The sequence below is a fragment of the Solanum stenotomum genome, chromosome 7 (assembly GCF_019186545.1).
Source record: "Solanum stenotomum isolate F172 chromosome 7, ASM1918654v1, whole genome shotgun sequence".
Classification (NCBI taxonomy): domain Eukaryota; kingdom Viridiplantae; phylum Streptophyta; class Magnoliopsida; order Solanales; family Solanaceae; genus Solanum; species Solanum stenotomum.
The window spans coordinates 60,069,319-60,186,048 of NC_064288.1; the positions used below are offsets into that span (position 1 = coordinate 60,069,319).

The 116,730-nt window shown below is 32.8% G+C and overlaps 9 protein-coding genes and 1 pseudogene across 9 annotated transcripts; 4 read left to right on the plus strand and 6 right to left on the minus strand.

Moving 5' to 3' along the window:
- Positions 1 to 5,763: 5,763 nt before the first annotated feature.
- On the minus strand, positions 5,764 to 13,719 carry LOC125870900 (uncharacterized). Its single transcript, XM_049551449.1, has 9 exons — positions 13,644 to 13,719; positions 12,190 to 13,139; positions 10,789 to 11,422; positions 10,596 to 10,679; positions 8,565 to 8,762; positions 7,189 to 7,274; positions 6,718 to 6,817; positions 6,366 to 6,464; positions 5,764 to 6,281 (listed from the first exon to the last, which is right to left on the minus strand). The coding sequence occupies exons 2-9, from the start codon at positions 13,134 to 13,136 to the stop codon at positions 6,219 to 6,221; spliced, it is 2,211 nt and encodes a 736-aa protein (XP_049407406.1). The 5' UTR covers positions 13,137 to 13,139; positions 13,644 to 13,719; the 3' UTR covers positions 5,764 to 6,218.
- A 7,902-nt stretch (positions 13,720 to 21,621) lies between these two features.
- On the minus strand, positions 21,622 to 24,289 carry LOC125870110 (lysine-specific demethylase JMJ25-like). The gene is made up of 6 exons (XM_049550468.1): positions 24,042 to 24,289; positions 23,094 to 23,193; positions 22,861 to 23,002; positions 22,656 to 22,710; positions 21,895 to 22,576; positions 21,622 to 21,753 (listed from the first exon to the last, which is right to left on the minus strand). The coding sequence occupies exons 1-6, from the start codon at positions 24,287 to 24,289 to the stop codon at positions 21,622 to 21,624; spliced, it is 1,359 nt and encodes a 452-aa protein (XP_049406425.1).
- Positions 24,290 to 45,524: 21,235 nt separating this feature from the next.
- LOC125870111 (lysine-specific demethylase JMJ25-like) lies at positions 45,525 to 47,835 on the minus strand. Its single transcript, XM_049550469.1, has 5 exons — positions 47,588 to 47,835; positions 46,765 to 46,864; positions 46,539 to 46,680; positions 46,334 to 46,397; positions 45,525 to 46,254 (listed from the first exon to the last, which is right to left on the minus strand). The coding sequence occupies exons 1-5, from the start codon at positions 47,833 to 47,835 to the stop codon at positions 45,525 to 45,527; spliced, it is 1,284 nt and encodes a 427-aa protein (XP_049406426.1).
- A 10,269-nt stretch (positions 47,836 to 58,104) lies between these two features.
- LOC125870908 (uncharacterized) lies at positions 58,105 to 59,121 on the minus strand. Its single transcript, XM_049551455.1, has 2 exons — positions 58,973 to 59,121; positions 58,105 to 58,885 (listed from the first exon to the last, which is right to left on the minus strand). The coding sequence occupies exons 1-2, from the start codon at positions 59,117 to 59,119 to the stop codon at positions 58,175 to 58,177; spliced, it is 858 nt and encodes a 285-aa protein (XP_049407412.1). The 5' UTR covers positions 59,120 to 59,121; the 3' UTR covers positions 58,105 to 58,174.
- A 99-nt stretch (positions 59,122 to 59,220) lies between these two features.
- On the minus strand, positions 59,221 to 65,661 carry LOC125870112 (lysine-specific demethylase JMJ25-like). The gene is made up of 15 exons (XM_049550470.1): positions 65,490 to 65,661; positions 64,535 to 64,634; positions 64,305 to 64,446; positions 63,965 to 64,028; positions 62,896 to 63,631; positions 62,464 to 62,793; positions 61,886 to 62,359; positions 61,341 to 61,413; positions 61,150 to 61,235; positions 60,738 to 60,857; positions 60,564 to 60,625; positions 60,073 to 60,136; positions 59,812 to 59,991; positions 59,528 to 59,704; positions 59,221 to 59,418 (listed from the first exon to the last, which is right to left on the minus strand). The coding sequence occupies exons 1-15, from the start codon at positions 65,621 to 65,623 to the stop codon at positions 59,221 to 59,223; spliced, it is 2,940 nt and encodes a 979-aa protein (XP_049406427.1). The 5' UTR covers positions 65,624 to 65,661.
- A 1,314-nt stretch (positions 65,662 to 66,975) lies between these two features.
- LOC125870914 (sm-like protein LSM5) lies at positions 66,976 to 69,713 on the minus strand. The gene is made up of 4 exons (XM_049551460.1): positions 69,574 to 69,713; positions 69,318 to 69,441; positions 67,370 to 67,442; positions 66,976 to 67,259 (listed from the first exon to the last, which is right to left on the minus strand). The coding sequence occupies exons 1-4, from the start codon at positions 69,608 to 69,610 to the stop codon at positions 67,227 to 67,229; spliced, it is 267 nt and encodes an 88-aa protein (XP_049407417.1). The 5' UTR covers positions 69,611 to 69,713; the 3' UTR covers positions 66,976 to 67,226.
- Positions 69,714 to 77,034: 7,321 nt separating this feature from the next.
- On the plus strand, positions 77,035 to 79,081 carry LOC125870906 (chalcone synthase 1B). The gene is made up of 2 exons (XM_049551454.1): positions 77,035 to 77,318; positions 77,928 to 79,081. The coding sequence occupies exons 1-2, from the start codon at positions 77,141 to 77,143 to the stop codon at positions 78,917 to 78,919; spliced, it is 1,170 nt and encodes a 389-aa protein (XP_049407411.1). The 5' UTR covers positions 77,035 to 77,140; the 3' UTR covers positions 78,920 to 79,081.
- Positions 79,082 to 81,973: 2,892 nt separating this feature from the next.
- Positions 81,974 to 84,471, plus strand: LOC125870907 (chalcone synthase 1B-like; annotated as a pseudogene).
- A 1,879-nt stretch (positions 84,472 to 86,350) lies between these two features.
- Positions 86,351 to 89,235, plus strand: LOC125871273 (60S acidic ribosomal protein P0-like). The gene is made up of 5 exons (XM_049551867.1): positions 86,351 to 86,647; positions 86,877 to 86,945; positions 87,079 to 87,177; positions 87,453 to 87,845; positions 88,981 to 89,235. The coding sequence occupies exons 1-5, from the start codon at positions 86,390 to 86,392 to the stop codon at positions 89,125 to 89,127; spliced, it is 966 nt and encodes a 321-aa protein (XP_049407824.1). The 5' UTR covers positions 86,351 to 86,389; the 3' UTR covers positions 89,128 to 89,235.
- Positions 89,236 to 101,154: 11,919 nt separating this feature from the next.
- On the plus strand, positions 101,155 to 103,751 carry LOC125870950 (S-adenosyl-L-methionine:benzoic acid/salicylic acid carboxyl methyltransferase 3-like). The gene is made up of 4 exons (XM_049551499.1): positions 101,155 to 101,289; positions 101,728 to 102,132; positions 102,472 to 102,726; positions 103,365 to 103,751. The coding sequence occupies exons 1-4, from the start codon at positions 101,215 to 101,217 to the stop codon at positions 103,719 to 103,721; spliced, it is 1,092 nt and encodes a 363-aa protein (XP_049407456.1). The 5' UTR covers positions 101,155 to 101,214; the 3' UTR covers positions 103,722 to 103,751.
- Positions 103,752 to 116,730: the final 12,979 nt, after the last annotated feature.

Sequence of the window (116,730 nt, forward strand, 5' to 3'; positions counted from 1 at the left end):
GAAAATGAAAAGTTAATTTATAATTTTGAAAATACAATTGGTTTTATTAAAAATAAATTATTTATTAATGTGTAAAATTGCAGTCTTTAAAATTTTCATTTTTGTTGTTTTTGAGGAGATTTCAAGTTGTTTATTAATAAGTGAAGTTGCAGTCTTTATATTTTTAATTTTTGTTGTTTTCCAGGAGTTTTCAAGTTATTTCAAAATTGCGTTAATTTATAATTTTGAAAATACAGTTAGTTTCTTTGCTTTCTATTTACTTATAATAGAATATTTGTCTCAATAACTCTATTTTTATTGTCTTCATTTTCTATAATTAATTTCTTTATTAGTGTAAGAATGTACAAATATAACTCCTATTATGTTACAGAATTTATTATATTGAATGTAATATTTATTTAAAACGTGAAATATACTTTTTAATATTTTTGTGTTTAAGCCAAGCAAAATTAAAAGAAATAGGAATTTGTATGTGTAATTTTTTTGAATCTTTTTTGCATTGTTAATTCTCTTTTTTGTTCTGTTTTATGTTTATTTTTGAATTTATTTTCTTATATTCTTTTGTTTTCCCATTATAAGTTGTCCCAAAAAGTAACTGGATATCTGAACTTAAATATAATAATATATTAAGATATGGAAACTAACTAATTAAGATTATTATTTTTCATCATTTAAATATGTAAACTTATTTTTATTTAAAATGCTTTGTGTACAACTTGGTAGTGCCGTGTTCGTCCTCTAAAGTGTCACTCTTAATAAGGAGTAGTATAGTAGTATTTTTTAATGTTTTATCGTAACGATAAATAGGGTTAATGAGAAATAGTTTTTTTATCTCTAAAGTAGAAGAGATGAGATCTCTTTGCACTTTACCATCTACAGATTCTACTTTATAAGACTACACTAAATATATTTATTATTGTTGTTGTTCACTATCACAAACAGAGATCTTTGCTACCGTGAACCAATTAAAAAATTGTGTTAAGTCCCCACGCGTCTATAAACTTGGTCCAATCTGATTGGCTATTCAATATCTTTCACTTTTGTATAAATACCTATACTATAGTTCTTTCTCATCAAACCACATCTACTATTTAGGCAAATTTTATTTTCTTGATTTGCCTACCACTGATTTCTTCCATTGCTTTCTAAATTTTTATTTAAATCTCTGTATGGTTATACATTTTTTCTTTTTAATGGTTTTCAAATTTTGTCATCTGATAGTGAAGAATTTATCGTTCAAATTTCTTTATTGTTGAAATTTTGTTGTCTGTAATCACCATTTGTTTTTTAGGGTTGTTTTGAATTTAAAACAAAAGGGTAAAATCTAAATGGGTCTACAATACAATTCCTAGAAATTCAACTTGAAAAATTATGTTAAAAATGGAAAATAAAAACTGAAATAAATTTAATTGAGAGTTATCCTCCGTCTGTTCCATTTTATGTGACACTTTTTATTTTTCGAGAATCAAATAGTTTAAGTTTGACCGAAAATTTGCGCATGGTATCTTCAATTTTTTAAAAATGAAATTTATATATTTGTAAACTACGTAAATATCAAAGTATTATAAGTCACAATAATTAATAATTCAAAATATTTTAAAGATTTATAAAAAATTTAATATCAAAGATTAACTAAAGAAAGAGTAAAAGGGGAGAATGGAAAGTAGAAAAAAAGGGGAAAAAACGAATATATAGAGAGAATCTGAGGAAAAAAGTCAGAAAAGTAATTCTTCATGTGGGTTGTTGTATATGTAAAAAGACATGTGTACAATTAATGAGACACAATTAATTTTATAGTATAATTTCAAATGCTTTGTGTACAACTTGGTAGTGCCGTGTTCATCCTTTAAAGTGTCAACTCTATTAAGGAGTAAAATGAGTAATAATAATAATTCTAATAAGGAGTAATGAGTAATAATAATAATTGCAATATTAGTCCTTGTAAGTAATGAGTAATAATAATAATTGCAATGTTAGTTCTTGTAAGTAATGAGTAATAATAATAATTGCAATGTTAGTCCTTGTAATTGTCATTTATAAAAGTTAATGTATAATTCTTTTTGCACGTTGTACAACTAATTTAATGCAGTCAAAAGTTAATGTACAAAATTCTATGCATGTTGTACAACTAATTTAATGCAGTGTTAGTCCTCCTAAGACTAATTTCTAAATAAGAGTAATATATATTGAAATGTGAGGCTTGTTTCAATGCCTTAAAGGCATAAAAGTGCTGATGTTAGCACTTACTCAGACCCACACGTCCCATCAATAATATTTAGTACTATTCTTTTTTTTGGTAGACATATTTAGTATTCATTTGTAGTTATTTTAGGCTTTCTTTGTTATTGTGTTTGAGATCATGTAGAATAAAATTAACTAATAAAATTTAATATTTCATATTTCATTACTAAGGCTAAATTTAAATGATAATATGATTGTTCATTACTAATATTTAAAAATAGTATTAAAAAATTATCGACACTCAAAATTCTATTAATGTCACATAAATTAGATAGAAGAAATAACATATATTATTTAAAGTTTACATAAAAAAGTACTATAAATTATTGAATTCAAATATTGAAAAATCATATTAAAAAATGATTAACTCTTTAAATTCTATTGTGCCACATAAATTAAGATAAAAGAAGAAACATATGTTATTTATAAAAATGATGTTAAAAGCACAATAATACTGTAAGTCACAATAATTAGCAACTTAATTTAAAAAAATATATATATACAACACTTAGCTGCCTCTTCAAATTTCATTTCTATCACATTAATTGACCATTAATTCTGCACTTTTTTCCTTTTAATTTTGTCTTACATTTTAGCCTGTTATATATTTGAAAATTACAGTAATAATACTTTAAATCACAATAAGTAATAAGTTAAAATATTTAAAATTAATATAAAAAAATCATTTGACTTTCAAAATTCTATGTGTGACACATAAAATGGGTTAGAGGAAATGAAATATATTATTTGACAATGACGTAAAAAGTATATAAATCACAATAATTAACAACTTTGAAATTTAAAAGACGTAAACAAAATTGACTAACTCTCGAAATTATATCAATACCACATAAATTGGGACATGAGAAGTAACAAAAATTATTTAAAAATTACGTAAAAGGTACTACAAATTATAATAATTAACAATTTAAAATATTTAAAAGACATAAAAATGATTAATTTTTGAAATTATATCTATGCCGCATAAATTACTTCAAAATCGCTTAAAAAAATTATAAATCACAGTAATTAATAACTTAAAATATTTTTAAAAATCATATAAAATTTTGAATAACTTTTCAAGTTTCAACATGCCTGCTTGTAGCCAGGGGTAGTTTGGCAATTTAAAGTTTTTTTTTTTTTTTAAATTTGTCTTTTATCACTTTATATGTATTTAAAAATTATGTAAAAAATATTATAAATCATAATAATTAATAGCTTCAAAATATTTGAAAATATATAAAAGGATTTTGTTAACTCTCAAAATTTCATTTATACCACATAAATTGAGATAAAGAGACAGAGATATTACATAAAATATATTGTAAATCACAATAATTAATAACTTAGATATCAAAAAGAATTTATAAAAAAAAATGATTGACTTTTGAAACTTCATTTGTATCACATGATCAACACAAAAAGAGTAATATATATTATATGAAAATTACGTAAAAAATATTATAAATCACAATAATTAGCAACTTAAAAATTATGTCTCTCTCTGTCTATATATATATAAATTGGTTGACTCTAATTTATAAAAACATGTTAAGAAATTAGTTAACTTCAAATTCCACATATATCACATAAATAAATTAAAACACAAAGAATAATATATATTGGGCCCCGTACTGACACGGGATATGTATCTAGTACTTAGTAGAAGAGTCTACAAGCAGGCATGTCTTCGTCAACAGGCCTGCTTGTATGACAAGGGCATTTTCGTAACTTCCTACTTTTTCTTTCCTAAAGCCTTTGTATCCTCTTGCTTTAAGATTGTACCTTTTCTTTGTTGGACCCAAAAACCAAACAATTTCACCTAATGGCTTATATGTCCTATCAAAATATTCTTCTCTTGAATTGTGTGGGCCCAACCATTGGCTCACTTTACAATGTCGGCTCTTTATTCATTTTTCATTTAAACATTTGTATATATAGTATTTTCATTACTGTTTAGTATTTTCTTTGTATTAAATTTATTTCTCTTATTCTTTTTGTTGGTTATAGATTTAATAATAATATAAATAATATTATAAATCACAATAATTAACAACATAAATATTTAAAAATTATATAAAAAATAATCGATTGACTTTTGACATCTATTAGTACCACATAAAATTGGTAGATGATAAACATATATTATTTGAAATTGACGTAAAAAGTATTATGGATCACAATAATTAATAATTTTAAAAAAATTAAAATATATATAAAAAAATCACTTGACTCCAAAAAATCTATCAATGTCACATAACTTTAGACATGAAAAGTAACATATATTATTTGAAAATTACATTAAAAAGGTATTATAAATTACAATAATTAATAATTTAATATATTTAAAAGACAAAATAAACTTAATTTTTGAAATTCTATATATGCCACATAAATTAAAACAAAGAGAATAATATATACTATTATTTTAAAATTATATTAAAAAAATACTATAAATTACAATAATTAACAACTTAAAAATATTTTTAAAACAAAAAAATTAGTAGTAATATATATTGGGCGGACGTGTAACTAGTCTAGTATAAATAAAAGTTCTTCAAATTTGTCACTAAAAACGGAGGATAGAGAGAATTAAGTGGTGTTTGCCCAAAATCTCTTGCTTGATTCTTCATTTGCCTAAAATTCATCGTCTCAATATATTCTTTGAAGGTTTTTCCTCTCTGCATTGAGCCCAAATCCTAATTTTTTTATTTCACAGGAAATCACTCAGTTTCTATTGAAGGTAATCACTCTCCCATTTGACATGTTGACGATTTTGTTTGTTTGAGACATATTAAAGTGAAATCTAAAGTCTCCTAGTCTAGTATATATATATATATATGCCTTTATGGTCTAGGTTTATTTTTATTTATCAAAAAGAGAGATTTTGATCAAATCCAAGTCTTCCTACTGTAAATACAGAGTTTGTGTTCTTCATGGAAACCTTCATAGTGACAACATATTCAATAAAGTCTAATTAGTGGGTCTCAATAGAGTGAAATGTACATTGATCTTATTACTATCTTTATGTGTTAGGAGGGGCTTTGAGTCTAATTAGTGGGTCCAAATAGAAAGGTGTACGTTGATCTTATTACTATCTTCATGGGTTTGGAGGAGGCTCAGAGTGTGTAAGGTGAACGTAGATTTTATTACTACCTTAGTTGATTAGGAGGTTGTTTCCGATTTACTCCAAAGGTATTTAGTTTCATAATGAATTGACCCCTACTACACAAAAGTAAAGTTTGATTTTTGCATAATACATTTAACTAAAACGTTGAGATAACAATTGAGAGAAATAAACCATGAAGATGACTTCAACATTATTCCTAAATCATAATGCCTAAGTTTGAAATTTACTAAACTAAGGCAAAAAACTTAAAAACACATTGAGTAGATTTGAAAAGTAAATAATACTATTACTCACCCCAACCTATCGTTTGGAGGTCGTTAGATCATAGCTTGCTACTGAAAAAACATCGCTAGGCTAGCACAACTCACTTCACTCTTCAAGTTCCGCCCCTTGTCAGGCTCCGAATTTGTCCATCACAGGGTGGTACTGGGCTAAAAATACTCGACTTTTTCTTTGGTGATTTATGCAAAAGAGTTGATCCCTTTATAAGAGAAGCTTGGAATCAACATACTCATCAGTACATAGAGAACTAACAGTTTCATTGTCTAATGGATCCCTCCGTCCTCATTCTCTCGCGTCAAGAGTTGACAGTATTTGTCAAATCTGTTGCTATCTAATGGAATGCTATTACCATTTATCGCTAAGCATCCATGGTTGAATGGTTAATGTGCCATTCATAATTGGTGAATTCATCCAACTATTGGAACACTTAACATCAAGTATAGAGAAGTAACTGAAGAAAACCATATAGCAAAAGAGAGCACTTTGTTCTGAACAACCTTGAACATAAAGTACAAGATTTGTATCAAAATCAGGCATGTATTCCACATATCATCTCTACAGCAGATTAAGATATCGAACACTTGCAAACTGGGCATGATGTTTTTCTACTCAGCCATGGATCAATGCACTGCAGTAAGTTCAATGAATGTTAGAAATTTGGTTGCTTAACCAAACAATAAAACACTCTGAAGAAGAAAATTCAGAAGTTTACGTCTTTGTGAAACTTGTGTAAGCATGGGAGATGGCGGATAACGTCCCCTATGGTTGGAGTTTCGAGACAAACAGCACACGGTTCTTGAAGACTCTCATTCTGCAAGGAGCTAGAGAGGGTGAGCAACATGTACTTCAAGCAGCTCACAGCTTTAAGCAGCACGCAAACCAAAATCTGTACTTGCAATACTACAATTGCAATGATGTTCCTAGAGTGGATAACAGATGGATGCCCGTATGGAACACAACTGTTATGTGTACACTTGTTTGAATATTATTGGAAAACATCAAGGCGATACAAAAGCTTAATCTTAGGAGGTAAAGATTCGATACAATAAGGAGATCATGGTTACCTGAACTGTTGACTGTGGCAAGTTGTTGATTTGTCGTGAAGATGAACCACCATGTTGGTGGTTGTTCTCATCAAGGGACAATAACATTTCGTAGTCATTCCTAAACCAAATAAAGGAAAGGCATGTTAGACAGCACAGAAAAGATTGTCCAAACCAAAATAATAATGTCAAAGAGAGGTAATAGTAATACCGCCAGTATTAGGGTGGATCACATAAAACAACAAAGAAGCTTACAACTTGCAGATACTACATTCAAGAAAAAACATATCTCCCTGTAGCTACCCATACCCTTGGATCAAATTATGTTACTTGGATATAGGAGGGGAAGTCTACTAATAACACAGAAAAAATATACATTTGAGAGTTCTAAGCATTCAGTCACCAATGGCTCTATTTACATTTTAATGCAACAAAAATTAATTTCATTATCAGAAAGAACACATGAACACTGAAAAACATGATAAAACTTACTCATTGAAGTCGCGCTGCGTCTGAAGGAGGTTCCTGTCCACATCCATATTACTGAAAGCCTCTAAGGTTTCCAATATATGCATCCTCTGCAGTATTCAGAAAAGGTAAATCATACATTCTAGGTTAGTTAAAATGGACACACATTAAGCAAATATATCGTCAGCAATTAGACATTTCCCATTTCCATCATTTTGTTAAGTGATAAAATTATTAAGTTAGCTGGAAAGAGCATCTCCTTGATGCTGAAGTTCTGTTCTGAAGAAGCTGATGGTGTCTACGAAAAGAAGTATAGAACATAAAGTGCAGACCAGAAGAACCAATCAGGCCACAGGATACCCACAAGAGAGTATAAAGAGCTTCCAAAGCGAGCTTTAGGTCCAACTATAGATGTCCTCTTAACATAAAACGCATGCTGAGATTTTTTTTATAAGGACTATATAATCTAAGACTGATAGATTTAATTGCACACGTATCAGTGTTATCAAAGGCATGCTTTAAGCGCGCTTAATCCCTGAAGCGAGGCTCAAAACATGTTGAGCGCTTCGCCTCGCCTTATGTGCACTTCAGTGTCCTCATCAAGGTTCTAAGGCAAACTTTTCCTTGCCAATGAGCCTCTTATGAAGAAGTGACACTAAACAATTGATATTTCACTTTATCATAAAGTTTTTTCAATTTCTTTGGTCATAAATGTGTCATTCATGTTTATAATTATTAGTCTTGGACTAAACATATATATTGGTATTTTTTTCTCCCTTTGAGCCTTTTTTCATTAAAACCCACGCTTTATTTGCGCTTTGCGCTTAAAGCCCCCACGGACCTTAGAGCTTTTTTGCACTTTTCGCCTTTGATAATACTGGCACGTATTATCTCTAAAAGCTATATTTTGCACTGCAAGGGCAAAGTGTGAAGTTATTAGGCAATGCCAGTCACCCCTGAAAATAGTTTGTATTTGTCCATTCAAATGATCACATCTACATATCCATATGGGCCCTCTTGAAAAGACAATTCTATTCCTCTCTTACTATTTGACTGTTTATAATTCTATAGACTAGTGACTCTCAAACTGAGATTCGGATTCAATTGCTCCATTGCCAATCCTTTCCTAGCTAGTGTTGAAGACAGCTGCTCTTCCCTATTACGAAATGAGCAACCTCAATAGAATAGAAACTAAACGTCATGATGTGTAGTCTTTTTGATAAAAGTATTTTTTTTTTTTGATAAAAGATGATGTGTAGTCTTCATCAATAATTTTAAAAAAAACCCGTCACTTGTAGCCAAATGAACACAAGCAACATGTAAAATGACAAGAAACACAACTTCAGCTGACTAAATATTATATTACTGACCAAAATCATGAGAAGTGCAAGTAATAATACCATGTCCACATCCATGTTAGGAGGAAACAGTGAATTTCTTCCTCTAGATGATGAGATAGTACGAGGTTGTCCAGGGAAACTGTTCCTCAACCTTGTCATCCTATTCGAGGTAGACGCCCGAGCTTGAGAAGCTCTACGAGATATGTTGGATGCATTTCTTGGTTGCCTTCTGCGTAAGTTTGTGACCGATGATCCATTCTAAACAAAAATCCCACATCCCAAAAATTAGACGAGGAAAAAGAGAGAATTTCAGTCAGAGATCAAGGCCCAATCATTACAGAAAGAAAGCAGAATAGGAATTAAAGGCCTTTTCTCTATGCACATTTTGAAAGACATTGATATAAGATCACTCTAAAACCAGGAGTTAATGCGAAAAACTTCTTCATTAATCAGTGCTATTTAACATTTGAAAGATACATAAGATGGACAATACTAAAACACCAACAAATTAAAAGAGCAAAATGAAAACCTTAGATTTTCATATCCCTGGTCAATGCTATAGTGTCATGTTCTTCCCTACTTCTGAAAGAGCAGAAAGGAAGCTAAATCAGTTTAGAACTGATTTTATATTGGGAGGTGATTCTGAAAAGGAATTCTACTTGCCAAAGTGGTAAGCAGTGACAGCATCTAAGAAGGAAGATGGTCAAGGTGTTAACAATCTGAGTTTGCAATTGTGTAGTAATAGGTGAATATTTTATGGCTATGGAAGTTCTATAGAGAATGATAAGGTCTTTAGGTATGTTACGGGAGTATGGAAGGTCCCAGTGCACAATACCTGTAACAGATCTTGTTCGCTTGGTCAAAACCCGTAACATCCTCTCATGTTGTAGCATTATCAGAACACATTGGCACAAAACCTGTAACATATCTTTTCCCACCAAAGGAAATCCTTCCTGATCTTTAGTTTTTGCCACATACTTTTGGCTACAGCAGATGAGTGTCAAATTCATAAATGGGACATTAGATTCAGACTTCTTCTTTTTTTGGGATAAGTAGAAGAAATTATAGGATTAGAATTTGACTGGTAAACTCGGCTACTAACAGAAATGGAGAGAATGAAGGAACTTTCTTCTTAACCAGGTTCATCAATCTGGAAAAGAGAACGATGGTTACTTTTCTGTGAAGTCTTGTCACAAACTACTCATCAAGTCTGGAACCATGACCCTAGAAATACTGTAGAAAGAGAGCACCACTAAAGTAGTCAATCTGGTTTGATTGCTATGTGTGAAGCATGCCTGACGCATGCATACCAGGATGGGGAAAAGTTCCTTAATCTCTTTGGAGTGCTAGATATACTTTTGCTAGCCGGAGGGCTGAGAATCAAGAAGCAGCTCATAACACTGCGAAACACTATCCCCATAACCTCATTCTGGACAGTTCAGAGAGCAGCTAGGAACAATAGATGTTTTAACTAAGGCAGAAACACTAAGTTTCATAAAATTTAGATTTTTTTTTTTTTTTTTTTCTCAAAAAAAAAAAGTCTTTTAACTTTTTGGTGTAATCTGAAAAAATATACATATTAAGTAACAATATGGTTTAAGGTTTTTTATATAAGCAATGATGAAGTTTAAGTTCCAATTCAATTATAGTGAGTACTTTCTATTACTAAATTTCTAATTTTCATATATCACTATCTTCAGGTATATGTATTTGTTGCTTAAGCGTCGCAATGTACCCAGCCTACACTACTACTAGCTTCAAGGTTTCCCAGCAAGCAAGCCTCTAACAATGCTACACCTCGCATCTGAGAAGATAAATTAGGTTCCATATGCACCATCATAAGTACTGATATTAAAAAAAAAAGATGGTTCAATACCAATTAATGTCAAAGAAAAACCTAGTGTCCCAAGATCTATTTTAACAGGAAATTTAAAATCAGTTTCTAACTTGGAACACTGCATAGAAAAGCTTTCAAACATGAACATCATGTATAGATATCTGAATGTCAGATGACACCTAAGTGGCACATATATTACTACCAAGTGATGGAAAGTACAAGAGGAGAATAAAATGTAAGGAAAGCCAACATACAAGACCAGATAATTGGTTCTCTAATCCAGAGGAAGCACGTCGGAAATCCTCCTGCACTAAAGCCAAGGCTACATCTTCATCAATCTGTGGGGAAGAAGAGAAAAATTATCAAACATCTAAGCATGGTGTGAAGACAAGAACAGCTAAATATTGATGGACAATAACTAAAACTATTCTGCATAAAGTGTACTACCTCACCAACACCAAAGGAAGGGACCTCATTGTACAACTGTTCCTGGAGTTCCCGTGCAAGCCTTTCATCAGCATCTACTTGACTGGCTCTAGCATCTTCATTCCTACTACTGCTACACGCAACACGAGAGCCTTCATGTCTTGTGGTAGAGGAAGGACTGTCCACTACAATCACTGGCTCTACGCCTGTACCTACATGACTTTGGTTTCTTGTGGACCTTGTATTAACCCTACTTTCAGGTGAGGTAAGGCAAATGATGTCTACATCCTTAGAGACTGATGTAGAACATTCACCATGGCTGCTTGAGGCAGGTCCTTGCATTAGTCTTTTCTTAACTGTGCTTGGTGCAGTACGATGTCCATTAATTTGGCAACATTGAGGTCCAGAAGGGGGTCCCTCCGGCCCTACAGATACACCAGAAAGATGTCTAATAGAAGCTGAATCTTGACAACTAGTTGCATCCTCTCTTCTCATCACCCTACTCCCACTGGGATGAGAGACAAAGTGTGCACTATCTCTTTCTGAAGTCCTGTGCAGATTGGGCAATGACAAGTTCATGTTTGAACTGCGGTTACGCGTACTTCTCCATCCTCCTGATTCGTCAAAGCTTCTGAACACATCTCTGCTGGAATCACTGGTTTCCAATGAAAAAACTTTTGGATGAGACCTTTACCAGAGCAATAATTAATTGTTGGAGATTAATCAACAGTCAAAAGTAAAGGAACCCAGAAAGCATGCTTCTGAATTGAAAGAGAAATTTCTAGCAGGTTACTAAAAACATCACAACTCTTAACAACGTAGAATAAGAATATGCATCTCTAAATCATGAAGAATGGTGAAGAAACTAAAATTAACTAACCAAATAGCAAGTTTTTATGACATTGATAAAAAGAGGACAAAGGTAAAATAACAGCTTCACACAAACTTAGGTATGATTATGAGTACCCAGTGTAATCCCAAAAGTGGTGTCTAGGGAGGGTAGGATGCACGCAAAACTCACCCTACCTATGTGGGGTAGAGAAAGGTTGTTTCCGATAGACCCTCGGATAGAGAGGTATGCTTATGAGTAATAATGTAAAATGACTAGAATGACGTCACAATCTGAATTCAGATGCATCACTGGAGCAGATGTTTGAATCCATGCATCAATCCATAAACGGAAACAAGCTTAACTGGGTTCCATGTTGATTATCAAAGTGTAGATCCTTGGTACGGAAGTCATTAGCTTACACTATAGGACATCCTGACATGCACGCTATGCTAATATGTCATACATGATGTAAAACAGAAGTCCTTTTTCCCTATTTGAACAGCCTAGTAAATTTGATATAAACTGTTGACAGAAAAGAATGAAAGTTATCTTTCATGTGAATATATAGACAATGGTCACCAAATAAATACCTGCTAGACGTATGCATTGTGTCATGTTCTTTTGAAGGGGAAGAATGGATTACCACCCCCTTACCCTTTACTGCAGAAATACCATCTTTAGATATTATTTCTTTAGCACTATCTGAGCTTGTACCAGTGGATGATGCTGTAAGACTGGTATCAGTTAGCCCATGGATTAAAATACTGTTATCCTCCATCTCAGCTGGCTTTTTAGCCTTAGCTATGTTCATAGGGGATATACATCCATTTCGGACCAATCTTTTCTGCCCAGTTACTCTTGGTGAGTTAGCAAGAGATGTAGAACCATCCTTCCGAGCTCCAAGCTGTGCATCAATAGCAGAATCCTTTTCTCCACGAGATTTATTTAAACCAAGTTTAACTAGATCAGCAATTTCCTTTCCTTTGCTGGTACTGCTGGATGGTGTGGAAGTCATCCTGTGAAAATTAGAGTGTTCATTCATCGATCTATATTTTTCATCTCGACCAATATTCTGTACTCCAACTGCAGGAGACTTGACAAATACACGAGTCGACGACCCACTTTGCTTTGTCAGGTCTATGACAGGACGGTCTTGCTGACTTTTTGATTCAGTGATTCCATTTTTAGCAAGATGCAAGTTATGTTTCTCCTTGGAATTAGGAATTGAGGAAACCTTGAATGGAACACCATTTCTTGAAGGCAAAGAATCTCCCATACCAAAAGCTGATGATTTCGCATCGCATTCAGATTTCATGGAAATTCTTCTTGGAGGACGCATAAACAACCTTTTTCTTCCAAAACCATTATCATTAAGTTGATTCCCATTCTCAGCAGCACCATTCCCATTTACTGAATTCCCTGATGCAGACAAATCACTCTCTACATTGGCATACCTCCTCCCATTCATATCCTTAGCAGCTAATCTATTAGGGGTATCAGGAATATCCCATTGATTATCACTACTCAAATGATCCATAATCTGCACAACACAGCCGTGAACTATATCACATTAGTGGACAATCATACCGAATCAATAACTACCCCCACAGATCATATAAGGTGCAGAATCAAATCAACATATCATAATTAACAACACAAAAATAACAAACACAAGAACAATATTAATAGTGAAGTCCGGGGAGGGTAGAGTATACACAAACCGTCCACATATAACCACAAAGAGTAAATCTTTCATACACAAGATACTACTACAGATAACAAAATCACTATCTCCCAAGTCCATTAATGATCCATGTTACAATTCAGCAAAGGGTACAATTTTTTAAAAAATGAAAAATGAAAATCTGGAAATTAGAAATATTCTGCTTACCCTTAGATAAGAAAAAAGGAAAAAGATTCTTCATTTCTTCATACCCATTTCAAATAATTGTGTTTCAAGCAGAAAACAAAAACCCAAAAAGCAAATCAATGAAAAATCAATGATAACATAATCAAGAATCAAGAATTCAAGAAAAGATCAAACCTTTAATGGATAATTCACAAACCCCACAATTTTTTTAATAGAAAAACTCAATCTTGATATGAAAAAAAGCAAAGCTAGGGTTTGATTTGGGAGAAGATGGAGGTGGTGGTGTCACAGTGCCATGTCCAAACTACCCTAAGATGTTTTTGAATGACGAGAGGTAACACCAGTCGCATCTTTTGGAAAGTGTACAACACGTGCTGACGTGGATTGTTGAGAGTTCAAAGACAGTTTAAATCAGATTGTTCGTGTATTTCACGCTCTTAATGAAGCGGTGAGTGTGATGTTTGATGATTTGATTGGCTAATGTTCATTAATTACCGTGCACCGTAACACACAGAGTACAAAGTACTTAAAGGAGCGTTTGGTTGTTGGTTAGAGAGGAGTTATTTATGTATTAAAATGAGAAAAAGGTTTGAAATATATTCGAATTTTGACCGAAATTGCTGTAACGATACCAAATTTTAGAAATGACCTTTTACCCCATGCACTATTTAATAATGTATTTTAAAGGTATATATGTGCCTACGTGGACATCATAAATATTGCATAATTATAAATAGTAACGTGTCCACGTGAACACGTATATACTTTTAAAATACACTATTAAATAGTACATGGGGTAAAAGGTCCTCCATAATGTTTGGTATCATAACAACAATTTCAACCAAAATTGAACTATTTTTCAGACCCTTTTCCCTATTAAAATTAGCATAATTTTATGTATATTATTTGGTTATAAAAATAAGTAAAAATGATCGTCACGTAGAATCTAGCATAATATAAATATTATAATGTCTGGTTAGTTTTTTTTATTTTTCATTTAAAATATAGTATTTTACTACAGAAAGGGTTAAAATTACCCTTAAATCATTTGAAATAGCTTAAATATACCCTTACACTATATTTCAGATCAAATTGCCCTTCCCGTCTAACTATTGGACCAAGAGTGCCCTTCTGTTTAACAGTTAGACGGAAAGGGCACTCTTGGTCCAATAGTTAGACGGGAAGGGCATTTTTTTTTATCTAAAATATAATTTAAGGGTATATTTAAGTTATTTTGAATAGTTTAAGGATAGTTTTGACCATTTTCCAATATTACTATAATTTATTTATTTTTGTAAAATTAATATATATAAAAGTTATGCGAGAATTTATGTTTATGAACGTAGAAGACGATATAACTAATACATGAATAAATTTTACATGATAGATTTTTGTATTATTAATACATGCATAACTCTAATCAACAATCAGATGTTGTTTCATTGCTAGTTAAAAAGGAAATTATTCATATATTAAAATAAGACAACAATAACAATAACATATCTAATGTAATCTCATATCTAATGTAATTTTCGATAGAATCTCGATAAGTAAAGCATTTCAACAAAAAACACAAGTAAGTAAAGTAAATATAATAACAAAAAGCGGTCATGATAAAAAACAGTGAAGAAGATGACAATAATGATGACAAAATAATACGATAACTGAAGAAAAGGAAACAATAAGTAATACTTAAATCTAAGAATAAGATACTTGGAGAGTAATAATAATAACAATACTAAATGAAAAATTAGACAACGTTCAGCTTACTAGCATTCTACCTTTTGTGAAAGGTTGTGACCTTTCCGAAGGGTTGTAATTTTTCAAAGGGTTGTGACCTTTCTGATAAGGCATAATAAATATATGGTCACACTACCCTTTGTTGTCTATAAATAGAGGATTTCCTCTTATTTTTCAACAAGGAAAAAACCAATTATCTGGACCTTTTTTTCTACTACAAAATCTAGTGTTCCAAGTGTACTTTACTGCCGTTGAGTGGTTAACTGACACCCTGATCGGTGAATAAGATCATTCTATCCTGGGAGAATATATTTCATTAACCTCGGGTACTTGAGGGGAATAATTTCCTTAAGGGGACACCGTGCATTCAGTGGGCTCGATTTTCTTCTTTGAGAAAAATATTTTGTATATTGTTTCTAATTTGTTTCTGATCTATTTTCTCTACTGATTTTAATTTTCTAGTTTTGAAAATACTCTTTAAACTTTGTTATTTCTTACCAAGTTCTTCAAAGTTTTTGTTCCGAGTATCTTAAGAATATAAGATGAACAACAGATTTTCCAAAACGGAAGAAAATTTTGTCATTTATGCAAATGATTATCCCACATTTCATCAAAAAACTCTCAAAATGATATTCAACTATTCCATTCCCTCCAAAAAGTAGGATTAATATGCCTACATCATCAAAAGTGTATCTTTGGCCAAAAAATCTCAATCAAGTCCCCCTCGTGATGAGGAAGATTAACATCTCAAGTTTAAATCCTGAATCAACGTCTAAATTCTTACCATCATTTGATGCAAGTAAGGCAAAATGTTTTATCTTTACAGTTGGGACAACACACAAGTCTGTCTTTGTCACTCTTTTTATATTGATGACACATTTTAGACTCCCCTCTCTTCCTGCTGTTTTCTCAATCACTACACAAACTCATTTTCTTCCTCACTAGTGCTGATATCCATATCTGATGTTTTTTTTTCTTGTTTTCCATTTTCTCTTTCAACAAAAATTGTCAGTTGCACTTCTACTCTTTTCTGTCTTACTAGCCGCAATCTTAGGTTTTGTCTGAAAAATATTATAAATAAATACATTCATATGCTGACGCGACACAAAGAGCGTGCTAAGGTGGTGCAAAGAGCGTGCTCACTCTCTTGAACACATGTGAGGAAGGAGGAAAAATAAACTTAGAATGATTAATATTGACACATGTCATTTTTGTTTGCTTAGTTGGCCTTTTGGCTTCATTTTAATTACTAGTTTCTGGGCACATGCTTTGCACGTGTGTTTCATATATATAATTTCAAAATTATTTAGAACAATTATAATTCAATAAAAATATGTATGTAGTGAGTAACAAATTTCAATTACAAATAAAAATATTTTTGTTATAAATAAATATACTCGCAGATGCTGATGTGACATAAAGAGCGTGCTGAGGTGGTGCAGATAGCGTGCTAAGGTGGTGCAAAGAGTGTGCTCACTCTCTTGAACACATGTGAGGAAGGAGGAAAAATAAACTTAGAATGATTAATATTGACAAATGTCATTTTTGTTCGCTTAGTTGGCCTTTTGGCTTCATTTTAATTACTAGTTTTTGGGCACATGCTTTGCACGTGTATTTCATATATATAATTTTAAAATTATTTAAAACAATTATAATTCAATAAAAATATGTATGTAATGAGTAACAAAATTCAATTACAAATAAAAATATTTTTGTTATAAATAAATATACTCGCAGATGCTGACGTGACATAAAGAGCGTGATGAGGTGGTGCAGATAGCGTGCTAAGGTGGTGCAAAGAGCATGCTCACTCTCTTGAACACATGTGAGGGGCAAAAAATAACTTAAAATTTGATTAATACTGACACGTTTCATTTTAAAAACATTTTATAATCATATTTTATATTAAAAGTGGGAAGATTTTGAGTTCAAAGTTGGATTACTAAAATGCCCTTCACTAATTTTTTAAATTAGAAAATGCTAAACAATTTTCTATTTTTTGTTGAGCTTTAATTATTGATCCTTTTAGTTTCTCCAGTTAAACTCATTCCAACAACACTTAATGCTTCACACTAAATTCAATACTTAAAGATTGAAGATGGACAGTCATAATCTCCTTGATTACAATCCAAAAAAAATGTTTCTAATCATATTTTTGTTAGTTATTGTTGATCAATGTTTATATAATTTCTTCATTAATAATTTTCTCCCACAACCTTTTCATATTCTTTACATTACAAAACTCTATAAAGGTATACAATAAGTTTTGTTTCACCCATCTTTCAGTCATTTTCATTCTGCTAGAGATTCTTTTTTTCCACGTATATCTTTTGTTTTTATATATGTACGTGTTGTTTAAGCCTCAATCTTAGTATGTTTAGCGGTATAGTGCTTGATATGAAAAAAGAATGATTATATATCTTTAAATTAGAACTATTTATCCCAATTTCTTAAGTTAATCTTTTGGTTCATATAATTAATTTGCATCTTATGGAAACAAAGATCAAATAAGTGGTCAAAAGATATTCGAAAATATTAACCACCGAGAATAATGTTCGTTAATTTTTTTTCTTTTTTCATTTAAAGAATAGTACTGTATATAAAAAAGAAGAATGCAATTCATATAAGCATAAAAAAAAAAAAATGAAAAATATTCTTTATATTTGTGATTTCAGCAATAACTAGAATTAAATTTATTTCTTCTTCATGTCTTTGCTACTTTCGTCAAAGACTTTTACATGTATTTATTATTTTTTCGAGTAGAAATTCTGTAAACTACTTCAATAACTGAGTTGTTTGATCTGGAAAAAAAATAGCTATTCATCGGCATATCCATATCATTAGAGACTAAATCAGAATTAAAATTGTTAATTTCTGCATTTCTTATTTTATAATTGAACTTTATAAATATAATTTTTTTTTAATAAAAATAATTAGGGATAAACGTGCAACACACATTCCAGATACTAGTTACATTATATACATAATGAATTAACATTAAAAGTTAAGGTTATATCTTTTAAATTATTTGAATTTATTTCTTTATGTGGCGCTTCTATAAAAAGAAATAAAATCAATTCAAAGATAGCAGAACAAAGAGAGGCAAACAATGCACATCCTTGCTTCATTCAACACCCCTGCCTTCTATTTATGTTTTTTTGTAATATGAAATGTAAATTGTGACAACAGTAGAAAAGACTTAGTAACAACTAGGGGAATAAAGACTTAAGGTTGGACCATTTTTTCAACAAGCCATCCATCTGCACTTCTGTTGTTACCAATTCATTGCTGATGCTTTCTATCTTGCCAGCTTTTTCTTGAGATAGCAACAAGATGTTTTGAGATTCTCGAGACCGTTCTTGTCGTTCATCCATGATTTCTTTCTGCATGGTCCTTATATCTTGAAGTCGTTCTTCCAACTCTCGAGCTTCTTCCTCCTTTTTCTCATACTTCGCCTTCAACTTTGTATCTGATCTAATCCAATCATCCAGTTTTTTCCTGTCCTCTTCAAAGTCGGTGAAGAACTCCTGGCAACTTGACTTGGATTGTGCCAAGTCCCTACATTTCTTAACCATGAAAGGGAATTCATACTTGAGTCTTCGCAATTGCTTGGCTTGTTCATCGCTCAACAATGATGAGGGATTATCACTTAATGCAACAATTGCATCATGCACTTCCTTTTCTTTCGTCAGGTCATCAGCAAATACCGCCAAAGGCAGTCTGATGGAGCATTCATATATCAACTTTGCATGAATTTGTGGTGAAGAAGTGGTACTGTTGATCTGGAGGCCTGATTGTTGCCTGGGATGCTTCTCTTGTAAAGACTTCAAGAATGACTGAACGGTGTGGAAAGTTGATTCAACGTCCTGATCTATATTGATGAGCTGCTTTATCGCTTGACTAGGAACCAACGTGCTTTCTTGAGCCTGACAATATAAAGCATACTTTTACATACATAAATTTCTATGAGAATAACAAGGTAAAGTTAAAGGAGAAATATAATGATATCAGTCGTTGATGGAGTATAAACCTTGTTTGGTGAAAGAACTGGAGGTGGAGAATACAGGATAAGTTGAGCAGTTCTTGATGGATCTTCTCTGTTGGCAGCCATGCTACTGGATGGATCTTCCGAAACGGCAGAAGATTTTGGCATACTTGGTCCTGGCATAGCCTAGAAAAGTAGAAATGAAAAATAAATAAATAAAACAAGCCAAAGAATGAAGTTTGATATAGAAATGAAACCTGTTGGGACTGTGGCTCACATTTATAGTTTTGCTGATCGAACTTGATAAGCATAGTTCTGTACCGATGCCTGCTTCAGAGTTCCTATTTGCATCCACGGAAGGACAACAAAAGTTAGAAGAAATGTGAAACAAGGGTACTTAGCATTCTGCAGTGCACTAGAAGCAATGGCATCACCTCTTTATATGGTATTGGTTGACTTGACGCGAAGTTAAGAAAGAAAGAACACTTTTGAAACTCGTGTTGTATAATAAGTCACAGATATTTATATGGTACTTAATAAAATGGAATTTTGATAGTTAAAAATAGTTTCTAAATATTGAAAGATGTCATTCTTCTGGGGACCGACTAAAAAGGAGAGTGCGACACAAGTTGGATCAGAGGAAGAGTTCCCAACTGATTTTTTCACTCAACTACCATATTTTACCTTTTGTCTTTAAATGGTTATGTCATATGTGTTCCGACAGAAGATAGAAGCATGTCTAGAACAGAAACACCAGATGATAACAAATTAAAATAAGGAGCAGAAATCTTACAATACTGTCTTCTTCAAAAGATTCACTGCTTTGCTCATTGTTTGAACAATAATTTTCTTTACCTGAAGTGGCACAAGAAGAATTTAGTAATCTTTACGCATGCAAACACTGTTTTTTGCATATTGTAAAACTTTAACATGTAATGAGAACATAGTATTGTCATGCTACATGCTATACAGTGGTGCTCTTTTCCATTAAAATCCACATTTATTGATATTCTCTAGACCATAATTTTGAGGAAAAGAACACATATGCTTAAGAGGAGCAGAAGCAGAAAAGAAGTCATATACCCCAAACTTGTCTTTCCTAGAATCATGATTTCTGGGAAGTTTGCAAAGCTCCTCAGTCAAACGGATGCACTCATTCACATTTTCAGCAGAAATAAAATCAAGAGCGACGTTGATAAAGGGCTGTAAAAGATGAACACACAGGAAGTCACTGAGCTGAGCTTATAAAAGTACTAGATTTATGGTGCACTAAGTTAACATCTTACTATAGTAAATCATATCAGTGCAGGAAAATAAATCCAAAAGAAGAACAGGCCTACGAAATGATGTGTACTTGGAGAAAATGAAGATATAGTTATCCATGTAAGAAAAGAGACATTCTTTTTTAACGGACTAAAAAACAAAGTAAGACAAACAAATTGAAACGGAGAGAGTATTAAAGGCTGGGATATAAAAGAAAACATTGCTGGAAAAGAAAAGAAAATGATGGCTCTATATATGTGCTACTTGACTTCCCTAGTACTACAAAAAATTGCTATAAAAAAGAATGATAGGATGGCGTGGGATAAAGACATGAACTAAATGCATACCTTTAAATTTCTAACTTGATGAGGACATCCGGCAGGAACAAAAACAGCTTCACCTAATTTTTGAACAAAAGTCCATGGTTCAATGCCTGTAAAAGGAAATGAAAGCATAGTGAAAAAGAGACATGCAAGGAAATAGCAACAAATAAGAGAAAAAGATAACCATATTCTTCCTTTAGCCTCCTTTTATGCTCAACGCTCAAGTAGAAACTTTTATCCCAAATGGGATGAACAACCTGTGATGGAAAACATATATTGGAGTTTATCAACTTTTCATTGTAACTTTGGGTAGCTAGGAGATGTAATTTGTGAACCATAACATAGCTAAAATTGTTACCGGTGGAAACAGTGAGCCTATGTGCCTAAATTCCCTGAAGTGCTTCCTGAGATATTCCTCCAATTTAGGAACGTCTTGCCTCCTAAAAACATCCCATAGAGCATCATCATCTGCTTCTTCAAATCCTTCAGACCTATCTGTTTCACAATCAGCTGTTACACTCAGGACAGATTTTCCATTTACATTAGGTATGTTAGTCTTAATGCTCTCATGCATCCTGTTAGCATCAGCTACAAATTCCCTCTGATCCCGTGCTTTGTGAATCTGTCTCAACTTCTCTATGGCCACGAGCTGTTCAACCTTTGGAACCACTGCTTCAGTGTGCATCAATACGTTGACCTAAAACATGCATAATTTGAAAGAAAATAAGACCTTAAGCATGAACTTAGATATGCCTTTTTTGTAAGTTTTTTAATGTAACTTTGTCCTAAATGGCATGTTAATATTTCCGAGTATCTACATTTCTACAGTAACAGCAGCTTGTTACACTACAGCTGAAGGAGCCAAACATACCGTATCAGTCAGAGCATAGTGTAGTTTGGTGACCGAGTCTCCACGTCCAAGCTCCTTAGGAAAACCATAAGCAATGTGTACCTTGTAAAGGTTGAGTACGTGCTGGAAACAAAACACGTAATTAATGAAGGCAGAAAGCGTATTAAAGAGAGTTGGAGAGAAAACAACAAGACTTCTATATGAACAGAACTCAAGTTATCTAAATAAACAATAAGTGCTCAAATAATAGATGACTAGACGAACCATGCACCAATTGGAGCAATTTAAGATATCAACAGCCTTCATGGTTTGTCGACAGGCACTCCATATTACCGTAGGCTCCCAGCTCAATCGCAATGCTCTATCATGAACGTCAGTTACAATAACTGGTTCACCCTTGGAAAAAGAGAACCGGAAATGCATTGAATTTGTGCTCTGAATATCCACAGCTGCTGGGGAGAATAAGTAATTATCACTAGAATTTTCCCGAGCAGCTGCCTTACGTACCTTGGGACCAGAAGTACTAGGTTCCCCCTTTGATTTTGAACTGTAGTGGTCCAGTGCTGAATCTACATGCAAGTTACATTTTTGAGCTATTTCCTTAGCTCTCAGTAACAACTCGAATATCAGTAACTCAGAAAATAGACACCTCAAATATAATGTTCCTTCACTACAGCCTCCCATATCTTTTGGTGGGCAAGAAATGGCACCATTTTCCATGGGTTTCCATTTAGATTCCATAGCGACCTCGGTTTGATCCCTTGTTATAACTTCAGCCATTCCAGGCAAATAACTTGGTCCATTGTCAATATTTTGCATCCTCACCTCGGATGCATCTGCTTGCAAGTTGCCATTCCGTAATTCTTTGCAACAAGTAAGGCAAAGTTTATAGGAACAACTAGAACAACTCCGATGAAAGTCAACAATAAAAGCACTGCAATAGTTGCTGCAAAATAACAGATGACATTCATTATTCAGTGAACTTATCAAATAATTGCAGTCTTAAGAGAAATGTGAATGCTCACCAATAAATGGACTTGTTCTTCTCATTTTCTGCTTTGTGTGTATTAGCCTCAAAATCTGGAAATACTGCCCAAAGAAAGAAAAATGATACTAAATGAACACATTGAGCTACTTCACTTTTGATTATGTAGAGTCACTCACATTAATAATGACGACCTATTAAAGGAATCTATAACCTTCTTACTATCGAATAGAGAAATTTAATACCTCCAATCTGATACTCCATCGGCTTTTCAATCATTTGCTCAGTATTGAGTTGTTCCAAAGCAGGCAAAAGTGCGCGTACTATGTATTTAGAGTAGACGATTTTTTCTTCATCAGTGCACTTCACATCTATATTCAACAAATCCTGTATTGCAAACAAGAGAACCACTCAATTTGCGATAAATAAATGTTTTAGAGCAATCATCAGACAATGAGAAGAATTGAAAGAATCCTACTTTCGGTAGCTCCTGTAACAGCAAACATTCTTTACAGTTGCAAAGGTTACGACATACAGGGCAAGCACTTAAGAAGGCCTCTTCTGGTATCCAAGGGTACCTACAAATTGGACAAATAGAAAACTAATTACTCTTAACATATTTTGCAGTAATAAAGGATGGCTAAGCATCAGAAACAATCATTAGCAAATATTACCATCGACTAAAAGCACACAAGTATTTAGCAAAAATAGGGATGTAACTGGGCAGGACGCGGAAGGGTGAGCCTTAACTTGCTAACGTTTTTGCACGTCCTGTCCTTCTCTGCCCCGTTTAGCCTTAACTTGCAAAAATTTTCCACAATTTTGCCTAGCATGCCCCGCCTCATTGCCATTTATGCAAATGATTATCCCACATTTCATCAAAAACTCTCAAAATGATATTCAAATATTCTATTCCCTCCAAAAAGTAGGAGTAATATGCCTACATCTTCAAAACTGTATCTTTGGCCAAAAAAATCTCAATCAAGTCCCCTCGTGATGAGGAAGATTAACATCTCAAGTTTAAATCCTAGGTCGGCATCTAAATTCTTACCATCGATTGATTCAAGGATGGCAAAATGTTTTATCTTTACAAAAACAAATCTCAATCAAGTCCCCTCTTGATGAGGAAGATTAACATCTCAAGTTTAAATCCTAGATCGGCATCTAAATTCTAACCATCGATTGATTCAAGGTAGGCAAAATGTTTTATCTTTACAAAAAAAATCTCAATCAAGTCCCGCTCGTGATGAGGAAGATTAACATCTCAAGTTTAAATCCTAGATCGACATCTAAATTCTAACCATCGATTGATTCAAGGTAGGCAAAATGGTTTATCTTTACAAAAAAAATCTCAATCAAGTCCCCCTCGTGATGAGGAAGATTAACATCTCAAGTTTAAATCCTTGTTCGGTTTCTAAATTCTTACCATCGTTCGATGCAAGGAAGGCAAAATGTTTTATCTTTACAGTTGGAACAACACACAAGTCTGTCTTTGTCACTCTTCTTACACTGATGACACATTTTAGACTTCCCTCTCTTTCTGTGGTTTTCCGCATCACTAGAAAAACTCATTTTCTTCCTCTTCTTATTCGTCATCTCCATTGAATTATCAACTTTTTCTTCATCTCCAGTGCTGATATCCATATCAGATGATTCTTTTTCCTTGTTTTCCATTTTCTCTTTCAACAAAAAATTTCAGCTGCACTTCTACTCTTTTCTGTCTGACTAGCCGCAATCTTAGGTTTTGTCTGAAAAACGTTATAAATAAATACACTCACAGATGCTGACGTGATACAAAGAGCGTGCTGAGGTGGCACAAAGAGCGTGCTCACTCTCTTGAACACATGTGAGGGGCAAAAAAATAACTTAAAATCTGATTAATATTGACACATGTCATTTTTATTTGCACATTTTATAATTACATTATACACATAATTAATTACCATTAAAAGTTAAGGTTATATATTTTAAATTTATTTCTTTATGTGGCGCTATTATAAAAAGAAATAAAATTAATTCAAAGATATCAGAATAAGGAGAGTCATAAAATGCACGTCCTTAGCTTCATTCATTACCCCTGCCTTCTATCTTATATTTATGTTTTTGTAATATAATGTGAAGAGTATGAACACCTGAGTAAGCATTTATTAATGAACGTAAACGGGTATTAAATAGAATTACAGACTCCTAATCAAATACTAATAAGGTGACTGCTGAACTAACTAATGAAGTATCTTAAATAAACTGAAGCTAACAAGGGCTGAGTGGTTCTGTCCCAATACGCCCCCTCAAGTTAGACGATGGGTCACTAAGCTTAACTTGAATAGATTTTGTTGGAAATCAGGTTTAGGCGGTGCCTTGGTGAGAGTGAGCTTTTTGATCGGCACCATGGACATGAACAACCTGAAACTTTTTGATGTCTACATGGTGGTGAACAAAGTGAAAATCCACTGCAGCATGCTTCACTATGGAGGACAGGATTTTTGCTCAGGAATGTAGCTCCAAGATTGTCACAATAAATGGTAGGCAACTGATGCACTGGAAGACGCAGTTCAGTGAGATGATTGGTAGCCCACAGGGTTTCAGAAAGGGCATTGGCTACCGCCCTATAGTCAGACTCAGTGAAGGAGCAGTATTTTGCTTCTTCGAGGACCAGCTAGTCGGATTGTGACAATCCTGTTACATAGTTGACATCGAGTAACAGATTTTGGATTTGAGTTGGACTGCAACGGTTGTCGAGTCTTTGGACGTGAATTCTGGAGCCATTGTTGAGAATTGTTGTTCTGCCTGCGAGTGTTGCGATTATTGGTGTTGGATTTGGCGACAGTGGCAGTTATGGGGGGCTGGACAGTTACTTGGCATCCTCGTGAGTTCATGGTCAAGTAGCTTTTCAAACAATTCCTCATAGTATCACGTGCATGAATGGCAGTAACCTAGACCACTAAGTATTTTGACAATGAGTTCAGGATTGGACACAGGAGCACCAGCAGTGGCTAACTCATCTCCCTATCTGAAAGAGACTGAATAGTGTGAAACTCATCTGAAAGAGACGGAATAGTGTGAAGATATTCGAGAGTCCTTAGTGACACGAGCAAGTTGATCACGCAGGCTGAAGACTCGTGTTTGAGATCTGTTTGCATATGTAATATCATCCACGCTGATTTAGACGAGTTGTCAGGACCAACTGTAGAGGCAATGGTGGGTTTTACAGAAGCAAGAGGGCATTCTGAACTGGATGAGTTGGTCCTGATGGAACCAAGTTAAGAAAGTAGAATTGGGAGATATGTTTGTGCCAACGGTGATCTGAATTCTTACCATCGATTAATGCGAGGAAGGTAAAATATTTTATCTTCACGGTTGGAACAACATGCAAGTCTGTCTTTGTCACTATGATGATACATTTTAGATTCCCCTCTCTTCCTGCTGTTTTCCCCATCACTAGACGAACTCATTTTCTTCCTCTTTTTATTCGTCTTCTCCATTTTCTCTTTCAACAAAAGTTTTCAGCTGCACTTCTACTCTTTTATGTCTTACTAGCCGCATTCTTAGGTTTTGTCTGAAAAATGTTATAAATAAATACACTCGAAGATACTGACGTGACACAAAAAGCATGTTGATGTGGTGCAAAGAGTGTGCTCACTCTCTTGAACACATACACATGTGAGGGGCAAAAAAGAATTTAAAATCTGAATAGTACTGACACATGTCATTTTTTATTAAACATTTTATAATTACATTCAACACCCCTACCTTCTATCTTATATTTATATTTTTTGTAATATTGGTTCTTGAACACGTGCGTTGCACGTGTATCTCATGCTAAGTAGTATTAATGTTCTAAAATGATATAAATACTATTGAATTATGTATGTGATGAAAATCATAGTAGGAAAATATGAGTGTGAAATGATGAATGATTTGCTATAATTTATTCACCAAACTCTTCATTGTGTGGTACCTCAAATTTCGTTGAACGTCAAACTTATTTAACTGTGGCAAGTCACACTAGAGAACTTTTATGAAGAAGAAAAAGAGTAGAGAGCTTTTAGAGTTGTACTGTCACAGTGGTACGTGAAGTGTTTAATTTGGACATGAATTTTGGCGCCATTGTTGAGAATTGTTGTTCTGCCTGCGAGTGTTGCGATTATTGGTGTTGGATTTGGCGACATTGGCCGTTATGGGGGGCTGGACAGTTACTTGGCATCCTCGCGACAAAGAGTTCATGGTCAAGTAGCTTTTCAAACAATTTCTCATAGTATCACGTGCACGAATGGCGGTAACCTAGACCACTAAGTATTTTGACAATGAGTTCGGGATTGGACACAAGAGCACCAGCAGTGGCTAACTCATCTCTCATCTGAAAGAGACTGAATAGTGTAAAACTCATCTGAAAGAGACGGAATAGTGTGAAGATATTCAAAAGTCCTTAGTGACACGAGCAAGTTGATCACGGAGGCTGAAGACTCGTGTTTGAGATCTGTTTGCATAAGTGGTATGCAGAGCATCCACACTGATTTAGACAAGTTGGCAGCAGCAACGATAGAGGCAATGGTGGGTTCGACAGAAGCAAGAGGGCATTCTGAACTGGATGAGTTGGTCCTGACGGAACCAAGTTAAGAAAGCAAGATTGGGAGATATGTTTGTGCCGACGACGATCGTGCAACTGGGGGCCAGAGTGGTCCCATCAAGATGGCTAAAGTGGTTGTAGCCATACATAAGCATGGAGAATTGGACTTTCCATGTAGCAAAGTTGTGGATAATGATGTTGCTACCCGTTGTATTGTCGGCATTAATAACTCTGGGATTGGTGATGGTGTTGGGATATACTATTAACCATGTAATTGTGTTATAGTAATTTTTATTTAATTCCTTGTAAAGATTTTTTATGTTATTTATTTAATATAATAAAATCTTTGTTTAAATAGATCATTGTGTATATATGTGTGTCCTTGCTTATATAGTAGACAATTTTGTGTATGGAGTATTTTAACTCATATGCAGAAGATTAAAATTGTCGGTGCATATAAGTTATAAATTTATGTTCACGATCAAAGATGAAGTAGGACAAACATCTTGATGATCGTAGCACAAGATTAAATATAATTTGATCTTAATTATGAGAATGGTTAAATTTCAACTTCTTGTGCTAGTACATTTTGTATGTATTGAACGGACCAATTAGAGACATTTATTTATGTTTTGAATATTTATAAATAAATTCTCTAGTCCACTACATGTACTTATACTCTTAATCTTGATATAATTATTATGATCTATGTAATTTATTTTATTGTTTTAATCTATTAAAAGGTGAGACATTTTGATGAGTCAATAAATTCCTAATAGATTAGATAATGACAAATTATGTTAGTGAAATAATAATTAGTTGATAGAACCATGTCTTGGTCTCGAGTTGAAGACACCCCTTTATAGTTACTTATAAGTTTTCACGTGAAAACCCTGCAGGTGGATTTTATACCCGTCATGTGAAATAAGATAAGTAAATATAATAAAGGATTAATTTAGTCAATGAATTAAATTTTCAGAAAATTTGATTTAATTGTTTGGTGTCGTTAATTCTAACACAGGGGGTTAAATAAGATGTAGTGGTAGATTTCGTAATTAAATCGAGGAGTGCAATTACAGATTTTTAGTGAAATAATTTGTAATTTATTGCGATATGGTTAATTCGTTCATTTGAGAATTATTGTCGTAATTGGAAGATCCTGAATATAGCTTCCGTTGTGCCTATTCTAACAAATGGTTTTAGTAGATTTCAGTCTAATCCTGGGCAAGAACATTGGACAATAGTTAAGCATATAATCAAGTACCTGAAAAGGACTAGAAATTACGTGCTTGTTTTCCATCCTGGAAATCTTGTACCTATTGGGTATACAAATTCAGATTTCCAATTATATAGAAATTTCAAGAAAGTCAACCTCAGGATATGTATTTACTCTGGGAGGTGGAGCTGTAATATGGAGGAGTATCAAGCAATCTTGTGTTGTTGATTCCACCATGGAAGCTGAATATGTAGCTGCCTCTGAGGCGGCTAAGGAGGCTGTTTGGCTCGGAAACTTCCTAAAAGAGCTTGGAGTGGTTCCTTCGGTTGAAGCACCAATCACACTTTATTGTAATAGCAGTGGTGCAGTTGATAACTCGAAAGAACCGCGAAGCCATAAAAGGAGTAAGCACATTGAGAGGAAATATCATTTAATTTGTGATATAACTCAAAGGGGTGATGTGAGAGTATTGAAGATTGAATCGAAGAACAATTTGGCGGACCCATTTACAAAAAGGCTTACCTCAGAAGGCTTTTGATAAGCATGTGGAAGAAATGGGTGTTAAAATTGTGAATGCATGGTTATAAGTCTAAGTGGGAGATTGTTGGGATATACTATTAACCATGTAATTGTGTTATAGTAATTTTTATTTAATCCCTTGTAAAGATTTTTTATGTTATTTATTTAATATAATAAAATCTTTGTTTAAATAGATCATTGTGTATATATGTGTGTCCATTGCTTATATAGTAGACAATTTTGTGTATGGAGTATTTTAACTCATACGCGGAAGATTAAAATTGTCTGTGCATATAAGTTATAAATTTATGTTCACGATCAAAGATGAAGTAGGACGAACATCTTGATGATCGTAGCACAAGATTAAATATAATTTGATCTTAATTATGAGAATGGTTAAATTCCAACTTCTTGTGCAAGTACATTTTGTATGTATTGAACGGACCAATCAGAGACATTTATTTATGTTTTGAATATTTATAAATAAATTCTCTAGTCCACTACATGTACTTGTACTCTTAATCTTGATATAATTATTATGATCTATGTAATTTATTTTATTGTTTTAATCTATTAAAAGGTGAGACATTTTGATGAGTCAATAAATTCCTAATAGATTAGATAATGACAAATTACATTAGTGAAATAATAATTAGTTGATAGAACCGTGTCTCGGTCCCGAGTTGAAGACAACCCCTTTATGGTTACTTATAAGTTTTCACGTGAAAACCTTGCAGGTGGATTTTATATCCGTCATGTGAAATAAGTGAAGTAAATATAATAAAGGATTAATTTAGTGTCACACCCCGAGCCTACACCCAAGGCGGGACCGGCACTCGAAGACCATTGTTGTCCCCAAGCGAACCCTTGGCATGGCTTTCTTAACTCAGCGGAAACCTAACTCAACAGAATAACTTAATGCGATGAAAGGTTATAAAACAACCTAACTGATGCATAACATGCCAAAAGGCAACTCATGCCTCAAAATAGAATATTTACATATATACATAGATGAGAGACTCAATACTAACTGATTGACTGACTGTCTATGAAGCCTCTATAACACTGAGATGGATGTTGGGACAGACCCCACAACATCCTGAGAAAACAAAACTAGGAACACAAAATAACAGAGTCCTCCAGAAGGCAAGGAGGCTCACCACTGACTCTGGAGTGCTCAGTTGGATCAACGGTGTGCTGGATGCTGATCCTAGGTACCTGCTGTCACGCCCCGAGCCTACACCCTGGGCGGGACCGACACTCGGAGACCATTGATGGCCCCAAGTGAACCCTTGGCCTGACTTTCTTAACTCAGCGGAAACTTAACTCAACAGCATAACTCAATACAAAGAAAGGTCATAAAATAACTCAACTGATAAAATCTGGCCAAAACGGCAACTCGAGTCTCAAAATAGAATATTTACATATATACATAGATGAGAGACTCAAAACTAACTGACTGACTGTCTATGAAGCCTCTAAAATATTGAGATGGATGTTGGGACAAACCCTGCAACATCCTAACAAAACAAAACTTAAGAACACAAATAATCGAGTCCTCCGAAAAGCAAGGAGGCTCACCACTGACTCTGGAGTGCTCAACTGGATCAACGGCATGCTGGATGCTGATCCTGGGTACCTGCGTCTGCATTATAAGACGATGCAGGCCAACTGGCATCAGTACATGGAATATATGAGTATGCGAGCTGGACCGCTAAACAACAACTTAAGCTTGAAAGGAATACAATAGAGAACTTACCTTGGCTCTGTTCAACTCATGAATAACTGAACTCAATATAAAGCAATGAGACACATGCAATATATATAAAGCTTGTAAAACTATTTAAAAATGACGTAAAAATCATATTTATAATATCATGAAAATACCATGCTTCCTCTCAAAGTCTACTTGTACAATGCATAAATGAAGTCCTATACCCCCATCCACACTAAGTAGAACTTCTCGAGGAACCAAGCTCTTTCTACTGTGGGAGTTCTCTAACCGATAACAACCACTACATGCTTAAGTAGTGATACAACGTTTTACCTCACGTTGCCCAAGGACCATCTTATACCTTGCCGTGATATAGGAAACTAACTTTACCAAGTGGATCTACTAGCTTAACTTTACGTGATCATCTAAAAAGTATGACCCGTTAAGTCCCATGTTGGCTACATGGCTCTTATGGAGATTTGAGTTAATATGAACTCGTGTCCTCAATTCGGTACTCAAGACTACTCCCAAAATTACTTTAGCTTATAAGTGTTTTAAACACATCTTTCTTTAGTTGAGATAATTACTCAAAACTTAGCCCAAAGGCTCTTGAAAACTCTTTCTAAAAAAAACAAATCAAAACCATGTTTTTAATATGATCATTGATGACTCGGGATATTCATACTGCTTAAACATTGATGGTATATCTAGAGACCATACTGTTTAAACATTGATGACATACTCAATTTGTCATACTAATCATGTTTTAGAAACTCTTTCGCAAAACTCATCTTTTATCAAAAAGAGATAGTACTCAACTGCTCAAAACTCTTTTGGAAATCTCAGTTTCCTTTCATCTTAAATGTGAAAACATTTATAAACTTCTTTGGGAAATACTTAGTTCCCTAATAACTTTTGAGAAATGAACTCAACTCTTGACTCTTGACTTATCTCGAAACTCTTGACTTAACTTGAAACTCGATAATCTTTACTTGACTTGAAACTTGAGACTCTTTGCTTGACTTGAAACTCTATACTTGACTTGGAACTCTATACTTAACTTGGAACTCGAGCCTTAAAAAGAAGTTAAAACGTTCAATGAAGACTCTTGGAAAACCTTAAATGCTTGCTTTGACTAGCTTACTTCTAAGCTTGACTTCACTTGACTTTACTTGACTTGGAACCTAACTTCACTTGACTTGGAACCTAACTTCACTCTAAATTGGAATTATGAATTCAAGGTGTTTGATCACATGTTATGGAGGGATTCTTGATGTTTCGACGTACTTTGGAGTGTCGGAAACAACTATGAAACATAGGTATAATACCTACGAACATACATGAGAAAGTGGGGAAGGAATGGGAAAACTTGGCGCTCTGANATGCATGAGAAAGTGGGGAAGGAATGGGAAAACTTGGCGCTCTTGGCGCTCTGAGAGGCGCGGAGCACTAGACCAAAAACTTCAGAGGAGGCCTGCTGGCGCTCTGATGGGCGCGCCGCCCCAAGGGGAAAAGTTCAAAGCTCCTCTTGGGGCGCGCTGACAGGCTTGACGCCCCACCTTTTTTCCAGAAAACTCGACTTTCCTCTCTTGTTTCTCCAACTCTAAACCACCCTAACTTCAAGGGTTTCAACTCCAACACTAAGGATCATAAAATCCCTTAACAAACAAGAGATTCAACTCAAAAACACAATCAAATCATGTACTAAACCGACAAGAACTTCCAACAACACAACCAACAACTTCAACGACACAAACCAACAACACCAACAACACAACCCAACAACTTCAACAACATGACCAATCTTTTCTCAAAAGTAAAATGAGTTTGGTGTGTGGGGGAAAGGATCAACCCATCACTAAGAACTCACATACCTTAATAGGGATCACCCCCGACGAAAATCCACGATGATCTTGACGAATCTTTGCTTCTTCTTCTCCTTTCTCCTCTTCTTCTCCTCCTCTTCTCTTCTCTCAAGAAACCTAACTCTCACTCTTTTAAAATGGGACAAAAATGATCCAAAAATCAGCCTAACACTAATATATAACCAAAAGAGATAGCTAGGGAAAAGACCAAAATGCCCTTAAAATTTCCGGACGGACTTCACTGCCAACTGCCCAACTTTCAAAGAGCATAACTCGCTCATACGAACTCGGAATCAAGTAAACTTGGTGGCGCTGGAAAGATCATTCCACAAGCTTCGCAAACATAACTAGAAATACTCCTAACTCATCTTGAGCTAGGATTTATGACTTCTCAAAGTTGGCCAAAAACTCACTGATTTCCATACTTGGCCAAATTTCCAAAACTTTAAAATTCTTTTCAAAAATGACTATTTCCGATTTTTAAGCCTCTTCATAGTTATTTCAAAATGCCGGATGTTACAATATCTCCCCCTTGGAAACATTCGTCCTCGAATGACGTTACTCTTACTAGGCTAAGGGTGTACATCAACTCAAACACCCAACAAGCAACCATGCAAACACCAACAACAACTACATGCTCACTATAACTCAAAGAGCACTAAGAAGGATATTAGTACCTTAATCTACATTTCTTCCGGACTCAAAGAGATGTGGATATCTCTTCTTCAACAAATTCGTTCTCAACTTGCGAACTTGGCGGTCTAAAATCTGAACAGGAATCTCATCATGACTCCTTTCATGGTTGAAACTTTCAAATATACCCAATCCTCTACTTCGATCTCTAACGCCTTTCTCCTAACAGCAATGTAGGATTCTTGACGACTCTGTGTCATTTTCAACCTCTCTTAAATCACTTTCGCCTTCTTTATAGCTTGATGAACTAACTCTGGTCCTATCAACCCTGCTTCACTAGCTTCAAACCATCCCAACAAGAGATCTACATCCCCTCCCATAAAGAGCCTCATAACGAGTTATCTCGGTGCTAGAATGGTAACTATCGTTGTAAGAAACTCCATGCAAGATAGGTAATCATCTCAATTATCTTTGAAATCAATTCCACAATCCACCTTGATACCTCAAAACACCATCTCCCCTTTGTTCAAAAGCCATCACTGCTTATGAACATTTTGCCCGTAATTCCAACAAGATAGGGTCTGGGTCTTTCTCACCTTCTACTTCTGACACTACTGATAACTCGGCCCCGCTCTCCACTTCTATTCCTACTTCTGCGGAATCTATAAGTCTGACTCCCAAGCGTGCAAGTCTGTGAACATCTTTTGCTAACTCTCTCTTTCCTTCTTCAATATGGGCGGTGCTACCCATAGACAACTTACTTAAGGAATCAGCAACAACATATGCCTTACCAGGGTGATAAAGAAAACTCACGTCATAACCCTTGAATAACTTTAACCACTCTCTTTTTGTCTGAGATTAATCTCATTCTAAGTGAACACATATTGTAGTCTCTTGAGATTGGTGAACACACCCACATGAACATCATACAACAATGACGCCATATCTTCAAAGCAAAACTATAACATCCAACTCTAGCTCATCACATTACACCCCAATTCACCTAAACTCGACTATTGATATCAAATCCATTTTAGATTAAGATACTCAATATGTACTCAAGAACCAAATATCATAACTGGGCGGTAGTAAACTCCTCTTTCCATTCCTGAAAGTCTTCCTCACAAGCTTCAGACCGTTGAAATTTCGTTGTTCTTCCGAGTCAACTTGGTCAATTAAAACCCTTATCTAATAGATCCCTTTAACTGCTCTTTCAACTCTTTCAACTCTGCTAGTGCCATTCTATAAGGCGAAAAAGAGATAGGACAAGTATCTGGAATAAGATCTATGCCGAACTCTATTTCTTTTTCAGGAGGAATTTTGGGTAGATCATCAGGAAAAACTTCTGGAAACTCTCTTACTATAGGAACTGACTGAAAAGGAGGTATCTCAACACTAGAGTCATTAACTCGGACTAAGTGATAGATACTGATACAACCCTTCGAAACTAACTTTCTCGCCTCAAGGTACGAAAAGAAACGACCCTTAGGTACTGTTGAACTACTACTCCACTCTATGACTGGCTCACTAGGTTGCTCAGGTATAACATCAAAGTTCATAGCAACATAAGATATTTCAAAAGATAAACTAGCTCTGGGGGAGCAACTGATGAAGATTGGGCCCTCTTGCCTAGATTTCCACTACCTTGCTTGCTCTTAGGGCACTTCTTCATGAAGTGACCCTCTTGTCCAAACTTAAAACAACATGTCTGGCCATCACGACACTTACCTAGGTGGGTTCTACCACACCTAGCACATGCAGGAGCCTTACTACCCCTTGGTACTATACTGTCTTGAGGATAGGCAAGTCTAGCCCTGAAACTATAGGAATTTCTATTGTACCCATCTTAGTTCTCCGGTGCAAGTGCATTAGCAGATGGTGAAGCAGGTCCCTTCTGTTTCTGTGGGAAGGATGACTGGTTAACATCATTCTTTTGCTGCCTGAACTCGTCCCCTACTATCTTAGCCCTCTTATCCTTAAGCTCTTCTCTATCATTCAACTTATCCTTCTCAACTTGTTGTAAATAGATCATAAATCTTGCTAGGTCAATATCCCATATCAGCATAGCTGCCTTGTCTTCCTTGCTTGACTGACGACACAACCCAACCACATATAAACTCATCCGGCTCTTCATGTCAGCAACCATCTCCGGAGCATAGCGGGAAAGTTGTGTGAACTTCATACTATACTCATGAACACTCATAGACTCTGGATTAAGGGTGAGAAACTCTTTGATCTTTGCCTCTCGCGACTCACGAGGAAAGAAACGCCCCATGAAAGCACTCTCAAACACAACCCTTCTCACTACTGGCGTATCCTCAGCCCTATTCTTTTTCCATTGATCAAATCAGATTCTAGCAACACCCTTCAATTGGTATGCAGCTAGCTCCACCCTCTCCGACTCAGCAACATACATCACATCAAATACCCTTTTAAGCTCCTCAATGAAGTTCTCCGAATTCTCAGTGACACCTGAACCTGTGAAGCTTGGTGGGTTCATCCTTAAGAGTTCACGGATCCTTAAAGTATCAACCACTTCGTGTCGATTATCTCTCTGCCCAACATGATAGGTCGCAACTGGACGAATCTTTGCTTCTTTTTCTCCTTTCTCCTCTTCTTCTCCTCCTCTTCTCTTCTCTCAAGAACCCTAACTCTCACTCTTTTAAAATGGGACAAAAAAGATCCAAAAATCAGCCTAACACTAATATATAACCAAAAGAGATAGCTAGGGAAAAGACCAAAATGCCCTTAAAATTTTCTGATGGACTTCACTGCCAACTGCCCAACTTTCAAAGAGCATAACTCGCTTATACGAACTCAGAATCGAGCAAACTCGGTGGCGCTGGAAAGATCATTCCACAAGATTCACAAACATAACTGGAACTACTCCTAACTCATCCTGAGCTAGGAGTTATGACTTCTCAAAGTTGGCCAAAAACTCACTGATTTCCATACTTAGCCAAATTTCTAAAACTTTAAAATTCTTTCCAAAAATGACTATTTCCAATTTTTAAGCCTCTTCATAGTTATTTCAAAATGCCGGATGTTACACCTGCGTCTGCATCATCATAAGATGCAGGCCAACTGGCATCAGTACATCGAATGTACGAGTATGCGAGCTGGAAAGCTAAACAACAACTTAAGCTTGAAAGGAGTACAAAGGAACTCTTACCTTGGCTCTGTTCAACTCATGAATAACCGAACTCAATATAAAGCAATAAGACACATGCAATATATATAAAACTTGTAAAAGAGTGTAAACAACTTAGTTCGTTAAGGATAAAGCAATAACAAACTCAACTTTACTTATATAAAAGTAATATAACTTTAGTGGGAGATTCTTTAACCGACAACCACCACTATGAGCCCTAGTGATGATACAATGTTTTACCTCACATTGCCCAAGGACCATCCTATACCTTGCCGTGATATAGGACCTTACTTAACTTAGTGGATCCACTAGCTTAATCTTACGTGATCATCTAAAAAGAATGACCCGTTAAGTCCCATGTTTGGCTACATGGTTCTTATGGAGAGTTGAGTTAAGATGAACTCGCGTCCCCAATTAAGTGCTCAATACTACTCCCAAAATACTTTAGCTCATAAGTGTTTTAAACATATATTTCTTTAGTTTGAGATGATTGCTCAAAGCTTAGCCCAAAGGCTCTCTTGGAAAACATAGTTCCTTTCTTACTCAAATGTAAAAATATTTATAAACTTCTTTGGGGAATACATAGTTCCCTAGTAACTCTTGAGAAAAAGAACTCAACTCTATACTCTTTACTTTGCTTGAAACTTGAGCCTTAAAACGAAGTTTAGACGTTTAGTAAAGACTCTTGAAGAAAAAGCTTTAAAAACTTGCTTTGACTTGCTTCTTAACTTTGCCTAACTTTTCCTTGAATTGGATTATGGATTCAAGGTTCATGATTTGTGATAGGAAAGGTCTCTTGATGTTTATGAATAGTTTCAATTAGCTAAACTTGAGAAAATTTACGAAAACACCGTCTTGGAACAAGTCCGCAACGCGGAGATGCTCCCAAATAAAAGCTCGCGAAATTGATTTTGAAACAGTGGAGTCCGCGTCTTGTCCGCAACACGGAGCAGATTTTTGTTCACAGAGGGAACAAGTCCGCAACGCGGACTTGTTTCATGCAAGCTGCCCTACTTTTCTCCTTCACTTTTCCAAACACTTGGGATCATTAAAATCCTTAATATACAATAGATTCAACTCGGAATTCCATCCGGAAACATGTACGAAATCAACAAGAAACTTCAACACAACCACAAGAATTCAACAAACACAACCAATCTTTTTCTCGAAAAGTAAAACGAGTTTGGTGTGTGGGGGAATGAACCAACCCAACACTATGATCTCACATATCTTAATAGGGATCACCCCCGACGAAATCCACGACTATCTTGACAAACTTAGCTTCCTTCTCTTTCTCCTCTTCTTTCTCTCTTCACTCACAACCCTAACACTCACTTTTTAAAAAGGAAATACTGATTTAAAATCAGCTGGGACCCTTAATATAACCAAAATAAATGGTTAGGGAAAAGACTAAAATACCCTTACAAATTCGGGTGAACTTTCCTATGCCAACAACCCAACTTCCAAAGGGCATAACTCACTCATACAAGCTCGGAATAGAGCAAACTCAGCGACGTTGGAAAGATCATTCCAAGGGATTTGCAAACATAACTGTAAATACACTTAAATCATCTTGATCTAGGAGTTATGACTGTTTGAAGTTGACCAAAAACTCACTTTTTTTCCCACACTTGACTAAATTTCCAGATTTTGAATTCTTCCCAAAAATGACTATTTCCAATTTCAAGCTTCTTCATAATTATTTCAAATTGCAAGATGTCACATTTAGTCAATGAAGTAAATTTTCAGAAAATTTGATTTAATTGATTGGTGTCGATAATTCAAACATGGGGGTTAAATAAGATGTAGTGGTAGATTTCAAAATTAAATCGAGGAGTGCAATTACAGATTTTTAGTGGAATAATTTGTAATTTATTGCGATATGGTTAATTTGTTCATTTGAGAATTATTGTCGTAGTTGGAAGATCCTGAATATAGCTTCCGTTGTGCCTATTCTAACAAATGGTTTTAGTATATTTCAGTCTAATCCTGGGCAAGAACATTGGACAACAGTTAAGCATATAATCAAGTACCTGAAAAGGACTAGAAATTACATGCTTGTTTTCCATCCTGGAAATTTTGTACCTATTGGGTATACAGATTCAGATTTCCAATTAGATAGAGATTCAAGAAAGTCAACCTCAGGATATGTATTTACTTTGGGAGGTGGAGCTGTAATATGGAGGAGTATCAAGCAATCTTGTGTTGTTGATTCCACCATGGAAGCTGAATATGTAGCTGCCTCTGAGGCGGCTAAGGAGGCTGTTTGGCTTGGAAACTTCCTGAAAGAGCTTGGAGTGGTTCCTTCGGTTGAAGCACCAATCACACTTTATTGTGATAGCAGTGGTGCAGTTGATAACTCGAAAGAACCGCGAAGCCATAAAAGGAGTAAGCACATTGAGAGGAAATATCATTTGATTTGTGATATAACTCAAAGGGGTGATGTGAGAGTATTGAAGATTGAATCGAAGAACAATTTGGCAGACCCATTTACAAAAGGCTTACCTCAGAAGGCTTTTGATAAGCATGTGGAAGAAATGGGTGTTAAAATTGTGAATGCATGGTTATAAGTCTAAGTGGGAGATTGTTGGGATATACTATTAACCATGTAATTGTGTTATAGTAATTTTTATTTAATCCCTTGTAAAGATTTTTTATGTTATTTATTTAATATAATAAAATCTTTGTTTAAATAGATCATTGTGTATATATGTGTGTCCATTGCTTATATAGTAGACAATTTTGTGTATGGAGTATTTTAACTCATACGCGGAAGATTAAAATTGTCGGTGCATATAAGTTATAAATTTATGTTCACGATTAAAGATGAAGTAGGACGAACATCTTGATGATCGCAGCACAAGATTAAATATAATTTGATCTTAATTATGAGAATGGTTAAATTCCAACTTCTTGTGCAAGTACATTTTGTATGTATTGAACGGACCAATTAGAGACATTTATTTATGTTTTGAATATTTATAAATAAATTCTCTAGTCCACTACATGTACTTATACTCTTAATCTTGATATAATTATTATGATCTATGTAATTTATTTTATTATTTTAATCTATTAAATGAGACATTTTGATGAGTCAATAAATTCCTAATAGATTAGATAATGACAAATTACATTAGTGAAATAATAATTAGTTGATAGAACCGTGTCTCGGTCCCGAGTTGAAGACAACCCCTTTATGGTTACTTATAAGTTTTCACGTGAAAATCCTGTAGGTGGATTTTATATCCTTCATGTGAAATAAGTTAAGTAAATATAATAAAGGATTAATTTAGTCAATGAATTAAATTTTCAGAAAATTTGACTTAATTGATTGGTGTCGATAATTCAAACATGGGGGGTTAAATAAGATGTAGTGGTAGATTTCGAAATTAAATCGAGGAGTGCAATTACTGATTTTAGTAGAATAATTTGTAATTTATTACGATATGGTTAATTCGTTCATTTGAGAATTATTGTCGTAATTGGAAGCCTCTATTAAATAAATCTGCGGTCCCTACTATGCCTGATTAATTGACCAAGTTTGAAAAGAATGCCAAATTAATTTTATTGTTGATCTTCTTTAAATGATGAATTATTTGAGAGTCAAATATCGAGTTAATGGCAAAAATGTTTGGCCTTAAATGGATGAAAACATTTTTTGTATTAATCTCAATTTATTCTCATTTTGAATGATCCTCTTGATTGCTCATTAAAGCTGAAATTTATTTGGTTTTTCCTATTCATTCTGGAGTTGGAAAACTAGTATAAATAGGTTGGATGTGGCATGAAAGAGATCATCCTTTAAAACAAGTAATACTTGCCCACACAAGTAACTTGGTAGTAACAATCAATCAGGAAATAGGAGAAGATCGTAGCTCTGGATCCTTGGCATCTAGACGACTTTTGTAGAAGTTTCAACAAGTTAGTCTTCTTCTAAATTCGTTCATGTTATATTGTTTAGTCTACTTGTAAGATTTGTGATCCTGAATATAGCTTCCATTGTGCCTATTCTAACAGATGGGTCATTGTTGATGATCTGCATGAGAGATGCACAGAAGAAGGAGAAAAAAAATGATTAACATCTCAAGTTTAAATCTTGGATTGGCGTCTAAATTCTTACCATCGATTGATGCAAGGAAGGCAAAATGTTTTATCTTTGCAGTTGGAACAACACACAACTCTCTCTTTGTCACTCTTCTTACACTGATGACATATTTTAGATTTCCTGCTGTTTTCTCCATCACTGGAAAAACTCATTTTCTTCCTCTTCGTATTCGTCTTCTCCATTGAATTATCAACTTTTTGTTCATCACTAGTGCTGATATCCATATCTGATTATTCTTTTTTCTTGTTTTCCATTTTGTCTTTCAACAAAAGTTTTCAGCTGCACTTCTACTCTTGTATGTCTTACTAGCCTCTATCTTAGGTTTTATCTGAAAAATGTTATAAATAAATACACTCCAGATGCTGACGTGACACAAAGAGCGTGCTAAGGTGGTGCAAATAGTGTTCTAAGGTGGTGCAAAGAGCTTGCTCACTCTCTTGAACACATGTGAGGGGAAAAAAATAACTTAAAATTTGATTAATATTGACACATTTCATTTTTAATTGAACATTTTATAATTACATTATATACATAATGAATTAACATTAAAAGTTAAGGTTATATCTTTTAGGGATAAGGCACAAGTATCCCCTAGACTATGACCGAAATCCCAGAGACACACCTTAACTAAACTAAGGTCCTATTACCCCTGAGCTTATTTTTTTGTAATTTTGTACACCTTTTGTCTTACGTGGCACACTCCGTGACTCCACGCAATTGAGGCGCGTGAGAGATACTTGGATGCCACGTAAGTAAAAAAGGTGCACAAAATTACAAAAAAAAAAATGGGTTCAGGGGGTAATAGGACCTTAGTTTAGTTAAAGTGTGTCTCTGAGATTTCGGTCATAGTCTAGGAGGGTAGTTGTACATTTTTCCTATCTTTTAAATTATTTTAATTTATTTCTTTATGTGGCACTACTATAAATAGAAATAAAATCAATTCAAAGATAGCAGATTAAAGAGAGGCATAAAATGCACATCCTTAGCTTCATTCAACACCCACTACAAAAAAACTGTGAATTACATAGGCATTTTTCTGGGGTTTAGTATGAAAATTCGCAGGAAACTTATTTTTCTGCAAATTTTCATACTAATTTTCAGGAAAATCCCCATGTAATTCACAGTTTTCTTGTAGTGTACCCCAGTGGCGGACGTATGTTATGAGTTATGGGTGCTTAAGCACCCATTGCCTTTTATAATAAACTCTATTATTTACCTATCATATTTAATCATTTATTCAAATATATTAACTAAGCACCCATAACATATAGCAATTTTCAAACTAAAATAATTGAGCACCCATGATATAAAATTTCTGGATCCGCCACTGTGTACCTCTGCCTTCTAATTATGTTTTTTTGTAATATGAAATGTTATAATGTGAACAGTCAGAATTAATTTCTTTTTCTTTCCTTAATTTATCTGTGTTATGAACTAATCATCCTAAACTAGTTGTATTTTGGACGTGAATTTAACTTGAAAATGAAATTTGCAAATTTTGTGAGTGAAACCATTATTTCAACTTCAAATTAACTAAGAATTCCTCTAGGAAGCAAAGGCAAGAGTAAAGTCTATTGATTCACTAGTTTGCTAACCTATTTGTCGACACTATAACCAGAATAGGGCTGTGGACTTAAAACCACCCCACTTCTAAAGTCGAGAAGAAAGTTAAACAACTGTAAATTGTGACAACAGAAGAAAAGACTTAGTAACAACTAGGGGAATAAAGACTTGAGGTTGGACCATTTTTTCAACAAGTCATCCATCTGCACTTCTGTTGTTACCAATTCATTGCTGATGCTTTCTATCTTGCCAGCTTTTTCTTGAGATAGCAACAAGATGTTTTGAGATTCTCGAGACCGTTCTTGTCGTTCATCCATGATTTCTTTCTGCATGGTCCTTATATCTTGAAGTCGTTCTTCCAACTCTCGAGCTTCTTCCTCCTTTTTCTCATACTTCGCCTTCAACTTTGTATCTGATCTAATCCAATCATCCAGTTTTTTCATGTCCTCTTCAAAGTCGGTGAAGAACTCCTGGCAACTTGACTTGGATCGTGCCAAGTCCCTACATTTCTTAACCATGAAAGGGAATTCATACTTGAGGCTTCGCAATTGCTTGGCTTGTTCATCGCTCAACAATGATGAGGGATTATCACTTAATGCAACAATTGCATCATGCACTTCCTTTTCTTTTGTCAGGTCATCAGCAAATACCGACAAAGGCAGTCTGATGGAGCATTCATATATCAACTTTGCATGAATTTGTGCTGAAGAAGTGGTACTGTTGATCTGGAGGCCTGATTGTTGCCTGGGATGCTGCTCTTGTAAAGACTTCAAGAATGACTGAACGGTGTGGAAAGTTGATTCAACGTCCTGATCTATATTGATGATCGCTTGACTAGGAACCAACGTGCTTTCTTGAGCCTGACAATATAAAGCATACTTTTACATACATAAATTTCTATGAGAATAACAAGGTAAAGTTAAAGGAGAAATATAATGATATCAGTTGTTGATGGAGTATAAACCTTGTTTGGTGAAAGAACTGGAGGTGGAGAATACAGGATAAGTTGAGCAGTTCTTGATGGATCTTCTCTGTTGGCAGCCATGCTACTGGATGGATCTTCCGAAACGGAAGAAGATTTTGGCATACTTGGTACTGGCATAGCCTAGAAAAGTAGAAATGAAAAATAAATAAATAAAACAAGCCAAAGAATGAAGTTTGACATAGAAATGAAACCTGTTGGGACTGTGGCTCACATTTATAGTTTTGCTGATCGAACTTGATAAGCATAGTTCTGTACCGATGCCTGCTTCAGAGTTCCTATTTGCATCCACGGAAGGAAAACAAAAGTTAGAAGAAATGTGAAACAAGGGTACTTAGCATTCTGCAGTGCACTAGAAGCAATGCCATCACCTCTTTATATGATATTGGTTGACTTGACGCGTAGTTAAGAAAGAAAGAACACTTTCGAAACTCGTGTTGTATAATAAGTCACAGATATTTGTATGGTAATTAATAAAATGGAATTTTGATAGTTAAAAATAGTTTCTAAATATTGAAAGATGTCATTCTTCTGGGGACCGACTAAAAAGGAGAGTGTGCGACACAAGTTGGATCAGAGGAAGAGTTCCCAACTGATTTTTTCGCTCAACTACCATATTTTACCTTTTGTCTTTAAATGGTTATGTCATATGTGTTCCGACAGAAGATAGAAGCATGTCTAGAACAGAAACACCAGATGATAACAAATTAAAATAAGGAGCAGAAATCTTACAATACTGTCTTCTCCAAAAGATTCACTGCTTTGCTCATTGTTTGAACAATAATTTTCTTTACCTGAAGTGGCACAAGAAGAATTTAGTAATCTTTACGCATGCAAACACTGTTTTTTGCATATTGTAAAACTTTAACATGTAATGAGAACATAGTATTGTCATGCTACATGCTATACAGTGGTGCTCTTTTCCATTAAAATCCACATTTATTGATATTCTCTAGACCATAATTTTGAGGAAAAGAACACATATGCTTAAGAGGAGCAGAAGCAAAAAAGAAGTCATATACCCCAAACTTGTCTTTCCTAGAATCATGATTTCTGGGAAGTTTGCGAAGCTCCTCAGTCAAACGGATGCACTCATTCACATTTTCAGCAGAAATAAAATCAAGAGCGACGTTGATAAAGGGCTGTAAAAGATGAACACACAGGAAGTCACTGAGCTGAGCTTATAAAAGTACTAGATTTATGGTGCACTAAGTTAACATCTTACTATAGTAAATCATATCAGTGCAGGAAAATAAATCCAAAAGAAGAACAGGCCTACGAAATGATGTGTACTTGGAGAAAATGAAGATATAGTTATCCATGTAAGAAAAGAGACATTCTTTTTTAACGGACTAAAAAACAAAGTAAGACAAACAAATTGAAACGGAGAGAGTATTAAAGGCTGGGATATAAAAGAAAACATTGCTGGAAAAGAAAAGAAAATGATGGCTCTATATATGTGCTACTTGACTTCCCTAGTACTACAAAAAATTGCTATAAAAAAGAATGATAGGATGGCGTGGGATAAAGACATGAACTAAATGCATACCTTTAAATTTCTAACTTGATGAGGACATCCGGCAGGAACAAAAACAGCTTCACCTAATTTTTGAACAAAAGTCCATGGTTCAATGCCTGTAAAAGGAAATGAAAGCATAGTGAAAAAGAGACATGCAAGGAAATAGCAACAAATAAGAGAAAAAGATAACCATATTCTTCCTTTAGCCTCCTTTTATGCTCAACGCTCAAGTAGAAACTTTTATCCCAAATGGGATGAACAACCTGTGATGGAAAACATATATTGGAGTTTATCAACTTTTCATTGTAACTTTGGGTAGCTAGGAGATGTAATTTGTGAACCATAACATAGCTAAAATTGTTACCGGTGGAAACAGTGAGCCTATGTGCCTAAATTCCCTGAAGTGCTTCCTGAGATATTCCTCCAATTTAGGAACGTCTTGCCTCCTAAAAACATCCCATAGAGCATCATCATCTGCTTCTTCAAATCCTTCAGACCTATCTGTTTCACAATCAGCTGTTACACTCAGGACAGATTTTCCATTTACATTAGGTATGTTAGTCTTAATGCTCTCATGCATCCTGTTAGCATCAGCTACAAATTCCCTCTGATCCCGTGCTTTGTGAATCTGTCTCAACTTCTCTATGGCCACGAGCTGTTCAACCTTTGGAACCACTGCTTCAGTGTGCATCAATACGTTGACCTAAAACATGCATAATTTGAAAGAAAATAAGACCTTAAGCATGAACTTAGATATGCCTTTTTTGTAAGTTTTTTAATGTAACTTTGTCCTAAATGGCATGTTAATATTTCCGAGTATCTAGATTTCTACAGTAACAGCAGCTTTTTACACTACAGCTGAAGGAGCCAAACATACCGTATCAGTCAGAGCATAGTGTAGTTTGGTGACCGAGTCTCCACGTCCAAGCTCCTTAGGAAAACCATAAGCAATGTGTACCTTGTAAAGGTTGAGTACGTGCTGGAAACAAAACACGTAATTAATGAAGGCAGAAAGCGTATTAAAGAGAGTTGGAGAGAAAACAACAAGACTTCTATATGAACAGAACTCAAGTTATCTAAATAAACAATAAGTGCTCAAATAATAGATGACTAGACGAACCATGCACCAATTGGAGCAATTTAAGATATCAACAGCCTTCATGGTTTGTCGACAGGCACTCCATATTACCGTAGGCTCCCAGCTCAATCGCAATGCTCTATCATGAACGTCAGTTACAATAACTGGTTCACCCTTGGAAAAAGAGAACCGGAAATGCATTGAATTTGTGCTCTGAATATCCACAGCTGCTGGGGAGAATAAGTAATTATCACTAGAATTTTCCCGAGCAGCTGCCTTACGTACCTTGGGACCAGAAGTACTAGGTTCCCCCTTTGATTTTGAACTGTAGTGGTCCAGTGCTGAATCTACATGCAAGTTACATTTTTGAGCTATTTCCTTAGCTCTCAGTAACAACTCGAATATCAGTAACTCAGAAAATAGACACCTCAAATATAATGTTCCTTCACTACAGCCTCCCATATCTTTTGGTGGGCAAGAAATGGCACCATTTTCCATGGGTTTCCATTTAGATTCCATAGCGACCTCGGTTTGATCCCTTGTTATAACTTCAGCCATTCCAGGCAAATAACTTGGTCCATTGTCAATATTTTGCATCCTCACCTCGGATGCATCTGCTTGCAAGTTGCCATTCCGTAATTCTTTGCAACAAGTAAGGCAAAGTTTATAGGAACAACTAGAACAACTCCGATGAAAGTCAACAATAAAAGCACTGCAATAGTTGCTGCAAAATAACAGATGACATTCATTATTCAGTGAACTTATCAAATAATTGCAGTCTTAAGAGAAATGTGAATGCTCACCAATAAATGGACTTGTTCTTCTCATTTTCTGCTTTGTGTGTATTAACCTCAAAATCTGGAAATACTGCCCAAAGAAAGAAAAATGATACTAAATGAACACATTGAGCTACTTCACTTTTGATTATGTAGAGTCACTCACATTAATAATGACGACCTATTAAAGGAATCTATAACCTTCTTACTATCGAATAGAGAAATTTAATACCTCCAATCTGATACTCCATCGGCTTTTCAATCATTTGCTCTGTATTGAGTTGTTCCAAAGCAGGCAAAAGTGCGCGTACTATGTATTTAGAGTAGACGATTTTTTCTTCATCAGTGCACTTCACATCTACATTCAACAAATCCTGTATTGCAAACAAGAGAACCACTCAATTTGTGAAAGTTTTAGAGCAATCATCAGACAATGAGAAGAATTGAAAGAATCCTACTTTCGGTAGCTCCTGTAACAGCAAACATTCTTTACAGTTGCAAAGGTTACGACATACAGGGCAAGCACTTAAGAAGGCCTCTTCTGGTATCCAAGGGTACCTACAAAGTGGACAAATAGAAAGCTAATAACTGATAACATATTTTGCAGTAATAAAGGATGGCTAAGCATCAGAAACAATCATTAGCAAATACTACCAGCGACTAAAAGCACACAAGTATTTAGCAAAACTAGGGATGTAACTGGGCAGGACGCGAAAGGGTGAGCCTTAACTTGCTAAAGTTTTTGACCATCCTGTCCTTCTCTGCCCCATTTAGCCTTAACTTGCAAAAATTTTCCACAATTTTGCCTAGTGTGCCCCGCCTCATTGCCAATTTTGCAAATGATTATCCCACATATCATCAAAAACTCTCAAAATGATATTCAAATATTCTATTCCCTCCAAAAAGTAGGAGTAATATGCCTACATCTTCAAAACTGTATCTTTGGCCAAAAGAATCTCAATCAAGTCCCCTCGTGATGAGGAAGATTAACATCTCAAGTTTAAATCCTAGATCGGCATCTAAATTCTAACCATCGATTGATTCAAGGTAGGCAAAATGTTTTATCTTTACAAAAAAAATCTCAATCAAGTCCCGCTCGTGATGAGGAAGATTAACATCTCAAGTTTAAATCCTAGATCGACATCTAAATTCTAACCATCGATTGATTCAAGGTAGGCAAAATGGTTTATCTTTACAAAAAAAATCTCAATCAAGTCCCCCTCGTGATGAGGAAGATTAACATCTCAAGTTTAAATCCTTGTTCGGTTTCTAAATTCTTACCATCGTTCGATGCAAGGAAGGCAAAATGTTTTATCTTTACAGTTGGAACAACACACAAGTCTGTCTTTGTCACTCTTCTTACACTGATGACACATTTTAGACTTCCCTCTCTTTCTGTGGTTTTCCGCATCACTAGAAAAACTCATTTTCTTCCTCTTCTTATTCGTCATCTCCATTGAATTATCAACTTTTTCTTCATCTCCAGTGCTGATATCCATATCAGATGATTCTTTTTCCTTGTTTTCCATTTTCTCTTTCAACAAAAAATTTCAGCTGCACTTCTACTCTTTTCTGTCTGACTAGCCGCAATCTTAGGTTTTGTCTGAAAAATGTTATAAATAAATACACTCACAGATGCTGACGTGACACAAAGAGCGTGCTGAGGTGGCACAAAGAGCGTGCTCACTCTCTTGAACACATGTGAGGGGCAAAAAAATAACTTAAAATCTGATTAATATTGACACATGTCATTTTTAATTGCACATTTTATAATTACATTATACACATGATTAATTAGCATTAAAAGTTAAGGTTATATCTTTTAAATTTATTTCTTTATGTGGCGCTATTATAAAAAGAAATAAAATTAATTCAAAAATATCAGAATAAGGAGAGTCATAAAATGCACGTCCTTAGCTTCATTCATTACCCCTGCCTTCTATCTTATATTTATGTTTTTGTAATATAATGTGAAGAGTATGAACACCTGAGAAAGCATTTATTAATGAACGTAAACGGGTATTAAATAGAATTACAGACTCCTAATCAAATACTAATAAGGTGACTGCTGAACTAATTAATGAAGTATCCTAAATAAACTGAAGCTAACAAGGGATGAGTGGTTCTGTCCCAATACGATGGGTCACTAAGCTTAACTTGAATAGATTTCGCTGGAAAGCAGGTTTAGGCAGTGCTTGGTGAGAGTGCCAGCTTTTTTATCGGCACTATGGACATGAACAACCTGAACCTTTTTGATGTCTACATGGTGGTGAACAAAGTGAAAATCCACTGCAGCATGCTTCACACAGCTATGGAGGACAGGATTTTTGCTTAGGAATGTGGCTCCAAGATTGTCACAATAAATGGTAGGCAACTGAGTTCATGGTCAAGTAGCTTTTCAAACAATTCCTCATAGTATCAAGTGCATGAATGGCAGTAACCTAGACCACTAAGTATTTTGACAATGAGTTCAGGATTGGACACAGGAGCACCAGCAGTGGCTAACTCATCTCTCATCTGAAAGAGACTGAATAGTGTGAAACTCATCTGAAAGAGACGGAATAGTGTGAAGATATTCAAGAGTCCTTAGTGACACGAGCAAGTTGATCACGCAGGCTGAAGATTCGTGTTTGAGATCTGTTTGCATATGTAATATGCAGAGCATCCACGCTGATTTAGACGAGTTAGCAGCAACAACTGTAGAGGCAATGGTGGGTTTGACAGAAGCAAGAGGTCATTCTGAACTGGATGAGTTGGTCCTGATGGAACCAAGTTAAGAAAGCAGGATTGGGAGATATGTTCGTGCCACTGGTGATCTGAATTCTTACCATCGATTAATGCGAGGAAGGTAAAATGTTTTATCTTCACGGTTGGAACAACACGCAAGTCTGTCTTTGTCACTATGAATCTATGATGATACATTTTAGACTCCCCTCTCTTCCTGCTGTTTTCCCCATCACTAGACAAACTCATTTTCTTCCTCTTTTTATTCGTCTTCTCCATTTTCTCTTTCAACAAAACTTTTCAGCTGCACTTCTACTCTTTTATCTCTTACTAGCCGCAATCTTAGGTTTTGTCTGAAAAATGTTATAAATAGATACACTCGAAGATGTTGACGTGACACAAAGAGCGTGATGTGGTACAGAGAGAGTGCTCGCTCTCTTGAACACATGTGAGGGGCAAAAAATAATTTAAAATCTGAATAGTACTGACACATGTCATTTTTAATTGAACATTTTATATATAATTACATTCAACACCCCTACCTTCTATCTTATATTTATGTTTTTTGTAATACTGGTTCTTGAACACGTGCGTTGCACGTGTATCTCATGCTAAGTAGTATTAATGTTCTAAAATAATATAAATAATATTCCCTCCGTCCCATTTTATGTGAGGTAGTTTGACTTGACACGAAGTTTAAGAAAGAAAGAAAAACTTTTAAAACTTGTGGTCCAAAATAAATGATAGAAATTTGTGTGGTTGTAGATCATTTCATTAAGAATAAAATAGACATTTTATAGTTAAATTGTTACTTAATATAGAAATGTGTCATTCTTTTTTGGGACTGACTAAAAAAGAAAGTAAATCACATAAATTAGGACAGAGGGAGTATTGAAGTATGTATGTGATGAAAATCATAGTGGAAAAATAGGAGTGCGAATTGATGAATGATTTGCTATAATTTATTCACCAAACTCTTCCTTGTGTGGTACCTCAAATTTCGTTGAACGTCGAACTTATTTAACTGTTGCAAGTCACACTTGAGGACTTTTATGAAGAAGAAAAAGAGAAGAAAACTTTAAAAAAATTCATAATTTAAAAATGATAGAAACCCTCTATTTATAGCTAACCAATGGTAGTATGAATAAGTGCTAATTGTGCCTTATCACAAAAGTCACAAGCCTTCAAAAAAGTCACAACTAATCGGAAAAGTCACAATTCTTTGAAAAAATCACAACTCATTGGAAAAGGCACAATCCTTAGGAAAAGGTACAACCATTGATTCACTAGTTTGCTAACCTATTTGTAGACACTATAACCAGAATAGGGATGTGGACTTCCACCCCAATTTTGGAAGTCTTTAGGGCGGCACTTAAACTAGTCATACTTGCTTAAATCGATAGGCTTATTAGACTTTTCAATCTGTTCGATTGATTTTGTTACAAAATCTTTCTTACTGGAGAGGACAACCTCTTGTTCCCGCTCCTCTTTCTTCCGCGCTTCTCAAGTTGAAGTGGAATTAGAAAAATCAAAGATCCAATTAATTTTACCATTCTCTAAAAGAACTCCATACTCAGTTTAAATCTAACAGCTTAGCAACACTAGTGTTCAAGTACCAGTGCTTGACTTTTCAATTTCTCGTGGAGATCTTCAAGAACTAGACACAGTAAACAACATAAGTTCCATAACAATTATCACTCATCAGGTGGTGAACCAGCAGAAACCATCTGCATTAAGGGGAGAGAGGGGGGGTTGTTACTGGATTGATTGTCCCCAGTACAAGAGATCAGGCCTCAAGTTGCCAAAAATACAAAATGTGATACAGAAATGGAATTGAAATAAATATTGGAAAATCGCTACGCAGTGAAGTGATAAATAGTCCTTTCAACTATAGCTCATAGCAGAGTTATGAAGGTGGAGGCAGGATAGCTAGCTTTTCAAATGGCACAAACTATGTACCATCAATATCTAAGAAATAGGAATTAACATTTATGCAGAGTTAAACTAGATTTCGAGACCAAATTTTCTACCAAAACGTCAATGTACCAGGCAATAGCAGCCCAAAACCTCAAACAATTTATACATACAAAAGAACTATAACTCCACTTTCCAAAATGTATCTAGTCCTAGGAACCATAAAGTCGAGAAGAAAGTTAAACAACTGTAAATTGTGACAACAGAAGAAAAGACTTAGTAACAACTAGGGGAATAAAGACATAAGGTTGGACCAATTTTTCAACAAGCCAGCCATCTGCACTTCTGTTGTTACCAATTCATTGCTGATGCTTTCTATCTTGCCAGCTTTTTCTTGAGATAGCAACAAGATGTTTTGAGATTCTCGAGACCGTTCTTGTCGTTCATCCATGATTTCTTTCTGAGCGGTCCTTATATCTTGAAGTCGTTCTTCCAACTCTCGAGCTTCTTCCTCCTTTTTCTCAAACTCAGCCTTCAACCTTTGTTCTGATCTAATCCAATCATCCAGTTTTTTCCTGTCCTCTTCAAAGTCGGTGAAGAACTCCTTGCAACTTGACTTGGATCGTGCCAAGTCCCTACATTTCTTAACCATGAAAGGGAATTCATACTTGAGGCTTCGCAATTGCTTGGCTTGTTCATCGCTCAACAATGATGAGGGATTATCACTTAATGCAACAATTGCATCATGCACTTCCTTTTCTTTTGTCAGGTCATCAGCAAATACCGACAAAGGCAGTCTGATGGAGCATTCATATATCAACTTTGCATGAATTTGTGCTGAAGAAGTGGTACTGTTGATCTGGAGGCCTGATTGTTGCCTGGGATGCTGCTCTTGTAAAGACTTCAAGAATGACTGAACGGTGTGGAAAGTTGATTCAACGTCCTGATCTATATTGATGATCGCTTGACTAGGAACCAACGTGCTTTCTTGAGCCTGACAATATAAAGCATACTTTTACATACATAAATTTCTATGAGAATAACAAGGTAAAGTTAAAGGAGAAATATAATGATATCAGTTGTTGATGGAGTATAAACCTTGTTTGGTGAAAGAACTGGAGGTGGAGAATACAGGATAAGTTGAGCAGTTCTTGATGGATCTTCTCTGTTGGCAGCCATGCTACTGGATGGATCTTCCGAAACGGAAGAAGATTTTGGCATACTTGGTACTGGCATAGCCTAGAAAAGTAGAAATGAAAAATAAATAAATAAAACAAGCCAAAGAATGAAGTTTGACATAGAAATGAAACCTGTTGGGACTGTGGCTCACATTTATAGTTTTGCTGATCGAACTTGATAAGCATAGTTCTGTACCGATGCCTGCTTCAGAGTTCCTATTTGCATCCACGGAAGGAAAACAAAAGTTAGAAGAAATGTGAAACAAGGGTACTTAGCATTCTGCAGTGCACTAGAAGCAATGCCATCACCTCTTTATATGATATTGGTTGACTTGACGCGTAGTTAAGAAAGAAAGAACACTTTCGAAACTCGTGTTGTATAATAAGTCACAGATATTTGTATGGTAATTAATAAAATGGAATTTTGATAGTTAAAAATAGTTTCTAAATATTGAAAGATGTCATTCTTCTGGGGACCGACTAAAAAGGAGAGTGTGCGACACAAGTTGGATCAGAGGAAGAGTTCCCAACTGATTTTTTCGCTCAACTACCATATTTTACCTTTTGTCTTTAAATGGTTATGTCATATGTGTTCCGACAGAAGATAGAAGCATGTCTAGAACAGAAACACCAGATGATAACAAATTAAAATAAGGAGCAGAAATCTTACAATACTGTCTTCTCCAAAAGATTCACTGCTTTGCTCATTGTTTGAACAATAATTTTCTTTACCTGAAGTGGCACAAGAAGAATTTAGTAATCTTTACGCATGCAAACACTGTTTTTTGCATATTGTAAAACTTTAACATGTAATGAGAACATAGTATTGTCATGCTACATGCTATACAGTGGTGCTCTTTTCCATTAAAATCCACATTTATTGATATTCTCTAGACCATAATTTTGAGGAAAAGAACACATATGCTTAAGAGGAGCAGAAGCAAAAAAGAAGTCATATACCCCAAACTTGTCTTTCCTAGAATCATGATTTCTGGGAAGTTTGCGAAGCTCCTCAGTCAAACGGATGCACTCATTCACATTTTCAGCAGAAATAAAATCAAGAGCGACGTTGATAAAGGGCTGTAAAAGATGAACACACAGGAAGTCACTGAGCTGAGCTTATAAAAGTACTAGATTTATGGTTCACTAAGCTAACATCTTACTATAGTAAATCATATCAGTGCAGGAAAATAAATCCAAAAGAAGAACAGGCTTACGAAATGATGTGTACTTGGAGAAAATGAAGATATAGTTATCCATGTAAGAAAAGAGACATTCTTTTTTAACGGACTAAAAAAGAACATAAGACAAACAAATTAAAACGGAGAGAGTATTAAAGGCTGGGATATAAAAGAAAACATTGCTGAAAAAGAAAAGAAAATGATGGCTCTAACTTGACTTCCCTAGTACTACAAAAAATTGCTATAAAAAGAACGATATGATGACGTGGGATAAAGAGATGAACTAAATGCACACCTTTAAATTTCTAACTTGATGAGGGCATCCGGCAGGAACAAAAACAGCTTCACCTAATTTTTGAACAAAAGTCCATGGTTCAATGCCTGTAAAAGGAAATGAAAGCCTAGTGAACACAAGATGCAATCTCAGAAACTGCTTTTACATGAGACGTGCAAGGAAATAGCAACAAATAAGAGAAAAAGATAACCATATTCTTCCTTTAGCCTCCTTTTATGCTCAACGCTCAAGTAGAAACTTTTATCCAGAATGGGATGAACAACCTGTCATGGAAAACACATTGGAGTTTATCAACTTTTCATTGTAACTTTGGGTAGCTAGGAGATGTAATTTGTGAACCATAACATAGCTAAATTGTTACCGGTGGAAAAGGTGAGCCTATGTGCCTAAATTCCCTGAAGTGCTTCCTGAGATATTCCTCCAATTTAGGAACGTCTTGCCTCCTAAAGACATCCCATAGAGCATCATCATCTGCTTCTTCAAATCCTTCAGACCTATCTGTTTCACAATCAGCTGTTACACTCAGGACAGATTTTCCATTTAAATTAGGGATCTTAGTCTTAATGCTCTCATGCATCCTGTTAGCATCAGCTACAAATTCCCTCTGATCCCGTGCTTTGTGAATTTGTCTCAACTTCTCTATGGCCACGAGCTGTTCAACCTTTGGAACCACTGCTTCAGTGTGCATCAATACGTTGACCTAAAACATACATAATTTAAAAGAAAAATAAGACCTTAAGCATGAACTTGGATATGCCTTTTTTGTAAGTTTTTTAATGTAACTTCATCTTAAATTCCCCCCCAAAAGATTAGAGTGCATGTTAACATTTCCGAGTATCTAGATCTCTACAGTAACAGCAGCTTGTTACAGTACAGTTGAAGGAGCCAAACATACCGTATCAGTCAGAGCATAGTGTAGTTTGGTGACCGAGTCTCCATGTCCAAGCTCCTTAGGAAAACCATAAGCAATGTGTACCTTGTAAAGGTTGCATACGTGCTGGAAAACAAAACACGTAATTAATGAAGGCAGAAAGCGTATTAAATAGAGTTAGAGAGAAAACAACAAGACTTCTATATGAACAGAACTCAAGTTATCTAAATAAACAATAAGTGCTCAAATAATAGATGACTAGACGAACCATGCACCAATTGGAGCAATTTAAGATATCAACAGCCTTCATGGTTTGTCGACAGGCACTCCATATTACCGTAGGCTCCCAGCTCAATCGCAATGCTCTATCATGAACGTCAGTTACAATAACTGGTTCACCCTTGGAAAAAGAGAACCGGAAATGCATTGAATTTGTGCTCTGAATATCCACAGCTGCTGGGGAGAATAAGTAATTATCACTAGAATTTTCCCGAGCAGCTGCCTTACGTACCTTGGGACCAGAAGTACTAGGTTCCCCCTTTGATTTTGAACTGTAGTGGTCCAGTGCTGAATCTACATGCAAGTTACATTTTTGAGCTATTTCCTTAGCTCTCAGTAACAACTCGAATATCAGTAACTCAGAAAATAGACACCTCAAATATAATGTTCCTTCACTACAGCCTCCCATATCTTTTGGTGGGCAAGAAATGGCACCATTTTCCATGGGTTTCCATTTAGATTCCATAGCGACCTCGGTTTGATCCCTTGTTATAACTTCAGCCATTCCAGGCAAATAACTTGGTCCATTGTCAATATTTTGCATCCTCACCTCGGATGCATCTGCTTGCAAGTTGCCATTCCGTAATTCTTTGCAACAAGTAAGGCAAAGTTTATAGGAACAACTAGAACAACTCCGATGAAAGTCAACAATAAAAGCACTGCAATAGTTGCTGCAAAATAACAGATGACATTCATTATTCAGTGAACTTATCAAATAATTGCAGTCTTAAGAGAAATGTGAATGCTCACCAATAAATGGACTTGTTCTTCTCATTTTCTGCTTTGTGTGTATTAGCCTCAAAATCTGGAAATACTGCCCAAAGAAAGAAAAATGATACTAAATGAACACATTGAGCTACTTCACTTTTGATTATGTAGAGTCACTCACATTAATAATGACGACCTATTAAAGGAATCTATAACCTTCTTACTATCGAATAGAGAAATTTAATACCTCCAATCTGATACTCCATCGGCTTTTCAATCATTTGCTCAGTATTGAGTTGTTCCAAAGCAGGCAAAAGTGCGCGTACTATGTATTTAGAGTAGACGATTTTTTCTTCATCAGTGCACTTCACATCTATATTCAACAAATCCTGTATTGCAAACAAGAGAACCACTCAATTTGCGATAAATAAATGTTTTAGAGCAATCATCAGACAATGAGAAGAATTGAAAGAATCCTACTTTCGGTAGCTCCTGTAACAGCAAACATTCTTTACAGTTGCAAAGGTTACGACATACAGGGCAAGCACTTAAGAAGGCCTCTTCTGGTATCCAAGGGTACCTACAAATTGGACAAATAGAAAACTAATTACTCTTAACATATTTTGCAGTAATAAAGGATGGCTAAGCATCAGAAACAATCATTAGCAAATATTACCATCGACTAAAAGCACACAAGTATTTAGCAAAAATAGGGATGTAACTGGGCAGGACGCGGAAGGGTGAGCCTTAACTTGCTAACGTTTTTGCACGTCCTGTCCTTCTCTGCCCCGTTTAGCCTTAACTTGCAAAAATTTTCCACAATTTTGCCTAGCATGCCCCGCCTCATTGCCATTTATGCAAATGATTATCCCACATTTCATCAAAAACTCTCAAAATGATATTCAAATATTCTATTCCCTCCAAAAAGTAGGATTAATAAGCCTACATCTTCAAAACTGTATCTTTGGCCAAAAAAATCTCAATCAAGTCCCCTCGTGATGAGGAAGATTAACATCTCAAGTTTAAATCCTAGGTCGGCATCTAAATTCTTACCATCGATTGATTCAAGGATGGCAAAATGTTTTATCTTTACAAAAACAAATCTCAATCAAGTCCCCTCTTGATGAGGAAGATTAACATCTCAAGTTTAAATCCTAGATCGGCATCTAAATTCTAACCATCGATTGATTCAAGGTAGGCAAAATGTTTTATCTTTACAAAAAAAATCTCAATCAAGTCCCCCTTGTGATGAGGAAGATTAACATCTCAAGTTTAAATCCTAGATCGACATCTAAATTCTTACCATCGTTCGATGCAAGGAAGGCAAAATGTTTTATCTTTACAAAAAAAATCTCAATCAAATCCCCCTCGTGATGAGGAAGATTAACATCTCAAGTTTAAATCCTGGATCGGCGTCTAAATTCTTACCGTTGTTTGATGCAAGGAAGGCAAAATGTTTTTTCTTTACAGTTGGAACAACACACAAGTCTGTCTTTGTCACTCTTCTTACACTGATGACACATTTTAGACTTCCCTCTCTTCCTGCTGTTTTCTCCATCACTAGAAAAACTCATTTTCTTCCTCTTCTTATTCGTCTTCTCCATTGAATTATCAACTTTTTCTTCATCACTAGTGCTGATATCCATATCTGATGATTCTTTTTCCTTGTTTTCCATTTTCTCTTTCAACAAAACTTTTCAGCTGCACTTCTACTCTTTTCTGTCTTACTAGCCGCACTTAGGTTTTGTCTGAAAAATGTTATAAATAAATGCACTCAGATGCTGACGTGACACAAAGATCGTGCTGAGGTGGTGCAAATAGTGTGCTAAGGTGGTGCAAAGAGCGTGCTCACTCTCTTGAACACATGTGAGGAATTGAACATTTTATAACTACATTAAATGCATAATTGACTAACATTAAAAGTTAAGGTGATATCTTTTAAATTATTTTACTTTATTTCTTTATGTGGCGCTACTATAAAAAGAAATAAAATTAATTCAAATATATCAGAATAAAGAGAGGCATAAAATGCATGTCCTTGGCTTCATTCAACACCCCTAAATTAGTTGTACTTACTTGCTACCGGACTTATCTGTCTATTCAATTGATTTTTTTGCAGAATCTTCCTTGCGGGAGACGACAAGATCTTGCTCCTGCTCCTTTTTCTTTGCTTCGATCTCAAGTTGAAGTGGAAGAAAAATCAAAGATCCAAATAATTTTACCATTCTGTAAAAACTCCATACTCAGTTTAAAGCTAACAACACTAGTGTCAAAGTACCATTGCATTATTGGCATAATGTTTTCAATATAATGCAACTACAATTAATAGTAGAGCCTAGCTGAAACACACACATAATTTACTAAAACCTAGCCAATGCTGATTCATTGTAAGCTCGTACAGCAGAATCACTGAAAAGTGAAAACACATATTGAAATCATTGCTTGACTTTTCAATTTCTCGCGGAGATCTTCAAGAACTAGTGTTAGTAAACATCAAAAGTTGCATAGCAGTTATCACTCATCAGGTGGTGAACCATAAATATCTACAAAAACATCAACATACCGGGAAAAAGCAGCCAAAAACCTCCAATAATCTATACATACAGATGAACTATAACTCCACCTTCCAAAATGTATCTAGTCCAAGGAACCATAACGTCAAGAAAGTTAAAACAATTGTGGTTTCTGACAACAGAAGGAGAGACCGGAATGTAACATCTACGGGAATGTAGACTGAAAGTTGGACCAATTTTTCCTTAAGCCATCCATCTGCATCTTTGTTGTTACCAATTCATTGCTAGTGCTTTCTATCCTGACAGATTTTTCTTGAGCTAACAACATGAGTTTTTGAGCTTCTTTAGACCCTTCTTGTCGTTCATCCATGATTTCTTTCTGTCTGGTCCTTATATCTTGAAGTAATGCTTCCAACTCCCTAGCTTGTTCCTCCTTTTTATCATACTCCGACTTCAACATTGCTTCTGATCTAATCCAATTATCCAGTTTTTTCCTGTCCTCTTCGAAGTTGGTCAAGAATTCCTGGTAACTTAATTCAGCTCGTGCCAAGTCCCTCCATTTCTTAACCATGACAGGGAATTCATACTTGAGTTTTACCAATTGCTTGGCTTGTTCATCGCTAAACAATGATGAGGGATTTTCATTTAAAGCAGCAATTGCACCATGCATTTCTTTTTCATTTATCGGGTCATGAGCCAATGCCTCCAAAGGTAGTCTGATTGAACATTCAAATATCAACTTTGCAAGTGTTTGGGCTGAAGAAGTACTATTGCTCTGGAGGCTGGATTGTTGGCTGGGATACTGCTCTGGTAAAGACTTCAAGAATGACTGAACCGTGTGGAAAGTTGATTCAACGTCCTCTATATAGATGAACTGCTTCAACTCTTGACTAGGAACCAATGTGCTTTCTTGAGCCTGACAATATAATGCATATACTTTTACATAAATCAATAACAAGGAAAAACTAAACCAGAAAAGATATCAGTTGTTAATTGAGTAAACCTTGTTTGCTGAAAGAACTGGAAGCGGAGAATGTAGATTAACTTCAGTAGTTCTTGGTTTCTCATCCTCACTTGGGGCAACATATTCTTCAATTTTGACAGTCTTGCTACTAGATAGATCTTCCGAAACGGAGGAAGATTTTGGCATACTTGGTCCCGGAATAGCCTAGAAAAGAGGAAATGAAAAAAAAAAAAAAAAAAGTGATGAAGTTTGACTTAAAAATGAAAGCTATTGGGACTATTGAGATATCAGTAATCAATTGAGTAAACCTTGTTTGCTGAAGACAGGTGATCAAGAACTGGATGCGGAGAACGTCGATTAACTTCAGCATTTCTTGGTATCTCATTCTCACTTGGAGCAACATATTCTTCTCTTCTGGTAGTCTTGCTACTAGATAGATCTTCCGAAACCGAGGAAGATTTTGGCATACTTGGTCCTGGAATAGCCTAGAAAAGAGGAAATGAAAAAAAAAAAGAAAAAAGCCAAATAATGAAGTTTGACTTAAAAATGAAAGCTATTGGGACTGTTGAGATATCAGTAATCAATTGAGTAAACCTTGTTTGCTGAAGACAGGTGATCAAGAACTGGATGCGGAGAACGTCGATTAACTTCAGCAGTTCTTGGTATCTCATTCTCACTTGGAGCAACATATTCTTCTCTTCTGGTAGTCTTGCTACTAGATAGATCTTCCGAAACGGAGGAAGATTTTGGCATACTTGGTCCTGGAATAGCCTAGAAAAGAGGAAATGAAAAAAAAAAAAAAAAGCCAAATAATGAAGTTTGACTTAAAAATGAAAGCTATTGGGACTGTTGAGATATCAGTAATCATATGAGTAAACCTTGTTGGCTGAAGACAGATGATCAAGAACTGGAAGCGGAGAACGTAGATTAACTTCAGCAGTTCTTGGTTTCTCATTCTCAGTTGGAACAACATATTCTTCTCTTTTGGCAGTCTTGCGACTAGATAGATCTTCCGAAACGGAGGAGGAAGATTTTGGTGTACTTGGTCCTGGCATAGACTAAAAAGGAGGAAATGAAGAAAAAAAAGCCAAATAATGAAGTTCGACTTGGAAATGAAAGTTGTTGGGAATGTGGCTCACATTTATACTTCTGCTGATCGAATGTGATAAGGATAATCCTGTATCGATGCCTGCTTCAGAGTTCCTACTTGCATCCACGAAAGAAGAAGAAGAAGAAGAGAAAGAAACTTTAAGTGTACATAAACAAAGGTATTTAGCCTTCTGAAGAGCACTAGAAGCAATGACATTGTTTGAACGGACTGGTAGTTCAAGAAAGAAGACTTTTGAAACTCATTAGTAAAATGAGCATTTTATAGTCAAATTATCTCTGAATATAGAATGGTGTCATTCTTTTCGGGACAAACTAAAAAGGAAATTATACTTTAAGCATATCCAGAATAAGACCAAAACGCAAAATTTATGCAAGGCACAGAGAGATGGCAGGAAAACTTTACGATACAGGAGGAAAGAGGTTATATAAGTTCATTTTCTAAACGAAATATACAAGTTTCATGTTAACCAAAAAGCAAATAAGAGCACAACTTTGTGAAAACAAGGAGCAACAATCTTACAATAGTGTCTTCTCCAATTGATTCACCGCTTGGCTCATTGCATGAACAATTATTTTCTTTACCTGAAGTGGCACACGCAGAATTTAGTAATCTTTACACATGCAAACACTCATTTCAGCGAGAAACTAATATTACAATCATAACATCAATGTAGTGAAAAAAGAAGTCAAATACCCCCAACTTGTCTTCCCTAGCTTCATGATTTCTGGGAAGCTTGCGAAGCTCCTCAGTCAAACAGATGCTCTCATTCACATTTTCAGGAGAAATAAAATCAACAGCGACATTGATACAGGACTGTATAAGATGAAAACGCCAGAAGTCACCGAAATTACTCAATTTCGTTTATTATCTTTTTTTCTCTTCATAAAGCAGTACGAAAGATGCCATTCAAGAAGCTGTATAGGATAGATGATACTTTCTAAAGCACTATTAAGGATTATGACAGGGATCTAAAATCAGAAACTGCTGGAAAAGAAAAGAAAATGACGGTTTTATGCGCTGCTGGACTTTCCTAATACTACAAAAACTTGCTATAAAAAAAGGGCAATAGAATGACGTGGGATAAAGAGATGAACTAACTCCATACCTTTAAATTTCTAACTTGATGAGGACATCCAGCAGGAACGAAAACAGCTTCACCTAATTTTTGAACAAATGTCCACGGTTCAATTCCTGCAAAAGGAAATGAAAGCATAGTGAATGCAAGATACAGACTCCAAAACTGCTTTTTGCACGAGACATGCAAGGAAATGGCAATGAATAAGAGAGTAAGATGACCATATTCTTCCTTTAGCCTCCTTTTATGCTCAGTGCTCAAGTAGAAAGTTTCATCAAAAATGGGATGAACAACCTGTAATGGAAACAATATTTTGGAGTTTAATCAATATATTTTTGGATTATTCAACGAGGATATCAGGTGAAATAGTATATTGGAGTTTAATGAAGTATCAAATTTCCATTGTAACGTTGGCAAGCTAAGAGATGTAATTTCTGAACCATAAAAGATAAGAAACCATAACTAACATCCATCAACAGAGCCGAAGTACAATAACGTACATTACATGTTTTCACACTAAGTATCAAAGTGATTATTATGAGAATTACAAATAACTTACATCACACCATTATAGCAATTACAATGGAAATCACCAAGACGATAAATATCAGGCCACATCCTATGGAGATGTGACAAGTCAAGAGACAGAAACATTGAATGACGACGTGCACTTATAGTCATGGGGGAGGCAAAACATGGATAAAGATAAAATTACTTTAGAAATTTCAAAATGAAGAAGTGAATGAAAGTTGCAGCTTATCTTTACCTGCGGCAACGGTGAGCCATATATGTGCCTAAATTCCCTGAAGTGTTTCCTGAGATATTCCTCCAATTTAGGAACATCTTGCCTCCTAAAGACATCCCATAGAGCACCACCATCTGCTTCTTCAAATCCTTCAGACCTATCCTTCCCAAAACGAGAACTACTATCCTCTCCGTCTTTCTTTGTTTCACAATCAGCTTTCACACTTCGGAGGCAATACTTCTTATTCTCAGATTTACTACTATTCTCAACTTTCAAACCATCACAGTTCTGTTTCTTCTGAGAAAAGTTCATCCCTTTCAGCACAGATTTTTCGTTTACATTAGGGACGTAATCCTTAATGCTCTCATGCATCCTGTTAGCATCAGCTACAAATTCCCTCTGATCCTGCTCTTTGTGAATCTGTTTCAACTTCTCTATGGCCGAGAGCTGTTCAACTGTTGGGACCACTGCTTGAGTGTGCATCAACATGTTGACCTAAAATATACATAATGTTAGAGTGCATGCTAATATTTCTGAGTACTTAGATCTCTACAGTACCAGCAAATTGTTACACTACATTTTGAAGGAGCCCAACGTACCGTATCAGTCATAACATAGTGTAGTTTGGTGACTGAGTCTCCACGTCCAAGCTCCTTAGGAAAACCATAAGCAATGTATGCCTTAGGTCCCAAATCTGGCTTCACGCAGTTATCAGGAAGTCTTAGAGCAAGATTGAGATAGCCATATTGAGGATGTGTATATTCCATAAAAGGTAAACAACTTGAAAATTCAGCACCATGACGCGGCAGCCGCTCATCAAATAGACCTGATGGCGGCCAGTCATTCAACTTTAAGAGTTGAGGCCACCCGTAACTGTCAAAGCGACCCTCCGTGTATCCTATAAAAAACTGGTGTATGTTCTTTTCCAACTGCATGGTATCCAGGATAAAGTAAACTAAGGTAAGAACATGGAAAATATAATATACTACACCTCAATTGTTTCTGATTTTGCAAAGCATGTTTACACAAACCTTACACCAATTTAAGCAATTCAAAACATCAGTAGCCTTCTTGGTTTGTCGACAAGCACGCCACATTACCATAGGTTCCCAGCTCAATCCCAACGCATTATCATGGACGTTAGTTACAACAACTGGTTCACCCTTAGCTAAATATAGACGAAAATGCCTCAAATTTGCACGCCGAGTATCCACAGCTGCTGGACAGAATACATAGTTATCATCAGAACTTTCCCGAGCAGCTGCCTTACGTAGCTTGCCACCATAAGTACCATTTTCACCCTTAGATTTTGAACAGGAGTGGTGCAGTTCTGAATCATTATACATTTCCTTCACTTTACATTTTTGAGATATTTCTTTAGCTTTGAGTAACAGCTGCGATATCCAATTCTCAGAAAATATACATCTCAAATTTAATGTTCCGTTACTACAGCCTCCCATATCTTTGGGTGGGCAAGGAATGGCACCATTTTCCACGGATTTCCATTTAGATGTCATCGCCACCTTAGTTTGATCCCTTATTTTAACTTTAGTCGTTCCACCACAAGTTCCATTCTTGACTGAAGTTACGCTACAACCTTTACCATGCAAATAATCCAGTCCATTGTAAATATATTGCATCCTCACTTCGGATGCATCTGCTTGCAAGTTGTCATTCCTTAATTCTTTGCAACAAGTAAGGCAAAGTTCATAGGAACAACTAGAACACCTCCGGTGAAAATCAACAATAAATGCACTGCAATAGTTGCTGCAAATAACAGATGACATTCAATATTCAGTGAATTTATCAACTACTCCCTCCTTCCCAAAATAAGTGTAGCTTTAGCAAAATATTGTCCCAAAATAAGTGTCGCTTAAGGAATTCAAGACAAAAATAGTAATTGTTTTCAAATATACCCTTATATTAAAGAACTACTTCCTAATAGTGTTCGATTCTCAAAAACATCTAATAAATAGGGGTAACTTAGTAAAGTATACCTTACATTTATTGTTTTTCTAATTGGGCGTGAAATGAGTTAAAGCGACACTTATTCATGGACAGAGGGAGTAATTACAATCTAAAGTAAATATGAATGCTCACCAATAAATACACTCGTCCTTCTCGTATTTTGCTTTGGGTATTTTAACCTCCGAATCTGGCAATGCTGCAAAAGAAAGAAAAAATGGTACTCGATGAAACAATCTTTTTCTTGAAGAATTACAGCCCCAAAACTCATAGCATTCTTAAATGTATATCAACTTTGAGATGTTTGGCTTCATCAAATGCTGCCAGTATTTGCGAAATCACATCGAGTCACTCACATTAATAATCCGTGTTACCAACAGTATATGACAACCTACTAAGTGACAACACCTAGTATATGACAACCTCTTTACAAATCTATAACCTTGTTAGCATCAGATTGAGAGATTTATAATACCTTGAATCTGATACTCAATCTCCTTTTCAATCATTTGCTCGGTATTAAGTTGTTCCAAAGCAGGCAAAAGTGCTTGTACAATGTGCTTAGAGTACTCAAATTTTTCTTCATCACTGAACTTCACTTCTACATTCATCAAATGCTGTATTGCAAACAAGAGAACCACTCAATTTGCAATAACTAAATGTTTTTAGAGCATTAGACAAAGAGAAGAACTGAAAGAATCCTACTTTTGCTGTCCCATCTAACCGCAAACATGCTATGCAGTTGCAAAAGTTACGACATACAGGGCAAGCTTTTAAAAAGTCCTCCTCTACCATCCCAGGATACCTACAAAAGAGGACAAATAGAAAACAGAAATGATGAACATCAGAAACTGATTACAGACAAACAGATGTAGCCGGAGTGATCGGGGCAATGGTTACATATATAATGTATTACATTTGAATGAAATTGATCATATAAATATGCTAATTCATCAATGCTATAAATATCATCAAAGAGTTCATATAAACACTATTATATCATATGATTGTCAAGGCTTCAAGCATCAACCTCAATGACCAAAACAAAAAAAGAATCATGACCTACCAAAACTGAAGAAAATACAACCATGGACAAAAAGCACAAGTATATAGCAAAAAATAAGGATGTATGTTCTAACTGGGGCAGGGTGAAGCGGGACGGGGAAGGGCACAACTTAACTTGCTACAGTCTTAGCCCGTCCCGCCCCACCCTGCCCCATTTTAGCTCCACCCCACAATTTTTCCCTTCCTCTCTACCCCATTTGCCATTTACAAATGATCATCCCAAAATTTCTTCAAAAACTCTCACAAAATGATAATCAAATATTCAGTTTATCCCAATTTATACTACTCACTTTCATTTTTACTCCGTCTAAAAAAGAACAACATATTTCTATATTCATGAACTTTAAAAGGAGTCACACTAACATAATTAAACCACATATTTCAAAAGCATTTCTTTCTTAAACTCCAGGTCAAGTCAAACTACATCACATAAATTGAACCGAAGCCAAAAACTAGGATTAACATGCCTACATCATCAAAAGAATCAATCTTTAGCTTTTAAAAAAACCTCAACCAAGTCTCCTCATGATAAGGAAGATAAACAAGTCAAAACCCGAAGTTTAAATCCTGAATCCACCTCTAATATAGTACTTACCATCTATTGATACAAGCAAGACAATATCTTTTCACTTTACATTTGGAACAACACACAACTCTTTCTTTATCAGACCTCTGACACTGATGACACATTTTGGACTCCCCTTTCTTCCTACTATTAGAAAAACTCATTTTCTTCCTCTTCGAATTCGTATTATCAGAACTATCATCATCATCATCACTAGAAGTGTTATAATTATCAATATAATCAACATCATCATCATCATCATCTTCTTCTTCTTCTTCTTCTTCTTCTTCTTCTTCACTACTACTACTGATATCTATGATCACAATTGGGATATCTAATTTCCTTCTCTTGTTTTGCATTTTTTTTTCTTTTACTTCCAAAGAAAATTCTCAGCTAAGCTTCTACTCCCAAATCCCAATACAAAGTGAAAGTCTTTTTGTTTCTGCGCGGGAATAACTTAGCATGCCGTACTTGGGTATCCGCTCCGTTCACTTTTACTTATTCATTTTACTTATTCATTTTGAATGGCGTGATAGTATGTCTAATGTTAACTTGATGCGAAGTTTAAGAAAATTAAAATAAAATTGAATCTTGTACATATAATTTGTACTAAAATGTATTTTAATTTTGTGGAATATTTGGTACCAATTTTTATACTCCCTCTGTCTGATATTAATTGATTATTATATTAAAAATAATTGTCTCATACTTACTAAATCAAGAAAGTATTAATTGATTTATTCTCATATTATTCTTGCAATTAATTATTTTTGAAAGTGTTTAAACTTGTATGAAAAGCTCCAAAGAAGTTCTTAAGGGGTGAATTGGTAAAACTATCCTCTTATTTATGATTTCTTAATATGCGTGTGAACTAATATGAGACGAAAGAGTCAAATAAGTTAATTCTTATATATGTATATTTTTGTTGGGTTATATGTTTAAACCAGAAGCGACTATAGATGCTATAATAAAACTTTGTAAGATAGTAAGTATCTCGACAACTCTATGAAAATCAAATGAGGTCTCAACAAAGTTTAAGAAGTTAAAAAATGACTTTTCAATTTTGTAGTGTTAAATTAAAAAATAGGTAGAAATTAGAATATACTAAAGTGTGTTTTAATTTCGTAGTCTTAAACATATTCAGTAGAAAGTTAAAACTAAAGAGTTACTTTTTTTATAAAAATTAAAAGTAAAATATTTTTTAAATGAACTAAAAAAGAAAGTAAAACAAAGTATTTGCTTTTAAGATTTTCATAATAGAGAGTTGCAATATGCATATATTCTGATCATTTAAATTGTCTGTCATGTTTGGAAAAAAAAACTGATTAATTTAAATTACATTATGCAAAGGCAAGAGTCTTACTCGTCCCTGCTTGGTTTATTATTATTAAGAATAATCAGACAAGACGAAATCACCTAATGTTTTTCCATCTCTGTTGTAATTTGAACCTTGCACACACTTCATTAACCATTAGACTACACCCTCAAGGCACAAAGACAACTAAAATGTATCGTCACAGTAACCAACGATCCATTTGAATTTTACCATTCTGTCGAAACTCCATACACAGTTTAAAGCTAACAGCTTGGCAACACCAGAGCCAAAGTATCATTGCAAGTATCATCACCATAAACGTTTTCAATATAATGCAACTACAATTGATAGTAGAGCCTAGCTGAACACATCAGAATTACTAAAAATACATATATCTCGCGGAAATCTTCATCAACTAGTCTCACTAAACAGCACAAGTTGCATAGCAGTTATCATTCATCAGGTGGCGACCCTCCTGGAACCAGCTGCATGAAGGGGAGAGAAGATTATACTCACGATAGCAATATTGTTATTCGAAGGGAGAGGGGGAAAAATGAAGAAATATTTTATTCGGAAGGGGCTAGATTATACTCACGATAGCAATGTTGTTTCCATTGAGCAATATCTGATCAAGTTTTGTTATCCTCCGCCCTTCAGAAGTGATCTCACTGTAACATAATTGAAAACTTGTTGAGCAGAGGATTGATAAAAAGCACCGGGAAAAAATAAACCTGTCTACATCCCGGGATGGGGAATAACATGAACTTTACAAAAGGCAGACATACTGTGTTACATTAAAAGAGAAAATAACTTTTATGCGGATAAACTAGACTTAAAGAGAGACCGCATCTTATACTGAATCATCAATAAAGCAGATGAATGCATCCTAAAACCTCCGTTTCAATATCTAATTATAGTTTTTTTTTTTGAAATAATTTCGATATCAAATAATATTTTAGTGCTCCTTGAAAGAAAGAATCGGCCAGCATCAAAAGTTGAAAGACAAACAACAAAGCTGCTATGAACGTAGAGGTACCGTACTCAAGGAGTATGTTTTAGGCTTTTAGCCTTTAGGTGTCAACTTATGAAATTATTTTTTTTGATAAGGATCTCTTTTAGATGAATATGCAAGTAACATGTTATCTGGTCATTAAATTTCCTTCGATAGCTACCCATCCACAGTTCCAAGCCATGGGCAACTAGACAAAACAGGCAGAACAAACGTGAGAATTCACTCTCCCTCCTCCTCCTCCTCAATTATGTTTCTTTTATCCATGTGATTCCACAGCATAGCGGCTTTCCACTCCAAGCGGATAAGATCACATATAAGAGGGCCACAATTTAAATGCATTCTCAGACTTCTGAGTAAATATTTTAATTGCACTTGGGAAACATAAATCAGGTTCCGTAAACAATACAAAATAGACAGACTGAGAACTTTCGACTCGTATCATCTTAGTTTGTACTAATATAAAACTAAATCCTCACTCGAATAGAGATACCAAAGCTAATTTCAGTCCCCAGTGCAACAGATCAGGCCTCTGCCTCAATAACATACCCAGTGAAATCCCACAAAGTGGGATCTAAGGAGGGTAGAGTATACGCAGACCTTACCCCTAACATGTGGAGGTAGAGAGGCTGTCTCCGAAAGAACCTCAACTCAAGTAAAGCCAAACAAAGGAGTAATACAAAATGTGATACAGAAATGGCAGTGAAATAAATATTGAAAAATAGTTGGCACAGTGGAGTGACAAATAGTCCATTCAACTATAGCTCATAGCAGAGTTATGAGGGCGGAGGCAGGATGGATACCTTTTCAAATGGCACAAACTATGTAAACTATAGCTCATAGCAGAGTTATGAGGGCGGAGGCAGAACGGATAGCTTTTCAAATGGCACAAACTATGTAACATCAATATATATGCAGTAACATTTATGCAGAGCTAACATACAAAATTATTGTAAAGAGTAACTCTCAAAAAGCTGAGCATACATTACTTTACAACATTAACATGATGGTTCCCAATTCCCAGCTCCATCATAATAAAATCCAATGGCTGCTACGATATACCAGGATAAGAGCATGGAAAAGAACATGCATTACTTACTTAACAGAAAGGCATGAATTTGTGATCAACATTCAAGACTTCCCAATTCCACATTACAAACTGGTGTATTCGAACTTCACCAAAAGTTCACAACTTTATTCTTGAATCATTTTCAACTACACATGACGCTAAACCCCAATTCTCATATAAGTACACAGATTGCAACTCTAAACTCGGCAAATTTGACCGGGCACCTATCACTACACAAAACTGGTCTACTTAATCAATCTCTGCTCCAAATCCAATGCACACAATTGAAAACCTACTAAATTCCTTTAGCACTCCAAAACCCTAGAGTCACAATCTTTGACAAAACAATGGCAAAATTCTAGCATTCCAAAACCCTAAAGTTCCATTTTTTAACAAAACAACAGCAAAATCATCAACAAAAAGAACTGCCCCGCACCATAAAAAGTAAAGAGACAAAAAACTTACTATTCAGTAACATCTTCAAGAACCATGTTAACATAAACATCAAATCCTCTAAGTGTACCAACAAGCTCCTTATCACCCTTCATTATCACCCATATCTTTGAACCAATGCAACGATCAATCAACTCTGCAAAATTAAACACATAAACTCAAAAACCCATCTCATAAAACTAACAAAAAAACATAAAAATTACACCAAATCCCTAAAAAACACAAGAACAAAATCAAAAAAATAGAAGGCAAAAGTTAAAGAAAGTACCAGAAGGAAGAAGCTGAGAAGGGTTGTTCGAAGACATAGCTGAGATTGAGATTTCACAAAGTTTCTCTTTTGCTCACAAAATTCTAATGGTGGTGAACTGAAAAGGCTTAGAACTGTTCAACTTTAGGGGCTTTTGTGTTTAGGGTGATTTGTTGGAGGGTTGAAACTGATATTTTATAAACTTTGAGCCTTTTGGGCCTGGATTTTGCCAATGGCCCAATATCAAACTGTTAATAATGGGCTTGGATTCTCTCTTTCCTTTTCTTAGGTATATGGGCTTGGCCCATTTAAATTTGAAGATTTGGGAAAATGGGTACTAGGAAATGATGCGTGATGTCTTTGAAAGTGTTCGGTTTTGAATTTTTGATCTTGCTTAATAAAACTTTAAAAAATGATCTTAAGTTGAAAAAAATCGCTAGGAAGAACTTACGTTGTCTACCATAAGACAAAGTTTGTGGTCAATTGAGCAAGTTTCATACCACAATCATTTAGAATGTAATTGAGAAATAATGGAGTTTTGATTAAGAGTTTCAAACTACGTGAAAAAATTATGAAGTTCATTTTTTTTATCAGTTTAAACTTTATGAATGATTAATGGGATTTAATTTTTCACAATTACAGTGTGAAATTATGTTGGTATTTTGAGTTATTCGGAAAAGATTCACGGAGTATAAATTTTCACAATCATAATGAAAAATTATTGGAAATTCAAATTCAATAAACGACTTGGGGAGTTTAAACTCCTAAAATAAATCATGGAACTAAAACTCACAACCTATACATGAAAAATTACTTAAGTTTTAAATTTGAGAAACGATTTATAGAGTGGAGTGGATGCTACATATTAGGGTAGATGGTTAATTAGTAGGGTTAGAAGGTATCTCGCTTAGGCTTGTTAGTGCATGTTGTTAGGGGTGGAGCTAGCTTAGGCCTAGGTGGGTCATCTGAACCCCCTTCGATTGAAAATTTCACTATTTATACATGATTAAAATTATTTTTTTGTGTATATATAATAAATATTGAACCCTCTTCGACTAGTTCGTATGTTTACTTATTCATATTTTAAACCCCTAAGTGAAAATTCTAGTTCCGCCTTGTAGTAGTAGTCGTACACTAGTTTCTTTCTTATAGACTTTTTATTGTTGTTTTATTAACTGATGTATCTTCTTCATGATTTTCTTTTTTTGTTACTTGGGTTTAATATATTTGAGCCAAGGATATTTCTTTAATAACATCTCGAACTCTATAAAATAGTGATAAAATCTACGTATATTTTATCATTTCCAAACTCTACCAAATGAGATTTCACTGTTGTGGTTGTGCTTAGGGGAAAAGTTAGGTAGGCTATGAGGTGTGATTTTGGCCACGAGAGGGACCTTTTAAGACGATGTGTTCTCTTGTGATCAAAGTTTTGTTTAATTCCTCTTAATGTTGCAACTCAAATTAATGATATGGTCCATTTCTTGTTTCCCTATTTTTATTTATTTTTATTTAATATTCAAAATTTGGTAGCCCACTAATTATAGTTTGTCAAGCTTTTAAGAAATTAAAAGCATTTCTTTTATTTTTAAAAGAATATATTTTTTCTAGAAAATTGATCTGTTTGATCAAGCTTTTAATAATAAAAATTGTTTTAGAAAAACTGAAAAAATACTTTTTAAAAAACTTGTCCAGACACAATTTGCTGCAATAATACTAGCAAACATTTTTTTTTCAAATTGATCAGCCAAACAAAAATAATTATTCTTCGAAACTCGAAACTACTTTTTTAACAAAAAAAGCCTTTCACGTGGGTCTATCCTTGGTTCACTCTCTCAAAATGGACTCGTTAAAAGTAGAAACAGACTCCATTGATATTTTAAGACTGCTAGATCATCCTCAACCACCTTACGAATCTATTATATTTGATTGCAGGTCATTGTTGAGGAAGTTGTTGAATCCAATGGTCCGCCACAACTTTAGAGAAGGGAACTACGTAGCAGATATTTTGGCAAAGCAAGGTTCCAAGCTAACAAGTTATAATATGGCTACTATCCTTCAATCCCCTCCGGACATTGTCCAATGCCAGCTTACAAAAGACAAGAACGGAGTAACTTCCTCTAGACTAGTTAACCCTACTACGTGTAATAAGTTAGCTCGTTTCGAAAATCTTATTGTAACTAATAACCCATATAGGGTTAATGAAACTACTGTACCCCCTAATTATATAAATATATAATATAATCTTATTATCCAAAAAAAGAGAGTAAAGTATTGTATTTGTTGTCTATCATTCGATCACAAACTTTTTACAATGATTCGAATTAAATAGCAAATCTAAATTTAATTAGATTTCAATGTAAGTATCTAACAAAATAAAAAAAACACAAATCTACGTTCATATTTTAGTTAATTTTACTTTTCAAGCGTAAAAATAAGATCTAGAACTTTCTACTTGATTTTTTTAAGAGAACAATTAATTGCTTGCCTTTAAGACCTAAATTAATGGGAAAATTCTTTTTTTTAATGGAAAAATACGGAAGGAGATTATAAGGTGGAGAGTTGAAATCTTATCAATAAGGTAGAAGTTTAGATAACCAACCAACTGAGTTATAGTCCATATTAAGTGAATTGTTGAGATTTTTTTATAGTTCTAAATTTTTTCAAAGTTCAAGAGAATTGTTGTGACTTTTTTTCTCTTCATATTTATCTTTCTTTTAAGTAATGAAGTTCGTAACAACTTTATGTTGTCTAGGAGAATAGTCTAGGAATAATTAAAAGGGTAATAATGAAAGTAACCTCTAATTTTTATCCTTAAATATATTTTTTCTCATAAGGTGTGTCATATTCAACAATTCACTTAATATGAATTAGATGGGATATTAATATATCCGGCCACTAGGAATATACTTTTTTTTGAATTACTATTTTTGTTAAATATCATCAACCCCATCCTTCCAAACTTTTGGGGATAATTTGTAGAAAAAGTGCAATTTTTGAAAGGCAAGAAAAAGACTTCTATACTTTACCTTAAATATTTGTGCAAAAAGGGAAATGTCTATATTCATAGTGACTTGGCAAAATTAAGCCCATTCATAACACAACTAAAATTAGCATTTAACAAATTCATATATTTTTATAGATGACAAGGAACCTAGAAATATATTTAGAATTTATACAATTATGATTTTAAAAAATCTTGTAGACATTGAAGTTTTATTGATAAATTCATATTAAATTTGGATTAAATCTTAAATTTATGATACATTGACCAAGTCAAATTACTGGTTAATAAAGTCGGATTAATATTTAAGTCAAAATTATATGACTTAAATCAAGTCCAAATTACATTTGGGTCAGTCTATTAAGTTGACAAGATAAGCCCAACTCATGTTCTTCAAGCCCAAGGGTCAAAATTGCTCGGGCCAAAATTACCCTAAAACCCTAACTCAAGCCTATATAAAAAGGTCTTTATAAGACCAAAAGGAACACACAGAGAAATACATAGAGAATTCTTACTCTTCAGTAGTGATCTGCAAGTCTTCCGCATACAAAGAAGTCTTCGCTCCAAGTGTTGAGTCGCAAGTATTCCATCAAATCAAAAACATCGGTGAAGAGAAGAATCAGGGAATTACATATCTTTTCTTGAAGATTTTATAAAGATTGTAACCTTCGCATAAATTCAAATACAAATATTGTTGTTTGCTTGCTATTTTCCTTTCCTGTTTGCTGTATGTCAGGGACGAAATTTTAGACGCATACAAATCTATTTGAAATTTAGGTCTTATTCAAACTTTAAAAGTTAGTGTAGAATGTGAAAATTGTCTAAGATTATATAAAGAGATTAAAGACGTCATTACACACCCAGAACTGAACAATTAGAACATGAACAAACGAGATAAAATGGGGATCAACACCGGATAAGCCACAAATTAAAATAAGTCTAGCTTTGATACAATAATGAAGAAATGAACATTAGGACTTAACTCGATTTTAAAAGTTGACTCAAAAGATGAGGATTAACCAAGATCACACGAAAAAAATTAAATGAAGAACCCATACATGGAATATTTATTAATTTGGCAGCAAATTGCCAATTTCTATTGAATATGTTTTTAGACATCGGAATTTTACTTGTAAAGTCTCATAAAATTTCAATGTCTAAAATGCTTATTAAACAAATATTTTTCGATTTTAAATAATATTACTAGTGAAATGAGAATTTTGTTGCAAGGGTAAGAGTAGTCACTCTACTGTGAACAAAAAATACATTTTTTTTTGTAACAATAAATACTACAAGAAATGTTCAAAAAACTACATCATAATTTAAATTTTTTTGGTCGCACATACATGCGTGTACTTAACAAAGTAACCTAAAATACTAATAATAGATAAAAACAATTAATGAATTTAGGCAAATATTGTGTGCGTTATTTATTTCTGAACAAAAGGAAAACTTGTAAAATTTAAAGAGCAAATATAGGTAGGGTTGGGCATTCGACGTTCGGTATTCTATTCGGAATTTTTTTAATTTTCAGTTCGTTAATTTGATAATTGAAAGTAAAAAGTAGATATCAACTATCAAATTGTTATATTTCATTTTGGTAATTCAGTAATTGGTAAATCAAACTTTGGTTTGATATGGTATTCAATAATAACGTATATATACTATTGTTCCAATTATTAGAATAGAAGATCAACAAATAAGAAGACATCAAGAAAAATAAACTGATACAACTAAAAAACATATGTATTTGGATTGTTTATGATTAATCTTTAACTTTTTTCATTAGACTTGTACTAATGAGCAATAGACCTGTTAATATATAACCTTCATTAAGTAAATAATTCGGTATTTGGGAAATACCGAATACCAAATGATACTAATGTCTCGTATCAAAGTCAAACCTAAATATCACTCAAATATCAAACTACCAAGCATCACATTAACGAAAAATTCGATTCAATTCGATAATTCAATTTTCGATATTTTATACCAAGCCCTTGGTACAACGTTATAGCCTTGTTGTCCACACGTTAAAGTCAATCTTCCAACACCACACAACTTACCTACTTAACAATCAAAACAATACAGTACATTCTTTCTCCTGAATGGACCTGAATAGAACCAAACCAAAGAATATTTAAATTTTTTATCACATTAGATGTTTTCCTATATATGTTGTGTACATTCTACCTACCTTTCATTTTACCAAACATGCATTCGAAACTTATTAATTCGATTAATTTAACTTTAATTTAAATGATAGAAAATTCATGATGGAATATTTTAGTGTTTCAATCGTTAACAAAAAACAATTATTTTCATTAGTTGAATTTAAGATTTCTAACGAAAAATAGATTTTTTTTTATTGTTTGATCTTGTTAAATTAGGTCTTAGGCCTAACTCACACCCCAAAAGCTAGCTCAAAGGGAGGAGGATTGCCTAAGCCTTATAAAGAGTCCACCCATCTCATTAACCACCAATGTGAGACTTTTGTCATTCTTTAACACCCCACCTCACGCCCAGTGCTTAGCATCTGATGCGTGGGCAATTTTTTATTTTGGGGGCCCCAACATCGGGTGAGACGGGCCCTGCTCTGATACCATGTTAAATTAGGTCTTAGGCCTAACTCACATCCCAAAAGCTAGCTCAAAGGGAGGAGGATTGCCCAAGCCTTATAAGGAGTCCACCCATCTCATTAACCACCGATGTGAGACTTTTGTCATTCTTTAACAGATCTCTATGTCCGTATATTCATCAAATTTTACTTCATTCATGTACCTAGCAATTCTTTTGGTTCCCAATGTATTAGGTAAAACTCTAATTTAAATAATATCTGACTAAGCATATTTAATTTCTTAAAATGTGCAAATTATAATCCCTTAGTGAAATGTGAAAACACATAATATGTTTTTGACTGCATTCATTGTTTATGTCCTAAAAAAATGACGAGTTAGAATTATTTTTTTAAAAGAAAAAAACATCTACTTAAATTTTAGTGTAAATATACATATCGACTACTTAATTTGGTAATGACAAACTTACATGTTCAAAATTTCTTTAAAATGTGCTGTAAAATGTTAAATTCCACAAAATTAAATTCACAACACATACGTCAAAATGTCATAATTAACTCACATGTTCAAAATTTCTTTAAAATGTTAAATTCCACACAAAATTAAATTCATAACACATACGTTATAAAAAACAACTTTCACATATAGCAAATAGAAAATTCATATTTGTATGCTAGCTATAGCAAAGTTTGCATATATACAAAAGAAGCAATTGTATAATTCGCTGGCTCCTCTTCAGATTTGTATAATTTCGCTGGCAGGCCATTTGTATAAATTGTTGTCAGCCTCTCGTTTGTATAAATCGTTGAGAGACTCTCAATTTAATTTTATATGTTTGTATATCTGTATAAAATTTGAATTTGTATACAATTGAATAGACATAAAACGTTTGTATATCAAATATCGTTCTCTCTCGCTTTATTTATACATTGTATTTTGTATAATCTGTGTTTGTATAAAGCGAGAAAGAGAGAAAGGAAAAAGAGAACTGGACAGGAAAATATTTGTATCGTATAATTATAAGTGTATAGGATGAAGATATATGTATTTGCATGTGTATATACAATTTTCTCTCGCTTTATACAAACAGAAACACAATTTATACATTTCTGTTTGTATAAAACGAGAGAGGCGAGCGACAGAGAGAGTGAGCGAGCGAGGGAGAGTGGCGAGCGAGAGTTTGAGGGAGAGAGGCGATGGCAAACAGTTTGCTACAGGGCACAATTAAATCAAAGTATGGTTATACCATTTAATTTGAATTAATAATTTGCCATTATGTACAATTTTCCCTATAAAAAATGTCACAATTAAATAAGAAATATTTTTATTTTTCAAAGAATATTAGGATTTGAAGTTGAGGTATAGGCGACATGAGCAGTTCTCCAGAGCCTCTTTATCAGAAAATTATATTGTATATATAACAATGACATCAACATCTAGCTAGAGATTGAGTGAGTTAAATGTATGCAGATTTACTCCTACCTTATGAAACTATTTTCGAACCCCAATTTATAAAGGTAGAGAGACTGATTCCGTATTTGATTTTAACCTAAAGTAAAACTATTGATATAGTGTTAACTGTTACGTGTCAAACTCCTGTCCAAAAGCCAAATCTATCAAATGTGATGTGATAAAGTAACAGAAATCTTATGTAAGATTTGATCAACACCGTTCATTTTTTTTTCAATATAATTAACAAAATTTTATGATCGTTGATCTTGGTAAAGTAGGTAGCAGTCCAATATTTATTATTATTATATTATTATTGTCTAAAAGTTAGAAAGGAAAACAAAAAAAACACAAAGTCACGTGCCATTAGCTGTTGAAGCACGTGATCTCTATCTACCATTCTTTCTTTTGGACTTCACATATAAATATATCACACTGGTATATAGTTTATACAACCCCCATGCAAACAAAAAAACATAAAGACATTTATCACTCTTCGTTCACGTAGTACTAAACACCTAAAAAAAACCTAGCATAACCACCATTTTTTCCGGCGAAAATGGTCACCGTGGAGGAGTATCGTAAGGCACAACGTGCCGAGGGTCCAGCTACGATCCTGGCCATTGGAACATCTACACCTTCCAACTGTGTTGATCAGAGTACTTATCCTGATTATTATTTTCGTATCACTAATAGTGAGCACAAGACTGAGCTCAAGGAGAAATTTAAGCGCATGTGTAAGATAATATAAACTCCCTACTACCTTATTGTTTTTACTTGTTTTGTTATATTTTATGTTAATCTTGTGGGGTCGAATAATTTTTCATTGACTATGATTTTTTTGGAATGTTTTTGATAATTTAAAAATTATTAACCTGCTGAAATTAATACTTTTTATGTAGTTTCCTAACACATAAAGTTTATTTTGAAGAACTTATTATGCCTGAATTCACCTAAAAATATGAATTTCATACGAATAGTAATGTATGTTGGAGTTGTAGATTAATGGTTGAAACTCTATTAATCTAATTGAATTTTGATAATTAGAGGTGACTTTACATAATATTCATCTAATAATTAATTCTCTCTTTTTCATCTTATAATAATGATGTAGTATTAATCAGTTGGTTAATTCCTTAAATAGCATCACATGTGATATGCTTTTGGTGATATTGACTATATCCCATGTTGCTTTTTCCTTAATAAGTCGAATACAACACATGTTAATTTTGCTTAACAATTATAAAAAAATTTAAAAATAATTGCCCAAATATTTGGGAATTCATATCTTTTTTATGTTTAATTTCTTGACACTAGTTTTTTTTTTTTTTTTTGTATATTTCCAGGTGATAAATCAATGATTAAGAAGAGATATATGCACTTAACAGAGGAAATCTTGAAAGAGAACCCTAACATGTGTGCATACATGGCGCCTTCCCTCGATGCAAGGCAAGACATAGTTGTTGTTGAAGTGCCTAAACTTGGCAAAGAGGCGGCCCAAAAGGCCATAAAAGAATGGGGCCAGCCCAAATCCAAGATTACTCATTTGGTCTTTTGTACAACTAGTGGTGTGGACATGCCCGGGTGCGACTACCAACTCGCTAAGCTCCTTGGGCTTCGCCCATCAGTCAAGCGACTCATGATGTACCAACAAGGTTGCTTTGCCGGGGGAACAGTACTCCGGCTAGCCAAGGACTTGGCTGAGAACAACAAGGGCGCTAGAGTCCTTGTTGTTTGCTCTGAGATCACTGCAGTCACGTTCCGTGGACCCAGTGAATCTCACTTAGATAGCCTGGTAGGCCAAGCCCTTTTTGGTGATGGGGCGGCCGCTATCATTATGGGTTCAGACCCAATTATAGGGGTTGAAAGGCCTTTATTCGAACTCGTCTCAGCAGCTCAAACTCTTGTCCCCGATAGCGAAGGCGCTATCGACGGACACCTCCGTGAGGTTGGGCTTACATTCCACTTACTCAAGGATGTTCCTGGGCTAATCTCGAAAAACATCGAAAAGAGCCTTCTAGAAGCATTCCAACCTCTAGGTATATCTGACTGGAACTCTCTATTTTGGATCGCTCACCCAGGCGGGCCTGCGATTTTGGACCAAGTTGAATTAAAGTTGGGCTTGAAGCAAGAGAAACTTAGGGCTACAAGAGAAGTATTGAGTAACTATGGCAATATGTCAAGTGCTTGTGTGTTGTTTATTTTGGATGAAATGAGAAAGGCCTCTACAAAAGAAGGCCTAGGAACTACAGGTGAAGGGCTTGAATGGGGTGTCCTTTTTGGATTTGGGCCTGGGCTTACAGTTGAGACTGTTGTTCTTCACAGTGTTGCTACTTAGTGGGTTGGGCTTATATTGTGGGCCTCTAAAATTTATTTGCTATTAATGTATTTGCTATATTTTGTTATTTAATATTTATGTTATCTTTGCAAATAAAGATATTTGTAATGAGAACTATGTAATCAAATACCTAATAAATTTCTGTCTAATTTTAATTTTTCATTTAATTTGCACAATTATCACTTTAATTCCAGCTTCTCACAATCGTAAAATGGTTAAAATGATTCCACTATTCCTGAAAAATATTCTCATTCAAATGAATTTTAATTCTTCAAAAGTTTGAACAAGCTAATTATTATAATATATAAACCGAAGAAATAAGCTTCCCTATACATCACTTTTATTTTCCAATATATTTTGTGTGAAAAAACAAGGAAAGACAAGCTTGTAGTTATATAATTTCTATTTTTATTTTATAGGTATAAGTTGCGTTCGGTATGAATAAAAATGTTTTCTTAAAAAAAAAGTATTTTCTGAAAAAAATTGTGTTTTTTTAAATATATTCTCTTATGATTGATATTTAAATAAAAAGTAATATTCTAAAAATATTTGTACATTATCTAAGGTTGTGGTAAGAGAAAGGTGGGCATGGGATGAAGAAAACATCATCTGAAATATTATCGACGAAACTTATGATCGAAGTCATTTTTCTCATTTCTAAAAATACGTGTTTTCTTAGAAAAATATATTTAATTTTTAATTAATCTAACATGAAAAAATTTAAAAATATTTTCCGCGATACAAAATACACCCATGTATGTTACCAGGACAAGGTACCCCCATTTAGCTTCCTAGATTTGTTGGAATTTATTTGGGAAAGGAATTAGATGATTACCATAATCTTTAATAACAAATGATTTTGTAATTAAATTACTTTTATTCTCGAACTATTGAAAGTCTTAAAAACACTCATTTATACTTGACTAACTGAACTTAAATACACCCTGATCTTATGACATGAGTGAAAATATACCCCTAAAGTACTTTAGGGGTATTTTCAATACTTCTCTCGGCTTTTATTAAGAGTCCGTGCTCTACAAGAGTTTGAAAATTGCTATGTCATGTGCCAAATCGAGGGTATATCAAAGTTTAGTTAGTCAAGTAGAAAGATATTTTTAAGAATGTCAATAGTTCGAAACAAACCTAATGATTTGTGTCAAATTTAAAGGTATTTTCAATACTTATCTCTTTATTAAATTTCATTCCGTTCATGTACCAAATATTTCTTTTGATCCGTCTCTATTTGGTAAATTTTAATTTATGTGATATCTGACTAAGCATATTTAATTTTCAATTACTTAAAATGTGCAGTTGCGATCCCTTTACTTGGGAATATATTCTCAGATTTTGTAATTAATCATGTACTATAAAAATGTGTATATATTGTTATTTCATATATGTGGGTAATTAATGTAGTTCTAAAAATATAATTTTAATTTAACATATTCCTTACATATATGGATTTAAAACATACATTTTGATTAAGTTAAGATTAAATATGTTGAGTCTATGAGGCCCAAAATTAAAACCTGTTAATAATTAAAGAATCAAAAGTACTATTATCCTTTAAAAATAAATAGCTATCCGATTTTGAAACTCCTCAATCAATACTCTCAATATGTTCAAAATTTAAACTCGAAAACTCAGATTTTGTTATATTAATCATACATCAATTCTTTCTAATCAATACATTTACAAATTTAAATTCGAGAACTATCTGATTTTATCATATTAATTATACATCAATTCATCACAATCAATACGTTTAAAATTTAAATTCAAAAACTTTGATTCTATCATATTAATCATACATCAAATCATTACAACCAATACGTTAAAAATTTAAACTCAAAAACTCTAGTTCTGTCATATATCAACTCATTGCATTCCTGTATCTAACACAAAAATGTATATGTATGACACTCCACTGCATTTATTGTTTTTGACACTTTGTGTGACGAGTTGGAATTGCAAAAAAAAAAAACACATCTAATTAAATGTTAGTGTAAATATAAATATTACTACTTAATTTGGCAAGGACAAACTCACGTGTTCAAAATTTCTTTTAAAAAATTAAAAGCTAAACAACAAAATATTTAGGACAAATTACTTAACTACACTCCTTTACTTACCTTAATATCCATTTATCCCTACTTATTTCAAAAATTTCAAAAATCCCTTATTTACCTATGTATCCCGCATGTATCCCGTGCACAACGCTATGTATCCCGCTATGTGGAATGTATCAAACACTATGTATCCCGTGCACAACGCTATGTATCCCGCTATGTGAAATGTATCAAACCTAATGTATCCCGTGCAAAACGCTATGTATCCCGCAAACATCATTTTTAAGGGATTTTTGGTAAATAGAAAACTAGAAGGGATAGAATGTTATTTAGTACTTATAATATGTGGTTCCTATAATTTATACAAAAAATTATAACAATTTCATTTGGCTACGAATTAATGATGACTTATAAACAAATTCACTTAGCTAGAGGCTTTTCAGATGGATTAGCTAGGGATTATCGATAAATTTCGTATCTAATTCTATATTTCTAGTAGTGATTGTAGGGAGGCATATCTGATTCTCCAAAGAGTATTAATAGGGTTTAAAGTTGAGCTATAGGTGACATGAGCGATTCTCTTAAGCCCCGTTATCAAAACATTATATTGTATAGTGTAACTCCACAAGTAAGGTCTAGAGAAGATAGAGTGTACACGACCTTATCCCTATCTCATGAAGGTAAAAATCAAACTGCTTAAAAAAAAACTTGATTCATTTAAATCATATACTATATATAGAGTTAAAATTATTTTTTATGTATATATATAATATATATTTCGTATATCTCGTTTTAATTAAACTCTTGATATAGTTACGTCTCAAATTACTCTTGTCCAAAGCCCAAGGCTGTCAACACCATTCTTTCTTTTGGATTTCACATACAAATAAATGACAAGTTTAAACTACTCCATGAAAAATAAACGTTACTCTACTACACACCTAAAAAAAACCTAGCATATTATCCACCATTTTTTCCCACGAAAATGGTCACCGTTGAGGAGTATCGTAAGGTGCAACGTGCCGAGGGTCCGGCTACGGTCATGGCCATTGGAACATCTACGCCTTTCAACTGTGTTGATCAGAGTACTTATCCTGATTATTATTTTCGTATTACTAATAGTGAGCACAAGACTGAGCTCAAGGAAAAATTTAAGCGCATGTGTAAGATAAGTCCTTTATCTTATTAAAAAAAAAACTCCTCACCTTATTGTTTTTATATGTTCTGTTACATTTTATGTTAAGTTGCTAATATTTGTTTGGTTCGACTAACTTTTCATTGAATATGATTTTCCTGAACTTTTTAATATTTTTAAAATTATTAACCTGCTGAAATATAATACTTTTTATATAGTTTTCTAAAGAAGTTAAGGTGCTCTATATTGACTATATCCTTGTGTAATTTTTCCTTAACTAGTTGAATACAATTAGAGGTATATCCAGGATTTTACGATGATGAGTGCTCTATTACGAGTAGGTGGATCTAAGATATAAATTTGATCGATTTGACATTTAGGTTCTTATCATTAAAAACAATTAAAATTACTGGAATTTCGCACAAATCTCATAGTGTTAAGAGCTAATTACATCTTATCTCTACTCTTTTCCAAATTACAAAAAATTCTTAAAATTGGTAGAATCCGGATACATCCTAGAACGTATTGATACATCGCGTCTCGATTTCGAATATATCCCTCATCCTAGTACATCTCATGTCGGTTTCGGATACAACACTCGACGTCACAATACATCGCGTACGTCCTAATACATCACGCAAAGTGATGTATCCCGACACATCGTGTAAAGTGATGTATCCGACCAATACATTGCATAAAGTAATGTATCCGAGAATAGGAGAGTAGGAATTTTTGTAATTTTTCAAATGGTAGAAAATTTTAGAGAATATGGTAAAACAAGTTGTGTATTTAGGTAATTTTTCCTAAACTTATTGGTCCGAAATTAATTCTTAACTATTCAAATAGTGTATATTATATTGAGAACGAATGAACCATTAATTGTATGTTATATCATATCCAGTACCACTAGTTTTAATATACACATTTGGCTTAATTATATAAAAATATTAGATTGCTAAAAAGAATAGGAATTTTCAATGTGATAAACTTGATTTTTTTATGAAAATTTTGAAAGATTAAACCCCTCTCTCTCTATATATATATAAAGTGCTATCAATAATCACTTAAAGAGGTGTTATCCCAATTTTAGAATTCAAATAAAATAAGATAGACATAAAATTCTAATTTAGAACGATGCACTCAATCATCAGTTCATTATATGATACTTCAAGTACTGTAGGTTCACACGTCTATATTTAAAATATAATAGTACTGTATACGATTTCGAAAGGAAAGCATGGTTCACGTGAACCCAGTGACCCCCCTCATACTCCCCCTCATACAACACATGTTAATCTTGCTTAATGATTACCATGGTTGGAAATTTCATATCTTTATTATTTTTAATTTCTTGACAATTTTTTTCATATTTGCAGGTGATAAATCAATGATTAAAAAAAGATACATGCACTTAACCGAGGAAATCTTGAAAAAGAACCCTAATATGTGTGCATATATGGCACCTTCCCTTGATGATAGGCAAGGCATAGCTATTGTTGAAGTGCCTAAACTTGGCAAAGAGGCAGCCCAAAAGGCCATCAAGGAATGGGGCCAACCCAAATCCAAGATTACCCATTTGGTCTTTTGTACATCTAGTGGTGTGGACATGCCCGGGTGCGACTACCAGCTCGCTAAGCTACTCGGGCTTTGCCCATCGGTCAAGCGACTCATGATTTACCAACAAGGTTGCTATGCCGGGGGAACATTACTCCGGCTAGCCAAAGACATGGCTGAGAACAACAAAGGTGCTAGAGTCCTTGTTGTTAGCTCTGAGATCACTGTAGTCAAGTTCCGTGGACCTAGTGAATCTCACTTAGATAACTTGGTAGGCCAAGCCCTTTTTGGTGATGGGGCGGCCGCAGTTATTATAGGTTCAGACCCAATTCTAGGGGTCGAAAGGCCTTTATTCAAACTAGTCTCAGCAGCTCAAACTCTAGTCCCTGATAGCGAATGGGCTATCTATGGACACCTCCGTGAGGTTGGGCATATATCCTATTTACTCAAGGATGTTCCTGGGCTAATCTCGAAAAACATCGAAAAGAGCCTTCTGGATGCATTTCAACCTCTGGGTATATCTTATTGGAACTCTCTATTTTGGATCGCTCACCCAGGTGGACCTGCGATTTTGGACCAAGTTGAATTAAAGTTGGGCCTAAAGCCTGAGAAACTTAGGGTTTCAAGAGAAGTATTGAGTAACTATGGCAATATGTCAAGAAATGAGAAAGGCCTCTACAAAAGAAGGCCTAGGATCTACAGGTGAAGGGCTTGAATGGGGTGTCCTTTTTGGATTTGGGCCTGGGCTTACAATTGAGACTGTTGTTCTTCACAGTGTTGCTACTTAGTGGGCTGGGCTTCTACTATGGGCCTCTACAATTTGTATGCTACAGATGTATTTGCTATATTTTGTTTGTTTTTTTTTCTCTAAATTTTATCTTCGCGAATAAAGATATTTAAAGGGCCGACGATCTTTCGAAAATAGCTATCTTTACGAGATAGTAATAAGGTATGCGTACACTCTACTCTCCACTCCACACTTAGTGAATTTCACTGGATAAGCTATCGTTGTTATAAATACATATATTTGTAAACTATGTTATCAACACCTGAAGAATACTTATTCTCCAAATTTAGCATTTTTCAATTTTTTTTTGTTCATAAGAGTGTTAAAATTTCTATAAAAAAAGAAAAAGAAGAAAAATGGATTATAATATACCGAAAAAATCGCTTACTAATAAATTTTATTTTCCAATATATTTTGTGCAAATAACAAGGAAAGACAAGCTCGTACTTTATATAATCTCTATTTTTATTGTATAGTTATAGACTTATAGGTTGTGTTCAGTACAAATGGAAAATATTATCTAAAAAATAAACAAGTTTTTTTTCTTTATTTATTTTCTTATGTTCCATATATAAATATAAATATGAGAGGTTGGGGTGACTAATACAATTAAGACCATTTATTTATATTGTAAATGTAAACGTAAAAGAGTACAATTTAAATCCGTAATTTGTGGAAACACTATATATATGCATGTATTATAAATGTGATATTTTTATATTTAATATTTTAAATCTTATTTTAGCTTGGGGTTATGATTTTATAGCCATGAAATTATCTACATGTTTATTGCCACAATTTTAAAAATATTTTTTTCTCTATAAACTTCGAGCTAATCAAACATCTTCACATAAATTGAAACGCATAAAGTATCTGATAGGATAACGATCTCACCAATTATTTTTTTTTCTTTTAGCACCTTCGATCATCAATGTTATGATGTATGATTAGTCAACGTTATTTGCAAATAAAAGAATCAAAATTGCACATTTCAATAATTGACCAAAATTAAAATTCACCGGAAGTACTATTTATATTAACTACAAACCGAAATTAGCTAGCAATAATGGAACAAAATAAAAAAAAATCCAAACAAATACTACTATTATAACCAAAAAGTAAAATTAGAAATAATAGACCAAAATCTAAATTTAACAAAAATATACTACTATTAACCTAAAATACAAATTAGCAATAATAGAACAAAATCAAAATTTACCAAAAATACTACTCCTTCTATTAACCCAAAATTGAAATAACCAATAATAGACCAAATCACCAAAACTACGATTCTATCATATATATATATTTTTTTAAAAAAAAAAAATGCACAAAGTATCCCACATTAATCAGGTTTGAAATAAACCAATCCCAAAAGAATTATATAGTTTTTCGGATTCTTCATCCAAAAGTACTATTTCTACTTATTTAGTTTTTATAAAAAAATACACAAAGTATCCCACGTTAATTAGGTTCGAAATAAACCAATCCAAAGAAAAATAATTTTATTTTTATTCGGATTCTTCATCCAAAAAAACTATATTTATTTTTAAAAAAAATAAAAATACACAAAATATCCCATGTTAATCAGGTTCAATATAAAACAATCCAAAATAGTATTCCTATTTTATTTATTTTTCTGAAAAATACACGAAGTATCCCATGATTTAATCAGGTTCGAAATAAAACACAATCCTACTTAAAAAGAATTTTATTTTAATTTGGATTCTTAAGAGTCCTAATTTGTAACTGCACCAACTTCTTCACATTCCCCCAAAAATAAAAAAATATTAACAACGGTTACGTACCCCTCAACCAAAATTAATATATTTTTTTTTATATATACCTCATATTAGTTCTAGGGTTTTATTCTTACACCACTTTTCTCTAAGAATTTTTTCTCTCTCTAAGAATTGTTATCATCAATGGCTATCAAACCAACAAAATTTGAAAAAAAGGTTATTTATGACCAAAAGTTATGCAAATATTTAGACTCTTACAATCAAATATTGATCGTAAATGCTGATAATGTCGGTTCTAGTCAAATGCAAGGGATTCGTAAGGGTCTCCGAGGTGACTCTGTCGTACTTATGGGGAAAAATACTATGATGAAAAGGTCCGTTAGGATCCATGCGAAAAGTACCGGAAACGATGCGTTCCTTAATCTTATTCCTCTTCTTGTCGTAAGTATCTGATCTCGATATATTTATAATATTCATAAACTTTTGTAACATGTTCAAATTTTGAACCATACTTCAAGATTTTTTTGACTTATTATTTTTTGAATTATGTATGAAGTTACACGGTGTATACATGCTTTTGTTCTTTTTTTTTTTAATATTAATTTTCTTAATTTATTAGTAAAATATAATTTATTTATAAGATGCTTAATTTATTTATTTTTTTGTATAGGGCAATGTTGGTTTGATCTTCACCAAGGGTGATTTGAAAGAGATAAAGGAAGAAGTTGCAAAATACAAGGTAATATATTTTCTTATTATTAAATTAGAAGCTAATATTTATTAGGTTATACTTTTTAATATATAATTTATACATATAAATTCTATCGTAAACCTAACTTTATTATTATGTAAATTATTGTGATTTTAATTAGGTGGGAGCTCCTGCACGTGTTGGATTAGTTGCACCAGTTGATGTGATTGTTCCTCCTGGCAATACTGGCCTTGATCCTTCTCAAACTTCCTTCTTTCAGGTTTTTTACTATCTACACCAATAATATTAATGTGTTTTTAACCCTTATATTAGGATTTTATTTATACACACCAATGTGATTTTTTCTTTTTACAATACTTAGGGTAGGGGCTTCGTTTAATAAATATATATACGAGTATCGATATCTCTTCACACATGTTAAAGATTTAGTCTAGTGGTTAACCTGTTGTTACAATTTCTTGTTCATAATTATATTTTTTTACTATAACCGTTGACACTCATTAATGATAATTCTGGATCGGCGACTGTGCTTAGGTACTCAACATTCCCACAAAGATCAATAGGGGAACAGTTGAAATCATAACCCCAGTTGAACTAATCAAGAAGGGTGACAAAGTGGGCTCATCAGAAGCAGCCCTTTTATCAAAACTTGGAATAAGGCCTTTTTCATATGGGCTTGTTGTTATTTCTGTTTATGATAATGGATCAGTTTTCAGCCCAGAAGTTTTGGACTTAACTGATGAAGACCTTGTTGAAAAATTTGCTGCTGGTGTTGCAATGATGACCACTTTATCTTTGGCTATTTCTTACCCAACACTTGCTGCTGCACGACACATGATTGTTAATGGTTACAAGAATGTTTTGTGTGTTTCTCTTGAGACTGAGTATACATATCCACAAGCTCAACAAGTCAAAGAGTATCTCAAGGTAATTAATTGACTCTTTTTGTGTTACGACTGATATATACGTTGATAGTATTATAACATGTGTTAGTAATTGATGTTATTGCGAAGAATCAGTGACCTTGTTATGTACATTGATAATATTATAACATGTGTTAGCAATTGATGTTATTACGAAGAATCAGTGACCTTGTTATGTACATTGATAGTATTATAACATGTGTTAGCAATTGATGTTATTGCGAAGAGTTAGTGACATTGTTGTGTACATTGATAGTATTATAGCAAGTGTTAGCAATTGATGTTATTTCGTAGAATTAGTGACCTTATTATGTATATTGATAGTATTATAGCATGTGTTAGCAATTGAAGTTATTACGAAGAATTAGTGACCTTGTTATATACATTGATAGTATTATAGCATGTGTTATTAATTGATGTTATTACGAAGAATTAGTGGTCTTGTTGTGTACTTTAATAGTATTATAGCATGTGTTTGCAATTGATGTTATTATGAAGAATTAGTGATCTTGTTGTGTACATTGATGGTATTATAACATGTGTTAGCAATTGAAGTTATTACGAAGGAATAATGACCTTGTTATGTACATTGATAGTATTATAGCATGTGTTGGGAATAGAAGTTACGAAGAATTACCTCATAAGTGACCATGTATGTTGATAGTATTTCATAAGTGACCTTGTTATGTTATTTCACGAGTTTTATAAGTACATCCAACTTAAAACAAATGGTAATAATATATATTTTATAGTATATACATTGACAATATTATAGCATGTGTTAGCAATTTAAATTAATTATGAACAATTTCTCCACTTTTATTAAAGTAGGGATTAATGTACATACACATACCAACCTTTTCACACCAGTAGATTTCACTTAATTTACTATTCTCACTCCATTATTTTCAAAATTTTGTTTTTAATTTACTATCTAAATAGGGATTAGAGACTTAGAATTTGTCCATAATCTTGGAATTACTATAATACTCTTAACAGTGTTAAGCAAATTTTAACATGTAATGGTACTTTAATCCTTAACTATTTTTATCTTATAACTAATTAATACTTAATTATTTTTTTTTCTTTTATTATTTGTTCTATTAATTCTGACTCTTTTTTTCTTAAAACTATTGTAGGATCCTAGTAAGTTTGCGGTTGCAATTGCTTCGGTTGCTGAGTCTACTGCAACTTCTCAAGGTATCGTTGAGACTGAAGATACTAAGAAGGAAGAAGAAGCGGAGTCTGAAGAGGATGATGCTATGTTTGGTCTTTTCGATGATTAGATCAATTAATTTTTTTTATAGTTTAGTATTGAAAACAATTATTTCTACATATTTTTGTTCTTAATTATATTTACTTGTTATGTTATGGACAACAATGTTGTTTACGTTTAATGTTTTAGGTTTGTGTTACATCTTATCTAGTTATCAAATATTTGAGTTGTGAAATAATTAATTCTTTTGAATTTTATAATTACCAAATTAAATTAACATTTTTTTAATAAAAAAATATCACTATCTGTCCGACCAAATCCAAAAATAATTAAATACCTTCTCACATGGTGGGGTACTGGGGTACTATATTTAGTAGTTACAGTACATTTTATTGTTCTTTGCTTGGTGAATTAACCAGAACTTGCATTACTTTTGTGTGCTAATTGTTTTTCTTGGCGTGACTTTCTGAGATAATTATCATCAGTAATTTTTTGAGATAATTCTTAGTTAAATTAAATTGTGAATTCTAATATTGGAGAAGTTTGCATGTGTGTGCTTTGATTTTTGGATTAATTTAAAAATATTTATCTTCAAAAAGAAATTTTTTCAGAAGATAATCTAAGGAAATACTTTTATTTCACTCAATTTTTTTTATATAAATAAAATTCATGCTCAAATGTAACTTCAAGTCTAAAAAGTACAATATCAAAAACTCAAATTTTCAAATTTCAATTTCAAAATTTATGATCAAATCGAAGCGTAATCAACTAAATTTCAAATTTACATATAATCTAACAGTCTAATATTCAATATTTGATTATTTTGTTGTTTAAATTTGTTTTTCTATTTCACCCTTTTGTATAATTGTAGAATAACGATTCTATTATATTACAAGAAATCCACAATATTAAAGTGTAAATTATAAAAAAAAAAACTACACAAAAATATAAGATATAAATTATAAAAGAGTTTGTCGATTGCAAATTTGTGAGAATTTTTATGAGCACGTTTTCAAGAACATATATAAACGTTGCAATCATAATTAAATGATAAACAAATAAATGTCCACCAAATATATAAGGGCGATGGGATAAAGATAAATTAATTTCCAGAAAATATAATGTCCACAAGATATTATATGAGGTTTAATTTTTCATAAATACAATAATGTAAGGACTTTGAGGGACCAGACCAGGGGGCAGCTAATCCAAAGGGTCCCAAAAATATTATTTGTCATTTAATTATATTTGATATACAATATTGACGAATCTTTTAAGATGAAATTTTAGTGAATCATCGTTATCGATCTCATTTTTTATGGAATTGGATATTTATAATTGTACAAAAATATGTGGAGCTCAAGTTCTAGCATGATAACTGTTATAAGATAATGAAAGGTGAACCTCTTTTTCTAGACCTATAATTTTGATAAGCGATATTGATTGACATGTTTTGAAAAAGATATATATCCGAAAAGAGGAAAAAATAAAATTCTTTGTTTCAATCAATAATATACTAATTTGTACTATTATTGCCTTTTTTTTTTTCAATAATATACTATTATTGCCTTTTTTCAATCAATAATATATTTCTAATTCTTAATTATATAACGTTGAATGAAAATTTGATTCACCATTTGATAAAATTGGTATATTTAGGGTGTGACTCGTTGATTTTAATAGGATTAAGACTAAAAATTTTAAAACTCTGTATATGTCATGACCCAAATTGAGTCATGAGTGGCACCCACACTTCACCTCTTAAGTGGGCGGACCAAAGAATCTAAACCCCAACATATACCAATAATTTAACTACGACTAACAACAATAACGCNTAATGTGATAACATATAAACAGACTCGCGAACATCAAAGGTCACTCGTTAATATCAGTAACTAGGATACATAATTTATATCCTGAATTGAATTTAGCATATTCTATAGGTTATCATTATCTCATCATTGCCAATCATCATAGCAATTATTACCCACCACTATTTGTCTCCCTCAAATCTTAAGACTAACATTCTAACCAAAGGAAATTCAATAGTTTCACTTCAATTCCAGCGGCCCAGCTACAACAATATGAATCCTCATCACGTTAGTTTATCATCTGTTAATAAATATTCACCTGTTCGCCTCTTTCTTTTTAACAATTAACCTTATAATAATAAATTAACTGCTCGACCCATCATTAAGCTGATTACCTCGCTGACACCAACCCTAACTCCATTCAATTTCAACACTATAATATAATAATTCCTACACTAACATGTTATTATAACGTTCCTACATTATCATCTATTCATCTTTTTGCAAAGTAAGGAAAAATTCATGAAATACCTTTAGCCGTCGTTTCAATCTTGTTCTCCGATTGGGTCTCTTCAATTTTCTTATTTTTTTCTTCTACTGATTGTTTATAACCCTAATTGTTATACAAGATCAATTATAAAAATAGTAAAAGTGACCCACTATTAATTTTATGTTATTTTATTTAACCACCAACTAAGTAATTTATTAAAACTACCCCACTAATTTCATATTGTAGTTACGAATAGTCCAAAATACTCATTTACAATCTATCAAAAGAGTCTTTTATGCAATAAAAAGTTCTAGTACTCAAAACGATCAAATGGATCGTTACAGTATATTATAAGTTAAAGCCAAACATTAATTTTGGACCACTTATTCCATATATAGATGAAAAATTATGGAACTAATTAAAATTAACAACTTATTTATGGAAAATAGCTATATTTTAAAAATATTAAAAAAAGGAGCTGTTTTTATAGTAAACACTTCCTTTCTCACCCTACACTCTCTCTCTCACACACGCCAATAAGAACAAATCCATTCAAAGTGTATTCAATCAAATATATGTGAGAGTTTTGTATTTTATTTCAATTGTATTCGAAAAATTGTATTTTGTATCAATTGTATTTGTAGTCATATGAATATAATATGCATTCATCCTCTCCATCAAATGTATTTTATCCAATCAAAGAGAGGATGAATACAATTGTATTCATTGTATTTCGAATACAATTGATACAAAATAAATAAAGAATACAATGTAAAATAAATATAAAATACAATTCGTTGTATTTCGAATACAATCGATACAAAATAAATAAAGAATAAATGCAAAATAAATATAAAATATAATCCTCTCTCCTCCCTCTCTCGATCTCGCTTGCCTCTCTCATTCTTGCTTGCCTCTCTCCTCTTAGTATGTATTCATTTTCATACAAATCAATTTGTATTCGTATTTTTTATTATCCAAAAATTCCAAAAAATACATGCTCTCCTCTGTCTCTCCCAAATCTCCGCCTCTTCTCCTCCCTCCTCCCCTAACATTTTGCTATAATTCATAATTAAGCAAACTATCGCTATAGACGGTGTGTTTGGCATGGAGCAAAACATTTTTTGGAAAATATTTTCCAATTTTCCATGTTTGATTGGCTTAAAATGTTTTCCAAATCAACTCATTTATCTCAAATTTAAGGAAAATGACCGACTTTCCTTCCAAAACTAAGAAAAACTTTTTTTCAAAACTCTATCCTTTACCTTTTTTTCTTAAGATAGTGTCCAATCACCAATGTTTGCTATTTTGAAAGAGTTTTCCTATATAGATCCATCCATAAATGTGAGGGACAATATTGGAAATAATTAAGTTCAATGGACAAACTTACATTAATAATACCCCAGTTTTTTTTTCTTCTATAAATAGGTGACACATTTTATAGACTTTATCAAGCAAAGAGTGATTTTCCACATTAAAAAAAAAACAAAACATAAAGATCAATAAAGAGAAAAAAAATAAAAGAAGAGAAGATATGAAGGTTGTTGAGGTTCTTCACATGAATGGAGGAATTGGAGACATTAGCTATGCAAACAATCTCAATAACTTCTTCCTAAGAGGACATTCAACAATAGTCATTAAGACTTAGAGAACTCACTATAGCCCTCTTGAAGCCTACTCGTGCCATGTATTGATAGCATCCCATACAACTACCCACACTTCATAGAACTTCTCAAGAAACTACAATGCACATCTCACATGATGGGAATAAGAGTTTAACCGACATAGACCATGCAAGCTAGACATGGAATCCGGTGTCTTCCCCACACCATAAAGAGGTGGTCTCCTTGCCGAAGGAAGACCGGTAGTATTAGCTTGGATGCACATTGGATCCATTGGCTAATATCCTATGCGGGCACGCATAGTTATGGGATAGGAAGATGTTCATTGGAACCTTAGCCTAACATTGGGAGAGTTTCCATCTTACCATATCCACTCGGTGCTTAGCCTACATTCCCATAGATTACTTCATTCACATTACATTAGTGTATTAGGGAGGAATGCCATAGGCCTAACGACCCATGATACATCATTACCAAGCTAAGGAAGGAATGCTATAAGCCTATTGATCCATGGTACATTCAAGGATAGCTCTAGGGTCCACATGAAAGGAATGTTATAATTATATAAATGTATAATGAAGTTGTTTCTGACTTTAAATTTTGAATTCGTTGCTTTTTAATATATGTTCATCAATTTCCTTTTTTTTTTTGTGCACTTCACAGAGAAGTGCTAATTTATGTTGGTTGTGGACTAGTGGTGTTTTCAAATTTTTCTATCTAAAATAAAAGATTTTGTACCACTTGTCTTTGTTATTAATTCAACGGAAAAAATGGTTGTTTTTTTTTTTATTATGTTTTTTTTTTCATTCGGCGTTCGGTATCTTTATTAGAGTTTGATTTAATTTGAATTTGTGCCAAAAAGACCTACATGTGGAGTGTGGGGAGGGGGGGGGGGGGTAAAGCACTCTCTAACAAAGGCGACTATGTATTCATTTATTTATTTTATGTTGATCAAGTTTATGTGTATATAAATATAATTTTTTATTATCGCAGTATGCTTTAAAAAGAAAATCAAATTTATAAATTTCATAATTGTCCTTGATCAAGAAACTATAAGGCCACTTTAATGTTAGAGATAGATCTAGAGCAAGTTTAATGAATTCATAAAGTCATCAATTTTATTTTTAATTCATTGAATTTAAATTTTGAATTCGTCGCACAATTTAGTGCATGACAACCAATTTGCTCCCTTTTTTTCTTTTAACTTTTTTGCACTTCATATGTGTGGCCGTCGAGGTGCTAATTTTAGTCTCGTGGGTTCAAATTGCGCTTTATTGTTTTTCTTTGTTTTGTTTCTGATTTGGTATTTGATATCTTTTATTGCAGTACCCAATCAACTCAAATTATGCTCATAAGTGCTACTTTGAGAATATATAAATCGTTTTCTATAAAAAAAAAATGTATGATTTCATTTTCAGCGTTTTCTAATTAAATTTTAATATGTCCAATATTTTGTGATGTATTAATAGAACAATGTCTCTAAAACTAATGAATCTTTCCTAACACATTTGTCCGAAATTTTTTATGAGAAAGTTTTTAATATTATATTGTATTTGAGGATGTTTTTACTAATATGTCCTGAATTAATTAGTGAGCGTTTGATCATGTTTGTCCTTAGCTATTTCTTACCCAACACTTGCAGCTGCGACACACATGATCATTAATGGTTACAAGAATGTTAGCATGTTAATTTGTTCGCATACCATGATAAAAATTGAAGTTATTAAGAGACCTTATTATATTTTTTCACTTAAAAGGAATTTTCATAATTTTTTTTTATATATATAAATATCGCTAATAAAAATTTGGTTCTTTTTACCTACTTGATATCGATAGGAAAGGTACAGTGATAATATTATATTTCTTGTATAGTATACAATTTTAATATTGCATTATTTATTGTTGTTACTGGTATTTTTTATTTATTTTTTCTACTTGTTTTGATATGTTTTACTTAAGTGATGAGGGTCGATTGGAAACAACTTCTCTATTCTTATAAGGTAGGTATTAGTTCGTGTACACATTTATTTTTTTGGTTAAAGTGTACACATATGATTCTTCCCGAATTCCACTTGTGTTATTTCACTAAATATATTTGTTGTTGTAGTCTTGTTCTCTTTTAGTATTATTTTAATAAATAGATCATAATTAGATTTACTTTTTAATCTTTATAATCTTGTCTTGTTACATAATTAAGGTACTATTCTCATTCCATTATTTTCAAAATTTTGTTTTTCAATTTACCATCTAAATATATGAGAGAGTTAGAATTTTTCCATAATCTTGTAATACTATACCCTAACATTGTAGGGCATATTTTAACATGTAATTGCAGTTTATCCTTTACTAAATTTATCATATAACTAATTAATAATCCTTAATTTTTTTCTTTTTCCTTCTAGTATTTGTTCTATTAATGCTGACTCTTTTTTTTTTGTTGTTAAAAACTATTGTAGGATCCTAGTAAGTTTGCGGTTGCAATTGTTGTGGTTGTTGAGTCTGCTGCAACTTCACAAGGTATCGTTGAGACCGTAGACACTAAGAAGGAAGAAGAAGTCGAGTCTGAAGAGGATGATGCAATGTTTGGTCTCTTAATTTGGCGACTACATCAATTTTTTGTAATATATAGTTTAGTATCAAAAAACGATTATTTACTAGTATATATTTGTGTTCTTAATTATGTTACTTGTTATGTTATGGACAACAATGTTGTTTAAGTTTTAATGTCTTTTCAATTTTTATGAGATACCTTCCTTAAAGTAATTGAAGGTATCAAATATTCGAGTTATGCTAATTTTTTGTAGGATAAAACGATTGCATCAAATGACCTCCATGTAATATCACTAGTCGGTAAAGACATCGATATCATAAATCATCACATGTCCCATCACGGTATTCAACAATTAATGCACACAAAAAAATATCACTAACTCTTCAAAATTTGCTTGAGTCAAAATGAATAGTCAGAAAAGTACTTACCACTAAGGTTGTTGTTTGGTGTAGTACAATTTCAAGGTTGTTGTTTGATTCGCTCATTTAGAGCAAGCGCATGTATATTGTGATGTAGTGATATTTGTGTTATAAAATAAAATTAAATAATTTACATTACTTGTGTGTGTTAATTGTTTTCCTTTTGTGTGGAAAATTTTGTCAACTATAAAGGGTTGAATTGGTTGGTGATTTTGTAACTGAAATTGCAATAAATGAATGATTTTTTTTGTTATAAAATAAAGTTCAGTGATTTTCTGTGATATTTGTGTTATAAATAAAATAATTCTTTTTTATGATAAATTTATTTATTTAAGGGAAAAAAGATGGATTTACCCTCGAACTTTAATAAGGTACGTCTATGCTCTCCGTTATACTTTGTGTCCACATAAGCCCCTGCCGTCCAATTATAGGTACACACATGCCCCTTTCACTAACGGACCCCTCATTTTTTACACGTGTCTTACTCCTAATGAACTACCCGTTTGACATTTTTTTTAAACCCATAAACCAACTATCCGCCCCATAACCCAATTTCCTCTAAAAGGCATCCTAATTAAAAGACCCAAATTAACAGGTCCCGTATCTCACACACAAAACCCTAGCCTAGTTCTTTCGTCTATGCCAGTTTGTTGGTTGATTCCACCTTGTCTTCGTCGAATCTATCATGTGTTGGTCATAATTTTGTTGTCAATTTTTCATCTATTTGTCGTCTCCCTCATCTTGGCTTGTAAAATGAAGGCACTCAAAGCAAAACTTAACGAATAGATTAGAAGTTTGCAAGGAAATTTTACTCTTAAAGAAAGAACATCCTCAGCCAGTTAGCAGATATGGACAGAATGCTTGTTGTGACGACTTTGACTAAGGATGAAAGCTACATTATTAATGGATTATGAGGAAGTCAATAAAAATGAAGAGTGCTCATGGAAACAAAAATCTACATCTCTTTGTCTTTAGAGGATGATAGGATCACCAAGTTCTTTCACAAAAGATACAATAACATAGAACAATTCATGTACAAGAAGTAACCACTGATGACCCAACAAGGATCAAGGGGAAGATCACTGACTTCTATTAGAAGTCATACACAAAAACAGAGATGTGGAGGTGTGCTAGCAATTTTGGAAATTGTTTGGTGATTTCAGAAGAAGAAAGGGAGAAACTGCAGGGGAACACAGAACTACGCTAGGGTTTTGTGTGTGAGATATGGGACATGTTAATTTGGGTCTTTTAATTTGGATGCTTTCAGAGGAAATTGGGTAGGTATTGGGTTATGGGGTAGATAGTTGGTTTATGGGTTAAAAAAAGAGGTCAAACGGGTAGTTCATTAAGATTAAGACACGTGTAAAAAATGAGGAGTCCGTTAGTGAGAGGGGCATGTGTGTACTATAATTGGACGGCAGGGGCTTATGTGGACACAAAGTATAATGGAGGGCATAAACGTACCATTTATTAAAGTTCAGGGGTAAATCCGCCCTTTTTCCCTTTATTTAATGATCATATGAGAAATTAACTCGTGAAATAGTGAATAGTTTGCGAGTGTATAGATGTATCGACATGATAGAATTTAGGTTCTAATTGTCTATTATGACTTGTGAGATATTGAGAGCCAATAAACCATGGACCATGACGTAATGCTTTGATACAAGATAGGACTTCACATGACTTTAAGTTTCAAAAATTATAATTTTAATAGTATTATAGCATGTATTAATCATTAAAGTTATTACGAAGAATTAGTGACCTTGTTGTGTACATTGATATTATTATAGCATGTGTTTGGAATAGAAGTTACAAAGAATTATCTCATAAGTGACCTTGTTATGTTATTTCACGAGTTTTATAAGGTACATCTAACTTAAAACAAATGGTAATAATATATATTTTGGTAGTATATACACTGACAGTATTATAGCATGTGTTAGGAATCGAAGTTACAAAGAATTATCTCACAAGTGACCTTGTTATGTTTTTTTCGAGAGTTTTATAAGTACATCTAACTTAAAATAAATGGTAATCATATATTGTTTGTAGTATACAATCTTGTTATCGTATTTTTTTTCCTACTTGATATGTTTTTATTGAAATGAGGCTTTAATTATCGAAGACTATTTCTCCACTTTTATTAGGTAGGGATTAGTGTATATAGGCATACCACTCTTTCCACATCCGTATATTTCACTTAATATGTTATTATTGTTATTGCAGTAGTAGTTCTCTTTTATAATTTAATCTTTATAATCTTGTCTTGTTACATAATAAGGTACTATTCTCACTCCATTATTTTCAAATTTTTGTTTTTAATTTACTATCTAAATATGAATTAGAGAGTTAGAATTTCTCCATAATCTTTTAGTTACTATAATATTCTAACAGTGTCTTTAATTCTTTACTATTTTTATCATATATTTATTAATCCTTAATTTCTTTTTCCTTTTCCTTTTATTATTTGTTCTATTAATTCTGACTCTTTTTTTCTTCTTAAAACTATTGTAGGATCCTAGTAAGTTTGCGGTTGCAATTGCTTCGGACTATCAATTGTTCTTTTTACGGACTTGATATCGGTAGGAAATGTATGGTGATTATTGTTGTTATTGGTATTTTTTTTCTACTTAGCTTGTTTTGATATGTTTTACTTAAGTGGTGAGGATCGATTGGAAACAATTTCTCTATTCTTATAAGGTAGATATTAGTTTGTGTACACATATGACTCTTCCTGGATTCCACTGGTGTGATAATTCACTGAATATGTTATTGTTGTAGTCTTGTTCTCTTTTATTATTTTTTTAGTAAATAGATTATAATTAGATTTACTTTTTAATCTTTATGATCTTGTCTTGTTACATAATTTAGGTACTATTCTCACTCCATTATTTTCAAAATTGTGTTCAATTTACCATCTAAATATGAGAGTGTTAGAATGTTTCCATAATCTTGTAATACGATACCCTAACATTGTAGGGCATATTTTAACATGTAATTGCAGTTTAATCCTTTACTAAATTTATCATATAACTAATTATTAATCCTTAATTTTTTTCTTTTTCCTTTTAATATTTGTTCTATTAATGTTGACTCTTTTTTTTTTTGTTAAAAACTATTGTAGGATCCTAGTAAGTTTGCGGTTGCAATTGTTGTGGTTGTTGATTCTGCTGCAACTTCACAAGGTATCGTTGATACTGTAGACACTAAGAAGGAAGAAGAAGTCGAGTTTGAAGAGGATGATCCAATATAATGTTTGGTCTCTTAATTTGGTGACTACATCAATTTTTTTGTAATATATAGTTTAGTATGTATCATCTCCTTTTTTACCAGTCGAGCTGCCCCATCAACCCTTTGCGGTGCTTGCTTCCTAGCTAGAACTCACACAACGCAAACATCATAAATGAGAACTAAGCATAGTCTGACTCCCTAGCGTACAATGGAGAATGACGAGTCTCACCCACTTTTTAGGCCGGTTTCGTAATTTCATACTTGGAAAATGTTCTTGTATCGCTGGGCCCAAAAAGCAATTATTTACTATATATTTTTGTTCTTAATTATGTTACTTGTTATGTCATGGACAACAATGTTGTTTAAGTTTTAATGACTTTTCAATTTTTATGAGATACCTTCCTTAAAGTAATTAATGAAGTTATCAAATATTCGAGTTATGCTATTTTTTTATTGGATAAAATGATTACATCAATAACTCCTCAAAATTTGCTTGAGTCAAAATGAGTAGTAGAAAAGTACTTGTCAATAAGATTGTTGTTTGGTATAGTACAATTTCAATGTTGTTGTACAATTTCAAGGTTGTTGTTTGCTTGGCTCATTGTAGAGCAAGCACATGTATATTTAGTGATATTTGTGGTATAAAGTAAAATTAAATAACTTACATTACTTTTGTGTGTTAATTGTTTTCCTTTTGTGTGGAAAATATTGTCAACTATAAATGGTTGAATTGGTTGAGTGATTTTCTAACTGAAATTACAATAGATGAATGATTTTTTTTGTTATAAAATAAAAATAAGTGATTTTCTGAGATAATTATCATTAATTAAGTGATATTTGTGTTATAAAATAAAATATTTTTTTTTATAATAAAAATTATTTATTTAATGACCATATGAGAAATTAACTTGTGAGATAGTGAATAAGTTTGCGAGTGTATGATAGAATTTAGGTTCTAATTGTTTATTATGACTTGTGAGATATTGAGAGCCAATAAACCATAGACCATGAGGTAATGCTTTGATACAAGACAGGACTTCCCGTAACTTTAAGTTTCAAAAATTATAATTTTAAAATTCAAATTTTTCAAGTTTTAATTTTATTACATATTAAGAAAGATATGTAAATATGATATTTATTTTATATCATTTGAGAAATTTTACTTTTTTATTTCACCTTTTGTTGTTATTGAACGGAGATTTTTAAGGTTTTACAAGAAACTAAAAAGATTACGGTGAAAAATATTAAAAATATATAGAATAAGATATAAATTATAATAGTGTCTAATTAAGGGTGCAGATTGCAAATATGTGAGAAAATTATTATGAGCACGTTTAAAAAAAGCATAAACATTGCAGACATAATAAATGATAAAAGTAAATGCACACCTAATATAGAGACCTTAAATTTAATTTCTCATAAAGTCATACTATGGAGTAAAGATAATTTAATTTCCAGAAAATATAATATTCACAAGATATTGTACGAGGTTTTAATTTCTCATAAATAATGTAGGAATTTTTAATTATATATCTAATGGAGTAACTTCTTTCTTATTATGATTATATATAACGAGTCAATAAAAAAATAATTTTTTTAAAAAAAAAGTTGAAAAAAATTTATGGATTAATTTTAAGCTTCTATCAGTCCAATTTGTGTGTGTGTGTGTGTGTAAGCACATAAATCCGCATATGATAGTTTATTAAAATTTACATAAAAATCAATATTATCTCAGGAAAAAGTATATAATTTAGTACAGAAGAATAAAGCTAAAAGTTTAACAACTTTGATATCAAACTTTAATATTGGACCACTTATTCCATATCCATATATTATATATAGAAATTAATAAATGTCAGGGTTAATATTGGAATTAATTTAGTTCAATGGACAAACTTACAGCAGCATCCTAGTTTTTTTTTCCTCTATAAATATATAGGTGACAAATTTATATAGACTAAATCAAGCAAACAGTGATTTCTCACATTTAAAAAGAAAAAAAAGAAGATCAATCAAGAGAAAAATAAATAAATATGAAGCTTGTTGAAGTTCTTCACATGAATGGAGGAATTGGAGACATTAGCTATGCAAACAATTCTTTGGTTCAGGTAAATATAAATATTAATTATTCAATGAGTAGAATAATTACCCACTAACGATGTTTATATATATATATATATATTTAATAATGTGTAATTATCTTTTAAGTAATTTGAGGGCGTAAATCTTGTTTACATCATAGTATATTCTTATTTAGTTATTTGTAGTCGATTCTATTTGATCACACTCAAGAGCGAATCGAGTAACATGAAGGTTCATAGGAATCAATAGTTTTTGTCTAGATCCCCTAAATGTGTATTAACTTGAGAGTACTGTAGGAATTCATAAACTTCAAATTCTAGATTCATCTCTAGTCGTACATGTGCTGAAATGTAAAAAAGTACATGACTTTTAAAGAATCCAACATACATCCGATAATTATATTGTATCGCTTAATTAAAATTTCACGCAACATAACTTATAATAATATTTTTTTTTATGAACAGAGAAAGGCCATTCTCATGACAAAGCCAATAATAGAACAAGCCATGCGTGATCTTTACTGCAGCCTTCTCCCAAAAAACTTATGCATTGCTGATTTGGGTTGTTCCTCTGGAGCGAACACTTTCTTGGTGGTATCAGAGCTTACTAAAACCATCGAGAAAGAACGAAAAAAGCACGGATTTCAATCACCAGAATTTCATTATCTCTTCAATGATCTTCCTAGCAATGATTTTAACACTATTTTTCAATCATTGGGAGAATTTGAACATGATTTGAGAAAGCAATTTGGAGAAGGATTTGGTCCATGCTTTTTTAGTGGAGTGTCTGGTTCATTTTATACTAGACTTTTTTCTTCAAAAATTTTGCATTTTGTTCACTCCTCTTATAGTGTCCATTGGCTATCTCAGGTATGTTTACTACCTATTCCGTTCACTTTTACTTGTCAACTATATTAAAAAATATATTCGCTTTTACTAATAATGAATTTTATCGTATCAAGAGCGAAACTGTTTTTTTCTCTATATTTTATTCTTAGCATTAATTACTTATTTTTAAAATTATTATATTCTTCTATTTCGGAAATAATTAACCTCTCTACCTTCACAAGATAGTGATTAAATTTACGTACATTTTACCCTCCCAGACCCAACTTAGTGGGATTTCAGTCTTTCACTGAATATGCTATTACTGTTGTTGTATATTCTTCTAACTTTTTTTTTTTTTTTTTGCTTTTTTCTATATATCAGGTTCCTAATTTAATTGAGAAGAATAAGGGGAATATTTACATGTCAAGTACAAGTCCACCAAGTGTTATAAAATCATATTACAAGCAATATGAAAAAGATTTTTCAATTTTTTTGAAATATCGTTCAGAGGAATTGATGAAAGGTGGAAAAATGGTATTAACATTTCTTGGAAGAGAAAGTGAAGACCCTTCTAGCAAAGAAGGTTGTTATATTTGGGAGCTTCTAGCAATGGCCCTTAATGAATTGGTTATTGAGGTAAATTCTTGATGATTAATTTTTTATTTTATTTTATTTTATGTGACAGTATTTGATGATTAAGCATAATATATGAACTAAGGAAATAATTAAAAATAAGATATATTATTTGCTATAGTATAAAAAATGAGCTGATAATGATGAAATTATTTATACAACAGAGTATACTTTACTTAAATTTAAAAATGATATTATCATGTAAAATGAAATAAAGGAGATAGTGATGGATGAACTACTAATATAAGGATAGATTATGTTCACATAAACTCTATATTTAATTAAAAGAAAAATGGAAACAAAAGCACAAAGATATGAAGGAGATAGTACTGAATTAGTTGTTAATTTGAATTTGTTTTAAAATATTTAACAACATATATGCTAGAAAATATAAAAGCCATTTATTCTTAGGTCGGTCAGCAAGAGCTCAAACCCTAATTCAATCGATAAATAGGCCAAAAATATATTTTTGAACAAATGAACATAATATAAGAGAGATAAATGATAGTTGACAAATATTCTTAAAATTAAAATTATTGAATATCATTCTTAAACGTGGTATGAAAATATCAAAAGACAGATAATATGAACCAAAGGCATATAATACCGATTTTGTAACCTTTATAAATCTATTAATGCAGGGATTAATAGAAGAAGAGAAAGTGGATTCATTCAACATTCCTAATTATACAGCATCACCAGCTGAAGTGAAGTACTTAGTTGATAAAGAAGGTTCATTCACTATTAATAAATTGGAAACTACAAGAGTCCATTGGAATTATGCTTCTAATACTAATAATGAGAATATTTATAATAATGGTGGTTACAATTTATCAAGGGCCATAAGAGCTGTGGCTGAGCCTTTGCTTGTGAGCCAATTTGATCCAAAATTGATGGATTTAGTCTTCCAAAAATATGAAGAGATTGTTTCCGATTGCATGTCTAAAGAGAAAACCGAGTTTATAAATGTCACTGTCTCCATGACAAGAAAAAACTAAGGGCTTGCACTTATCGTCGAAGGTGAATCTAGAGCGAGTCCAGTTGATTCATCAATTCAAGTAAAATATATATAATAAAGTTATTTTCAACTTTAAATTTTGAATTCGCCTGGCCAAGCCATTTTCTTTTTATTTTTTACTTTGTTGTACTTCAATATGTACTGGTCCAAGTGCTAATTAATTTATGTTGTCTTGTGTACTAGTGGTGTTTTTTTTCTGTCTCTCTAAAAAGTTATGTACCAAAGAAAATAATACTTCATGTCTTAGTTATTAATTCATTCGAAAAAAGTTTCGTTGCTTATTTCTCATTTACTGTTTGATATATGTTATTATAATACTCGATCAATTCGAATTACGCTCATAAATGCTACTTTGATGAGGATATATCATTCTTTATCAAAGATGTATGATTTCATTTTTCAACGTTCCATAAGTTCTAATACGTCAAATAATATTTTTGGGTCGTATTAATAGAACAATGGACCAATCTATATATTAATATAAAGCAGGAACATAAGACCGCTGATGTGGCACACTTCATAGATCAGAAATAACATTTATTTAATTTTTTGTATTTTTTGGCTTTTTCTCTCTCGTCTCTCTAAATTATTTTATTTAAATTAAATCTTTAACAACCTTTAAAGTCATTAAAAAAATTAAGTAACTGTTGAATTAAAAAAATAAGTAACTGCCAATTAACTCACCCGTTCACCTTCCAATGATGAATGTCCAAAGGACATCCTTCTTTTTCTTACTTATATATCAATGGATGAAAATATATCATTCTACATAATCTCATTTTTACTTTTTTATATCTAGTATAAAAAATAATTTCTTTTTCTTTTTCTTTTGGTTGTTGATTTGTTCTTTTTTGTTATTAATGCAGGATACACACTATTGGTGGAAAAAAATATATATATTGCTATATAAAGTTAAAGGCAAGTGAAAAATAAAGATCTCAATATAATTGTGAATTTTTATTCTTAACTGGATTATCTTTTCATTTCTAGATGGTTACACCTTTGTTCTCTGTACTTGTACTGTGCAATTTGTTTATACTCCTAATTCCTTATTTCTTAAATTTAGATTTTGCTCTTTTATTTTTACTTTAGCAGGTTGTTCTAAGGGAGAGGTTCGTAGCTAACAATGAATGTGTACTTATTTATTCTTTTTTTTTTTTACATTTTTTCTTTGAATAATTTCAAAGATCTCCGTTCATGTTTGTCTCATAATACTCTCTTGTTTTTGTGATTTATGATATTACCTTATCTCATTTATTTTAATTTTATTGAAACAATTACTATTTACTAATTATTATCAATATGGAAAATATGTTTAAACTAATTTGACTCTTGAGAACAACTTGGGAATCTCCTTTACTGTATATATAGAGAGAAAACAAAAAAATTGTGATAACATACAATGACATTATGATGGCACACGAATAACAAATTTGAAGGGAGATAAGTGATAGCAAATGAGTATGAAAGAAAAATAAAATGCATAGTCATTAATATACATTAATTTTTCAATTTAATTAGAGATTAAAATGATTGTTCACACATTGTAATTATGTTTGTAAATATTTTAAATTAAATGAAAAAGAGGAGAGCTAACAAAGAATTTCCATTTCATTATTTCCAATTTCATTTTATAACTTTTTTTATTTTATTTTTTTCTATCAAAATGAGAAAATATAGCAACATTATCAAACATAAATGTTGCCAATTTATACTAATAAATAAAGAGAATACACAAAGACGGTTATATATCAAGTTTACATTCCCAAAATATTACATCATGTTCTTTTCTTGTTTATAATTTTTTTTCTCTTTCTGTTTTTTTCATAATAAATTCACATACATAATTAATTCAGTCATTATGTATTTAAGTTGAAATGTTTTTTTTTTTCATATAATGTTTTTAAAAAAATCATAGAAGATGTCAGAATCACAAAAGATACTAAATTAAACATTAATATTTGTATAATCTCTCTATATATAATAAAGTTATGTATAAATAAAGTAATGTGACACTTTGCTATTATTAAACTTTCCCCCATCCTTTTCTTGACTTTTTTTGCAATTATATTATTTTAAAAAGATATCTCCATAACTCACATTTTCCTCAAAATTCGGCGAGTATTATTTATTAAGGCCTTTAAAAAATTATAAATGCATTATTATGGTAAATAGTCTAATAATTTTGTCTTTGATGGTTAGCAAAAGAAAAAAAAAGTGATGAACAACTGAAAGCATTATTTTCTTCCCACAATAAAATCACCTAATGTAATAGGTTGAAATTAGAACACTTGCTAAAAAGGGTTATAATAATACTTTTCGTATGGAGATTAAAGATTGTTCATTTATTACTTCATCAAATATTTCATTGAAATATCTAGGAGTCTAGAGTGAAAATTCTATTTATATGTGTGATGCTACTTAGAAGATTCTTTAATCGAGATTTTTGAGTTAGATTTATCCAAACAAATAAATGGGATAATAATAATTTATATTTATATTTATATTAACTAGGTCAAAAGAATTGTTAAAATAATTAAAATAAGAAAGATAAATGTAATATTATAAATTTTAAAAGGTAAATATTATAAAGCAAAATTTGTAGGAGGCTAGAATGAAAATTCTAATAATCTCATTTTTTCTTGATAGATCAATTATTTTTATATTAATTTTCATTTAGTTCTACATTTTATGCATTTATATCAGAAAAATAAATTGATTTTAGTGGAAGCAAACTTTAAGCTAATTCTTACAGATCTTTATTTTATTTATCCTGTAAATGTATATTTTCCTTCATTTACCACGTCATAACCCTATTAAAAATGCATTTCAAATGAATGATAAAGTCATAAATTTAAAAGAGTCTTTTTGCTTATTATTTTCTTTCAGATAAAATCAATATTTCAAGAATCAAATTAAAATTACAATTTTTTTTAAAAAAAATCTAACTTACAAATTGAAGTGTAAAAATTTTTTAGTCTCATTTATTTTGATTTGAAGTTCGAAAAGAACCTTTAACACATTTTAATATTTTAATTTTTTATTATAAATTTAATAATTTTTTCACACCGCACGTAGCGCGGCTAAATTTACTAGTATTGAATAAAGTTCAATATAATGTACAAACTACACTATATGATACTGTTCATTAATATTGCATGGAATATTAAATACTAACTAATGTTCATGTTGTATAAATTAAAATCACATGCATATATATAGTTGCCTTTTAAATTATTAGATGTTGTAAATTAATCTCGTTTACATCGTGTCATGATCACTATATATAGAATTTAGATTCTTAACTTATTATGAAATAGTTACTTGTAGTTTATATTGCTCGGACCATACAACAATCTTGTTGTACTCAAGGTAGGTGGATTTAGGGAGTAACACGTGGATTCACAAGAATTCAATAGATTTTGTTCATATCGTGTGTATGTGTTAAACTATCCAATAAATATTTGTAAATGTTTGATTGTCAACCCAATTTTATTGTATATCAACTTGGAGTCATTGTAGTACGTCATAGAAATTCATAAACTTCAAATTTTGAATCCGTCTCTAGGCTCATACATGTTAGATTCTCAAAAAATACATAGCTTTTGAATATAACTCGACACAAGACTATATTCTTTAAGAGTCCGAAACATAACTTGAAACAAGACTTTATCGATATATGGAAGTTAAACTATGTATTGCGGTCTTTTACACGCTACGCTCCTTACGTGTGTGTGACCTTATTCTTTTTCACGATCAAATATGTGAAAATTCTTTTTGATAACGTATAAGGTGGCAGAAGAAAAGAGTACTGAGTAGTCACCTAAGAGTTAGGAACCTAGAGGCTTCTTTTGTGTTTAATGTTTTGGGCCTTAGCTTGGGCCATTTTATTATTTGTTTGAACTTCAATATTTAATAAAAGGGTCTTTGGACCGAAATTTTTTTTTTTACAAAAAAAAAAAAAGGTGGGGATGAAATTCGAAAATATGACATTGCGTGCTTTTAACCATATTGAAGTGTATTACCATCTCATGATCTTATCTAAATGCTTATTTAAATTAGAAAGAACATACTTTTATCTGCTTTAATTATGTCTTTAAACAACAGTAACAAATAACTATTCATACCAAAATCTAATATATCCTTAATTTAAAAAGTAGTTATAATATGCTACACCGATTAAATTTGACTGATATATATATATATATATATATTATGAAATAATTGTAGTGTCCAGACCAATTTTTGCATAACTCGATTAATTATAGGGTTATTTGTTACTTCTTATAATCATTAGGTACTCTGGGTAACTCTGTTCACCAAGGCTAGAAAAATGAAATGAAATCATCTAGTATTTTTTGTTTCGCCTAAAATTTGAACCTAAAATTTTATGATTCTCAACTTACTTCATTGACTACTAAGTTACGACTTTAGGTGCGATATATATACCATTTATATTCTAAATTTAAATGTAAATTAATGCGGGGATTGATAGAAGAAGAGAATGTGGATTCATTCAATATTCCTCAATATACACCATCACCAACAGAAGTGGAAGTTACAAGAGTCCATTGGAATAATGCTTCTAATAATAATGAGAATATTATTAATAATGGTACTTACAATGTGTCAAGGTGCATGAGAGTTGTGGCTGAGCCTTTGCTTGTGAGCCAATTTGGTCCCAAATTGATGGACTAATTGTTTCAAAAATATCAAGAGATTATTTTCGACTGCATGGCTAAAGAGAAAATGGAGTTTAAAGGTCATTATCCCATTAACCAAAAAAAAAAAATAGGAGTCAGAGACGAATCCAGAGCGAGTTTGTAGATTTATCTTTGGCATTCATAGTGTTGAATTGATTTTTTATTTGGTTAGCATTAATATTGATTTGAATCTTATTAACTATATGTCACGACCCAAAAATGGACGTGATGACACTCGTCTTATCCCACCAAGACAAGTCAGCCTAAAACTCAACCATTACAATAAAATGCACAATTCACAACAACACAATCATGATACAACATCACCAATGATTCAACAAACCTTTCAAATTGTTTTGAACACATCACACACAAACAATTAATCACATCGTCTTTTATTACCCTTTTTCATCATTAGAATTAATCAATGTGGACAAGTCAACCCATCACCAAGTCTCATTACCTCCAACCACATATTACAAGGAAATACACGAATTTCATGCACTTAACAAGGGTTTAGTAATCCACTTGCCTCTAATAGTCGAACAATTAACTCCAGAACTTAATTAAGCCTTCCTCTTTCGGTTGACTTCCAAATCAATACAATCTATTCAAATTATTAATCACAATAAGTTTTCAAAACTAACAACAACCATATTACTATAGGTTTAGCCTAGACCCAAAAACTTACACAAACCTAAAATCAAGTTCCTAAATTTTGATGCCAATTATCATGTCAACCCTCATACCTGCAAATTTCAAGTCTAGGGTTAAGTTTTCATTCTCCAATACCATAAATCTAATGATATTTATATAATACAATGCCCTTAATATTTAATTACTCATCTCAATATATATAAAAACTTAAATCATGATATGATATTGTATAATAGAAATTTAACCACGAAAGATAAACATATACCAACTAACATGTATCACCCATCATTCTCTTCCAATCGTTATCCTATAATCCTAAGAATCATTACTCGATCATCAACAGTGGAATTTGTCTCCAACTTTTTAATAACATCAACAATAGTTTTGTTATTTTTTATGCTTTGTTCTTCACCAAAAGAGTATTTTGCTTCTTGAAACTTGTACCTTTCTGTTGTTAGACGAAAAAATCCCTCCAATATTAACATATTGACCCGTATGTCCCTAGGTTGTGGGCCAACTTGCTTTATAAGGTCAGCTGAGAGGCGTCATTTCATACTAAAAATTAGCATAACTTTTTAGTAACATTTATCCTATTCAAGTAAATTATTAATACTTCTTCTATTAAGGACATAATTTTTATTATTGTCTTTTATAAAATTATAAATATAATTTTATAAGTAATGTAATTTATCTTCAAGAAAATATGAAACTTCTATAAATGAAAGAACAAATATGAAAAAAATTTCAAATATTCATCTTAAATTTTGAATAATGAAAAAAGCCTAAAAAATCACTTATTATGAAATAGAGGGAGTATTTAGTGTTTCGTTTTAATTTAGTTGTCTTACTTTCCTATATATTTTGTTATATATTTTAAAATTATATAAGAAATATTATTTAAAAAATTACGTAAAAAACATAAATCACAATAATTAATAATTTAAAATATTTTGAAAACCATATAAACATTTGATTGACTCTACCTTTCATTGTGCCATATGAATTGAGATCGAGAAAGTAACATATATTATTAGAAAATAGCGTAACAAATATTATAGGTTATAATATAATTAACAATTTAAAATATTCTAAAAATACCTTAAGTTTGCAAATTTCATCAATATTACATAAATTGAAAAATTAAAAGTAACATATATTGAGTCCGTACTGGCACGAGCACAATAACTTATACATTATACATTAAACACAATGGTATAAGATTCTCCAAGCTCACATGTCTTGGTATAACCATTGTGTTGGAAGGCCATTTTTGCCATTACAGATGGAGCATTTGGACTCTTCCCATTTAGTTAAACGTGTCACATTCTAAAGGCCTCAACAGCCACAACATTACCACAAGTTTTCTTTAATCTATTCTCTCCCATTATATGTACGTGTATACATCCTAAATCTCCATTTTTAATAAAATATAAAATAATTTTCTGTGCCACGTGTTGTGTTGACTCTATCGGTATAAATTTGTTTTATCTGATTTTGACTTGATATAAAATTTAAGATATATATATATATATATATATATATATATATATCTAACTTGTTACTCTTAAATTTCTTAATCAACTTGTTGTCTTAAATTGTTGAATGTACCAAATTTCTTGTAATTTTGTGGTTCTAAACATATCATGTGAAAAAGTAGAAATAAAAAATAAATTAACAAGAAAAATAAGACAAATAAATTAATGAGTAAAATAATAAATAGATAGAAAAACATTAAATAAGAAACAATTATAATCAAGTTATGTGACTAATTATAAATTTTGTGATAGTACAACATCATAATAATTAACAATCCTAAATATTTCAATAATTATATTTAAAAACTACGATAAAAAGTATTCTTTTAAGTCTATAAATGTCATCTTTGCCATACAATTGGAGGAGAGAGATCAAAGGAACTTTCAATAATTTTATATATACAATATTAATTAAAAGTATTATAAATCATAATAATTAATAATTAAAAATATTTTTAAAAAGTTACTATTAAAAAAACATTTGATTGATTCTCAAAATTTTACTTGTCACATAAATTAATTGAAATAGAAGACATAAATTGGGCCGTGCTGGCACGGCGCCTGTTACTAGTATAATAATAAATTCGTACATCTACATTATTTTATAATTATTACAAGAGATAATTACTTAACAATTTAACATACCCAAATTTAGTAACCCCCTGTTGCACGGAAACCCATATTAATAATATTAATTCTCTCCTCCCTCAATCAATTAGTATATGTAAAAGTAATATTAACGCTTGATTAAACTTTTTACGTGGAGAAGTTTTTATTAATTCTGTCGGCGTCAAACTTGAGTTCTCTCAGCCGCAACTAATTTGTACTGGGATAAAATAATAATAACCTCTCTTTAATTTAATTTAGTTTTTACATATTAATTAAATTATAGACTTGACCCATTAATCACAAACTAAATTAATTACTTAAAAATTACCTCATTAATTATATAATTGTAACTAAAAGAGTAATTAAAATTTCCATTTAAATTTACAGAAAGAGTATTTTATGAAAGAGAGAGGACTAGTTCTCAAAATGACCTTACGGTTCATTACACTATAATCTTTATTGGACCATTCAAAGTTCTAAGGCAAACTTGAATAATATGTAGATAAAATCTATGAAAAAAGTATAAGAAATATTTATAAATTACATCTACGTAAATCATTTTTATGTATAAAATAAATTTAAAAAATTGTATATATAATGTCGGGTTGGTTTGGTCTCGTTTTTCAAAGTTAAAATGAAACCAACTCAAGTTATATATATGATCGGATTTGTTTTTTCAATACCAAATCAAATCACTAATTGGATACTTTTTCAATTTAACTCGATTTGCGATTTGTTACGATTTTTATTCGATTTTTGTCCACCGTTATATGATCACGTAACAAAGTTACACTCAAATGATTAGTGATTCCATCGTTTGAACTTGTAAAAGAAATTGTGGACTTTGCAAGACGTGTTCAATTTTAGTTTGATTCCAGTTAGAACTATTGGAGGCTACTCTAACCCTAAACCCTAGCTTATGTCTATATAAGTGGTATTATATTTCGCAAATTCATGAAATATTCACAAAGGAGAACAAATAAATCTTAAGGAAGTACATATCATCCTAAATCCTAATTAATGACCTTTGAATTATGGAATCAAGTTCAAATCTTCCTAGTTCGAGAAATACGTCACTAATGACCCTAGTTCGAGAAATACACCACTAACGGCCCTTGAATTATGGAGATCAAATAAACTTTTGGATATTTATAAAGATCAAAATCTCAGAAAAATTTCAGACTCTTCTTGATAATCAAATACTTCAAGAAGATTCACAAATTCTTTCATGAGATCAAGTCCAAATGATCTTATTTCAAAAAATACGCCACCGACGACCCTCGAATCACTGAGAAATTCAAGTCATCCTAGAATATGCCACTAACAGCTCTCGAATCATGGAGAAATCTTAAGAGAGAGAAAGAAGAAAGGAATAAATAAATTTATACCCACAATATTTGTTAATAAAATCATATTTCTTCATATTTAATATAATTACAATTTATTTTTTCTATCACTTTAAATTTTATCAACACTCTCTTTCACAAATCACAATCCCTACAGCCTACACAGTGTACGTTTGTTTAATATGTTGATTATGAATCACAATTACAATCCCTACGGCCTACACAATGTACGTTTGTTTGATATATGTTGATTATGAATCACAATAATTGACAAAACAAAAAAAGTAAAAAAATCTGCACAATGTTGAATGTGACCTCATGGTGATGTGTCACATTTTTGGATTACACGACTGGGATCGATCCCCCCTCAATGCCGTCTTCTGGGTCGAGTCTGTTGCATAGAATTTGCCTAATATAGTTTATATCAATGCGCTTAAAGTGCTCACCACAAAGTACTCACTCGAAGGGCAAAGCTTATGACAGTTGCGGGTTATCCTAGGATACCAAAAAAAAATTAGCATAATAGTAATAACAATGTCCATAATATTGACTATATATATTAATGCTGACATAATTCTACTGTAAAAATAATTGCATCTATATTGACATCACTCTTTAACGTATGATAAAATATGTAAAGATGATGCAAATTGAATGATTCAAACAATCTAATTAATTAAGGTACTATTTTTAGATATAATAGGGAAAATGCATAAGTACCCCCCCAGCCTATGCCCGAAATCCCAGAGACACACCTAACCTTTACTAAGGTCCTATTACCCCCCCGAACTTAATTTATCTATAATATTCTAACCCTTTTCTGCCTACGTGGCACTATCTTGAATAAAATGTCAACATGCACTGGGCCCACAAAGATATGGCCACGTAGGCCAAAAAGGGATAGAATATTACATATAAAATAAGTTCAGGGGGGTAATAGGACCTTAGTAAAGGTTAGGTGTGTCTCTGGGATTTCGGGTATAGGCTAGGGGGGTACTTATGCATTTTCCCGATATAATATAAAAAGTTAAAAAAAGACTAGGGCAAATAATGCATAAATAAAAAAGGACGTACTCAATCAAATTGTCGTAAATAATTATAATCTTTGTTATACCTTTGTCTTTTATATGCAGATGAGGTCATAATAATTAATCACAAAGTCCGTGTTGTCATTATAATTTATACCTGATCAATTTTTTATAGCCACATAAATATTACTATATAATATATTAAAAATTATAGTCATATAAATATTATGATACATTGGAAATCGTATTATTCACCCATATATTTTCAACAATTTAACGGAGTATTTTACCTCCACAAAAAACACAAATATTTGGTGATACAAAATATGAAACAGTTGTTGAGTAAATATCATTGATATTAATATCGAGCTTTTAATGAAGACTTCGTAAAAAAATCTTGATTTAGATGATCATTAACGAATTTTAGATACCGAAACATAGATTTTCCTATGAAATAACCTATCTTTGATTATTGACGATTTCATTTTGATGACATGTAATTAATTATATTGTACACTATGTTGACTTTGAGTTTACAATTCACACTTGAGNTTAATTATATTGTACACTATGTTAGACTTTAAGTTTACAATTCACACTTGAGATATACAAACTAAAAATGACGTTAATTGAATGATATATATATTTCAACCAAAATCTAGGCACTACAATAAATAAACAAATAAAAATTTATCAAAACCTACGGCAAATTATGCTGGTTTTCAACAAATTGTCATAATTTATATTACTAGGTTGTTAGTTTATTATAATATTTATTTATTTATATAAAATGAACAAAGAGACAAAGTTAAGTTTGTTATTTCTTTGTCTTGTATGAAGTCTTACGTACGTGTCATAATCACCATGTCTCATGAGGTCAATGTTTTCTATAAGTACTAAAATCAAGAGTCGGAATTTTTAACGTTGTCAATTAATAATGCAATTAAAAACATTTTTTAGAAAAATAAAAAGATTTTTTTTTATGTTCGATACGTAAAAAAATATTATTTTAAAAGTATTTGTATATAATTACACAACTATCACTATACCAAAAATGATCTTTTATCGACAATTAATCAATAATAATATCTTAACGATCGCTAATTAATATGCATTTTTAGCAGTAATTAGCACTCTTTATAAATGTCCCTTAAAAGTATAGCGACAGTGAATCCAATGACAGTTAACTAATACCGGTAAAGACTTTAGTTATACTATAAGATCGGGTGAAGGTGGGCCGGGTATGAGTGTGGGGTTGGGCGGTGCGAATGAACGCTATTAATATTCAATAAAAGGGTCTTTGGACCGAAATTTTTTTAACAGAAAAAAAAGATGGCGGTGAAATTTGAAAATATGAGATTGTGTGCTTTTAATCATATTGAAGTGTATAATTATCATCTCATGATCTTATCTAAATCCTAATTAATGACCTCTGAATTATGGAATCAAGTTCAAATCTTCCTAGTTCGAGAAGTATGCCACTAACGGCCCTACTTCGAGAAATACACCACTAACGACTCTCGAATTATGGAAATCAAATAAACTCTTGGATATTTATAAAGATCAAAATCTCAAAAAATTCCATAAATTCATGGAATAATCACAGAGATCAAAATATGTCACTCTTCTTGATAATCAAATACTTCAAGAAGATTCACAAATTCTTTCATGAGATCAAGTCCAAATAATCCTGGTTCGAGAAATATGCCACTAACGATCCTAGAATCACTGAGAAATTCAAATTATCCTAGAAATACACCCTAACCGCTCTGAAATCATGAAAAAATCTTAAGAGAGAGAAAGAAGAATCAAGGAATAAACAAATTTATAGCCACAATATTTATTAATAAAATCATATTTCTTCATAATTTATATAATTACAATTTATTTTTTCATCACTTTAAAATTTATCAACACTCTCTTTCACAAATCACAATCCCTACAGCCTACACAATGTACGTTTGTTTAAAATGTTGATTATGAATCACAATTACAATCCCTACGCCCTACACAATGTACGTTTGTTTGACATATGTTTGATTATGAATCACAATAATTGAGAAGAAAAAACAATTCTTAGTCATGAATTATATTGCACAATGTTGAATGTGACTTTATGGTGATTTGTGGTCACATTTTTGGATGATTCGAGATCAATGTCTTCTGAGTCAAGTCTGTCGTATAAAGTTTGCCTAGTACAGTTTACATTTTCGGTATAGTTTGCATGTTATTATACAACAATGGGTTTATCCAGTGCGCTTAAAGTGATCACTCGAAGGACAAAGGCTATGTCAGCGGTGGGTTATCCTAGGATTTCAAAAAAAAAAATACTACCATAATAATAATAATAATAATAATAATAATAATAATGATGATGTCTATTATATTGACTATATATATTAATGCTGAGATAGTTCTACTGTAAAAATAATTGCAATTATATTGGTATCACTCTTTAACGTATGATAAATTATGTAAAGATGATGCAAATTGAATGATTCAAACAATCTAATTAATTAAGGTACTATTTTTATTTATATATAATATAAAAAGTTTAAAAAAATACTAGGGCAAATAATGCATAAATCAAAAGGACGTACTAAATCAAATTGTTATAAATAATTATGGGTGTGCTAGGTATGAAAGGATTTCCAATTTTCTCATGTTTGATTGGGTTAAATGTTTTGAAAAATGTTTTTCAAACCAACTCATTTTCCTCAAATTTAAGGAAAATGACTTCCCTTCAAAACTTTAAGAAAACATTTTCCAAAATTCTCTTTCAACTTCAAATTACAATTACTTTTTTGTTGAAAAAATCAATTTATTTTGTCCCTATCCTCAAACCAGCCCACCAACCACTCCCCCCCCATCAAAAATAAAAATAAATTTAAAGCTTGTTTTTAAATTCAATTTATTTACCCCACCCTCACTCCTACCCCCACCCCCTCCCAAAAAAATATTAAAACTTGTTTTTAAAAGATATTTCTAATTTTAATTTTTTATTTTTTTACCCCCCACCCACTACCCTCCCCCCTATCAATTTTTATTGTTTTTAAGTTTGTTTTTAAAAATATTTTCAACTTCAAAATTTCATTTTTTCACCCTACCCTC

Excerpts from the sequence above, each read along its gene's own strand:
- LOC125870906 (XM_049551454.1), top strand. The coding sequence starts at position 77,141 with ATGGTCACCGTGGAGGAGTATCGTAAGGCACAACGTGCCGAGGGTCCA. Across the intron at positions 77,319-77,927 it reads GGAGAAATTTAAGCGCATGT|GTGATAAATCAATGATTAAG; the intron begins GTAAGATAATAT and ends GTATATTTCCAG.
- LOC125870914 (XM_049551460.1), bottom strand. The coding sequence starts at position 69,610 with ATGTCTTCGAACAACCCTTCTCAGCTTCTTCCTTCTG. Across the intron at positions 67,443-69,317 it reads CTTGAAGATGTTACTGAATA|TGAGATCACTTCTGAAGGGC; the intron begins GTAAGTTTTTTG and ends ATTATGTTACAG. Across the intron at positions 67,260-67,369 it reads ATGGAAACAACATTGCTATC|CTGGTTCCAGGAGGGTCGCC; the intron begins GTGAGTATAATC and ends CCCTTCATGCAG.
- LOC125870908 (XM_049551455.1), bottom strand. The coding sequence starts at position 59,119 with ATGCCAAAATCTTCCTCCGTTTCGGAAGATCTATCTAGTAGCAAGACT. Across the intron at positions 58,886-58,972 it reads CAGTTCTTTCAGCAAACAAG|GCTCAAGAAAGCACATTGGT; the intron begins GTTTACTCAATT and ends TTATATTGTCAG.
- LOC125870112 (XM_049550470.1), bottom strand. The coding sequence starts at position 65,623 with ATGAGTTTTTCTAATAGTAGGAAGAAAGGGGAGTCCAAAATGTGTCAT. Across the intron at positions 63,632-63,964 it reads AAGGACGAGTGTATTTATTG|CAACTATTGCAGTGCATTTA; the intron begins GTGAGCATTCAT and ends TGTTATTTGCAG. Across the intron at positions 60,858-61,149 it reads ATCAAGTTAGAAATTTAAAG|TCCTGTATCAATGTCGCTGT; the intron begins GTATGGAGTTAG and ends CATCTTATACAG.
- LOC125870111 (XM_049550469.1), bottom strand. The coding sequence starts at position 47,835 with ATGGAAAACAAGGAAAAAGAATCATCTGATATGGATATCAGCACTGGA. Across the intron at positions 46,865-47,587 it reads CTTCCTTGCATCGAACGATG|GTACCCTTGGATACCAGAAG; the intron begins GTAAGAATTTAG and ends TCCACTTTGTAG. Across the intron at positions 46,398-46,538 it reads GATGGAGTATCAGATTGGAG|TATTTCCAGATTTTGAGGTT; the intron begins GTATTAAATTTC and ends TTCTTTGGGCAG.
- LOC125870950 (XM_049551499.1), top strand. The coding sequence starts at position 101,215 with ATGAAGCTTGTTGAAGTTCTTCACATGAATGGAGGAATTGGAGACATT. Across the intron at positions 102,133-102,471 it reads GTGTCCATTGGCTATCTCAG|GTTCCTAATTTAATTGAGAA; the intron begins GTATGTTTACTA and ends TCTATATATCAG. Across the intron at positions 102,727-103,364 it reads TTAATGAATTGGTTATTGAG|GGATTAATAGAAGAAGAGAA; the intron begins GTAAATTCTTGA and ends CTATTAATGCAG.
- LOC125870900 (XM_049551449.1), bottom strand. The coding sequence starts at position 13,136 with ATGGATCATTTGAGTAGTGATAATCAATGGGATATTCCTGATACCCCT. Across the intron at positions 10,680-10,788 it reads CTTCCTTTGGTGTTGGTGAG|ATTGATGAAGATGTAGCCTT; the intron begins GTAGTACACTTT and ends TCTTCCCCACAG. Across the intron at positions 8,763-10,595 it reads AGAACCAATTATCTGGTCTT|AATGGATCATCGGTCACAAA; the intron begins GTATGTTGGCTT and ends ATTTTTGTTTAG.
- LOC125871273 (XM_049551867.1), top strand. The coding sequence starts at position 86,390 with ATGGCTATCAAACCAACAAAATTTGAAAAAAAGGTTATTTATGACCAA. Across the intron at positions 87,178-87,452 it reads CTCAAACTTCCTTCTTTCAG|GTACTCAACATTCCCACAAA; the intron begins GTTTTTTACTAT and ends GACTGTGCTTAG. Across the intron at positions 87,846-88,980 it reads AAGTCAAAGAGTATCTCAAG|GATCCTAGTAAGTTTGCGGT; the intron begins GTAATTAATTGA and ends AAACTATTGTAG.
- LOC125870110 (XM_049550468.1), bottom strand. The coding sequence starts at position 24,289 with ATGGAAAACAAGGAAAAAGAATCATCTGATATGGATATCAGCACTGGA. Across the intron at positions 22,711-22,860 it reads GATGGAGTATCAGATTGGAG|ATTTTGAGGCTAATACACAC; the intron begins GTATTAAATTTC and ends CAGTATTTCCAG. Across the intron at positions 22,577-22,655 it reads AAGAACAAGTCCATTTATTG|CAACTATTGCAGTGCTTTTA; the intron begins GTGAGCATTCAC and ends GTTATTTTGCAG.